Genomic DNA, 129,724 nt, shown 5'->3' with positions numbered 1-129,724 from the left:
TCCTGTGCTCTTTTCTCCTTTACAGCTGGGAAGACAGGCTTATTGACCAATTTGTTAAGGAAATACATTTGTTTTCCTGCACTTTTCCTGTTCCCACATGACTCTCCCTGTTTCTTGTAATCTACCACAAAGATGGTGAAGGCTGTGATTGGAAACAGATGTTGCCCAGCAGCCCTTGCATGTACAGCATTTCTCTCTTGTGTGAAGTAGAGGACATGTGCCACCACCATGAGAGGTGACAGTGACTGCCCTGTTTATGTTAATGGTACCAGGCACAGCAGGAAAGGCAACACCCTACTCTTGGGAAGGGTGAAATGGGACTGGAAAAGAGGGGAGTGCTTATCTTTGCTTGATGTAAATCAAATGTATGTTGCTTGCATTGCTCCTGGATTTTTTATGGTCAATGTACCAGATACGACTTTAATTTAAAAAACAATCTCTATTTAATTGCAATAGGATTCTTTCCTTAAACCAAATAACTTTATGGCCGCTAAGTAAAAAAATCCCACGTGATAGAGTCAACGGAATAGAGCACTAGTTGCATCTGTCTGTGACGAACTAGAGATGGGTCCTGGCTTCCAGCCCTAGAGTCCCTAGGGATGAGGAGTCATGAGGGCAGACTGAGAACTCCCTGGGCACCCTCTTCTTCCACTGGCTGAAACTCTAGTGGCTGCTAGCCCAAGAGTCTGGCTGCTTCTTCCAAAAGAGTGACCCTTTAGCTTTCTTTTATTTCAGATCTTAGTTTTCCCACAGCTTGGTTAGGCTTTTCCAAATCTTTTCATCTATGTTCAGTTCTCCTGCGTATTACAAAAAAAAAACCCCAAAAAAACCCCAAAAAACCCCCAAAACCCTCCAAAGTCTCCAAGGGAGAGTTCCACCAATTACTGAAATCTTTATATTTTTTTGTCTTTAAGAAAGATCAAGGGACACCTGGAACAAGGCCATAGATGCAGATCACTTAAGCTGCAAATGCACCTAAGCTTTCATATTGTATAACGATAACCAAAATGCCTTGCAGCAGGATAATATCAATGCCTTGAAAAAGGTAAGAAAATAGAATCAAATGAACCGATATGTTGGCAAGTGTGAATTGCATTTTATATGGAGCTTTTATTCTTTGATGAACACCCAATTCTGCTGCATAAACAATTTGCTTTTAGACTCAACGTAACACATAGAGTGGAAGTAATTGCAGTTAAGTTTGTTTTTCAAATTTCTGAAGCTCTTTCGAAAATCAGGCCAATAAAATTGTGTGTTTGACAGGCTGTATCTTTGTGATTACCTCTTTCAGAAGGTTCCCATTCATGGTTAAAAAACAAAAAAAAAGAAGAAAGAGAAATGCTTGGGTTTTGTATGTCTTTTAAAATGACATCTGAGTTCAGTTCCAATAAAAACAGGCAAGCATATAGAGTACCACCACCTTATCAATAATTTTGAAAAACAGATGATAAGTCTGTCATTTAAGGTAAATATTAAAGACGACAAAAAAAAATTCAGTATAACCATTATTAAATTTGTTGTTGTTGTTGTTTTCCTTTACCAGCTGCTTAAACTAAACTCCGGGTTCTAGTGCTTGCAAAAAAAGAAATTATTAGTGCTCCTTCTTCTGGTAAGGTAGAACCTAGAAAGATAAGGAGTACAAGATGCTAGTTCTCATTCTAGTTCTGTTAAAGCTGTTTACTGTCAGGGAAAGTCAAGCTGTTTTTCTTTCCTTCTGTAGAAAATTGTCAGTTGACAGGTGAAACTTCAGGAATAATTAGTGAAAGTAGCTGTGTAAATTCCATTGGGGGAATCAATCTTTCACAAATATATTTAAATGAATTCATTGTCCTTTCATTTGAACAGTGGCAGGGTGCAAAAAAATTATTTTGGATTCCTTTAACAGCATCTAGTAACCTACATTGCCTCTTTAAAAATAAATTACAGCATACTCCACTCAAGAAATCATAAGAAATCACAAAGGGAGAGAGTGCTATTTAAAATTAATTCAAAAATTTTCCTCAACATGTCTCCAGCTGTCAAAAATGCATTGAAGATATGCCAAACATATTTCAAAACACTTTCTGTAATTTGAAGATAGCTTAAGTAATTTATTCTCCCAAAGTAGGTCTTGAATGGACCTGTATATCTGCCTGTATGTTTTGGTTTTGCTGTCTTTTTTTTTTAGGTCCGTCCCTTCCTGTCTCATTCCCTCCCCAAAAGAACCACCTGTGGAAACCAGATACTTAATGAAATCTTCAGAAGCAGTTAGGTTTGATTTTTTTCTTTTCCTTGGATTTTTTTGGACACAGTAGAAAACTAGTTCTGTAGTGACAGTGCTCATGTTGGGCTTCGGAGATCTGGATGCAAGCTGTGGCTCTGCCATAGATTTTCCATGTAGCCCTAGGTAAGTCATAAGTTCTCTCCTATGGGTTATCAAAATGATGCCTGAAACTGAGTATAGAATATAGAGGCCAAAAATGCTTAATATTTGCGTTGCTGTTGGAACAATGAGGGTCAGTCAAGTGCCCAGATAAATGTTAAGGTGTGACACCAGATACAGACTTACTAGTATTCCCCTGGGAATACTAAGTTCATGTTCTGTGTTGTTAAATACAAAGTGGTAACACTTGTTGGGGGTCACCCATGTGGCCCATTTTGTATAAACACCTATTTTGACAGTTTCCTCTTTGTACTGGAAAGGCCTAAAAATCCCACTGTACTAGACATTTGTATGTTATTTTTGTTCAAAATTCTTTATAAACACTTAAGAATCAATCAACTTAATGTATTTATAAAAATATTAAAAAGGTAGCATTAATTAATACCTGTCAATAGAAGGGGAGTTTTTAGATTGAGACTTTGAGTCCCTACTAGTGCAGAACTTAGAAATCTCAGATCATGTCCTTCTCTCTGTGACTGAAAAAATCATAAGTGCAGCTGCCTGTCTATGCAGCATTTGAAACTTTCAGGGGTTTGAATGTCCAATTCATGCACAGTGCTGAAACTTTAAATTTATGTATTAAGCCCTTCATGATAATCACACTTACCAACAACTGAAGAAAGAGTTCTGGAGATTCCTGTAGTTTATTGATGCACGCAAAGCAATTACTCTTTGTTGAAGAAAATTTGGAAAAATGCATGTCGATATTCTTTACAAGATTGTATCTCAAAATGCTGTTATCAGCAAGGTGTTTCTATGGGAAGCCACAACCAACTGAAAGCTATAACTCTTCCTTTTTAAGAATAGACTCCAACCCCTATGAAAATCAATGAAAAGACCTTTCTGACTCCATTAGGTACAGAATTGCTCAATAAAATGTAGAAAATACCCACAGCTTATTATTGTTCAACCTATAAAAACAGTCAGCCCAAAACTTACTATTTTTCAAAATGTAGTGTGTGTACATGTGCCTCAGTTCTTTTAAAAGCGCCGGGGGATCTTGGTTCTTCAATAGACTGTTCACTGGAGTCAAACATTGGCAAATAACCCTCTGGGCTCAGGAGCTTTTACTAACAGCCTTTTGTTCACACCTGCTAAGCCATTTAAATTTCATATGAAGAGCACATTTAAGACCACTCTGCCGAGCTGTAAGAAAATGTCAAAGAACCCAAAAAGTAGTTCCGAAAACATAAAGGAAAGTTCACAATACAGTCACAGGGCATTAAAATGTTCCAAGATTTTGAAGCCAGGAGCCATCACAATTCATTGGGGTGACTGCCTGCTTTGTAAAGGTGTTAGGGCTTTCAACTCAATCATTTTTGCACGAAGTCCAAAACTTGAAGCAAAGCAAGATAATATCTTCAGAAAAGCAGATTTTATCTATATCTATGGGCTTCTGCTGATGATGAAATAGTATAAATATCTGTGGGTAATCATCCTTGCTTTTTAACATGGCTCCATGTTTCACATTTCAGCAGGATCTTGCTATGCCTTTGTCTTCCAGATTAAAAAGTCCTCTACCCAAACTGACTCATTCTAGGGGAAGTGTGGGCAGAGGCTGCCTGTGGAAGCAGGAATGTTAAAAAAATCACATTTTTTCGGGTCATTGAAATATGCTGTGCAATGTGTCCTTTATATTTCCTGGTGAAGTTTGAAGCAATTGTTGCAGTTGCGGGAGGATAAGTTATGTAAATGTTAGGCTGACAAACCTAGGTTTCTTTGAAAAGAATTGTTTCAGTATCTAAGAGGTAATCATTTGGGCTTTTCTGGGCAAGGAATCCCTCACATAGAGAAGCAGTAGAAAAAAATTGTATACAAAGATCCATCCAGCATGCTGTAACTCATGTTAAAACAACTGATGTTATTGTTTCATTTACGTCTTTAGCCAATTCAGTCCTTGTCTCTCTGGGACAAATCCAGGGCAACAGTTGTAGGGGTTGGATTTTTTTGCTCATGATAACGACAGCTTGTTCAAGCTGCTGAGACCACTGGTTTATATCACAAGGTCCATTGAAGAGACATGGCTGTCAGCTGAGTGTCAGATGCTTCTTGGGTGGATTGTATGAAACCAAAGTGATCCTAACAGAGCCAGCGCTGACTGAGAGAGTTAGATCCCAGATCTTCAAGTCGTCCTGGCATCTTTTCTTGCTGGGTTCACCTCTGGAGCAGTTTCAGTACAACACTGTTCACTTGACTTAGCTATTGAACCAGCAGATTCCTACAAACGAAGTCAGCCATTACAGATTAATGCCTATAGGAATAGATGACCCACTTCCCTTTCCTTATAAGAATTGTTCTTGATGTTGTCCTACAGACCTATATTTATTCAAGGCCTAAACATCCCAGATGTCCACTTGTTCCCTTGGGAGATCATTTCACAGCTCAATGCACCTATGTCAGGGAGGATTCCCAACAGTTTAGTCTGACTTTATTTTTAATGGCAGATGGAGTTTCCACCTGACAGCAAAAAAAAACCAAACCATAAATGTATTTCACTTCCTGTAGTATCTTTAATTAAGAAAAAAGCACAGCCTTTCAGTATAAACCTCACTCATACCTGCCTCCCAGGGTTTGGCTGTTCTCGCTTTCCCTAAAGCATCTTTCTCTTTGGCATTATAGTTCTGCTGGCTCAAGTATCAAATACTTTTCCCTTGTGCTTAGAAGCTCAATAAATGGGGCATATCTTCCTGTAGACGTAATGCCTGGTTTCATATTTGCAGAATCGTTTTAAAGACTCTCTTCAACCAACTCAATTAATGGCCGCATTTATCTGGAGAATGAGCTTAAAAAAAAGTACCACAAGCCTTCACAGGCTCAGAACTGTTTTTTTAATCTTTTTTTTGAAACTTGAAACACTTTATTGGCTTCTTAAAAAAAAAACCAAAAAGTCAATAAGTAAAACAAATGAGTATTCATCAGCAAAGAAGAAAAAATTCTTGAAAATAGTTTTAAAAATCCTGTGTTCTGCCCATTTGTCCATTTTGCTGAATTAACTAACCACTACTTTGCAGGCATATTCTCCTGCAGCTGGTTCCCCGCTATCCCCCTGGGGGAATGAGCAGGGTCTTTTCCAGGTGGGGTGATGCGGGCCCCTGTTTTTGTGCACCTTCCAGAGCAGCTGGAGCTGCTGACACCATGCCTGTATGAGGATTCATGGCCACTTGGCAGTCGCAGGTTTCTGTGCCCGGCTTGGCCTACGCTGTATTGTTAGCAGTAGGAGATACAGTGGCCAAACTGAACGCTACCTGCAGACTCCTGCAGAACATGGGTAACGTGGAGGTCCCAAGAAACTCTTTGTGAAAAGTGCAACAACTCAGAAATGGAGGTGTGGTAAGGAATGGTTTGTGAACTCTGTTCTTTCAGTAGGGGAAGAACAGGCTCAGATATTGCCTCCTCTCTGTACAGTATACATGCATTTCTCAGCAATATGTCATAATCTTTAATACTGTTATGTGGAAGAAATGGAAGTCAAGATCCTCCCAAGGATTTAATCTCCAATAGGACAAGTCCCCAGACTGGTCCTTTATTAGCAGCAGTCCATGGTGATGGTGTGATAATCTTCCACTCCGGGATCAAGAGTGGTTTGGGGACGGTAAATTATTTTTCTCTGTGCTTGGCATTGAGCATCAAACTGGCAAAAGCTCCTGCAGAGCATTTGGAAGGACAGATCAGTGATTCTCATTTACCAGTCTAGATGCTAGCAGAGAGATGGGGACTCCTCTGATAACATTTAAGCAGTGGGTAGCATTCCTGATTTGGATTGCAATTTCACATGAGTGCATATAGTTCCTTCATTCCACCCAGGATGACTGGTTCTGTTAGGTTATGTGATAAAAATCTGCTCTCTGCACACACATTGACGAAGCACAGAGGCACAACACCAGCAGGGCACCCCAATAACCCAACAGGGAAATGGGTCCCTGCCCAGAAACCCCCGAAGCATGACAGAGTGGTGATCACTCCTTGAGCTGTGTGTGGCACCCACCACATGAGTTGAGGAGAGAAGTTCTCTGGAGCACCTTACAGTTTGAGGGGGGCTGTGCTAGAGGTGTGTGATGTAGGTCAATAGCCAAGTACAAGGCTTACGGAAGGATGTTTAGGAGGGGAACTAAAGGCAAAGAGGAAACACGGTCATTTGGGGAGGAACAAGTCTGGGAAAATAAAGGGCTAAGGGGATAAAAAGGGCTCATTGCACATAAGTAAGTTGCTGGTCACTACTCTTGTGTGGCCATGTCCCGCGCACAACAGTGCATCCTGTTCTGGCTTCTCATTCAGCTTAATTTCTGATTACTTTCCTCTCTCTCTGCATGTATGAGGTCTAAGTGCCAGCAGCTGGAGCAGGACTGTGGGTCAGAGGGCCATGTGGGTGCTGCAGGGCAAGTGGCTTGGAAGCCAGACAAGGACAGGGGTGGTGTCTCTGTGTGTGTGCACTCATGTGTATTTGGGGGGGTCTGTACCAGCTACTGGCATGGGAGTAGCTCACATGCCCCAGTGCCAGCAGGATCAGAGGCTAGTCCAGCTACCAGAGGGTGTATTTCCCCACCTTCATGAACCTTCATTCACATCAGCCAGAGAGGGGGACAGGATGAGGCCTTGTTGCTTGTGTGAGTGCTGTGGTTTCTGCAAAGCCTGGCAGTTTATTTATGTGTATAGATGCTGCATATATGTAGCATATATATGCATATATGACCAGCAACCACGTGTTGCTGGTCAGCCCCAGGAGTGCAAAGCTGCAGCCACCTCCTCCATTTTATTGGGTTGCTGGATTCAGGGATTTGTTCTGATTTTTCTTGTCTGAAATCCATGCCTGTTTGTACATTTTCTTTTTTGGACTCATATTATTTTGAAACCAGTTATTAATTTTTATGTATATTCACAGTCCACGTTAAATGGTTTTTGCGGTGTTGCTCCTGGCAATCTTATCGAAGTGAAGAGCCAAGTACAAGTGAATTCAGGAACAGCAGAAATGGTCCTTAGGGGCTCTTTATTTGTGGACCAAAACCATGTGGGCAGGTAAAACCCAGCTGCCGGCACTGACACAAGACATGACAACCTTGGGAGCAGGACATCAAGAAAATTGGCTTTGATTTGCTAGATCTGTGTACATGATTTTTAAACATATAAACTGAAACAGCTGAAAGCACTTACAGTGCCCTGCACTCTCTAAGAACCAGCTTTCCACAATATGGGTCTTTTGATTACCACTGAATGTGTGTCATTTCACCAGCTCTCTCCCAGATCAATTAAATTTGCTTAATTTGAAGTGTGTGTTGTTGGGAGGTGATAATGAGGGATTTTCTGTGTTAAAATAGTTGATGAGTGGGTTGGCTGTGCATGTTTTCTAGTTTGGTTTTTACTAACACCTGTTAATCCTAAACCCAAAGTCCTGTTATTCATCTTGCCAGTACCACCTGCAGTGTTAGCAACTGCCAATAGTGAGCACTACACCTGCAAGCTCTATGCTTATCAAACCTATTTCACACTCTCTGGAGCAATGTTTGTCAATAAATTCTTCAAACCCAATAGTTAGCCTGACACCTCAAAGGCCTGGGCACTCACTATAAGCATTTTGGTATATGAGGAAGCTTGTATAGTCTCCTGTAAATTATTACAAGTAGATGAAATGCAGCTATGGAGTTTTTGAAAATAAACGGTAGAGTTATCTGGCTTACTGTTTTGTCACAGTGTCATGCTTCCTACTTTCTTTGACACCTCAGGGAGAGATGGAAGAGCAGCGTAAAGGAACATAAAATCATAGTCGCTTCAGTTTTCCCAGTGATCTGAGTCTGACACTTATTTGCTATATGGTTTTGCTCTTCAGAGGAGTGTTGCTGCAGTAGCAGTGCTTGATCAGGCTCAGAACAGCAGAGCTAGGACAAACACTGAGGTGTTTAAAATTCATTCCCAGGTGCAGCATCTCAAATTCATATCCCCACAAGTCACTGGCGACATTAAAAAGTCTTGGCCACTTGGTATAACAACAGAGTGTTTTAATGTCCATTTACATGACAAAGTCATTTGTATTCTGTTTTTATGTCTTAAATCCAGCTATAGCATTTAGGGCAGAAAACCAAGCATCAGAACAAAATAATTTTGTTTAGTTTCTTCAAAGGCTGTTTGTGGTTTTGAAGATAACAAACATTGAACTATTCTGCAGTTCTCCAACAAAAAAAAACCCAAAACAAACAACAAACTAGTCCATCCAACCCCCACCCAGATGTGACTATTTTTCCCTCTGATTTAGGCAGGGTTGATATTCAGTATCCTCTTTTCACAGGGTCAATAACCATCACCAAAGGATAGAGTTTTGTGGCAGGTCCCCCTGCCCCTTCCAGAGGCCAGTACCCACAGCAACCCTTTGCACCTATTCTAGCCTGGCATGGACACTTGGTAAGGTTGGATACCCCAACCTGGAAGCAGGCCTCTGGCTCCTGTTTCACACCACTCCAGCTGCATCTATGGGAGGAAGTGGCCACCAAGGGGAGGAAGCAAAAGTACCTCCCCATGCCACTCCTCCCCTTTGCCACTGAGCCCCACGCTCTCCTGGAAGCAGCATGCATCAAGCTGCAAGTGTTGCTGCCTCAAAAGCTCTTCACTGGTCTTTACGTGCCAAACCCATATGCTTCCTTGCTGCAGACCATGGCATGTACCCTGGAGAAGTTCATTCATTCTCTGGACCCCAGAGCCCTTCCCAGGGTCCTCGAAATCCAATCAGGCATCTATTTCCAAGGTAAGTATTGGGTACTTTCTGACAGGGCTTTCCAAGTCCGACTTTGAGATTAGGGCCCTCTTGGGATCAGGGTGTTGGGGAGGCAGAGGGAGTACGGTGACAGAATTGTGTCCCAGCAGTTTCCCACCAGCTGTGTAATCTTCTCTGTGAAGAACCAGCGTAATGATCAATGGCTTTAGAGATGAATTTGGTATGGTGTGCATCTTGTCTTCTCCTAAGCTGTGAGGAAGGAGCTGTAGTTAGTCTTTGTTGTATCCTGGAAAGACTATTGGAATAAGTCATAAATTTGCTGTGCATTCATACTGAGTCATTAATTCAGTAATCACAAATCACGTCACAGAGGTTAATTGATTAAACCTAGCTCTGCTTTTCTGTGTTTGGCACAAAGACCTGTTCTTGTATCTCAGAAATAAAGAACCAGAGCATCTGGAAAGTGACTGTGAAGGACTATAAGGCTTTCCTGAAGTTCTGCCCTGCATTTGGGTGTATTTCAGATTTGCAACAGTATGAAGGGACAAGTATAATAGGAACATCAGAGGGGCAATACTTTGCTGGGTTTTCCTGCAGCAGTTCTCTTCATGGTATTTTTACTGCTGGGCTCTGTTTGTGCACAAAACATAGTGGAAGGATAGTAAAGACGCTTGCACCAGAGGGAGAAGTTCTACACTTTTCGGGGCATGGGCTTCAATGCCAATGAAAAACACCTTGTTAGATCCATGTATTAGTGTAGGAAAAGAAAGTTACCTCCCTGCCACTGCAAGGGGAAACTTGAGGTCACTCTAGATAAAACAAAATGGGCTTTATGAAATGAGCTGAAACCTGCTTCAACTTCAGCCAAACACCTGCTTCAGGATCTACAATATCTGTCTTGGCTTTAACCTAAACCCCTCCATGTTGTTCCACAGTAGGAGAAGGTGGTTGCTGTTATCTGTGGCTGTGGCAAATCTGAGCTGCAAGCTTAGTGCTGTGGCCAGTGGGTGATTCTTCCTTCCACGAAAACAGCCTCTTGGGGTGGAAAGAAAACTGGGCAGGTCATATGTAAGCTGATGGTAGTGTAGTGCCCATCCTGGCTGCTCTGGAAACTGCCTAGGACACATGAATAGTACTGATACACAAAAAAGCATTTTGGGAAACAAACTTCACAAAAATTACCAGAAACTTTTGAAAAGATGCTTTTTCCTCATCTTTGATGTGTGGCCTGTTCAAGTTTTTAATTTTAAAATGGCCCAAGAACTTCAAGTGAATTAAGTTCTTGATAAGGAGGCTAATACCTAAGTGATAAAGAGTGGAATTTAAAAAATGGAAGATAACCTCCATAATTTTGAGCAGTCTCCATATTTGTCTCTTTTCACACACCTAGGAAGCAGAGGTAATAAAAATACAAATTATACGTACATATTTTTACACACATATATGTAATGCATGTATTACATGTGTACACAAATACTGTGAGATATATATGTATATAAAAACGGCTATGATAAAGTTACAGCAGCTCGGCTGTTGGCAGGTTTCTGAGTCCCAACAGACTGCATCCTGCTGCTAATGCATAGTAAAGCTCGTACCACTACATCATTGGAACAAGAGTATTTCAGCATGCGCTTCTATTTACTGTCTAAACCCTTCCACGCAAGGAGAAAAAGTGGTGGAGACGTAGCCCACAGACCATTGTACAGAAATGTCTCCCATGTGAGGAGAAAGAGGCCATTAGCTGCTGACTGTCTATATGAAAAGAACCTGAACGGCTTTTGGAGAGAGTGGTATGTGCTGTAGTGACCTGGGCATGTTTGCACTGAAACAGAGAGCCCTTATGCTGCTCTAATGCCTTTTCAGTCTTCAGCATCATTACCTCTTCCTGTCCTCTGGTCCTCGTGGCTTCCTTTCAACTGTACTCACACGTTTCCACCAGCAGGCTAGGTGCCACCCTAACATGCATGTAGGTGTTTCTGGCTTATATAATGAGTAAGGCTGATACAGATGTGCTGCTTGGCTCCTTCCCCTCACAGCTGGAACATCCCCAGACTGCCTGCAAGTACTTAGAAACCCTGATGCCCACTACCAGGCTTGTGGTGGTTCCTCTCTCTCTCTTCTCCTTCCTTGTTTCAGAGGAAGTGTGGTTCTCCTGAGCATGTTACTTCCCTCTGCATCTGGCAGCAGGGGTGAACTCACTGTTCTGTGAGGGCATTATGATTTATGTTGCATTTTCTGAAGGGAGAATAGTGCTTTGGAGAGAGACTGAAGTAACTCCTGTTATATTGCTAAACAGGAGAGAGGACCGCTTTATGCACTTTGAATTTCCATTAGGACAACCATTCTTTAGTCCTTTCCTGGTAAATTCCACTGCCCCCACAACAACCTTTTTGATTTCTCTTACCACGTGCAGTACACCAGCAATCACATTGTGTGTAATGGCAGATCTATTGACTGGGAACATGGGCTTATTGCTATGGTTGCAGGGACCAAATCAGAGATTCCTGCACTGATTGTAGTAGCTCCCAAATGGCTACAAAGTCAGCCTGGTCAGCTGACTTCTACTTGGATTAGCTGTCTTATGGAGTTGGATTTCATAGGAATCTCAAACCAGTCTCAGCACAACATGCAGACAGTAAGGGAGATTTATTTGTGAAAGCATTACATGAAATTGTTTGAAACTCGTCGGTTACAAGGGATGATTAGTTTTCTGATATAAGAATTCAAAACAGCAAGAATTTGTACATATGTATATGCTATGTATATTGTCCTCTCCACAACCCCAGAAAAAAGTGCAATGTTTTTTACTATCAGTTTAACCAAGTACACCAAATAGCTACTGAATTAAATAACAATTTACTAAAGTCTACTAGAGCTGTTGCATCAAAGCTGCAACCATCAACATAAGGTTATACCAATCAATGTGATAAGAAGCCAACATTTTGCGCACGTTGTCCTTGGGTCTAAATGCCTTTACAAATATAGGGCTTTAAAATTAGCCTTACTCTTCTTGACAGAATTTCAGTACCTCTGGAAGTGTAAAGAAAGCATAATTCTGTAAGTCTTTGTAAGGATGAATGTATCTTTTTACATGTGGTGAGGCATTTTTATTAGAAGCTGCAAGGTCGAGCTCCAGGGAAAGGGGGAATTTACTTGCCCTTGGGCAAAGTAAAAGCTCTAAAAGGTCCCTCTCTGCCTTCACACCAATGTAGCAAGCACCAAATGCAGTCTAAGTCTCTGTTTTCAAACTCAAGCCTGCCTGCTGCAGTTCTTGCTGGAGAGTAAAATGAAATCAAATGCTGTGTTCAACCATTCCACCATTATTCTCTGCTGGCCTCTAAAAAATTATGTTCCTGCTGCCATTAATGGAATTATGATTTATGTAACTGTAGCTCCCCAAACTGCAAGTGAACAGGCCTATATAGACCCTGTTTCCATTCAGAATACTTTCAGCCAGAGAATCATAGAATAACCAGGTTGGAAGAGACTCACCAGATGCAATTGAACTTTTGCAGTTGGTAGTTCACTGCAACCTAGATACCTTTCAGAGGAAGCTCTATTACTATTCAGTTTTCTGTTCCTGGCTTGAAGCAGAGGGAAGTGTTTCCCTGGGATGATATCAGTGCTTTTCATGCTGCATCTGGATTGCGGTGGTGGTTGAAGCCTTACCCAGTTTTCTTCAGGCAGGATAGCCAAAATTCGAGAAGCTTGTTCACACTTCTGTGTTCTCAGTCACCTTTCCTTCCATCAGTGTGTGGCTGCATAGTCAGAGCCCCAACCTGCTGCCACAGGCTACAGTAGTCTGATCCCTTGCAGAGTCAGGAACATGGGGGTTTTAGTAACAGCCCTGAGTTTTCTAAAATGTTTTTCATTCATCACACTCAAAGGACCATACAGAAGAGGAGAAATTATTATTAGCTCTAGTTTGAAAGCAGAAACATAAGTGAAAGGAGAGGTTGGTACTGCAAACCCCAGGGATGCTTCTTGGGGCAGCTGTTTTGGACTCTGCAGTCATAATATCATTGCTACAATACTGGACCATTAAATCTTTGAAAGGAATAGGAAGACTGATTACAAAATGAAAGCAGGTTTCCCACATGCACATATCTTAGTAATCAGCACTGATTAGAAAGGAACTACAGTACAGACTGAAGTACATGACAATTTAATAGTTCATTAAAATATGTTATTAAAAAATTAAACTACTGAAACTCCATTGGAAACTAACTTGATTGATTAAATATTTTTCTTTGAACATACTAGTCAATATTGATGTTTAGTGAACTAAGTACTGCATCACCACTGATTTTTACAGATAGCATGGAAGTATGGGCTTTCATCTTTATGTTGCAAAAATTATGCCTGTTTTAATAATGATGTAATTATTTTATGGGTAATTTAATTTAATATTCTACAGGCTTAATTTAACAAGTGGCAGGACAGTGAAAAGTGTCAAACTTCAATTGTGAATAATGTAGAATTGCTCAAGACAGCTATTCTGTTGCTGTTTCTAGCTACTAGCCATGTTCCCTTCCCATTTTTGCTCTCCTAAATAGAAATCCCACACTGAAGTTTTTCTTCATTTCCATAGAGCTAAATGCACACATCAGCAATAGGATTAGTTTCCCAAGGGTTGGGACTTGCTATAGTATGAGGAGAGTTGGTAGCTCCTCTCTGCAGTTCTTCTGTTCAAAAGCAGCACCTGTATTTTGTAAATCATAGTGCCAGGACATCTCCTCCTTATGATAGACCCATGAAACTTCTTGTGAAAGTTTATGCTGTGTGCTTTTTGTCTGGGGAGAAGGGATCAGTAAGCCAGCAGCCTCCATCTCTGCAGACTGGTTTAGTGGTTGATAGGAATGATTGGACTCAATGATCCTGTGGGTCTTTTCCAACCTAGTGATTTTGTGATTCTGTGACTGGGAGTGCAGTGAAGCAGCTGGCTGTAAGCGAGGCGTAAGTCTAAGTTTCACTCTCTGCTCCCTCTCTCAGGGCTCTGGAAAGTGCCAGGTCTTTCTGCGCAGGGAGAAAATGGTGGGAAGAGACAACATTGGGATCACATATACATCGTTGGTTAATGCCCTTTCAGACCTAAAGAAGTTAAAGATGCTCAGTGTTGCCAGGTGGGGATCCCTGCTCAGGGTGGCTGTGTGGTGCTTTCTGACAGCTGCATGAGGGGCAAGGGCAAAAAAAAAAAATATCCCTTTGGGATTTGCTTCTTGTTTGGGGAGTGTGAATAGCTCCATTTCAAAACTCTATTTGTTTGTTCAAAACTCATGAAGAACATGAACATGCTTATCAGCACAGTTCCTCTTGGCTCTTCTTTGCTGGCTGCATATCCACAACTGCTCACGCTCTCTGCAGTTTCAATTTTACCCTTTCTGCTTCTGTTACTGGGAAGCAGCATCTTTCCAGCATGTGCTTCTGTGAGCCTTTTAGGTGAGCAATGAGTTCTGCTGGCCAGCAGCAGAGCACCAAAACCACTTACAAAAAGTCCTGTTAACCTTAACCCCCCAACTCTGCAGCTAGGCAAACGGAGTAGAAGAGGAATCCTTGCGTATCAGGTCTCCACTGTCCTTAGTCCTAATTTAGACAGGAAATCACTCTCAACACTGATATAGTTCAGAAACAATCATGTAGGATGGAAAGATTTTTTACTATTTTTAAGCCAACCTCAGGGAATAAATCCCACTCCCTTATCAGTGTGAAATGCCAGTGAATCGATGAAAGCTAGGATATGCAGTCTGTAATACATATGAATAAAACTAGCAAGCTGTCTCTTCAGGGTTAATAAAGGCACTTTTTCTTATAAAAAGCAACAAGACAATTTAAACAGAGGCTACAGCATGAACAGCTTTGAATAGCAATGATGAAGATAATTGAGGTTGTGTTTCTCAGAGGTGGAAGATCAATAAAAATGACCTGTGCCTTTACTGACTGGAGTATCAGTTGAGTGCATGCCAAAGGGAGAATTGCACATCAAATGGTAGAAATTTGTGGCATAGTGTTTGCACTTACTAATTTATCTTATTTTTTCAGAGGTAGAAGCCAAATCTGTTTGTAAAAGTGGGCAGGGGTTTTTGCCCTTCAATATAGTTGTTTCCTTTACTCTTGATTCAGCTGTTAAGAGTAAGAGGTGTACGTACAGCAAGAGTAACAGATAGCTTGAATTCTTTTTTTGTGGTCAGTAGTCAGAGCATATTGGTAAATTTTCTCTGTTAATATGTACCACTGAAACTTTCCTGTACTTGTTCAGGCTGCTTCAAAAATGCTTTGTTCTGAACAAGAAGGAAAGTGCCCTTCAGTGAATGGAATGTTAGAACAAAACCTGGCTTTTATGGGTCAAATATTGCTCATTTTTTTCATGCTGCTGCCCTCAATGGGATGACTCATCCAGACACAATGAGAAAAATCTGACCCTGTGTAGCTGGCGCTGAGGGCAAAGCGCCCTCCTTGTGGGAATTTTCTTTCTGTGACATTCAGCCTCTCAGAGGATGGCGCAGGAGGCTGCCAGAATACCCAAACTGTCTGGCTTGCCTTGACCCCCCTGCCTTGGCTTGCTGAAGCTGCCCTTGATGTGCTGTTGGAGAGGGCTTGCTGGCTGTTGTTGGACTTGGGCCTCCAGGAAAGTGAGGATGAAGTCTGCAGCAGGAGGCCCTGCTTCCCTACCCATTAACCTACCATCCTGTAAAAATACCCAGACAGTTTTCACAAACTTGTGCTCTGGGAGGATATGGGGATAGCTATAGCAATAGAACAACAGAGGAGGGAACATCTGGGAGAAACATCTCATGATACACAAGCCCATGACCGCACATTGTTTCTGAGCTTTTGTGGGGTACTTTTGTCTTCTAGTACCTGATAATCTATGCATGAGGAAACGTGGCATTAGGTTCACTGTTTCTGGTTAGCGCTGTTGAAAACATGGTAATGGGAAAAGGGGCAGCATGCTGTCATCTCAGTAGGGGAAGATGCTTAAACCTGTTTCCAGTTCTGAGCTTCACCTGTGAAGTGCTCGACACTTTGGCCTGATCTAGAAACTTAATTTAAGCAGCCTTCTTACATGTACTCCAAGAAAGCACAGGTTTTCTGTTTAACATACGCTTCAATAAACATACCTTGTTGAAGTAATTAGTGCTGCAAAGAAATTAATAAAACTAAATAAATCATGAACAGCTAAAGCAGTGACTAATGCTGTTCAAAAGTAGCTTCTGATATTCTCTCCGTTGCTTCAGTAATTCTGACTCGTCTGAGGAAACCCAAAGAAAAGGTCAAAGATGCTGCATTTGGAACTGTGATTTCACTTGCTCTTTCCATTATAGTGAGTGCTGCACGCACAAAGCTCTGCTGCCACATGCAGAGTGTGAGCCCTCTGGATTGATGAGAGTCAGAAGAAAGTATCAAAAAAATAAAGGCCATAAACCTATCAGGGAAGGAATAAATCAGAAACTGCACAAGTAATTTTTTAAAAAATTCCATTATGATTGAAATGGTTTAAAGCACTTGACATTTAAAGTTTGACTTTATATGGCAAAAGAGAAATCTTACAGGTTTGGGGTTTTGATGGTTTTGTGCTGGCAAAAATCAGATCCTCTGCAGCATAATTAGATATGATCAGGATAAGATGACTTCTTTGCACAGAGCCTTTTGAAAGGAGTTTACTTCCATGACAGTTCAGCAATGGAGCTCCTCGGAGTATTTGTGTCTCAGAGTGAACAAACCTGCAGAGCTTTATTGCTTAGGACATGTTAAAGAGAGAAGAGCCGTTACAAAGCGAGTCCAGAGAAGAGCAACGAAGCTGGTGAAGGGGATAGAGAACAGGCCTTATGAGGAACGGCTGAGAGAGCTGGGGTTGTTTAGCCTGGAGAAGAGGAGGCTGAGGGGTGACCTCATTGCTCTCTACAACTACCTGAAAGGAGGTTGTAGAGAGGAGGGTGGTGGCCTCTTCTCCCAAGTGACAGGGGACAGGACAAGAGGGAATGGCCTCAAGCTCCACCAGGGGAGATTTAGGCTGGACATTAGGAAAAAATTTTTCGCAGAAAGGGTCATTGGGCACTGGAACAGGCTACCCAGGGAGGTGGTTGATTCACCTTCCCTGGAGGTGTTTAAGGCACAGGTGGACGAGGTGCTAAGGGGCATGGTTTAGTGTTTGATAGGAATGGTTGGGCTTGATGATCCAGTGGGTCTCTTCCAACCTGGTTATTCTATGATTCTATGATTCTATGAAAGCCGAGTAAGTTTCTTGGTCACTTGATAGAGAATCTTCTACACAAATTCACACCACCTTTGTGTTCACTCTTAGCCCTGAGCCCCTGGAATATTGTCTGGGCACAAGGGAGCTGGGCTCACCCGCTTGCAGTGGGTGAACCTTCTGTGGGTTGGGAGGAAGGGGTGGATAAAAGCCATAGAGGTGCTTTATACTATTTGCTGCTGCTCTCACAGTCCGAGGTTAGAAAGATAAGCTGGGGCATACTTCCTTCTTTGCCTGTCATTGTGCATATGATTTTCAGCCTTGTTTTATCTTCCCCAAGATGCTGGTTTATTTGAGCTCAGTGGGGAAATTCCAGCATGCTGATTAGCATCTTTGGTGCTCAGGAGGTATTTGACAGGAAAAAAAACCCCAAACATCTAACTTCTCACCTAGTTGCTTTTCCCCATTGCTTAATCAGAGTACAATATGATTAAAGTTATTATGCAAAACTCTCTTCCCTGCATCTCTTTTCTTGCCAAAGGGCATAAACACTAAACAATTGGCTAACCCCCAAATAAAGCCCATAAAGAATGATATCTTTCTTATTGACACTAATGATAGATACATTATGCCCTTCATATTACTTTGGGAGCCCGCAGCAGCCTTAATAAAACTGTGATTTCAGCTTAGCTACGTCATAGGGGAAAGCAGGCTATCGTAATTCTGGCTGAACGGCTGCACCGGGGAATCATGTCTTTATGTGAAAGCAGAACCATTTCAGCAACCCCCGAAACAGAGTCAACTCTGATTCAGGAAGATAGCAGCCTTATGGACAACTGATGAAAACATAATAGTGGAGAAAGAAGCACTGGGAAAAGGCCGCTGGGACAAAGTTCTACTCTTTCAGGACATGCAGGGAGATCTTTCATCTCCCTGCAAAGCAGACAGGTTCCTGGTTCTTTGGATCTTCTTTCAAAGACCACTCAGCCTGCCAGCTGAGATGAATTCAGCAGGTTCTACTGAGAGATGAAAGGGAGAAATTTTTCCTTCAAGGATTCAAACTCATGGGGTTGGGGAGTCAATGACTAGTGTTTGGACTGCAAAGTCATTTGTTTTTGTTAGGAGAAAAGCTTGGTCTTTGTTTAAAGAAAAAAAATGGGGGATATTTGGAAGTGTTCAGCAGCATCCTGTAGCAGACAGACTGGGAGTCAGCCAGCCGGGGCTTGAGCTCCAGTTCTGCTGAATGATCCTCTGTGCTACCTTAGTTAAGCCTTTGTCTCGTTTGCTTTGCTTTCCCTCGTGCTCTTTGCTAAACTGCCCAGAGGCATGCAGCAAAAGGGAGTTACATACAAGTGATGCATTATTGGTGTTTAGTAAGGACTTGATTTTGAGCCACACTTCCTATCAGCACCAGTGAAGAGTTCATGCAGACAGCAGTCAGCAAATGAGGCTCTAAGCTGCTAGGAGGGAAAAGGGATTTATCCCTGAGATAGTTGCTCTTCTACCTTACAATACAAGGTATTTCTCTCAGTGGTACTGTCCATCTCAGGCATTCCCTGTATTTATACTTTACATTGTTATTTTTAAACAAAAATTAGTTGTCTTGTGCCTATAATGAGAAATTAATGAAATAAAGGGCTCATGTTAGGGAGAATGGTGGTGTGGCTGCTTAGCATTTAGAAAAGATGAAGGAAAAAGATATTGAAGCAATTGTTATGGTTGCTTTGATGTGATCACAGCAGTCGCTAATATGGATTGTCAAACTAGAGATGAGTTTATGAAAGGGTATAAATGTGTTTCTTATTGAACAAAGTAAAAATCCAGAAAAGGTGGTTTCAAAGGCAACAAGCTTTTTAATTACAGCCTTTAGGGGAATTGTTTGATCACTGTAAATAAGCTGCTTTTTTCTGGATTGTGTTAAAATGCTTTTTGCATTATATTGCATACGTCTTTCTCAAATCAAAAAGATTAAGTGTTTAAGGTTATTTGATTTACTTTTTCAACATTTTACACTTTCTTTGTGTCTTGAGTGGGAAAAACAAAGTTACTGTTGTGCAACAACAAATAAATGTACTAAAAGATCCATTTTAATTTTAATTTCATTTTCCAATATATTATATGTGTGTGTCCACATCACACAGCTGAAGTAAAATCTTTCAGGGTCAAGTTGTCACACAGTAGGTACTTTAACAATGTTTTAAGAATAATTATCATGGCTTTTAAAGGAAAAGGAACTTTTATTGTCCCTTTTAAAAAACACGTGGTTTCCCTCCCCTTTATCACCACAAATATTTGCTGTAAATGCCTAGAAGACAAATCACAAAGGTAACATTTTTCTTGTCTGAATGTAATCTTCATTGTACTATTCCAGGCAAACTGCCAAGCAAGGGCTAAGATCAGAGCTAAGGCAATATAGTTGCAGACAAATATGTAATTACAATCAATATTGTATGTGCAATTACACCCCCAAAAATGAATCTGTTTTTGTATGGCTGGCAGAGTTTCATTTTTTAATGATTTTTTTTTTATCATGGCATCATTAAAAATGAGGTTTTGGCAATCATGGTCTTGGTCTGTTAGTCAGCCTCTCACCTTCATAATCTCTCAACCTCTTGGTCTCTTTCAAATTAATCTGGTAAAGGGGGAGGCAATTAAAAGTTTTACATGTCCCCAATGATAGAGGTCATTTAGGTAGATATCTACCTACATACTTATATACATATCTATCTATCTGTCTTTCCACTCATACACACAAGTTTTATTACTGATAAGCTGTTGGAGGTTGGTCCCTGACTTGGTTGGACTCGATGATCCAGTGGGTCCTTTCCAACCTAGTGGTTCTATGATTCCTCAGTTGGATGGAAAATTTGGGGGCATACCTCTGTTACGCAGTGGTTATACAAGCAATTTACCCGATTTTTCTTCTGGTATGAATGGTACCATCCTACAGCCACTAGTCTCAGCATACTTGCGCACTCTCCACTTCTACTTTGCTAAGAGCTTTCCTCACTTGCCTAGAAAACTTAGGACATCCTTCCTAGCCGTTTAATGCCCTTTCCTTCCTTGACAGTGCTAGAATATACATCTTTTCTTTCTTCCTGTTTTTTCTTAACTCAAGAAGGGGTTCACTTCGCTTGGTATTATTACAAAGCGTTATCCATGTGATAGTTTATTTCTTTGATGGTAGGAAAACCATCTCTGATTTCCCTTTCTAAAAAATTATTTTAGTTAAAACTGTTAGCTTTTGTCTCAAGTTTTAACTTTCATCTTGCTTTTTCTTAGAACTGATACTTTTAGAGGTGTGATCCATTTGTTTTCCACAAAAATGTTACATTTTGGTTTGAGGAAGGACACTGAGAGTTAAGGTGCTGTGACAGCCCTGTGTGTCTTTTCTATGCACACGCTTTGTGGCTCACAGCTTGGCATTTATAATCCATCACTTTTCTGAATGCATTATCTTGGCTCTTCATGTTTCAAACAGAGCCTGCAGCTCCATGTAATACTTTTTGTAGACTCCAGCTTGAACTCCATATGCTTGTCTGCCTCAGGTGCTTTCTCTCTTTTACGAATATGTTTTTTTCTTTTCTTATGTATTTTACCCTTTTCTTGCAATGTTTTAGATTCTCTGCCATCTCTACAATGTCAGACCACCGTTTACCCTGTGTAGGTTGTTATCTGCATTTCTCATGTTTTGCAAATTTTGTCAAAGGCTGATTTTTGTGTCACCCAGTCATCTGGTTTTAAGTGTTTGGCTGAGCTTGTCTCTTCCCATGGGTATTGCCAGATTGGATCTTCAGCCTTGGACCCATCACTAACTAATCAGTGTTTCCACTCGTTCGCAAATGCCATTTATACTTTTCATTTTGTGACGGAGGGCGGGACCTCTCAAACTCTCTGCAGTACAATTTGTGGTTAAGTTGTTGTGCCTGAAGAAAAGCAACCCTGATAAAAGTAGTATGTTCTTCAGACCCAGCCATGATCAGAAGCAGGGCCCTCTTCTGACTCTCCTCTTTACTTCTTGGTTGCACCACTCTGCTGCAGATATACATTGAAGTAGTGGTTAAATATTCTTCAACCATGCCATTTTTTCAAGGAGTTCTGCCTCTTAACTGCTCCATTCTTCCCCTCAGGGATGTTGCTTGGATTGCTGTATTCCAGCTACTATGTAATTTGAAAATCAACCACCGCCAGGGAGGCTGCCAAACCTGCATGGCTCGGTGCCTGTGCTTGTACGGAGGAGCACTTGCCTGCATATGGGTCCATGGTGGGGCTTGGCTGTATCGAGGGGCACGTTTACAAAGGCTAGCAGAGATGAAAGCAAACGTGCCTACTTTCATATGCCATATGGTTTCTAGGGGTCTGTTTTCCAATAAGTAAATCTGGAGAAGCAGGATCTAAAGCTGTACTGAAGAAAGAAAACCTCCAGAAACCATGAGCTCCCATTTCTAATAGGTTTTCACAAATATTTTTTCAGAGAATACTGGAATTCTTTGCTCATCTTTCCATGTTTCTGTAATGCAGAGCTCATCACTCTGGGTCCTTTGGGATTCTGTGTATCTAATAATATCTCAGTAGCTTGTGATCTCTACTGTGTCTGATGTGAGGAGTGAGGTCATTCAGCACAAAAGGAATATTACCCTCTTCACGGCTGTTCAATCTTTCTCTGTCACTCTAATATGAAATAAGTGTTGCACATACACTTTTCTGACTGTCATAAAGTATACTGTGGAGCTCAGCTAAAGCAATGAGAGCTATGATAATTCCTCATGTGTTTATTAGAACAGCAGCCAGCCTCCTGAAGGGAGCTGTAGCAATATCCAGTGGAGACATCATGTTAGTCAGTGTTGAATTGCTCAAGGACTAAAGAGATAGCAAACGACTGGGCGCTATTTTTACAGTAAGAAAACCAGATTGGTTTTTTTTCAGTTAAAGGGCAGCAGCTCTCTTGGTCTTCTGCTTAGTACCAGATTGATTGAAAGGCTGCTTAAACGTCAGGTTCTTTCACCTGACTGTGGTTGATATTTCCGTGGCACTATAATCCAGAACATCTTTGTACTAGTCATCATCCTGGTGTGCAACGGAAAGGCAGTAGCCTGCTGGGGGACTTTGGTACAGCAGTCCCCTTGATCCTATGTAGTATTCTCAACAAAAGAAACCAGGCAACATTGTCACATCTAGCCTGCCCAAAACACCCCTCACATGGTTTTCTAAATTTTGTTAATTTTTTTAAGCCTAGATTCTTCTACATAGGGTTAAAAATTTGCATCAGTACTTTTCTTCAGGGGAGCAGCAGGGGATTTCCTGGTGTCCTTCTCAATTGTGAGAGCATCGCAAAAGCAACAGACAGGTTTGCCTGGACATGTTTTCACAACAGGATAAACTTCACCAGTTGCTCAGTGTTACTGTCATACTACTCCTGTCCTGACGCAAACCCATTGTTCTGTGGTGTGCTGCTGAGACCTTAGATTTAGGCCAAAATCAGGGTAACTTTTGCTTAGGTTGGTGTCCCTGTGACTTCCAGTGAGGCTGAGGTAGTAACCAAGTGCTGCCGCTTACAAACTGCAGCAGAGTTGATAAATATATTCCAGACTCAGTAAGAGATGCTTATTAGCTCAGGCTATGACTGTGACTGGAACTGATCTTGAGTGAGCATCAGGAAAATCACTCAGCTAATAATTGTATTTCTGATATGACACCTGGCAAATGAAAAAAAGGCTTTGTTTTTTTCTCCCTACCACCACCAAGGACTGCTGTGGAGTAAAGAACGTTACTTTCTGTGAGAAGTAAGTTCTGCAGGCAATGGCATTTCAGTACAGGCCATCTCCATTATTGATACTACTGTATAGTCAGAGGTCAGATTTTAAACCCTGTCATTGCCTGAAAACATCCTGGTTACTTAGGTTAGAAAAAAAAAAAAAGGAAAATACTTTAAACCAAACAAGATGCAAGAAAGGACTATTAGAGGGATTCTGGGAAAGAAAATCTGTTTTCTGAAAAGAGGTAAAGAGAATTTGTTTCTTCTAGATTTTTGTCAAAAATATGACTAGGGAAGGGCAAAATTAACCTTGCAAACCCTTTGGGGAAAGTAGAAATGGTAATGAGAAAAAAAAATACTTTAAGTAGCAGAGGACTGCTTATAGCAGAGTAAATGAATACACTCATTGGTGCCTTGGGACTGGAAATCTGAATAAGGTTTCTCACCACGAGGGAAATGACGTTCTGGGATGAGATTTCAGAAAGAGTACATCCACATCACTTCAGGACAGAGCCTGGCAAGTGCTTGAAAGGAACTGCATGGCATCAGAAGAAAAGAAGCTAGCATTAAAGTCAACATATCTGACATTCTGTGTTCAATGTAATTCTGTCTACAAATGGAACTGAAAGATTTAATCAGCATGTATTTGCTGCATTGCCTGTATATATAATTAATTAATCCTGTGGTTCAAAGCTTCTACTAATCCCCTGCAGGCACCAGGAAGAAATTTCATTCTTCTGCATAACTTGGCTTTTATTTTGGCTTTGCTTCATTCTTCCCCACTGCTCCCACTTCTGAAACAGCAGAGATAGACCACAACAAGAATGGAGAAGGGAAGGTGTTTTTGGGAAGGCAAGCTGCAGTTCCAGGCTTTGCTGAGGAAGCTCTGAAATGCTTGGTCAGATTGTCCTGTTCCTGCACTCAAACTTCTGAACAACACAGACAAAAAAGGAATTTTTTTCCTGCCAGGTCAGAATCTGTAGGCTCACTTCAGCATGGGGCAGGGATTACCACTGCTAATTTGCTAGCTTTCTAATTTCTTGTGCTTCCATCAAGTTTACCACTACTACAGAAAGTTCAAATGTTGCTTGCGCTTTGATATCTCCTAGACTCTCCCTGTGAACCTTCTAAGCGCTATGGGTTTTTTCCTTCTGCTGCAGTCTGTTATTTCCTATGGGATGTTCTATGCCCTGTGCTGTGCAGAGGCACTTTTCCTGCTCAAGCTCCACCGCCTGCTGATTTCAGGAGGCAGCGTCTCATGACCCAGGTGATTCTATGCCCTGCCTCCTCCCATTTTGATCTAATTACTTGGAAATGTAGGCTTTCCAGACCTTGTTCTCCTTACAGGTGTCTAAGAACAGTGTACACAGAGAGCTGATCTAGAGGTCATTGAAGTCACAAGATGGATTTGCTTGTGACAATAAGGAAGAAAATGAAAATTAGGTTAGTTATTGCAGGAAAATTATTATTTCATATAACTTATTTTAAGAATTTTTGCTTCATTCAAAAAGGTAAAGATACTTGACAAAGTGAGAAAAAGCTGAATAATGCTTTTCTTTCCTTTTGTATTCTTTTTTCAGGCTCCATCTATGAAATGTTTGGAAATGAATGTTGCCTGTCAACAGGAGAAGTCATTAAAGTTATTGGCTTCAAAATTAATAAGCTCATAGCGAGTATCTGTGAGAATAATGAAGTCAGCCGGTTTTCAGCCAAAGTGGAATTACCACTAAATTTTCCTGGTATGGTATTTCATGAATACATGTTTTTGAGGAATTATAACCCTGACTAATCACCTTTGTTCGTTTTATTGATTTACTGTCTTGATTGATATTTATTTGAGGTTACAACTCAGCTGTCAAGGATACAAATTTATCAGATGGCAGAAGATACAATGAGCTCATTTTAAAATTTCAACTCTTAGTTATTTTCCAAGCATGGATAGAAATTATTAATGTTATAATATTTGGTAGTAATTATTTCTATACTTGAGGCAACTCAGTGTGAGAATTATTACAAAAATCTCCTTTTCAGTTACCTATGACTTTGCCAAACTTTGTCTGAGCTAAGTCTTCCTTGCTGTGTGCTCAGACTAAGAATTATTTACTATTACTGTATTTTTGGTTTATTATTTTGGATAGAAACCGTTTCAAATACTTTGTTACATTTTGGGTTTATTTTTATGATTTATTTTAATAACAGTGGCCAAAGTGGCTGTTCCATGCCTGGAAACAGGTTTAGAGGAATATGGATGTTTTTTTTCTGTTTAAAAAACACTTCAAATCTTTCATAGAGAAGAACTTATGGGACCCCCTAAGGAAAGGAGATGAGCAGGCTGGAAAACAGCAAAAGAAGGCCAGTGGGATGTTGGGGGGAGCATGTGTAGGTCTGTGAGAGACGTTGCAGGACATCTCTGGACAGGAAAGACTGGGACAGAGCAGGCACAAGCACCAAGCAGCCCTCAAGAGCCTGAGACTACATCCAGGACTCACTTTGGCCCGGAGTCTAGATAATGCCATTGTTTTGTAAAAAAAATAAAAAATAAAGTATGTAAAAATTTAATTCAAACGTTATTGTACTGCAAGCACATGGGAGATTAAACTGATGCTGCACAGGGAAACATAATATGGGTATTTTCTAGTATATGACTGCTTGACTTAGTAACCTTATTGATCTTCTAAGGTATTGCCGAGTATGTTAGAATGTGTGCACACAGAATTGTAGAATGGTATGGGTTGGAAGGGACCATAAAGATCTTCCAGTTCCAACACCCTGCCATAGGCAGGTACATGCCACCAGCCCAGGCTGCCCAAGGCCCCATCCAACCTGGCCTTGAACACCTCCAGGGATGGGGCAGCCACAGCTTCCCCAGGCAACCTGTGCCAGTGTTTCACCACTCTCATGGTGAAGAATTTCTTCCTAACGTCTAATCTAAATCTTCCCCCTTCCAATTTAAAGCCATTCCCCATCCTCCTGTCACTACAAGCCTTTGTAAAAAGTCCCTCCCCAGCTTTCTTACAGGCCTTCTTCAGGTACTGGAAGGCCACTAAAAGGTCTCCTCGGAGCATTCTCTTCTCCAGGCTGAGCAAGCCCAGGTCTCTCAGCCTGTCCTAATATGGGAGGTGCTCCAGCCGTCTGATCATCTTCGTAGCCCTTTTCTGGACCCTTTCCAACAGCTCTATATCCTTCTTATGTCAAGGATTCCAGACCTGGACACAGTATTCCAGATGAAGTCTCGCAAGAGCAGAACAGCGGGTGAAAATCACCTCCCTCGACCTGCTGGTCACATATCTTCTGATGCAGCCCAGGATACGGTTGGCTTTCTGCCAGTTCAAGCTTCTCATCAATCAGTACCCCTAAGTCGTTCTCTGCAGAGCTGCTCTCTATCATGTTATCCTCCATTCTGTACTGAAACCACAGGTTGCCCCCACCCAGGTGTAGCACCTTGCATTTGGCTTTGTTGAACCTCATGAGGTTCATACAGGCCCATTTCTCCAGCTTGTCCAGGTCCCTCTGGATGAAATTTTGTCCTTCTGGTGTGACAACTGCACCACTCAGCTTGGTGTCATTTGCAAATTTGCTGAGGGTGCACTCAATCCCACTGCCTATATAATTGATGTAACTATATTAAACAGCTCTGGTCACAGTATGGACCTCTGAGGGACACCACTTGTCGCAGATCTCCATACATGCATGTATATGGTTTAGCTTATGTCAATGCCCAAATTGGTTTGTGTTTTTTCTGCAGAGGAAGACAAGACACACTTCTTGAAGCAAATAAATTGTAAAAGTTCATTGGAATGCAATGTTTCTTCTGAATTCCACAGAAAAGCATCTTCTGCCATATCTTTATTTTCCATCTCCAAAACACAGATGTCTCTCTGAAATAATCCTATATATAATTTTCTTTTCACCGGTAGATCCTCAGTTTACTTTCATGTATTTCTTACTTGGTGAATCAGAACCATTTGTACAACCACTTGTTAAAAAGACTTTTAGAATGCTGTTTTCAAGCACTGATAGGGCCCAACTGTAGTGATCAAAGACAGTTTAATTATCTGCGGCTATCTAGTGATATTGTAGTACTACTGTATCATACACTCTCAAGATACTTAGTATTTTTCTTGGAATCCAAGCTTCCTTGCTACTATTAAAATTTCTTCTACCTCTAAAATATATATACATAAAAAATATTATATTCAGTATCTTGACTGGCAGGTTGGAACATCTGAATCCTAAAATATCCAACAAAACTGAGCGATAAAAGTAATCCTGCCTTTATTAATGTTAAATATCCTGATTTTTAGAACAGAATGAGTTGTGATTTCAAATGTTTGAACTTTGAAATCCAGATTTGTTTGCGTTCAAGTGATCAGTTTTACAACTTGGCATTTGGATATTGTTGCCCTGTTGAGCACCTTTTCAAATATGGTCTTATCACTACAATTGGCAGGCATACTTGTGAATTCTCCCAACTAGTGTTCTAGAAGACTGGGTTATTTCACTAGAAAAATAAATTCACAGTTCATTTTCCTGAGATTTATTATTATCCTCCATATCATGGATACCGCTGAACAGCAGCACTGAAGAGAAGTATAATGACACTTCTTATTAGTCCAACAGGGAGCCCTGCTCTCTTGTTTCGCTCTGTATATGAACTCTTATGCATTCAAGAGCCTTTTGGTAAGATGTAAATTTGTCATTTGTCTAATTTAGTTCTTGGCTGAAGAATGATTCTGCTTTACAAAGCCAAGATGTTCCAGTCTGCTTTTTCTTGACTTTTGCCTTTTTCGCTTTACCTAGACATGCTAAGCTTTAAGCAAAACATTACACTACAACAGTGCTGCTTTGCCCCTCTCTCCAGAAAAAAAAGCCCAGAATTACATCGCAGATGATATTTTTCACACTGTCATTGTCTTACTTCAATAAAAATATCCACAAGTCTCTAGGAGTCTAGCACTATATTTCCATTGTATGTACAATACAATCTTGCCAGTATTGAGGTGAAGAAATCTTTTGCTTTGATGTTGTTTTCCATTTTCTCTGTTGTGAGTTATCATTTGCATGCGATGGGCCCATGTATCCTTTCACTCTGTGCGCATTGGCATAAATAAGCAATGCTTCTATCTAGTTTACTCTGGGGATAGCATCTCTGTGAGTGAAGAACTGGGCTCATTGGCTTTAAATGAGCCTTGCTCTTTGCCTTTCTGAATGTATTTGCAGACTACAGAATTCCTTTTTTCTGCTCTGGCAAATCGGATCCTTGATAAAGGCCTAATCTGCCCTTTGCATTAGAGAAACCACTGCAATCGCAAGTTCACTATCTGTGTTATTTCATTTTATCTTCATTCTAATTTGCTCTTTTTCATGCACCAGAGGGCCAAGCTATTCTTTCTATGCTCATAAACTCAGTAAAAAAGAAGTCTACTGTTACTCTAGACACTTCAATGGCTACATCTAACAGCATTTTGAACTACAATTTTCACTACTAACAAATTAGCTGAAACAGGTAATTTGCACACAGCTGACCTATGTGCCAGCACAAATGATTTCATTTTGTTCTGTTACATTACTTCTTCTGCAGAAATGTTGCTGAACTGTTCCTGTTCTCAGGAGTTCTGTGGCAGTTGCTTTTGCTCATTCCTACGTGGTCTGACAGACATGTAGCTGAGCATGATTGTCCCTTCGAGCTCTCAGACCCTGTGAGCCACAAGACAGGAGACTTGTCCGTGGCCATGCAGCGCATGAACGGAAAACCAGGGGTTAATCACTAGCACAGTCATCTTGATAAGAGAGGATGAAGAAATAGGAGAGAGAACCTTTGGGGCAGGATGGGGAGACGAGGATGCTGAAGCAGACAGAGCAGAGGAGGTAGCAGAATGGGTAGTGAAGATGAGGGGAAAGTGGAATAGTGATCAAGTCATCTTCAGAGAAGCTGGAATTGAGCTCTTTCCAGTCTTCTGCATTACCCTGAGGAACAGAAGTTCCTACTCTGGGACAGAAAGTCTTCCTGCTGTATTTTTTTCCTTGAAGGCTTATTGCTGCTCTACTATGTGAGCTTAAGTACTGATTTTCTCAGTTTTCTGTGGGGAAAAGAAGAAAAAGAAAGAATAAAAAGGATACACATTGCCTTCAGGACTCTAATTAAGACTGAAAGTGGGAAGTCTATAAAGTTACAGGGAGGTACACTTTATCACTCTATAAGCAGTAAAAGATAGATGGATATACTGTTCTGTAAAAAGGTGGTAAAACCATCATTCTATCAAAACTTGTTTTCCTACATGACTGAATGAGTGATCCTTGGGCTGTAGTTTCCTTCCCTAGTGAAAATATTTTTTTTCAGATTCCCGAACCTCCTCTCTCTCAGTGTGTACATCAATGCCTAAAACTTTTCTTGGAAAAGATGGGCTGATTAGACTTGGGTCTTACTAATTATGATACTATGGCTAGGCAGGCACTTCACCTAGTGAAATGTCATTAGGTGCAGAGGATTCAGGGATTGTGACAATAGTTATACATTCCTGACGTTATTATGTATACATAGTTATTCTTGCCTCTGACTGCAGTTTTCTGCAAAACCAATGGACATCAGTGCACTTTGGTTGCTGACCAGATTACACTTAGAAATTAGATATATAGGAACGGTAATGCTAGCTCTTGATAAACCAGCTGGACGTTTTTTCCAGGTTTGCTGTTTCCATCTCTCTTTCCCCTCAATAGTTCACCAAGCTGTATTAGGAAGGTCGAAGTGAATTTGATTCGGTAATTTTATGACTTATGAAAAAGTGGAAAACATTTTTTTTTACCTGAAAATGTCCAAACTTTAGCATCTCAAATCAACCATATGTGTCCTACTCTGGACATTTCCTTACTGCCTTAGGTTTTGAAAACATTTGGCTTTATATTTTGATTCATAATGATTTTAATAAAGTTCTGAATTGTTCCAGATAAAGTTTGGCCTTTGGGTTGTTTTGGTTTTTTTTTAAAATATGTATTTTAGCGAGGAGAGCATTATGAGAAGATATCATATCTGATTATGGCATTTAGATAGGAATCACAGTGGCTTTCATCCATCATACCAAAATAACTTTTTATGTATTCACCTCTTCTCTATATAGAGAGAAACATATGGAGCTTTACATACTCATAAACATAAACAGGTGGCTATTAGGCACCTCTGCTTCATGGGTCTCATCAATATAGGAGCTAAGTATGCAAGGCCACATGGCTCTTTCGTTGGCTATGCAAGCATTCTGTTACCAAAATTAAGAAAACCAGCAAAATGGAAAGTGAAGGTTTTTCTGCTCCCAACCCTGACGAAGTCAGTCTGCCTGGGCCTGAAGGGATAATCAGTTGTCTAGTTTTGTACAAGATCTGGTAATTATGCTTCCATATGAAACCTGCTTTCCAACTCAGGTGCTCATCAGTTTGTTGCTGAAATAGCTGGCTTCCAAATAGCTCTGTAATCCCAGCAAAATTAGCAGCACCTTAGTCTAATGTCAAACTCATAGAGTAGACGAATGTTTCTCATACCTGTACGTCACCAAATATTTTTAACTGAGAATGGGTTTTCAACATAGTTTATGGAGGCTTTTTAATGCAGTCCTTGGGGGTTTTTAGGGGCAGCACGCATGCTCCTTTATTACAGATGGGTAAGCATAGGTATTGCCTTTGGGATGCATCATATGTAGTTAGAATATATTTTTTTAATGAAAAATATTCCTATTTGCTTTCCCCCTGTACTGCCAGGAGATGATGCCCATCTTGTACTGTCAAAGCATGACACTGGAGCACTGGTTGGGGGATGCTGTCTTTTCCTTAATTTCAGTTTGTCATTTGTGTCTTGTCACTGCAATGTTTTCTAAATGCTGATAAACCAGTTTGTCTTGATTTGCACTGACAGCTCCAGTAGTGATTAGGACTGGGGTAGCTAACTTGCTTGTTAATAATTCTGCTAAAAATGGCTGTGAGAAACATTAAAAATACAGTGAGAAAGAAAAGTGTGCTGAAATTGTACTTTGTACTTGTGCAGCTACATTCATGGATGTGGCTTCCTTGCGGCCCAGAAAAAGGCCTGATGACTTTCCCGTAGTGCTGCAATGAGGACACATATAGAGAATGTATTTGCACAAGGGTACTTATTTTGCACAGGAAAAGCTAGCTGTCATACAGACAGCTGTGAAGGCAAGGAATTGCAGGAAGCAGTCACATAGGCACAAATAGTGACTATCTCTGCAGCAGATCAGATGGACCTTTACTGCTTAGGCTGGCGACAAGCCTTCAGAGCTCTTAGTTGTCACTGATCCTAGTGATCTCATGGGCTACCTAGAACCAAACATGCCCGATCTGGTGATATATTCAGTTAAAAGCTCCTCAACAGACAGAAACTTTATAACATCAAGAGGGGTGCTAAAACCATGAAGTGGAAGTAGTGGTTTTTGTTACAGTGAAACAGGAATTACAGCAGTTCTGTGGCAAAACACCCAAACCCCATGGCTGTTTTGGTGGAAGGATTGATTTGATATATCTTTTTTAAAGAACATAATCTTAAGGTGCCCCTGCATCCATGCAAGCCCCTCCATTGTGTTGATCGTGGTCAGTGGGTAGTACTTGGTAAGGGAAAAGGTAGGGGACAAAAAAGCAAATTGGAGGTTATTTTTAAGTGGGGCAATCCACCAATTTAATTTGTTTAAGAATCCCACTGTAAGAGGAGGTCTAGAGTAGAGTTTGGGTGTCTTCCCAGCATCCAATAGGAACTGTGTTGTGGCAGCATCCCAGCTTGCTGAGACCCAGGTATCTGCTGGGACATCCTGCCCTTTTGTCGCACTCTGGTTCCCACAAGAAAGGAATTATAGCCAGTGTGGACCCAGTTCCAACAGTAGAAACTGGGGGCAGGTGGATGGGACACAAACCTTTGTAGACATGGCAGAAACCATTCATGAGATGTGGAGCTGCCATGAAAGTCTCTAGCGGTGCCAGGCAGCAGTCCTTGAATCCCAACCCCATGCACCATAACTGCCAAAGTAGGAGTATTCCCTTATCACAAAGATAGTGCCTTTTGTGTAGTCCAGAGTAAGCAAAAGTGTGCAGCAGCAGGTGCTATAGGATTTCTGCTAGTTGGCTTTTCAGGAAGCAAGGAGAAACTCCATGTCCCAGGGAGTTTGGCTGCTTTGTCACTGTCGATGGAGCTACTGATTAATTTATATGGGTCCCCCTGTTTGCAAAATTCACCTAGGTATAACCTCTACATTCATTTATATCCACTCGGAAGAGAGCCTTGTCAACGCCTATCCCAGGAAGCTGCAATGTAATTCCATGGAGCAGCACTCATGCTGCCATGCCTGGGGAAGAAGACAGCTGAATCACACAGTTCAGTTAAATCCTACTGTTTAGTCCTCTAAACTATCCACTTCATCTTCCTCTATAAAAACACTCAGGCAAATACAGAAAAGTACATATTTTTCTTGCAATGTGGACTCTTAATGAGACAGCTCCAAGGGGCATGATTAACATGAAATAATAATGTCCCCTGGGGACAGAGAAGCTCAGATGCAGTTTCTGCCTTGCAGAACTTCAGCAATTTAATTGCCACAACACCCAAGCTTTGAATTACTCCATCTGATGGTCTGAGCTATCAAATATGCTAAAATCAATTTCTTTTGCTCATTCATACCTGTAGGTGTTACTTTTTTATTTGTGATGTGTCTTCAAATATATTTGTTCTAGGAGTCCCCAGTCTGTGTGTGGAAGAATACATAATACAATTTTTCACCAGAAACTTTATCCTGCATTTTACTTATCACATTAATGTTGCTTTTCCTCATACTATGTATTCATTTTTTTCTTAAAGATTGGCGTCATGAGAAGACAGATAAGAATTAAAGATAATTTTTCTTTTTTTCTGTAGCAGAGAAAATAACTTTTTTCTCTTTTTAACATGGACACAAAATTTTTGGATGTCAGAAACCAGCTGCAGAGTAGAAAAGGCTAATTCAGGCCACCTATCACTTGTATCATGTAGCTGGCATTGTCTTTATAGAACTACATTTCTAGTAACCAAACTATCAACTATTAATTGTTTGATGCACTTTGCTCCCCATTTTTATTGCATTCACAGTCTAAAATTTGGCATTACTTCCTTCATATGTTTTCATTTTTATAATACAAATTACCTGTTCTTAGGTCTTTATAAGGTTGTGGCAGATAAAACTCCATACACCAGCGTTGAAGAAATTACAAGAAAAGTCTCTATTGGACCAACAAGATTTGGCCATCCATGTTTCTACAGCCCTGAGGATATAAAATTGGAGAACCTCACTATTAAACATGGTGAGCAGATCACCTTCAACTCAATGGAAGAGGTCAATGGAATGATGGCTGTGAACTGTGGTGTGGTCAGAAATAACCAGACTCATTCCTTTACCTTGCCCCTTTCACAAGAAGGAAAATTCTACGAGTGTGAAGATGACCAGATATACACCTTAAAAGAAATTGCAGAATGGAAAATCCCTAAGTGCAGAAACCGTGTTGTCAAACTTTCCAATACTTTACATATGTGGGACTCCTCTAATCCGCTTCCTGAGAACTTTGGTGGCTGCTTGATTCTCACACCTGTATATGAAGTGCAGGCAGTAATGAAATGTAAGTAGAAATCAAAGTTAATGTTCTGTTTGGTTTTGTATAACAAGGAATGTATCCTTAAATACACAAAACTTGCTTGAAATAAGCAGGAAGGGTTCAGTTTAGTCAAGAATTACTGAACTCTATTTGCCACTGATGCTAGTTTTGAGGTGAAGAAAGATAAAATTAATATTGCCTTATTTCCTTATGAGCTGTTAATTCAGATAGTTACCTTGCATTTCTTTCTACAGCCATTTTATTGATCACTACTATTAAATCATCACTGCAAAGAAAATACATTGCATAGTGAAAAAGTGTAGCTTAGGAATTATGTTCAGTTCTCAGATCCTCTTTCTTTGTGTCTCAGACTTTCGCCATGGAGAAGTCACTTGCTCATTTATGGCTAGAAGGTAGAAAAAGAATATAAACATACATCTTGCGAAACACTCAACTGCTATTTATTTTTCAGGATGAGGATGCTGCATAAAGCAAAACCATATTATTTTACCCTATCACAGAAACAAGTATCAATAGAATGTAATAAGAAAAGACTCACAGACAATTTTTGAAAGCTCTAGGTCTGAGGAAACGGGAAGACAGCAGAGAACAAATATCTTTAGAAGCTGTAACTTGTGTTATTAGTTTTTATTTTAAAAAGAAAAGAAAAAAAGTAAAAATTTGTCTGTGGCACATTATCACTGTTCTAGTTGTTCCACCAAAACATTGAAACTTCTAGGTTCTGTTCTTACGAATGTCTAGGTGTTCAAGGCCAGGTTGATGGGGCCTTGGGCAGCCTGATCTAGTGGTACATGTGATTTAATGTGTAAATTTGGAAAGTATAGCTTCACAAGATAAAATCTTTCTTTTTATACAGCTTTTTCTAGATTCAGGAATCTCAGCCATCTTCTGAAGCTGGATTCACCCAGGTGTATCCTACATCCACTTACACATATATGCGGAATCAGTGAGAATTTAATGGTTCCAAAAACCTTTCACAAGATTTAGAAGTGTTTGGTATTCACTTGTCTTCCAATCAGATATTGTATTTGTTGATTTTATTTCATGCCCATTTATGTTTCATAGTGAGCTCAACATTTAAGCAGCATTAAATGTGTCCTAAATAACTGTTAAATACAAACTTGAAAAGTAGACTTCATGGTAAATGATTAACTACTTTCTTTTCAACCATGAAAAATAGATTTTCACCATTTTTAGAAGAACTATAAATAGGCATAAGATAAAGCATGAGAAATACTGTCCACAATTCAATAAAAAAGATTCCTGATAAGAGGGATAGCAGATTCCATTTTCACTGTGGGCTGTGGGCAGGAATTCTCTATACTTCTCATTATTGATAATGAATAAATGACATGTGTAGAAGTCACTCAAATGCTCATAGAAAATTTTCATTTTCACTAGTCATTCCTGCTTCATTGTCTTTCCTTTCCAGTGCTTAGGATGTTTGTCACCTGAAGATATCAATGTGGCAAAAGCAGAGTTGGAATAAACAGATCTTGAATCGCTGTCATAAAACTCTGTCGTATGCAATACATCTGATGCAAACTTTTGGGCATAAAATATTGGTATTTCCTGCTACAAGGAAATGTGAATACAGGATATGCTATTCTTGTGTGCAGGTCTATGCAAAATAAGTCTTATCAAAGAGACTAATTAAGTATTAAAAATTTAGTGCCTTGGTCTCAAACAAACCTTAATTGTGTGGTTGGCTTTGTGTTTGGAGGTTTTACATCCAAAATTTTGCAAGTTCAGTGATGATAAAAGTGTTGTTTTTCCCTGTGAGACTGTTCAACACAATGGCTTGGTTCTGATAGTGAGTAAAACCAGATGCTGCAGAAAAAATGCAAGAGTTCTGCAGAGGACCATTACAGTAGAAATTTATTGCTTCATCAACAATAAGCTTAGATAAATCCAAAGGCTTTGTTTGTTTTTTTTTTAAGTGGTATTATTTTCTGATAATTATAGAACTTTCATTCTTATAAATATCAAATCATCTCATTTCTCTCAGCAACAACATGTGTTAATGCATTCAAATGCTGTTTATTAAATTAAATTAAATTATATTAAATTAAATTTGCTAATTTAATTTAATTAAAATGTTACCCCCCTCATTTCTTTGGACAAGCCATAAAACACTATGAAATTAAGGAATAGAAATACATCTTATACTCAAGAAAAATAGTTTGGTAAGATAAACAGCTGAATAAATTTGGAGGTGCTGTGAGAAAAATAGTGAACTAGATTTTTCTTCCATTTCCTTCGTCTTAAACTTTTGTTCACTTGCACACCTTATTCTCATAACCTCTTGCTTCTTTCTCCTTTTATGAGTTCTCCTGCATATCCGATAACTATATATGTAAAATTAAAAAAGTTAGACTTCAATTTGCGCTCTTAATTGTACATGTTAACATACAGAGATGCACACCTCAGGGAAGGTACTTTTAGTACCTGGCCAACAGGACATGTATATTTTATTTCAGTGTCTGTTTAAAAAAACTAAAAATCAATGTATTTCTTTTTCTTTTTAGTTCGAAAAGACATAGTTCATATCCTGTCAGATTTAGATGTTGAGGTCAAGGATATAACAGACTGTTATGATATTAGCTCTTTCCTTCACCCACTGTGCTTGGAAGATGTATTTGAGAGAACAAGCAAGGAATTTCCTGTGGTTGCTGAGATAATGGAAGGGCCTTCAGGAAGCCAAAAACCTTATAACTTGCTGCATACAGGGAAAGAGATCATCATCTACAAAAAGTACCAGGCAACAAGAGTCCTCGCCTCTGAGATCAGAACTGATTCTCCCAAAAGACATTTTTTAATCCCTTTGAGCTACAAAGGAAAGTTCAAGAGAAGACCTCGGGAGTTTCCAACTGCCTATGACTTAGAGATAGCAAGAAGTGAAAAGGAACAGCTTCACGTTGTAGCAACTAAAGCCTTTGATTCACCTCATAAAGAGCTTTTTTCTGTTTCAGTTGGAGACCAGTTCCTAATTCAACAATGCCAGACTAGTGAAGTTCTGTATGAGGGAAGAAAGAAAGTCATAGACGTTTTAGCTTGTGAACAAATGCTAAGTGACACATACAAGAAAGTGTTCCTCCCTATGTACATGGAAGGTGGCTTTGTGGAAGTGATTCATGATAAGAAACAGTACCAGCTTTCTGAGATTTGCAAAGAATTTCGTTTGCCTTTTAATGTGAAAGTGTCCGTGAGGGACCTTTCTGTTGAGGAAGATGTATTGGCTGCTGTGCCTGGTCTGCGGTTCGAAGAAGAAATCACAGACTCTTATTTACTGATCAGTAGCACCAGCAGTCCAGTGGAGAGCTGGGAGATTCCTGTGTATCGCTTAAACATGTTGGTTCATTTGCTCAGTAAAGATGTCCAGACAGTTGTACATCCTGCAACTAAGACAATGGTGGAAGAGATCAGTGAAGAGCAGTACTATATGGTGAGAAGATATGAAAATCAAACCCTTCATCCACCACCCAGGCCTCCCAAAAATCCAACAACACTTGTACCAAAATTGGTTTCTGCGGAACCTAAGCAAGGTGTGTCTGATGTACTACAGGCTCCAAAGGTAAGGTATCACACCTTGTCTTTGAGTCTTATACAATCATAGATCATGTTCTGTCAGTTTATAGTCTCCAGTTCACTCGTGTATCTTTATGTCATGAACACAGATGGTTCTCAGTTCCCTGGTAATAGGCAAAATTGCTATTATTGACAATAATGGCTAAAATCTCCAGTGTTTGTTAATTGACCCATGAAAAACAAGGGAACCCACAGTGTCAAGGCCTTCTCTTTTCCCAAGCTGGCACCTCCTAGCAGGTGGGTAACAGGTTGCAAGGGAATGCAGATGGGACAGCTGATCTCAGCTGACCAAAGGGATATTCCATGACATGATGCTGTGCTCAGCAATAAAGCTGCGAGAGGATGGTTAGTCTGGGAAGGCAGCTGTAGCTCAGAGACTAGCTGGACATGAGTCTGATTGTGGGAGATGCTGAGTAACTTCCTTTGCATCACTGTTGGTTTGGGATTTTTCCCTTTCCTTTGCTTATTAAACCATCTTTATCTTAAGACACAAAGTCCTTTTTTCCTGTTACTGTTGCTATTCTGTCTCCTGATGAGATCATCATTCTGACATTAGGAGGGAGTGGTGAGTACTGGGGTGAGTGCTTAGCTGCTTGCTGGGGTCAACCCTCCACTGAATATGAGCCAGCAGTGTGTCCAGGTGGCCAAGAAGGCCAATGGCATCTTGGCTTGTATCAGAAACGGCATGACCAGCAGGTCCAGGGAGGTTATTCTCCCCCTGTACTTGGCACTGATGAGACCGCACCTCGAATACTGTGTTCAGTTCTGGGCCCCTCACCACAAGAAGGATGTTGATGCTCTGGAGCAAGTCCAGAGAAGAGCAATGAAGCTGGTGGAGCGGCTGGAAAACAAGGAGCAGCTGAGGAAGCTGGGGTTGTTTAGCTTTGAGAAGGGGAGGCTGAGGGGAGACCTTATTGCTCTCTACAACTACCTGAAAGGAAGTGGTAGGGAGGAGGGTGCTGGCCTCTTCTCCCAAGTGACAGGTGATATGACAAGGGGGAATGGCCTCAAGCTGCACCAGGGGAGGTTCAGATTGGATATCAGGGAAAAATTTTTCATAGAAAGGTTCATCAGGCACTGGCAGAAGCTACCTAGGGGGGTGGTTGAGTTACCATCCATGGAGGTATTTAAAAGACAGGTAGACAAGGTGCTCAGGGACATGGTTTAGTGACACATAGGAATTGTTGGACTCAATGATCCAAGAGGTCTTTTCTAACCTGGTGATTCTATGATTCTATGATTCCACAATTTTCTTGCATATATTGAAAGAATTGAAGAGAAGCACCTTGAGGGACTTCAGTGATGGAGACTGTCCAGGAGATACTTAACTTCATTCACGGTTTCTCTCATGTGCGTACACAAATTCCTTACAAAGGAAGAAGGAAAAACATTGGAAATACTTTCAAGTATCTGCATTGTGATTGTGCTGTTCTTTAAATGCAGTATGGAATTATATTTGGAGACACCAGGGGAAAGTTATTTTTTGTGATGCTATCAAAGTATAGTGCAGTTGTAGCCAGTCTGGAAGGCAAGCGTTTCCTTGCCAGCTGGAAGTGTTCCTCCTCTCAGTGGCAATTCTGAGACCACAGCTCCACATAGGTCCTGGGAGATGGTTACAACAGACTATAGGAGAAGTGAAAGGGTAAGGCAGGTCTCTCAGATAAAGGTAATACAGGAAAAAGCAGAGTAATTTTCTTCTGTGTATACTTTCACTACAGAAACTTATTTTCTGCTAGTTTGTACAGTGAATCTTCTAGCAGCTTAAATAAGCCATATGGTTAGGCTAGGGAAGACCTGCACAAAATTGGTCCCTGGAGCTAACAGACAAGCCATAAGCCTGGTACTGTCCTGGGGCACAAAACTGTATAAGAATCCCCTAACGCTGTGTTTCTGGTAGATAGATGAGTCAGGAGGAATCAGAAGACTTGCAGTTACTGTTGGTTGTGTGTGGAGAGCAACAGGTGCTGACTCTAGAGTAATGCTAAAGATAATATTTTCCTGAAGTAAGGAGAGAGCAATAAACTTGGGAGGGGGATGAACTGAGGTTCCTTTGCGCATTCATGAGTGAGAATGACCTTAGACTGTAGCTGTCCAGACAAAGAAACACATTTAAGCAGGCTGTTCCAGAGGACATTTCTCTTGTCACATACTTGTTATAAATAAATAATAAACTGCAGTCATAATGCTTAGAGTTTTGCAGATTCATAAATCTCCTTCCCTGGAAAGGTGAAACAAGTAGAGATCCCTTATTCATAGGATTAAACATCTTGAGCTGTAACATAATAGGTTTAAAGTCACACAGAATGCATTATCTCTTCTATCCTGAGCATCACAACTCCTCCGAGAGGAAAAGGGTGGTAGCAGACAGGCTCAGCCTCAGCTTCTCTGCCAGCAATGGTGATAGCAGAGACTGCATTGTCTTCTACATGTATCAGCGATGTCTGAGGGTTCAGGAAGTTGGAAATTATGCCGAAGTGATAAATGGCCCTCTTTGCATATTTTGTGACTATGCGTAGACTTGTTTACATACATAAGAGATGAAAGTCTGACCAGGTGGAGGCCAGGAATAGGTTTTATCGCTGCATGAGTTGCTGTGGTCCTGCCTGGTGCTTAGGGAGCTCTGGATGCTTTCGGAGGGTGGTGAATGGCTTCGTTGCCCACCAGCTGGGAAGTTCTGCTTGGCTTGCTGTCCCAGGATTAAATGTTGCTTCTGCATGAGTCCATAGAGGACTAAAATCCAGCTGTTTCATGCCAATACCTGAGGACACTCTGCAAGGGTAGGTCACCTCTAGCTGTGGTTGTGCTTTGATCACCTCTTAGCTCAAAGCAAGGCTGTGAGGGCAGAGAGCCTCCAGCTGTCTCTGCCAGCTGTTCCTTGACCTTGGTAAGGGAACATCTACAAAAAGGGCCGCAGGGAGGACCCAGGAAACTACAGGCCTGTCAGTCTGACCTCAGTGCCAGGGAAAGTCATGGAACAGGTGATCTTGAGTGCTATCATGAAGCACATGCAAGAGAACCGGGTGATCAGGCCCAGTCAACATGGGTTCACAAAAGGCAGGTCTTGCCAGACTAACCTGATCGCCTTCTATGACAAAGTGACCCGGCTACTGGATGAGGGAAAGGCTGTGGATGTGGTCTTCCTGGACTTCAGCAAAGCCTTTGACACAGTTTCTCACAGCGTTCTGCTTGAGAAACTGTCAGCCTCTGGCCTGGACAGGCGCACACTCTCCTGGGTGGAAAACTGGTTGGATGGCCGGGCCCAGAGAGTGGTGGGAAATGGTGTGAAATCCAGCTGGAGGCCAGTGACAAGTGGGGTTCCCCAGGGCTCGGTGCTGGGTCCAGCCCTGTTCAATGTCTTCATCAATGACCTGGATGAAGGCATCGAATGCACCCTTAGCAAGTTTGCGGACGACACTAAGCTGGGTGGAAGTGTCGATCTGCTGGAGGGTCGGGAGGCTCTGCAAAGGGATCTGAACAGGCTGGACCGCTGGGCAGAGTCCAATGGCATGAGGTTTAACAAGGCCAAATGCCGGGTCCTTCACTTGGGGCACAACAACCCTATGCAGTGCTACAGACTGGGAGAAGTCTGTCTAGAAAGCTGCCTGGAGGAGAGGGACCTGGGGGTGTTGGTTGACAGCCGACTGAATATGAGCCAGCAGTGTGCCCAGGTGGCCAAGAAGGCCAATGGCATCTTGGCTTGTATCAGAAACGGCGTGACCGGCAGGTCCAGGGAGGTTATCCTCCCTCTGTACTCGGCACTGGTGAGACCGCTCCTCGAATACTGTGTTCAGTTCTGGGCCCCTCACCACAAGAAGGATGTTGAGGCTCTGGAGCGAGTCCAGAGAAGAGCAACGAAGCTGGTGAAAGGGCTGGAGAACAGGCCTTATGAGGAGCGGCTGAGAGAGCTGGGGTTGTTTAGCCTGGAGAAGAGGAGGCTGAGGGGTGACCTCATTGCTCTCTACAACTACCTGAAAGGACGTTGTAGAGAGGAGGGTGCTGGCCTCTTCTCCCAAGTGACAGGGGACAGGACAAGAGGGAATGGCCTCAAGCTCCGACAGGGGAGGTTTAGGCTAGACGTTAGGAAAAAATTCTTTACAGAAAGGGTCATTGGGCACTGGAACAGGCTGCCCAGGGAGGTGGTTGAGTCACCTTCCCTGGAGGTGTTTAAGGCACGGGTGGACGAGGTGCTGAGGGATATGGTTTAGTGTTTGGTAGGAACGGTTGGACTCGGTGATCCGGTGGGTCTCTTCCAACCTGGTTATTCTGTGATTCTGTGATTCTGTGAACACTAGGGCTAGGAGATGGACTAGGCAGTGTATGTTTCGCTGTGCACTTTTGGTCATGTTAGTCGCTGAATTGAATGAGATTAGCAGCCAGCGTGGAGTGGAACCTCAGATGAGTGCAAGAACTACCTCCGCTTCTGTGCAAGATGCCACACTGCAAGGATGTGTATGTTGGCACAGTTCAGCAAAGTACAAAGACATCAGATGAATTCTCAGACATATTACAGCTGCATTAATCGAGCACACTGCCCAGTCTCTTCACAAGGCTAATTAAATTGGCTTGACTCCTGCTGACACAGCTTTCACTTCCAGAGCCTGGGCAATCTCTCCTCTCCCTTCCACAGTGTAGTGTAGCCTTTCCCTTTCCCTCTCATCATTTTCTTTGGATAAGAAACATCCAGACGACATATATTTACCATTTTGTATTAGCTTATAATTGAATGAAGAAATAAAAAACCCCAAGAAAATGCATGCAAAATAAACTAATCAAGTTGCATGTATGGAATTATTAAATTAATCTGATATCAGATATCTATCTAATAATTAACATCACCTTTACTCACAAACCTTATAGGTTTTGCAGCTTCTGCTGTGGACAGTGATGGTAAAACAAGAATTGTACCCTTTGTCTAAAGGTAAAACACAGGATACCATCAGTCATTCACAAGAAATCCACATTTGCCTCATAGGAATAAAGTCCTCAGGGAGCTCTAACTGCCATTTTGAATTAAATAGTTTAAGTAATTCAGTTTGTGATTTGTGAGCTTAGCTGGAAAATGAGAATGACCTAATAAAACCACACAAGTTAATGCTACTGATTTGAGAATGGAGCACCTCAATCTCTTGCCAAGTTGTTCCTGGAGAGTAGTTCCCATGGGAGGAACCAGTCAGCACCTCAACCTCCTTGAAATTAAAATTCATGTAAAAAGAATGAGTCAGATGTGCTTGTTCATTTCACAGCTGGAAACACCACAGTGACTGTAGCAAACCAAGTTTTCACTTAGTACTGCCACAGTAATGTTTTGAGTCGGGGAGAGGGGCCCAAGATAGCTGGTTAATATTCAAGGATCACCTCTTCCAAGGTCAGGTGTGACACATCCCAATAAAGAGGAAACCAGGCAAAAACACCAGGAGGCCTGCACAGGTGGCAGTCTAGTGATGTTCCCGCTGATGGGAAAATGGGAAACATAAATCCTGGTTTTAAAAAGAACAAAAAAGAAGACCGGGGGAATGACAGGCTGGTCAGTCTCACCTCTCTGCTTGGCAAGATCATGGAGCAGATCCTCCAGGAAACTCTGCTGAGGCACATGGAAAATAAGAGGTGATTGGTGACACTTCATTAAGGGTGAATTGTGCCTGATGAATTTGGTGGTCTTCTACAATGGGTCTGCAGTGTTGACATCATCTATCTGTACTTCTGGAGAGCATTTGCACAGTTGCACATGACATTCTTGTCTCTGTATTGGAGAGGCGCATATCTGATGGATGGACCACTCAGTGGATGGAGAATTGTCCAGATGATCACACTCAAAGAGTTGTGGTCAATGGCTCAATGTCCAAATGGAGACAGGTGATGAGTGGCATTCCTCAGGGGTTGGTATTGGAAAAGATGTTTAGCATCTTTATTGGTGACATGGACAGTGAGATCGAGCAAGCTTGCTGATGACATCAAGCTGTGTGGCACAGTCAACATGTTGGAGGAAAGGGATGTCATCCAGAGGGACCCAGACAGGCTTGAAAGGTGGGCCTGTGCAAACCTTATGAAGTAAAATGAGGCCAAGTGCAAGATCCTGCACCTGGGCTGGGGCAATCCCAAGTGCACATACAAGCTGGGTGGAGAATAGACTGAGAGTAGCCCTGAAGAGGAGGGCTTGGGGGTGCAGGTGGATGAGAAGCTCAACATGATTTGACAGTCCTGGATTGTATCAAAAGAAGTGTGACAAACAGGTCAAGGGAGGTAATTCTGCCACGCTACTCTGGTTTCATGGGCCCTCACCTAGAGTACTGCATTCAATTCTGGAGTCCTCAGCACAGGAAGGACACAGATAATGTTAGATTGAGTCCAAAGGAAGGCCACAAAGATGACCAGAGGTCAGGAGCACCCTCCATACAAACACAGGCTGAGGCAGTTGGGCTTGTTTAGCCTAGAGAAGAGAACGCACTGGGGAGACCTTAGAGCAGCCTTCCAGTATTTAAAGGGGGCCTATAGGAAAGCTGAGGAAGGGCTCTTTATCAGGGACTGTAGTGAAAGGATGAAGGGTAAGCGTTTTAAACTGAAAGAGGGGAGATTGAGATGAGATATTAGGAAGAAATTTTTTACTGCAAGGGTGGTGAGGCAGTGGAACAGGTTGCCCAGAGAAGTCGTGAAAGCCCCATCCCTAGAGGTTTTCAAGGCCGGGTTAGATGAGGCTTTGAGCAACCTGACCTAGTGTGAGGTGTCCCTGCCCATGGCAGAGGAGTTGGAACTAGATGATCTTTAAGGTCCCTTCCAACCCAAACCATCTGATGATTCTATGAATACTGGGGCAACCATAATTAAGGCATGGAAGGCCACAGTTTAGTCCTGATGCTGCCATTACCCCAAGGTCATTAAGTGCACTGCTTAAAGAAGCTTGGAAGGGCAGTGTTTGCCTCCTGATAAAGAGGAAGAGAGGTTGGTTTCATCCAAGCCTATTTCTGTGGTCCCCTTAGACGTGTCTAGCCTGAACAACAGCAGGATTAGTAAAATACTCACCAACTTCAAATGAGGATTGCTGCAAAATATCTTTATGAATGTGGAACTGGAAAAATCTGACACAGGCAGTAATCTGCTTGGCTCTGGCAAGAAAACAGAGAATTCCAGACAAGGAAACTGGAACTTTATAAAATAGTGAGTGTGAGGGCATGATAGTTAATTGTCATTCTGTGCTAAGGTCCATTATCCTTCAAAAAGTCTTTACAGTGTTACGGTATCAGGAACTGTCTTGCTTTTTATTTCAAAATTAAAATGAAAGAAAAATTATCACTTCCATCTGGCTTCGCAGTTCTACAAACTGAACTATCGAAATCTGGCATTAACATATTTATCTCATCTGTCTTCACAGTAAAATGAAGACTTATCTGGAATAAAATTGATAAGACATAAGCCGCATTTTTCAGTAAATGAGTTTTTTTCTGCAGTGCCTCCTTTCCTTCCTCCCAACTATTTTTTCTGCTTCCAGAGTATTTTTCATGGGTTTAGGGCCTTTATAAAATAGATTTAACACAAATATTTCTGCTATGTAGCAAGAAATTCACCTTCCTAAATAAATAGGTATTAGAAAAGACATAGGTAAGAACAGACTTCAGGAATTAATAACCTTTTGGTACTGGAAATGAGGGAGGAAAGTGTGGTTCATTAGCAGATGTAAAAATATGCATATACTAATATCAGAAAAAGGGTTTCTCTCTGACAGGTGCAGCATTGTGGCTGCTGAGGCTTCAGCTGTGCTTCCTGTTCCTCTCTTTTTTTTTTTCTCTTCCCACTGATGAGGAGGTTTCCCTCTCCCTAGTGTCTCACCCTTCACCCTCCCTCTCCCCCTCCTTCTCTACATAGCATGTACAGTTGCTCCCTATCACTTTCCAATAACTTTGTCCCTGTTAAGTAGTATGGGAAGACCATTGTGGCTACATTCTTGAAGTGCCTCAAGATCCTATCCCCACCCAATGAGTCAGGCCCCAAAGCCCCCCAAGTCCTTCTGCTGCAGCTTCTCACTCCTCTGAGCACTACATCCTCACTGCGCCACAGGGCGTGTTTCCTCTTAAAACCCAGCCTGCGCCACATGTCTCATTTCCCCCAGCCCCATCTGTCTCTGCACCCCCCAGCACTGCACTTGTCATATGCCCTTCAGCCCCCATCAACTTATATGACCCTGGTTCCCCAGTCTTCTCTACTGTTTTCAGACATCTTGTATTCTCATGTTCCTTATTCCTTCCTGGCACATCTCTCTCACTTGCTCTTCTCTCATGCAGTGAGCCACAGGCTTTATCGGGTAGGAGCTGCAGGGGCATTCCAACTTACACATGGATCTTCTTCTCCTTCTCCAGCATCACCTGTTCCAAACCTCAACAGACCTTAGGTCTTCAGCTATGTTTTCAGGAGCAAAACTGGAGGAGACTGTAGGTGCTCTTGTAGACTGGACAGTCTGAGATGAATGACTTTACATTGGTACTCCGTTGCAGAGATACCTACAGTTATTTGGGGGCTATGACCATTTTCTGGGAATTCTCTATGCATCCTGATACCATGCTGGGCTGAAGCCTGCCATCACAGCTCGTGTCCTAGGGTTTTCTGCAAAAGAAACCAAGCAACATTTGCCGGAGAAACTGTCTCATTGGATGATGGGGATTGAGGATTATCAGGTGCCCTGTGGACCCTGTATGAACCAACAGAAAGGAATTAGGAGATCATGAAACCCTAAAGCCCCAGGTAATCATAGAATCACAGAATCATAGAAAGATTTGCTTTGGAAGGGACCTTGAACATCATTTAGTTCCAAGCCCCCTGCCATGGGCAGGGACACCTCCCACTAGATCAGGCTGCCCAAATCCCATCCAACCTGGCCTTGAACACCTCCAGGGATGGGGCAGCCACAGCTTCCCTGGGCAACCTGTGCCAATGCCTCACCATTCTCATTGTGAAGAAATTCCTCCTGATGTCTAGTCTAAATCTGCTCCTCTCCAGTTTATAGCCATTTCACCCAGTCCTATCACTACATGCCTTTGTAAAAATTCCCTTCCCAGCTTTCTTGTAGGCCCCCTTCAGGTACTGGAAGGTTGTTATAAGGTCTTCTCAGAACCTTCTCTTCTCCAGGCTGAACAAAACAAACTCTCTCAGCCTGTCCTCGTATGGGAGGTGCTCCAGCCCTCAGATCATCCTTGTACCCCTCCTCTGGACCATTCCAACAGCTCCATATCCTTCTTATGCTGGGGATTCCAGAACTGGACACAATACTCCAGATGAGGTCTCACCAGAGAGGAAGAGAGGGGCAGAATCACCTCCCTTGACCTGCTGGCCACGCTTCTTTTGAGGCAGCCCAGGATACAGTTGGCCTTCTGGGCTGTGAGCGCACATTGCCAGCTAATATCAAGCTTCTCATCAGTCAGCACCCCTAAGTCCTTCTCTGCAGGGCTTCTCTCTATCACATCATCCCCCAACCTATATTGAAATTGCAGATTGCCCCCACCCAGGTGTAGAACTTTGCACTTGGCCTTGTTGAACCTCATGAGATTCACGCAGGCCGACTTCTCCTGCTTGTCCAGGTCTCTCTAGATGACATTTCATCCTTCTGGTGTTGCAACTGCACCACTCAGCTTGGTGTCATCTGCAAACTTGATGAGGGTGCACCTGATCTCTCTGTCTATATTGATGATGATATTAAATACCACTGGTCCCAGTACGGACCCCTAAGGAACACCACTTGTCATGAATCTCCATCCGGACAGTGAGCCATTGACCACTGCTCTCTGAATACAACCTTCCAACTAATTTCTTATCCACCAAACAGTCCATCCATCAAATCCACATCTCTTCAATTTAGAGAGAAGAATGTTGTGGAGGACCATGTCAAAGGCTTTACAGAAGTCCAGATAGATCGCATTCATTGGTTTTCCCATATCTACTGCTGTGGTTACCCCATCATAGAAAGCCACTAAGCTGGTCATATAGGACTTGCCACTGGTGAAGCCATGCTGGCCACCTCTAAGCATCTCCCTGTCCTTCATGTGCTTTAGCATAGCTTCTAGGAGGATCTGTTCCATGATCTTCCCAGGCACAGAGGTGAGGCTGACAGGTCGGTAGTTCCCAGGGTCATAATTTCTAGCATTTTTAAAAATGGGCACAATGTTACCCTTCTTCCAGTCACCAGTCCTTACTGCCATGACTTTTCAAATATCATGGATATTTGAAACATGTCAACCACATCTGCCAGTTCCCTCAGGACTCTGGGATGCATCTCATCAGGTCCCATAGACAGGTGGTCACACAGGTGGTCACAAACCTGATCCTCCTCTATAGTGGAAGGGACTTTACACCCCTGGTCACCATCTTGTTGTCCATTGACCCAGAAGGGGTGAGAAGAGCAGTTGTCAATGATGACTGAGGCAAAAATTTGCTGAGTACCTACAAACTGGTCAGCATCCCTATACACTTTCCAGGCTCCCTGTCCCTGTTTGCACTGCCTGTGCAGTTCCCTCTTTTTCTTCAGTTTGACCAGCAGGTCTTGACACAGCCACGCTGGTCTTTTCCCTTCCCTGCCCAATTTCCTACATCTGGGGACTGAGTGCCTTTGTGCATCTTTAAATATTAAGAATCCTTAAATATTTACCATCTCTGTTGTGCTCCCTTGTCCCTGAGGACCGTGTCCCAGGGGGTCCTACTGCTTAACTCCTTGAAGAGCTGCAAATCTGCTTTCCTGAAATTTAGGATCCTAATAAATGACTGGATTTTCCTGGATGTTCTCAGCACGGAGAACTGGCATTAAGATCTCTTTCTCTTTTAAGCAATACTAAAAGCTTAACATTTCCACAAAGAAACATCAAATCTATAATAGACACTGTGGGTTCACATTACTCTCAAAATCAAAATACAGTGGGGAAGATAGCAACGTGCCTGCCAGAAGGACAGGCAGTAGATAATTGCTTGAAAAACTAGCAAGGCAATCTAAGGTGTCAGTCTCATTGCAGAAAGCCATTAGTGCTACAGGAAATGCTGATATAGTACACAAAATTAAGGAAGGTACAGATGAACATTTGGATACACTGAGTGATGAAAATGCCAAATAGTTAAAAGCAAATTGCTAAATTTAGAGCTAAAAATTAATTACTTGGAGAACAAAGAGAAAAGAAATATCAAAATAAAAAGTATGCCCAGAAGAAATAAAGTTGGGCTGCATGAAAATATGGAACCCTTGATAAGAAGGAAAATCCTGAGTGCTTGAGCCAAAAGCCATTGATATCAGTAAGGGGAGGATTGACTGGCACTTTTTTTTTCTCTCTCTTGCAGAAAGAACATAAAACACATAACATAACAAAATCACATAGTTATATGGGGAAGATTTGAAGCAGGTTTTTCTTTCAGCTAGGGTACAGAGCAGCCCAACATCCCACGAGGTCATTCTCCAGGCTGCACTATATCATTTGCCCTTTTTATCATGGCAAAAAGTTTGGAAAATTAAGTTCATGGATAGCTGGTTATTGAAGTGCTAGCTGTTATGGCACGTATTTCAGTCTTTTGGGAAATCACTAGAGAGTTTGCCAGTTTAAACAGGCCAGAGCTAATCTACCACAATCAACTTCCACAGTCTCCATACTCCTATGATGCCCATTGGCAGCTCCAACTGCAACCTGCTGGGAAGCTCGGGAGGATCCTGCAGAGCCAGCTGCTGGAACTCAAGGCAGCTGCCAAGATCTCTGACTTCTTCCCTGCTTCAGAGACTTTTCTGGGCTCTGAAGGCCAACTGGCATGAGGTAGCTGACATCTTTGCTAATAACTCTTTTCGCTTCCTTTTTTTGTGGGGCTGCTTGCAAACTGCATACCAGGAGTGGGCCTTGGGGTGCTCTTATCCCCAGATCATGTCTGGGACCTGTTTGGGACAGTGCTAGTTGGCACAGGTTGGAACTGAGCCCAGGGACGTTTAGAGGCCCTGTGTAATCAACTGGTGTTGATGTAGGCTCTACTAGAAGACAGAAAAGAAAAGGATACTCATTAGAGTCAGTAAAGTGTTGCATGTGGTCAATGCAAAATAAAACACTGACATTTCCTGTTTACATTATGCCTGCATTTATGGAATTCAAGCTGAGCATCCCAGAGCTGAAAGCATGTCAGAAGGTTGAGACTATGCTTTGAAATTTATTGCCCCTTGAAATGAAATTAGAAAGTTGCCATCAGTGTAACAGCAGGGTCAAATTCCAAAGGACCTGTAGGCGTGACTCCCATTTTCCAGAGAGAGCTTGCAGTGAGGAATTGAGTGATTATCAGGAAACAGAGAGTGTTGTGGAAAGACTCATCAAATACTTTTTACTACCTATATGCCATTATGGTGGGATGACTCATACAACTGGAGTGCTGCAATAGATCACTGTAAACTCTTCAGAAGGGATAGGCAAGGCAGGAGAGCAGGTAGGGTATTCCTATATGTTAGGGAGTGTTTGGGTTGTCTAGAGCTTAATGATGCTGATGACAGGGCTTAGTGTTTATGGATAAGACTCAAGGGGAAGGCCAACATGACAGGTATCATGGTGAGAGTCTGTAACAGACCACCCAATCAGGTGGAAGAGAACAAATATTCTATAAGTAGTCAGGAGAATCCTTATGATCACTAGCCCTTGTTCTTGTGGGGGATTTCAACCTACCAGATGTTTGCTGGAAATAAAATAGAGTGGAGAGGAAACAGTTTAAGAGGTTTCAGCTGTGTGTGAAAGATAACTTCCTGACACAGCTGGTGAGCGAGTCGATTAGGGAAGGTGGCCCACTGATCCTGCTGTTCACAAGCAGAGAAGGACTTGTGGGTTATGTGATGGTTCGAGGCCATCTTGGGCACAGCAATCATGAAATCATCTATTTTTCCAGTCCTGGAGAAGTGAGAAGTGGCAGGGGGGTGGGCAGCAGAACTGTCCCCTTGGCTACTTTCCATAATTTATCAGCAGTCCTGGCTAACCAGGGAGGTTCCACTTGACAAGATTAGTGAATGTGATGCCCATATACGAGAAGGGTCAGAAAGAAGATACAGGAAACTACAAGCCTGTCAGCCTGACCTTGGTGTTAGGGGAGGTTGTGTAGTTTCCAGTACCATCACACAGCATGGACAGGATAACCATGTGATCAGCCCCATTCACCATAGGTTTAGGAAAGGCAGGTCCAGCTTGACTAACCAGATCTCCTTCCATGATAAGGCGACCCGCTTAGTGGATGAAGGAATGTCTGTGGGCGTTATCTATCTAGACTGTAGTAAAGACTTTGACATCATTTCCCACAGCATTCTTCTGGAAACACTGCCTTCTTATGCCTTGGACAGGCATACTCTTCGCTGGGTATAAAAACTGGCTGGCTGGGTGGGCCCAGAGAGTTGTGGTGAAAGGAGTTAAATCAATTGGCAGCCAGTCACAAGTGGTGTTCCCCAGGGCTCTGTATTGGGGCCAGAGTTGTTCAATGTCTTTATCAGTGGATGAGAGGATTGAGTGCACCTTCAGTGTTTGCAGATGACAACAAATCGGGCGGGAGTGTTGGTCTACTTGAAGGAAGGAAAACTCTGCAGAGGGATCTAGATGGGCTGGAACAATGGGCTGACGCCAATTGTATTAAATTCAACAAGGCTCAGTGTCAAGTCCAGACCATGGGCCACAACAACCTCATGCAGCACTACAGGCTTGGGGACAAATAGCTGGAAAAGGACCCAGGAGTGTTGATCAATAGCCAGCTGAACACGAGCTAGTATGCCCTGATAGCCAAGAAGGCCAATAGCATTGTGGCTTGTATCAGAAACAGTGTGGCTGGCTGGACTAGGGAAGTGATTGTCCCTCTATATCTGGAGCTGGTGAGGCCGCCCCTTACTACGAGAAAGACATTGACGTCTTGGAGCATGTCCAGAGAAGGGCAATGAAGCTAGTGAAGGGGCTGGAGAACAAGCCTTATGAGAGGCAGCTGAGAGAACTGGAGTTGCTTAGCCTAAAGAAAAGGAGGCTGAGGGGAGACAGTATCACTGTCTACAACTACCTGAAAGGAGGTTGTAGTAAGGTGTGTGTTGGGTCTCTTCTCCCAAGTGACAGGGGATAGGACAAGAGGAAATGGCCTCAAATTTCACCAGAGGAGGTTTGGGCTAGATATTAGAAAGTATTACTTCACTGAAAGGATTGTGATGGTCCACCTGAACTAGTGCAATGGCATCTTAGTAGAGTATCACTTGATAGGAGTCACTGGAGGAAAAAAAAAACAAGAAAAGAAAGAAACCTCTTTGGCACCTTGTGGCATGCCATGCACCATCCTGAGGGATAAAACGGTGACTGAAGAGCACTTAGACTCTGCAGTAAATTGGACTCTAGATTAGCTAGAGTTGAAATTTCATTAATAAAACATGATAAAGTTATTCCCAAAGCATCACTTTCTTTTAAATTTTAAATTTAAGAGTCTTTAAAAAGTAAATAATATTTTATGTACGATAAGAAGTAACTGTATCTGGAAGCTACTTTCACCAATCCATCTGTTTTGCATTAGTAGTATATGCATGTTCTGCAGTATTAATGAAGACAAGACTGACTGAGTTTGCCTGTGAATTGCTCTCGTTTGAAGGGAGATATGCCAAGCAATTGAACAGCAGCTCTGCAAGAAAATTCTGTCCATCCAGAGTGGAGTTTGCAGGGGCTCAGTAGGTCTCGTTTGCATTCCCATTTCTGTCATATGCTGCTTCAGTGACACCAGACAAATCACATAAATTTCATTGCCTCAAGATACATGAAGAAATTACAGCATGTGAAGTGAGAGTGTGGATTTACAGCTCATTAGTTACTTTATATGGATGCTTAAATCTCAGGTAAATGCAAGATACATTGCTTTACTTTCAGCAAGGGTCAGAGCTACCTCACATTTACTCTGGAGCAATAACCACACAGACAGTTGCCATGGAGTGGTTAATGAGGTGTAAATCCATGCTCATTTATTTGGTGGCAACTTGTTCATGTAGCTGTCTCTTCTGTCTATGAGGGGAAGCAATGTTTCATTTTCCCATCTTAGATATTTATAGAGACAAGCAGCATTTTTGCATGGATGCAGCTTTTTGTGCATTGGCTACCACAATAAGAACAACAGTAAAAACATCAGCATAATAACGTAAATGACACTTGGACACTGGTATGTTTTAACCTTGCTTAAAAGCTTTCAAGTGAAAGTTGATTTACAGAATAGTTGCAAAAAGCAGATGACTCTTGCCTAGGACAGCTGGTTTCTGAAGTGCAGATACTTGGAAGAGGAAGAAACAAGAAAGAAGAGATGTGTGAATTCGCCTTATTTGACATTGCAAGGTGTTAACCCTGAAGCTCACTAACATCTTTGGGAGCTTGGTCTTTTGTTAACCACTTCATAGCTTATTCTTAGAATATACATTGGCCTTTGTGCTCGCCTTCTGCATCTGCTGTGGTATACCCTGTGTTCTAAGCCTTGTCTTGACCTGGTGGTTCACAGAAGGTAGTAGTTAGTTTCAAGACATGAAGGTTTATGGGGGGAACAGAGATGCTTCTCAGAATGCCTTCATAAATTTCCCCACTTTGTGGGACTTGGACAAATGATAACATTAAAAGTTGCATGTTAAAGGTTACTTTGTGTAAGCATGCAAGGTATCAGCAAGGGAAGAAAATGAGGAAAGAGACTTCTACAGACATATATATTTTTATATTGATAGATTGTATGTGGATAAAAAGTAGTGGGATGTAACTGATGATGTATAAATGAGTTCTGGACTAAAAGGCCATTTTTCGAAGTCGACACTAGCACGCAGCTTTCACAGCCAAATCATTTGTACCACTTGCAGTGATGGAGCAGCACCACTATTTGGATGGAAGAGTGGATTAAGGAGGTAGGCTAGGAAGGTGAAACTGAGAACTGGTGAAACAGAAAAATGGGATATCCAGCTACCTTCTAACAAACTGTGAAGTGGGTCGAGAAAGCAGAATTTATGTAGGATGGAAGGAATTGGATTTTTATTTTTACAAAAAGGCCTTTTTGAAGGGGAGGATTTTTCTTTCTAAATATGTGATTTTCTCCCTGTGAATATCTTAATTCATAACTATTCTGCCCTCATAGTTTTTCACTTAAAAATGGAAAGAATTATACTGTAGAAAAAAAATCTGTTCTTCTTGAACAACACACAGTGATTTTGAAATGTGTGCATATATGGTGGTCAACATGAAGCATAAAGTATCTGCTTTTTATCTGCTCCTTTGCACCTTGCTGAACAAAGACAGACTGTAGAGGTCTTAGTTCGCCTTCCGCTTATGCTCCATACTAGCAACATCTGACACTGTGAACACCCAAGCACTCCAAGAAACTCCTACATTACCATTATTTCTTCTCTGTTCTCATGGTTCAAGCAATAAAAATGTGGCTGTAAAAATATGGAAGCTAGGAGGAAAACAGAAATTAAGTCCTTTAACAGCAGGCTTAGATTTTGCATAAGGCTTTTCGTTAGTTTGCATCTTCAGAAAAATATAAAATCCTCTCATGAAATATTGAAACCACTTCCACCCTATATAAACATCTGAATACAAGATCTTCCTCTCCCCTCCAAAATGGAAAGTAAACCTTATGAATGTTATGAGCATTGAATAATAATATGCCATTTGTCTGATACTACTATTGTTGAACCTGAATGAAAAACTGTATTAATCATGGATTTGACAGCTCATTCAGTTATAATAATGTTTCCTGTCAATCTAAGTCCTCATTATAATTGGATCTTACTTAGAAAGAAAGATGCTTCATTGACTACTCAGATGGAGGAAAATACAGGTTTGAAAATGAAAATATCAGTCTGAATTCTGTTTCCAAGGAGCTTGCTTATGCATGTACAAGTTGGATAACACTTTAATCCTTGCTATGTGTCACATTTGGATGTTGCTATAATAAGATTCTCTCACTGACTAGACACCAGCTCTGGAGTCATGACAATGAGAGTGAATGCAGAGAGAGTAAATGAAACCTTTTCTTGGGGATGCTAGTATATCATCACTATGACCTAGTTCCAAAGAATTAACTGAAATAGATAGCTTATCTACATAAGTAGCAGTATGCTAGGCTGCTAATTGACAATTAATTTAGTTTTCTACATGACCTCTTTTGTGGTCTCTCAGTATGCTTTAAGTATTAGATGTTTCATGTGGCATTGAGAAAAGATTGAGTTGCTTCAAACCAAGGCAATTCAGTGTGCTGTGGGAATCTTTACGAAGAGAGTTAGTGGTGAGAAACCATAAATTCATACCCTAACTTACTGCACACTATCTTTATAAACAAGTCAAGAAACGGGACAAGTATCTGAGAAGAATAGAAAGGCAGAAGAATATTCTGGCTGTGACTGAAAGTACTTGGGAAAGCATCTCAAATAAATGCAATTTAGAGGAGGCTTTGTGGACAAAATCTATAAATCGCAGATTAGAGAATTCAATTACATGGATGGAGCAGAAAAAGGTGGATATTCCCATGAAGGCCACAGTTCATTAAAGACAGAGAAGACACAGGGCTTAGATTCAGCTTAACTTAGACTCAACATAAAAAGTCAAGTTTGTACAGAAAACACTTTTATAGGGTATCTGATATTATAATTCCCAGAAAATGCTCTTCTTCACTGATAAAACAGTGTGGTTATGATAAATGGGAAGTTAAAATAGCTTTCTAGTGAGTAGCATGATGCCAGCAAACATGGAGACACCAAGTTGCTTTCATTGGCTTTCAGGAAAAGTAGCCAACATTCTGATAACATCAGGCCAATGTACAGATCAGAAAATGGTTATAAACTAGGAAAGAGGCTTGTAATTTATAGATACCAATAATAAGTAGTCCCTACAAGAAATCACAGGGGGAGCTGAAGAGGTAATTTTTGATGCAACTCATTTTGAGGAAAATAGAAGTTGGAAAAAAATCACCAGTCTGGTGTAAAGAGTCTGGCAAGTCCTTTTACAGGTCTCATTTTGGGCTTGACTGATTAACTGATAGGCAAGCAAATTTATAGCAACTCCAAGCAGCCTCCAATCCTCCTTCAAAACACACAGTTTAGGGACATCAGCATGCTGGGATATCAAAGCTATTTGAGTATTTGTAGTAGTGACAGTGAACTTTTTCTTATCATGTCCCAAGAGCTTTTTATTCGTGACATGACCTACAAGGCCAGCGGGGCTAGGAGAAACGTCATCTTAACTGCAACAATGTCAATCCTCCTCAGCCTAGGTGTAGAGAAAGGACTTCCTAAGAAACAAAATTATGAGAAGAAGTGGTATTCTGATGCAAGATGAGAATGATTTTATAACAAACTAAACATTTAATAATGCTGTCATCATCTAGTAGGCTTCAGGTGTGAAAAAGAAATCATAAAATTATTTCAATTATTTATTTCTCTGTTTTCATCAAAAGCATAGCCAAAATCTAGGAATATCAAATATTTCCTGAATTAATATGCCACTCTTGGAGCTTCAGGTGCAGTGATAGATGAGATAGATATCTATTTTTCAGAGTACACATGAACTGTACCTTGTAAGGCTTGTATAAGTTCAATTTAATGGAATTCTTTGCATGAGCATAAGGGCATAATGTTTGCATGCTTGATCCTGTGGCAAATATACACACAGGGAAGAATAGAGTAAGCAATCTTTTCTCCCTCAGTGGTTCAACCAGATGATGCACAGAAGGGAGAATAAGCTGCAATCTATACTGGAATTTAGTAGCCGTACTGAGACAATGTGCTTTCTTCTATTATTTGTCTTCAATCACTGTAGTTCAGCACTGTCTTTTGTTTTGCTTTGTGCCAAGCAGAAACAACTAGTCTTCCCTAAGATTGCAGTGCCTGAGAGAAATGAGGACAAGGCCAGGTGTGAAAGTGCTGCAAATGTGATTAGGAATAAAACTTCAAGAGAAAGTGGAAAGTACTTGTTTTGATTTTGTTGCTGTGCATTCATTTTATAAGTTTTGTGCATGATTAGCTGATTGATTTCTCATATCGGAATAAAAGTCAAGATTTGCTTTGGGCAAAGTTGATATCAAAAGGGTTTTCTTGTATCAATGAAGCACAAAGGTCATCCAGTCATAGACCAGAACCTGTCATACGCCTTATGTAGTGCGAATCTGTGGAGGTTATACAATGGTTTGTAAAGTGCCTATTAGCATAAAAAAATCCAGAAAATTTGTCCTGGAACTATGTAATTCATATGGTGGGATAATATTTCAAACAATACTTTTCACAACACATAACTTGATCAAAAACTGTTGAATACATAAACTTTATATTCATGGGATATCTGTGAAAAGGTCAAGTTGGAGACACTTTAACCCATGTTTTTAATTTGTGGCTCTATGTTTAGAGTAATAAATCATAGCAACTTTCCAAAATAACAACAACAACAATAATATATGACTGTAAAATTTCTGTGGACTGTAGATGAAACTAATTTGTTTTTCCTGAGCACTTCAACACATTTTCGTTATTTGTTGGTTGTGATCTCTTATGTAATTACATAAAGAGATTTGATACCAGATGGCATAGAACATTATGCTAACAATTTCAAATTCATGGGAACGTCCAGTTTATTTCAAAAGACACATTGCCAAATACTGTCATCATACTTTTCATAACTTTTTCAAATGTAAATACATTTTCAAATTTACAGAGATAATCTGTGTTTATAGTTTTCAAATGTCAATGCAACTTTTCACCCTGCTTGCAGGTATAGAACAGTTGTAATAATACGACAGTTTGCAACACTAATTTGTTGATTTTAAAAAACCTTTACAAATGTTTTAAGTGCATCTGCATGCACCTCTAACCAAAATGCTGCACTTGGGTTTCTCTCAGCACGTTGTGCCATTCAGGTGCAGCCACAAAGAAACCTCCGCTTCAATAAGAAAATGCGTGTCAGAGCATTTGTTTTTTCTAGCTAATGCTGTTCAAATGGCTTCAGTTCCAAACCCCATGCTACAAGCACTCTTTTGACTGCTGTACCGTTTCTCTAGCTGCTCAGCTGTGACTACATTTTGACACATATGTTCTGTCTTAGGCTATCTGTGCTCAGATAGATGGACCTCCTGGGACATGTGTAGACTTGGTTTAAGGAAATACAGTTCCATTCACTTCAGTGGAAGTGAAATTTCTTCCAAGAAGTCCAAATTTGGGAGAGGAAAATGACAAGCATTTTTTTTCAGAGCTGGGCTGGCAAGCTGCAGTGACCAATGGGCTGGGACAGTTCAGTTCCAGAGAAGGGCACCTTTGCTTGGGTGGCCATGTTCGTGCTATGTTTCTAACCTCCCGTTATGGCCTGTACTGTCAGCAGCACCTAGAGAGCTAAGTACACACTTTGTGGTTAGCTGAATCACTTTTTAACTGTATTGATGAGCTTTCCTAACTGTAGTCAGAGCAAGGACATGTGGAGCACATAGGTAGATACATGTAGTTATGTATATTTTTATGCCTTGATCTGGAACTGAACTCCACCCATGGTCTTACCACTAGCCCATACTGAATTATAGAAGTCTCTTTTTCAAGACAGGGTTGTGATTAGTGCATTTGCGTAAGGGAAAGGTCACCACATTATGACTGCTGGTAGGCACCAGGCCTATCAACAGTTCAAGCAAAGCCCTGATGCTATGGCATTGTTGAGCTGGACAGTGCAGGTTGTGTACAAGGTCTGAGGTCTGAGGCTTCCTTGCTGTGGCTTAGGTGTCCCTGTGTCATCCAGGAATCTAGAAAACAACCATCTGTAGCGGCAAAATCCCATTCTCAGAGGACTGAGAACAACTGTTCTATTGTCTTACCTTTTAGGCTCTCCCAGGTATTTGGAATGTGTCTTAGTCTCTCAGTCTTGCTCAGGAGTCTTGTGGGGTCTGGAAGTTTGACCATATGCATATTGAGGATGAAGTTCATTTCTGCCCAGAAACAGGCATAAGCATAATTTAATTTACAAGTAGAACTTCAAAATAAAGGTTTGAGGATCTGTGCTTTCCTGTTGTGAACATTTCATTCCTACTGAAGTGGAGTGGTGTTCAGCAAAAACGCGTAAGTAAACATTTAACAGAGTTACTTAGTAGGGCTGGAAAAGTTTTGTATTTGTAGTTTTGTTTTTCTGAAATAAAACTAAATATTGTCATGCCATTTCCCTCTGGGCAAATAAATAAAGTAAGAAATCAAATGTAAGCTAGCCATGCTGTTTCCACAGAAATGCCAGTAATTGAGGGGCACACTGAATTGTAGGATGTCTAACAGATTCTTGTTTTCATCCACCACTTTGCTTTTATAGCATTTTTTGTAACAGAAACTAGGGGCACAGATGAGAAGGTGCAAACATGTTTCAAAGGCATCAGAAACACTGACCACTCAGAAGTGACAGCTGTGGCTTTTTTTTTCTTCCCAAACTCTTATTTAAAACATGGTGTGTTTGCTTAGTGGTTGAATCTTTCTTTGAAGTCTTGAAATTCTTGAAGAGTGTCCTTTGCCCTCTGCAAACATGCACACACACAATAAATCAGAAAAGATGAAAAGTGTTTATTTTGACAGACTAACCCTCTAGCATGGCCCATGCATTTCTTAGAAGATGCAGAATGGGGAATTCTGAAGCCTCCGTATTCACTTCTGATGAAGTTGTAAAGTACCAGCTTCAATTGAGAAAAAAAAAATCTACAATATTGTATAATTGAGTAGGTCCTCTCCGATACCTCTCTTTCTCCCTTTCCTTCCTCACTGGGTATTGCCAAACATAGCATGACGGAAGCACAATATTTTTAATCTTTCCTTTTCATTTTAATACTATCAATCCATTTCATTCATGCTTGTTACACAAGCACGTCACTGTATTGAACATCTGCCTTAGATAATTTTCAATGGCAGAGAAAAGAAATCATTCACAGAATAATTTCGTACTGAGATTCTTTTTTTCTTCTGTATTTAATAAACGCATCCCCAGCTACTGATCATGCAGTGTCTATATTTTCATTAACAGATGCAATAAGTAAATTTATTTCTCTCTCACTTTTCTTTCTAATCTCTATTTCACTAACATGTCTCTTTCATCTAGAAGATGTATGTGAATAGATTTAATTTATAGAGAATTATGATTTCCAACACAACACATCATATTGGGAACCTTTGCCTAAAGCCTAGCAGGTTATGGTTTTCTATTAATTTACCTGAAATGGTCATAGTTTACAGGCAGATAATCTTGGGCAAGACTTTTTCAAATCTGAGAGGATTGTCTACTGATATATAACCACTGAGAGCATTTTTTGTGCACCACTTATTACATTACATTTAAAAGCTTGTTCAATTAAGGAAACATGCCATCTCTAATATTTTAAACAACTCTTCTGTGGAGAAAGAAACTAAACCCAGAAAAAGTCTGCTTTTTCACATTAGGATTTGATTCACTTTTGCCTAGTCTAATAATAAATACAATATTCATTTGTAAAAAAATGTTTTTTAGCCACTCAGCTTGTGTTTTACACTTTACAATAAATGGGGTGAGATAGAAACCCCATTTAATAAATTGGTCAGTCCAGGAAAAGATCACTGTCATTCAGCTTGGAGAACATGACCAATGAATAAAATGTTCCTAGTAAAGTGTATTTGGTAGAAGTTCAGTGGACAAAGCACTTGTTAATGCCTCTTTTCAGAACACCACATAGTCTCTTACTATCACAATATTTTTCTCTCTAAATAATTAAATGTATATTTTTAACATCACAGACTTCTTGCTGTTTTGATTTGCTTTTTGTGGGCCCATTTGGGTATATATTTTGAGAAGAGAAAATGCATTAGCAGTATTTTGAAATCAATGGAATTAACAGTCAGGAAATAGGAGCGTAATGATTAGCTTCCCAAGATTCCCAAGGAAGATTTCAATAATGAGCTGTCTTGATACACATCAGCAGGTAAAAGTGCCACTACCTAATATCTCCTGAGACAGAAAAAAAATACTGGACCACCTTTGAAAGACCATCAAGGTATCATTGAAAGTTGAATAGCCTAGTCGTAGTCCATCTGTTTGAAGGGATCATAACTGGTTGCAATAAAGTACAAATGCTTTGCCTCCAAGGCAATGTTGAATGCAACCATGTCATTGAGTCCAGTGATCTTGATGGATAGCATCTCAAATTCTCTTCTTTAAGTGTTTCAAGGCAGAGATCCCTCTGGCTGTAATTTGTACTATTTTAATTTTTTTTGGGCAAGGCTTAAAATTCCATTACACCAAAATTATTTTTTTACCACTCTTTTGTGACTGATACCCATTTAAGTAGGAGATTACATCCCATTTGTGGATACTAATAGCACATATCAGTGGCGTGAGCAGCATGCTCATGCCTACTCAACTGCTTTTACTTCTCTTTAGAAAGATTTATGTTCTCCAATAAGGGACCTGAAATCTCAGAGAATACACTGGCTCTGACAATAATTAATATCTATTCTTATAACCATTTTCCCAGCTGGCATTTGTGGCCTTTAAAGTCAAAATAGCAGAGATTTTATGTAAGCAGCCTAGAAGTCTTGATTACAGAATTCCCTTTTGCATGGCTCATCCTTGTGTTTCCTGTTCTTGAGAGCTGTAAAGCCTCTTCCTATTGCTTTATGAATCTGTATAACAATTCTCCAGATCTACAAAAGTTGTAAAATCATTGAATCACTGGAGATACCCAGAGGATTAATAATTTATATAAAAACCATCAAGACTGGGTTGGTGCTTTACAGTCAAAAAATGTCTTTTCCCCCTGCTATTTCCCTTTCTGGTGCCTAAATTATTCCTCCAGCATTAGTGAAGCTATGCTAATTTGTATCCACAGAGGACTTGATCTCAAAAGTTTAATTTAGATGACAATGCTGAAGTGCAGGGACTTGCCATTTTTATTTGTATGTAAAGTACTAGGCACTCAAGTAGTGGTGTGTCATTAAATTATTTCTAGCAAATAAATTACCATTTGGAAGTCTTTCTCTTGGGTGAAATTATATCTTTTTGTGTGACTTAAGACAGATGCAATGAGTTAATTTGAACAGCTCCTCTTCACTTCCTTAAATTTGTTCTCTTTTCCATCTCCCCTCTCTCCTCTGCTAAGTATGCCTTCTTCATTACATCTGACTGAAATAAATACATCCTTGGATGGTAGCTCATGTACTACATCGCAATGTTCCCTCTGTTGTGAAGGGCCTTGATAAAAAACGAGGTAGCGGGGCATAAAAGTGGTTGATGACAGCTATAGCTCCTGGGGCAGCTAAGAGTTGGATGATAAGATGACTGTTTTAAGCCATCAAAGCTCCTTCTTTCACGGCTGTAAGTTTTCTGTTGTACAGCACAGAATTTCACCCTGGGGTTTTTGACTGAACAGTGATGGATTTGACAATAGTCTCACCTGCACACTGGACGTGTAATCATTAATGGGGCACTTCGTTTCAGAGGAACCACACAATTAAGACAGTTGATGTGCTTCTGCTTTTCAGGTCTCATATTAGTAATTTTGTAAAGGCTGTTTTTTGGGTTTGATTGTCAGGTTTTTCCTCAGTATTAGTTACTTGAGTATTTGCCTTAGTGGTACCTGAGTCATGTTTCAGTGTAGCCCTGGTCCAGCTCTGATGCTGCCATTCTTGCACATTAGCCTTTCTTACTGACAGTATTAATTTGGAGTCATCTGGATAGCCAGCCACACATGTAAGCGCTGCTAAACATGAAAAAAGGCTGCCTCATGTGCAAACAGCAAAGAAGAGATGATCCTTGCTGGAAGAGCTTGCCGTCTGAAAGGAAAAACCCTGCAGAAAAAAAACTGTATTGAGGTTAAGGCTGGTAATATAGTTGATGTAACTGAAATGGAAAGCTTATGTGTCCTGTAAAGACATTACGGGCAGTGGGGGAAGCTATGAACTGATCCTATTGCTTACTAGTATTTGATTCTGTGCCTGTCATTTAATCTCAATATTCATCAATGCTCACCTGCCTTACAGACCAGTGGAATACAATATACTGCATTCTGCTTTCTATTTCATTTAAGTCCGACCCCTGTAGTGTCTCAGATGATAACACCGTGAGCCAGTTGGTAATTATTGTCATGGTGACCAGAATATAGAGTGAACACTCACAAAAGGTAACTCTTTGTCTTGAGGACTTGGTTTTGTGTTTTCTCAGAGGTTTTCATATATTGGTGTTCTGATAAACACCCTTCCCCAAGGTGACCATTTTTTGACAATGGACAAATTGGTTGTTGGAGGCAGGTTTCTTTCAATAGTATGTACAGAGATGAAAAGGGTTTTCTTTACTGGCACACTATATTCAAATCAGCTCATTTTCGCACTTTTAACTATAACTTAGAGAAAGTTTTCTGACCCCAGACCTCTGCTTCATTTAGAAGTTCTCCATCACTCTGTGTTCAAAATACATATGTTTTCTAAGCATATAAATATTTGAGTGTGCGTGTGTCTATTTTGTCAAGACAAATGATCTAAGGCAAGGAGCCTTTTTTCCCACATTGGTTTTGCACTGGCTATACAAGAAGACTGTGTAAGGATAATATAAAAAGAGAGAAGAAGAGAACAAAAGACTTCTGCTAGCTATAGGGATCCTGGGGAGGTATCTAATACTATTGCAGCTGCCTGTACTTTAGTTTCTAGGCAGCTGGAGGGCTTCTCGCAACTGGGGACTTGCTTTGGCCAGTTACTGGAGAAAAAGAGTGGGTTATTTAGATGAAATGAAATTCCTCTAGGAAACAGTGTGATGGTAAAGACCCCTTGCATGGATATTGACAGTCATTGTAATATCTACAGGCTCATGTGGAGGGAGGGTCTTGCGGTTTTTGAGCCTTGCAGAAACATGCAGTGAGCTGCAGTCCCAGCAGAGACCCTCATGCTCTAAATAGATGGAAAACACAAGACAGCGGGAACAGACGGCAGGTGACTTGCCTGCAGTCACTCAGCAGGTTAGTGGCTAGGTTTCTTGGCTAGCAGACCTGTTTTGTCCTGAACTAAATCTCTGGACAGGATTTTTTCTCTGCAGATTTGGGGAGAAAAAGAGACCCAGATACAAAGTTTGTTGAACCATCAGCCTACAAACTGCATTTACAACAATGACAGCATTTTTTAAATCAACAATTTGTTGTTCAGGTTGAAGTAATGCTCTCCTTGGAAGGATGCACTTGTCACAAGGGTGTAGTGTATCCCTGTACATTTACATCAAAGTCTAGTGAGAAGTTCTGTGTTAGACTAGACCAGCCTTGCAAAATACTGCTACGCATTATTTTTGCAAAATTATTCTGAATTAGTTAGAGATCATCACCAGACAGCACCTTCTTGAATTATACCCCCTTTCGTACTGTAAGTAGGAAACAATTTTCCTCCTTACTATCCTGGAAGCCCTTGCTCCTCTGTATGAGGTGGAAAGATGAAATATGGGCAAGTAAGAAGAAATCCTGGAGCAAGTGACTACTCTACCTAGTTCTCCTTTGGAGTAAAATCCTCAAGAGACCCTTTTGTGATAATGTCTGTTACAACAGTTTCCTTGACCGAGAGCATTAAAATCCACCATGTCCCTAAGAGAGAAGTCAGCTGACTACCTGGAATGAAGGATTTTGGTCAGGAATGAAATAAATGTTTTTAAAAATGTAATTCAATAGGCAATATTTGAAATGGGGAAAAAAGGTTACTTCAGCAAATGGTAAAGTCTACTCTCTTGTACTACTGAGTGGAGTACAAATGGCAGGAATGTTGATCTGCTTGAGGGAAAGAAAGCAATGTGGAAGGATCTGGACAGGCTGGATCGATGGGCTGAGGCCAATTGTATGGACTTCAACAAGGCTCAGTGTCAGGTCCTGCACTTGGGCCACAACAACCCCATACAATGGCTGGAAAGCTGCCCAGCAGAAAAGGACCAGGGAGCCAGCTGAACATGAGCCAGCAGTGTGCCCTGGTAGCCAAGAAGGCCAATAGTATCCTGGTTTGTATCAGAAAAAGTGTAGCCGGCAAGACTAGTGAAGTGATTGCCCCCCTGTACTCTGAGCTGGTGAGGCCACACCTTAAATACTGGTTTGGGTCCCTCACTACAAAAAAGACATTGAGGTCCTGGAGCATGTGCAAAGAAGGGCAACAAAGCTGGCAAAGTGTCTGGAGAAGAGTTCTTACGAGGACTGGCTGAGGGGACTGGGGCCGCTTAGCGTGGAGAAGAGGAGGCTGAGGGGAGACCTTAATTACTCTCTACAACTACCTGAAAGGAAGTTGTAGTGAGGTGGATGTTGGTCACTTCTTCCAAGTAACAAGGGATAGGACAAAAGGAAATGGCCTCAAGTTGTGCCAGGGAAAGTTTAGGATAGATATTACAAAATATTACATCACTGAAATGGTTGTCAAGCATTGGAACAGGCTGCCCAGGGAAGTGGTTGAGTCATTATCCCTAGAGATATTAAAAAGACATTTAGATGTGGTGCTTAGGGACATGGTTTAGTGGTGAATGTTGCAGTGTTAGGTTTATGGTTGGACTTGATGATCTTAAAGGTCTTTTCCAAGCTGAACTATTCTGTGATTCTGTGTTTGTGGAAATCTTTAAAAGGCTTCGCAGCCATGGACAATGAGCAATAATGACAAAGCACATGGCTCCATTCCTACCTCTAAGTGTTACCTTCCTCTATCTGTTATTCCTGCCTCTGTCTGTTTAAATCTGATCTGTTGTTGAGTAGCAACAGTATTTAGGCTTGATCAGCCTCTTAATTTTTATGCCTTTGTTAACACTACCATGTTCGGTAAAGTAACACTTGCCTACACCGGAAACCCACAACAGGCATTTGATATTGCTTTATCTTTCACTTAGCGTTATGACTTAATATTTACCAAATGAAAGCAGAAAGGCACTGTTTAATGCTATTAAATACCCATGTGATACATTTCTAACAAATAATAAATAAGTAAATAAACCTTTTTTTCTATAAGAAGAAAGCACTGCCAATCCTCATGTATGTACTTGAACCTGGGTTGATTTCCCTACTTTTATCCCTAGCAAGACAAAAGTAGCTATCAGGAGCAGGAGATGTGCAAGATTTTAGAAGAAAACATAGTATATTAATGAAATGTACTCAGCAGAGAGCCTATTACGGTATCTGTCCTCTCTCCTGTGCCACTGCAGAGGTAAAAGTGATTGATAATAACCTTGTAGTTACTGTACAATTTGCCTACAATTTTATAGTTGCAGTCATGGCATTGATCTACAGTTAAATGAGATAATTCCTGTGTGCTATCTTCCCAGTCTGCCAGGAGCAATGTACCAATTTTACCTGTAAAGTCACAAAAAAATGAATACCTGCTGAAATCCAGGGCTTAATATAGAAGTTCTACATAGCTGCATTATGAAATTGCTATAAAGAATATTCTTAAGTTTGTAAGAGAAATGTGATGAGGACTATTTAAACCTAGAAAATTCTATCAGTAATACTGCTTTTATCAGCGGAGTATTTTATAGCCTCTGCTTTCTTCCTCTCACTATATGAATGCTGCAAACTCTTTTGTTTTTTTTTAAAAAAAGAAATTTTGTAACTGCAGTCCTACTAATATTACATTCTAAGACACTGGAAAATGTTGATGCAACATTTACTAAATTATCTGCTTTTTTAAATCTCAATAATTTGTGTGATGGATCAAAATTAAAGCTCTTGGAAATTTTGCTGGAAAATTCTAGGGTAATTCTACTTCGTACTAGAAACAAAGCAGTTCAGTAAAGACCTCATGAAGCTTACAAAAATATGCATAAATCTTTCATCAGATTTCTTCCCTCTCCTTTCACCCATCCCCCAAACTTAAAAAGTAACTTTTGCGTCACAAAACCACACAGACCACCTCCTGCAAAGGTTTGCTTGAAAGCAGATCGTGATGAAAGTCACTGGCTTCAAAGACCTCTGTGCTGCAGTTGTGGCTTCTTATGCCTCCTTCTGTCTAGCTTTCACCTGCACAGAAGTCTCTTTTTGCTATGCCAGTGTGAAATGGGGCCTCAAAAATGGAAGCTAGTTACTGTCACAGAGGGGTATGTTTCCCTGTTACTCACATGCTGGTTATAGAGGTGGCCAAATGGGCTAGGAGGAGTCAGAAGTTTCTGACCCAAGAAATTCTGGCTCAGAAGAAGGCATAAGGGGTATCGTCAGGTTGCTTATGACAGTTTTTTAATTCTCAGCATTTTCTTTCCACGATTTCAGTCAAGAACACAGAATTTGGGACTGTATGTTTCAGGAAATCAGTAGTGCTGAAGGGAAGGCTTCTGCTGGCAAGCGTGGCTGTGTCATCCACAAACTTGCTACCTCACAGATGCTCTCTTATGATCCATATGAAATTAATGAGAGATTTTAGTCCAACTCCAGGTAGATTAGAGAATTTTCTCCTAAGAGCTATTGTCACATGCAGTGTCACCTGCTGTTGATCTTATTAGTTATCCAAGATGATGAAATAAGTGTTGGAGGGTGAGGCTAAGCTGAGATCTGCAATACTTATACAAGCTTTCAAATGTCACCAGGCACCCAGAATATATAGATGGATTTGTTAGTTTTGAAATTTTCTACACCTAAGTAAATAAAAGAATATTGAACCACAGAATAAATGATAATAAGCTGTAAATTCTTCTTTTATTCTTTTTAACCTTCTCATAAATCCACAAAGAAGCAAATAAATAAATAAATTTTGTCAAGTTATTTTCTCTATTTATTATTTGAATTTTGGTAGCACCCACAATATGTTGAACAAGGACTTCACCTCAGTAAAAAATATAGTTCCTTCCCTGAATACTTTTTGTTTTAAGACATACAGTATTCATGTATATGTCAGTTTATTGGGCTACATTCTATTATTTATTATCATCTATTTGGTGCCAAAAATACTCATTGCTGTAGAAAACATTGAGACCAAGGTCCTGATCTACTAACTGTTAGGCTTGTACAACACCACGGTGAGAATTTCCATTTGCCAAATGGGATTGTTCACCATATTAAATTTAAGTATGTGTGAATGTGTTGGCAGGGTCAAAGCCTCTAAGGCTCTGCTCCTGTAAACACTTATGCATGTGCATAGATGTACTCAAGCAAGAATGCACATTGATTTGAATAGATTAATTTACTCCAGCTGATGAGATATTTTTCTTACATTAATCTGTTTCTCTCTGGGTCAAGAAGACAATAACAGCCAAAACCAGCCAAACAATGTTGAGAATGTGTTACTTTCACTAAATTCTCAGCAAGCTGTTGTTCAACCAGCTTGAAACAAGCACCAGCCACCCTTTCTTTCTGTAACTTCTCTGGGGTCATTTCATGTTTGCCACCTCTTTTCACCACAGACAGCTTCACTTACACCACATGCCTCTGTTTGCATGATGTACAGCAGTCCTTACCTGCTCATGGTAGCTGGCCGAAGGCTGGGAGACAGCCCAGTCCCTCTGGTATTGGAACATTTTTGCATCTGCTCAATTCCATGCTTCTCCACAGCACCGTACTTTCACAATCTGTATTTTTTGTGAAGACACATCAGAGAACATCTCTGGAGAGAAAAATGTCTTCTCACAGCTGGCCGCCGTGAGTCTTTCTTCCCCAAGCCCCATGCTTCTGGCTAGCTGTGCCAGGCAGTTTCCTGAGGTGTCAAGGACTAACTCCTGCCACTTCAGCCAAGAGCCTAGACTCTTCCTCTCCTGCCTTCCACCATTTTGTAAACCAGATGAATGAAATGAGGGGATGTTAGAGATTGGCAGTCATTTCAGCTGAGAGAAAAAGTCCTGCTACAGCCAATGCTGCCAGTTTGATCAGACACACTCTCCTTTTTGCTCCTGGAGCTGAAGCACGAGAGCTGAGTTGGTAGAACTGGTAGACAAGCCTGCAATGGTGTTTTCAGGTTCCTCTGTGATGTGGGTCATGAAAGCTCTCAATTAATCTGATGTGTGATACATACCATTGAGGACAGGTCTAGTCTGCATGTTTGAACTGCTTGCTATTGGTAAGAATGAGAAAGTTGTCTTTCTTGCGCAGGTAACAGGACTACAAATATTACATCTCAAGACTAATACAAGATTGATGTCATAATAATCTCCTTTTAAAAACCTTCCGTGAGCTTGCTTGGGGTCATTTCACTTTTCATATACTGAGAACAAAGTATTCGCACCAGAATAAAAGGCCTGGCTGGCCATCTGATTGTTGAGCATAAAGCCTTAGTAGAAGACAGTGTTTTATTCTTAAAGGCTGGCTGCTGAGCTGAAAAGAAAATGAGCAGTTAAGCTTGATTCAAAGACTGAATGAGCTGCAGAAATAAAACCTTTTCTAAATTCCCAAAGCAATTCAGTGGACTGAGGAAACCAAAGCACTCTTAGGTGATCAAACTCACAAGTTACATAGCTCTTTGTCCCCAGAGCAAATTGAAAACTGCTTTCTTATTAATACTTCAAATCATTTTTCACCAAGTAATTTTTTATTTGCTTAAGGAATCTGCTATCTTATGCATATCTGCGGTCACTGTGGCAAAGCCCTCTAAAAATATATATGGTTGCCCTGACAGTTGAGAATTTAACAGCTGTGTCTGTGCCTAGACATAGCACATAGCCACACTACCCATGACAAGAACTGTTTGGTGCATTGGTCAGCTGCAACAGTGCTTAAAAACCCACCAATGTGGGCATCTTCCTCGGCTTTTTAAATATAGTATGGACATTATTTCTTCATTATTTTGGTTAGGAAATGCAGATATTTATCATCTAGAACAGGGGACAGGACAAGGGGGAATGGCCTCAAGCTCCGCCAGGGGAGGTTCATGCTGGACATCAGAAAAAAATTTTTCACAGAAAGGTTCACTGGGCACTGGCGGAGGCTGCCCAGGGAGGTGATTGAGTCACCATCCTTGGAGGTGTTTAAAAGACGGGTGGATGAGGTGCTGAGGGGCATGGTTTCGTGGTTGATAGGAATGGTTGGACTCGATGATCCTGGGGGTCTTTTCCAACCTAGTGATTCTGTGAATCTGTGAATATCTTCTGCACATAAGGTCTTTCAGAACAGTACTAAACAAATTATTTAAAAGGCCTGGTTTAGTACATTGAGACTATATGCAAAGTCCAGACAGCATTTCATAAGGCTCAACATATTCTGAACACAAATAAATGTGAACTGGGGAGAATTAACAGTGACTTTCAAGGCTTTATAATTATTAGTGTCATTTGCAGAACGTTGGAACTGACAACTGAGATTTTATCAAGGTATCATTAGTTTTTAAGACAAATACATACTTAACATGCATGAAATGTCATGATCTGCTTTTGAGCTTCTACATTCAATGAACACTTGTAAGAAGAAACCTTCAGTGAGATAAATGAAATCCCAGTTCTCCTATTTTTTTAACTCAAGCAAGCCAACCATTATTATAGTTGAGTTATCATTCTATAAAGAAGAAATTGTCCCATATCAGAAAGAGATAAGCAGTGAAAGGAGGCGTATTTTTCAAGCATGCTGTCTGACTGAGAATAAAATCTGCCTTAAAGGTTGATAAATTAACTAAATATTTAAATACCTTAAAAGATTTTATCACAGATCTTTCTATGTCTGGCAAAAACAAACCACAAGTGTTGGCTTCTGTAAAAGCATGATTCTGTTAATTATACTTGTAAAGCATCAATGTTTACTTAATGGACTGTTCACATGCAATCTACCATAGCTGTAGTATTAACATTGTCATTGATAGGTGGACTACAAAGAAACTGCTTAAGACAGCTGACTGGGAACATGACTGTCCATGTAAAACAGGCTGTAGCAACCAGTTTGCTGAAACCTGTTTGATTTGAACACAGTTTTGTCAGCTTCTTCATCAGTGCCAGTGGAGCTTACCAGGAGACAAGGTGGATCCTGATTGTTCCATGCACTGAGAACATAAGCAAGAGATTACCCCAGGGACTGAAAATGAAAGAGATCTTTTCATCCTTTCTGTAAGCTTGAAGACTGATATTCCACAAGGCCCGTGTAAGAACATTAACAAGATCGTCAAATGCAAACCTTTTATTCACCATCTGATACTTGCCTGCCCTGTGTGATACATCCAAAAGATCAGAGTAATAAAGACAAATTGCTTATACCTTCAAGTTTGTCTTAACTTCCTTGGTGGTCTGTAGGAGATGATCTGTTTCAAAGCATCAGTCAGGGGTACCCTCTCATGTCTCATATAGGCCACGCTATACTGAGCCAGGCAGTCTTGAAAAATCAAGTGATCCAAGCTGAACACTGCTTACAGCTGAAAATGCCTCAGAGGGTTTGTTGCCTGCTTGCAAAGGATTGTGCTGTTACTGATCCCCTCCAAACTTCTGCAGAGGGAATTTGAATTGAGGTTCAGCAGTAGGAGTAGCCGCTAAAGTCCAAGGTGGCATTGCCCAATATTCATGATAGGACATTTTCACACTCTGGTTCTGATAAAATGGCTTGGAATAACAGGGTAAACAATTACAACACACCACTTTAGCCAGTCCACCCGACTTGCTGGCATTTGTCCTGACAGACCTGCTGAAGAGATCTTGTTTGTTTTGAGATCCCATGTTGGCAGTCCCTCGCGGCAAACACAGCCTTTGCCTTTCACCACAAGATGTAGAAAGGAGTGTGGTGGATCTGACAAGATTATATGCTGTTTCTTTGTTAACTGTGCTGTTCATTGATTATACAATACAAATATGTAGGATTTGCAAGGGATGGAGGGAGGAGGAGGAGGTGGTGGTGAACAATATGAAGGTCCATTTTCTGCTCCCTTTCTGAAATTTTCAGTTCCAAACACGGAATAGCATGTGCATTTGGTTTACACAACAGGATTCATATTCACAAAAATACTGTGATTTATTTCATAGTTGAAATAACTCTGAGGAATTGTAAAAGACAAAATTTCTCTTTCCTAAATGACTTCCTCTTTCTTCTCTTTAATATACAGTTTTTCCATCATTTTATGTGTTTTGTAGTTGTGAAACAATTTTAGATTTAGATTGGGCTTAATCATTTCTCATCTGATTTAGCTTATTTTAGTGAAAATCAGTATAATTTTAAGAGGCAGTACTGGAAGAATTTTAGTTCACCTGTGTTTTACTTCATCTATAACTTAAGCCATAGCTCTGCAATAAAGATGGTGGGTACGTTTTTATGCTCATCTGTTTAATAGTATCCTAAATAAACAGAATACATTGAAAATGAATAAATACTGTCTCCAGAACAGTTCCTTTAGGAGGAACAGAAATGAGTGTCAAGCAAAAAAAAAGACACATAAATGCCATGTAACCACAGGGAAGCAGATAGAAGAGGCAAAGCACAGTGGTGCTGAGTTGGAAGAAGTCTGTTGTAAGGCACATCCATCTGTGTCCTACAAACTAATCCATTATACATTAATATGAACATGTGCATTATAAGTCTTGACTTCCACAATACAATGTAAAATGGTTGAATATGAAACTTCTGCTATTCAACTTTTCTTAGTGTATGAGCAAAGGACCACTGTCACTGTTTTCCATGCTGCTTACTAGGATGACTTCCCAGTTGTTTTTTTGCAAGCCAGTTTTTAATACTGATCCAAGAAATAACAGGTTGGGTTTTGTACAGATCCTCTCTTCTCCCTGTCTCTTTTTTAACGGGCTTAAAAGGCCTTAGAAATGCCACAGAAGCTCTCAAGACCACTGGAGTGTTGTCTGCCTACAAACTCACCTTTCTGGAGAGAACCTAGAGGTGGAGTGGATATAACAAAAGTGCTGTGGAACAGTCATGAGCAGAGGAGGACATTTAATCTCATCCTCACAGCTTGGTATTGAGGCAGCTCGGGGTTTGAATCTGGAGTCTGGATCTGAAGTGGGCTTGTGACCAGAGCCTGCCATTTGTCATGGAGATAACCAGGGAGAGCTCTCAGGCCTGCTCTAGCTGTAGGGATGGTGGTTCAGAGACAGGGTTGGGACACAGAAGTGAGGAAACTGTATATTACACAGTTTCATTTTGATACTGGTAAGCTTGCACTCTTGCAAGCCTTCCCTCCCCTTACTTTTTGTTCCCTGCTCTGAAACGAGGAAATTAAAAATCTAAAATCTCAACAGACTGAAACAGACTAAAAAATTCCCTTTTAATAGTTTTGATACGTACTTGTAATTAGAAGCGAAAATCTTCTAGGAGGTAGGCACTTCCCCGTTTGCCAGGAGTTCCAGAATGCAAACATCCTTTCTGATGAGGAAGAATCCATCTCCTTCTCAGAATATTTTTCAGTATTGACAACAAACCTAAAACCCTGCAGCTTGGCCAGGTTTGCTAACCACCCATATGCAGTTTAACACAGCTGTGAGTGAATTCAGTGTCAGAGCTTCAAAATTATGTCAGAGAATAAAGAACAAAGAGGGAAGTGAAAAATGGGGCAGAATAGTTTGTTTCTACCAAAACGGGCTAGCTTCTCGTGGGCAAGCTGAAATATTTATATGCTCATGTTGTGTACATTTATATGTGTACACATGTGTGAGAAGGCAAAATTCTTTAAGGGATCCAAACGTTGCAGAAATACCTGTTTGACTAGCAATGCATTCTACTAATAAAATAGCCCATTTTTCCTTTCACTCCTGCTGTTTCATTCCCTACTGTGGCCTGGAAACCAGAACCAGATTATTTTAAAAAACATGAAGCCTAATGCTGATCTCAGCCACGAATGAGTAAATCCAGAGTAACGCTTTGAAACTGTACAGTGTGACTCCAGATTTACACCCAGTTTCTGAGATCTGAATCTGATCTGAAGTATTTAATTCCTACCATCGCGGTGTCCTGCTGCTTTCCTGAGGCTGCTGTCTGCCACACACAGCATTTTCTGTCATACAGTAAGAGGAAGCACAGCGTGAGCTCTGCAGCTGGACTTGCAGAATCATGCTAGGAAGGGCAGCACAGCAGTAAGAACTTGAAAACAATTTATTTTAAAAACTTGCCCCGCCTCTCCTCCCCCTCCCCACTCTCTGCTGGGCCACAATTAGAGGAAATGGGTCAGGATGCATGCAGACCAAGGGGAGACGTAACAAGGCTGGAAGTGGATCAGGAGTTCAAGGGGAGGCTGGACAAATATTTGCAAGAGACCCTTTGAGGGTTGCTAATAGACAAACCACGTCAAAGTCAGGAAATTCCCTGAGCTGAAAATAGTAAGAGGCTGAGAGTGTATCTGAACCAGGCAGATCACCTTGTTCTGCCCTTACTCTTCCTTGGTGTCTGCTCAGGACAATGGCAAAGAAACTGAGTTGAGACTTATTTTGACCTGAACCAGTGTGGCTGTTATTTCATTTTTTAGTGATAGAGAAGATCTGAGAATTGAGGGAAAGACAGCTGGGGAAACAGTGCAGCGAAGGGTGCCTCGTTTGAGATTCTATGTCAAGACTTACAGGAAAATTTGGGGGTTTAAATTTGGTTTCAATTCAAATTTTCCCCTCACTGAACTGCGGTTATGTTGACATCAGCTTCAGCATTTAGATTTCATTCTGCTGAGTAGATTCCATCTGCAGTTTGGCAAACCTGCAGATAATTAGCTCTCCCTTGTAATTAAATTTCCAGTTAATGTCCCATTAAGATAAATTAGAAGAATTCTCATCTTCTGCTTAAGTGGTGATTTCACAAAATACAACATTTCATAGTCTTTGAACAAACAAGCACTTCCATTTGCCAAGGTGAGATGTATTTGTAATACAGAAGCAGATCTTAATTTTCATCTTAGGAACACTTTTTTTCTCTCAAGAACTTCAATGCTTAGTAGGTGAGTAGCCCAGGAGAGGTGCAAAGCCTGGCTTGAGGTTAACAGATCAAACTAGGGGGTCCTCTTGTCATTTCAGTTCATGGTTGCCTTCTTATACTGTGAGTGCTGTGGAAACCAGGATTTTCACAGGTGGCTACTAACTGTGTTTGGTTGCCCAATCGGAGACAGCCCAGGCCTAATTGCTGTAGTGGAGCCCTCAGGATTGTGGCTGCAATCACTGAGCAGGGTGGGCAGGCAGTGCTGCTAGCAGTGAAGGCACGGAGGCAGGCTGCATGGAAAGGTGATAACTGGGGGGACCTCCCAGGTTTCTATTCACTTTATGAAGCTATGTGGAAAAAAAGCACATCTCAATTTGCCAGTATGCAAAATGCAGAAAACAGTACTTACCTTTCACTGCAGCGTGTTGAATAAAGAATGTGCTGTTTAAGACTAAGAACTCAGAAAAAAACAGTCCTTAAGAAAAAGACTTAACTGCAAAAAGAAATGTAATGCTGATATCATGTATACTACCGTAAAGATGAAAAAAAATTGTTCTCTGCTCTGAGGCTCTGGGGAACAAGTGCTCCCCCTTTATGTATTTAGCAGGAGAAGAGAGGGAAGAGATAGGCCTGGGAGGGAACTATGTAGTTCTGCATTTTGAGTTTGAACTATTGTAAAAAAATATTTGAAATTAAGCTGCTTGGTTTGTAACACTAATAGCTGAATGTGTAAGCCTGGAGATTTTGTGATAAGACAGCCTTGGTTTGTCCCAGGCCACTCAAGGGTGCCCAACATAATTTTCTGTTTTCTTTTGCTTGTATACACACGGAGTGGGAGAAAAGCGTCTGTGAAGAGGTTGACAGCTCTAGTTACCCATTGACATAAAAGCCCCTTTGGTAGCAAAGCTCCATTTTAAGTCTCTTGAGATGTACTGTGCGCTATTCTGGGACATATTTTGGGAAAGAAAAAAGATCTCATTCAACAATAATTGATTAAATGAGTACTGTGTGCAGTGAATGAGTACATGAAAATCATTGAATTAAGAACAAAAATCTCGGGGCTCTGAATTTCTGGGGCAAGGAAAGAATTTTAGTAAAATGTAATAGCGGTGCATTCTTGTGCCTTTTTTAAATTATTTTTGATAATATAATGCAACTTATTTTGTCTCAATCACCCGTACAATATTTATGTGAACTGTGGGAACCATCCGTGAAAAGTGTCAGTATTTAACTACCTCCTTAAAGCCCTCATCAAATTCCCCTGAAAAGCGTGTATCACGCACATACAACAGCACTTCTTTATAGGTCATCTCGTTGGCTGGATCCTTCCCCCCTCCCATTTGCTGCTCTCCCAAATTATTAAACCTCAGCCTGTTTAATTATCAGATTTTAACACTGCGCCGCGTATCATCGCCCCAAGAAGCCATCAAATCCGAGCAAGGATATTTTCTTTCTGCCTGCTCCCAGACACAACGGTGAATTCGGGGGTTTCAAATGGAGGGAGAGGGGCGGACCAGGAGGAGATATCTTTGCCAGGGACAGTTTGCATGCGAGGTTTTTAACCCAGTGCTTTGCCGCTGCCCCGTGAGCCCTCTCGCAAGCTTTCGGCTCGGCGGCAGCGCACGGGGATGCGGCAGGGGATGCCGCCATCTAGCGGGGACCCCGACCCCCCCGCCCAGACCCCCCAAACCAGAGCGGCTTCTCCTGTGCTGGGAGAAAGGTGGTTTCCTCCGCCGCTGGTTCTTTTTCAGTCGGATCGTCGTCGGAATATTTGTTCAAGCGCCCAGATAAAACGCGTGGAGGGGAAAATCCTGAGCAGTCCACGTGCCGCTGGTTTCTCCAACACTGTTCAGTTTGATACCTTATTTTAAATAGAAATTAATATACCTAAAGCTGGGCTTTCTGCCCTCTTTTGGTTTTGGTTTGTTTTGCTTTTTCAATCTAAATATTTTTATCCAAACTCTGGACAGGGATAAACTAATTCTGTCTCTACTTTTAGGAAAATACTGTTCTTTAAATGCATGGTTTGAACCCTAAGCATGAACCTACAGCGGCGTCTTGACTACAATCTGTCGTGACTTTATTACACAGCATCCCTATTTTAATCCTTGGGAAACCCCAGCCTATTGACAGTGGAAGTCAAATTAATTGTAATATTGTTAACGTGTACAAAACATACCATGTGAGTGACAAACCTGTTAAGAGATTGAACCCTGACCAAAACAAAATGTAGTTTGATCAGATGATTCTTGTCCCTTTTAAGCAGAGAAGAACTCATGAACTAATGTAATTTTGTTCCTTTCTTTGAAATGGTATAACCTTGATCCCTTCTTTGGCAAAAATAGTTGATCTGTAGTTTATATTACCTTATGAATTCTGCAGGCAAATAATAATTCTCCAAAGTGCTCCCATCCTGTATGTTAATGAGGCTAAATGAGGATCCTCTTTATGGCCCATGGCCTTTCTGAAGCATCTTCTAACTAGCTCTTCTCCCTTTCCACACTCCAATGGACTGTGGAAAATGAAGGCTTGATATCATGTACTGGAATCAGTGCAATGAGGAAGATTGTTAAAATTCTTTACTACAAAATCATAGACTCTTGTCAGTACCCTTAACTATGGGTACACTGCGCCCTTGCAAAAATTATCTTGATATGCAAGATAAGTTGGCTTGCCAATAGATCATGCAAGAAGGCTACCTTGGGATACAAACGAGTAATAATCTAAAGGTAATTGTTTCCTTTCAAGTGGAATAAATCAGTCCTAACTGTCTGCCATAATAATGTAAATTTCCTGAGAGATGTCAGCAGTTTCCATGTGTGTGTTCCCATTATTTGAATTTGTATATGTTAAGTGGAAGTATTCATTTCTACTCCTAGTCATACAGTGGATGAAGTTTTATTTTGACTAACATTGGCGTAAATCTGATCAATGTAGTTACTCCAGAATGTAGTCACTCCACCTTATGCTCTTACAAACTAGAAAATAATTCAGATCTGTGTTTCAGGATGGTCTAAGGCTCTGATTGTGATAGCACCAACCCTAGTTCTGAATTGATACCATATGGGAATCAAAGCGTGATTTACTGCAGTTCCAGACTGTTCCTACAGAAAGTCATGCAGATAAAAGGAAGGCTGGAGCAAAATGGTGTAGGTAGGTTGTCATTCTGTAGGTTGCTCTGAAACTCATAAACTATTTGTATACAGCAGCAAATATGAATTCCCTGTCTCACTTAGACTGATATGTCTCTCTATACCCTTCTCTCATAATTTCCATAAAATATTCTCCAAAATGTTAAAAGCTAAAGCTTTATTCAGCCTGGTTTTGACTTCCCCATGAATACAATACTGTGCAACTTTCTTACAGCATCTTCACTGTAGCTTGCGGGGATAAATTGGCTTTTTTTGTCTGGGATCAGTGAAATGTGTTTGTACTGCAAAATCATTCATTGCATTTTCATTCTACATACAGAGCTTTTTTTTTATGGTGGATAGGTGCATGCAGCAATTAAGCATTTTACAGATAAATGTACCTGTGCAGTATATGCCAAAGTAAAGGTGTAAATCTAGAGCTTTGGCTTGAGTTTCTGAAGGCAGCAGAGTGCCACTCCAAGCTGTCTTTAAAGATTGCCGTAAAAGGTTTATGATCTGTATCTACTAGCATGGGTGACTCATAATAAATGTACTCCAAAGGTGTAGTGCCATGTCCAGCACTGATTGCTCTGACAAATGAGTGCTCCTCTTCACTAGAGTCATTTGTAATCATATAACAGCTTGACTTTCTGTCTGGAAAAGCATAGTTTTGTCAGATTGGTTTATGCCACTACATCTCTCACAGCAGTTTCAGAGTCTATGACAGCTGTTGGTTTCATATTTACTCCCACATTTTTCAGTTCTTTAAACAAATGTTGTTCCTTCTTCTCTACTCAGAATGTTCTAGATTCTAGATCCTGTTGAGGCTTTATTTCCTTTAGAAAAAAAAAAAGAGAACCCACCAAAACAATAATTTATATTATGCACACATGTATTATTTTCTTTTTTTTTTTGTAAACAGATTTAACAACCCTTTTTTTTCGTGACTTGTTTTAAGAGTTTCTCTTGCTATTGTATTACAGAGGTTACGCTAGTTTTGCTGAGCCCCTTCAAAGTTGGGGTGGGTTTTTTATTGGTTTTGTTGGTTGGTTTGTTTATTTATTTGTAAGAACTCCTTTGCTATTTTCTTGGCTTACTGAGCAGTTGTGACCAAATACTGCTGTGTTGTCTGAAGTATGTACAGTATATGGACTGTCTTCAGTAGTTTTAGGTTGTACATTGCAAAGAAGCTGGAATGTCAGAAGCTGGTGCGTCATGGGTTACAATTTGGCTACTGCAAGAGGAAATATTAAATAGACTAGAAACTCTTCAACCTGAAGAAGAGAGAACTCAGGGAAAAGGAAAAAAAAAACCAAACCTGAATGCAGGGAGAAAATGAAAGGGGGGGAGGGTGACAGCAGCAGCATGAATTTATGAGGTAAGACTTAAAAAAAAAAGGAAATTTTACACAATGCAGAGATAAACTCTGGAACTCATTGCCACATGATATTGGCATCAGAAATGTAAATTAGTTAAAAAAATAATTGGACATAGCAATGGAGGAAATACAGTGAGACAAATATTAATAACCTGAATTTTTTAAGCCAGAGGAGAATGCAACTTGGAGCTGTGAGAGTGGGATTCTAGTACACAGTCAAATTGAAGGGAAAACTGGCATTTTTCGATCAGATTTTATGCGACTAGGGCTGTAGTAGGCAAATTGTTGCTATTTGTGCAGTGTCATTCATAAGAATAAGAACTGCTATCAGATTTCACAGCTTCTAGGGAGTATAAGCAAAGGGAAGACTTGTTTGTTGAAGTGAGCTCATGCACACACACACACGCACACAGGCCACCAAAATGTAGTGCTTTAAACTCTTCAGGTAATCAAGGGAAATTATTCAAACTGTTCACTCTGAAGCTCAGTTTGCTACTGCAGTGTTTTCAGTTCACGCATCTTACATAAACTCTGCACTTGCCTGCAACTTCTGCAAAATGCTGAAAGTTCTGTTCTTACTGAAGTGATGCATCTCCAGCCCTTTAGTTCTCACCTTAACTCTCACAATTTTTTGTAGTCTGTTTGATGTAACACCTCCTATTTCCTGAGAGGGATGACACAGTCTTATACTACCTTACCTTCCTAGCTTTATGCTTTGTCTTCTGAGTCATTTCTGGACAATGAACAAACCTAGAGATGTAATACACAGTGCTTCCCCACTGGAGTAAAACTTCAAGTTCACACATCTGTAGCTGTTGGCTGGATTTTCCAAATGCTGGGATCTGGGGTTTCTTCACAAATAGGCTGTAGTAATAAATGATGTGATTCAGATAATAAGTTTTTGATTGACTTATTGTTTCTTCTGGTAGTAACAGTACTGAAAAACATAGCTGACATCCTGGCTTCTTAAAATTAGTGGAACAATGACTCCATGTAGGTGGAAACCCTGTGCTGTTAAGCCTGCCTAGTAGTTGAAAGATAAACATAAGACTTCACTCTTGTATAGTTTAAAAAATCATCTTATCTCTGCTGGTCTCTAGTATAACTGTTACCTACAGTGCTATTTAGAATGTTAAAGCAATATAAGATTTCAGCATAGAGTGAAGTGACAATCCAGTTTGTGTAATCCTATTTGGTTTTAAATGTTTGAGTTGTGCATATTTTAATTTGTTTGCAGGGTGCCCCATGTAACCCTTGTATCACAGTGTCTGATAAGATTAGCACAGACTTCAGTCATGTTCTTCTTAATGAGAGGATCTTTCAGTTTTGGTAACAAGACTTGGTTTTAGTTAGCTAAATCAGTGCAAAATAAATAATCACATACTAATTCATTATATTGATTGCTAGGATTAATATGCTAAATAAGGAGCTGACTAGAAAATAAGAGAATTAATGATTTTTAAAAAAATATTATGTTTTGTCTATGTGTATTATTTAAATTAAGGTTCTCTAGTTGCCTGAAACCTGACTTTCAAGTGAAAGCTTTCAGTGTTCCAAGTATGCCAAATAAATACAGGAAGAATCTGCCTAAGAATCATGATTTTTCCTTGCCTTATCCAAGACCTTTCATTTGTGATAAATTGTTATGACTGATACTGAGGAAAGGACAAGTTTAGCAGCATCTTTGAAAAAAATCCTATTTAAGTGAGCAGAAGATGGACATTTCTCAATAATTACCTGCAACGTGCATGTTCATATCGCCAAGCCATACAGGCAAAAAACAGGTGGCGCATACAGGCATGTTTAGGTGCAGATGACTGAGGAAAGAACTGGAGACCAAAGAAAGGCCACACGTAGTTGGTGGAAGGAAGGTAAAGGACCTACAGTCTCAAGGAAACTATACCAGACTACACTAGCCGAGCATTGACCTAGTTTGAACAGTGCCTTTTCCACTGGTTTATTTTAATTTTCTGCTGTAAAGAACTTCAGACATTTCTGTCTTCTTTGCAAAATATTTCTCGGCTTTACTTCTTTTTGTACAAATCCCTGAAGTTTTTGTGAATTACATCACTGTTTAAAGTTTGCTTGACCTCAGAGGCTCTTTTGCAGTCAAGGAGAGCACTACCCAGCACTGTACAGCCCGTGATGCACAGACTTGCATTTAGTATTGTAACTCAGTCAGCCCCTGCAGATTGAGCTTGCAGTGTTTATTTTAGAAAATAGAGAAAACTACTGTAGATTACTCTAGGTAAAAAAATGAAGGTCTTCCACTTATGTCATGCCATAACCCAAGCAGTGAAGAAAATTGTCCAAACATTTCACAGATTTCATCCTCATCTGTTTTTCTTAATATACTCTCTCAAATTTTCTATTTCAGTTACTACTGATCTTCTTGTTTCTAGCTGATATCTGTTTTCAAAAGGAACAGATTGTCATAAAATATAGGCTTGTGTTGTGCTTTCACAAATTGTGGGTTAATTCTGAAAGGATCAGAAATGATTACTGTGTAGCTACTGTCAGTTTTGCCAACATGGGCTCCTCTCTCTGAACAGGATGGCCTGTTTCATTGCAGATGAAAATCTACATTTGATTTTGAATTAAAAAAACCTACTCTATGATATAATGATTGCAGTTGTACTGTACCTCCACTGCAGCTACTGTATAGCTCCACTGAATATATACTTCTTGACACTTCTTATTGACTCTTATTGACACAGATGAAAACCGCATATTTGACTGAAAGAATTTATGACATAAATAGCTGAGAATAAAATTTTTTAAAAATCAGTATTATGGAAATGTAAATATTCAAGCCTGAATTTCAAGAGGTGCAAGTAATGAGCCATATAACTTACTTTCTGTAATGTGCTAAAACTATAGTTAATTACTCCATAATTGCCTGTTGCTATCATCAAACTATACTCACTATACTATGAGTGCTTCTGGATAAATGTAATCAAAATGTCAGACTATATGAATTTGTGATGTAATATGTAGCACGACTCATTAAATGAATAATTGACACAATAAAAATAGTTAATCTGAAAGAAAACTCTGTCAACCAAAAGGGATACATAAATCTCCCTCCTGTGTTTGCATGACTCCATATACCAAAAAAAAAAAACTAAACCAAAAAGAGAACAGAAAAGAAAAGAAAAACTGGAGTTATGTTTTCAAGGTAATTTCTTTACCCAGGGTGTTACAGTGCCTTGTATTCATGTTATTTTCTGATGAATGTGTCTCAAAGACAAGCATTATGGTAAACTTAATCAATGATTTACTTTGACAAACAGAAGATTTGTGGTTAAAATTCACAGAAGTAACTGAAAAAATGTTGGTCTTGCATGTCACATCTCTGAAAACATCCAGTTTGGAGTAACAATTAACATGTAAAATTGATGTGCTCTTCTATGTAATTTCAGAATTTCTGTATAGACACCACCAAGAAGTTGTGCTCAAATCAAGCTGCTGATGTTTTGGAATTACAAGTTAATTGTGAAAACAATTTGATGCATCGCGAGAATAAGAAGGACATGGCTGGGAAAGCTACCTTAGTGGAAACCAGCATGATTAAAGGTCAGTTAAGCTTAATCATTTGAGTTATTAATATAACAGAACTTAACCTCAGCCCTGATTTACGTATGGGATTTATGTGCAGGATTATCCTGTTTGATTTCATTTGGAAGCTGTGGCTTAGTCAAAAGAGATGAAAAGTGAACGTTTCTGTTCTTCCTCCATGAATGCCATAAGGCAAATTCAACCAAACTCTCAACAGCAGCATGATGTTAAACTCTGTTTGACACTGCAACATGAATATTCAGTAGCTTTTAGGAACAGACGTGTGGAAAAGATGCACTTTCCTTTTGCTTTAGGATGATGTTTACTCATTATCTGTTATAAAAAAATGCTCATTCCAACAGGTATTAAAGATGAGCAAGCAATTTACATTAAAGGTATGAAGATGTCTTCAACTTACATTTTTGTGTTTTGAAGAAAAATATATTATTGAGCAAATTACTTGACCAGTAATTGTTTTTAAAGTCATCATTTGCTTGGATTTCCCAAGTATTTTTGGTGGTAGCTGGTTAGTTTTTTTACTCATCTTTCAAGTTTTTCCTTTTTCAGAAAGGAAACATACTAAAATTGAGAAGCTAGATAAGAGAACAAATTCAAAAGACTGCAGTTAATATGAAAAATTTAATTTATTTCATTAACCTGTCAGTCACATGTTATATCTGAAATATGACCACATCACATTAATTACAACACTGGAACATTTGGAAAACTATAGCACAAATACTCATCCTTGCAACATTTGCTAACTGATGATATCAATATAAGAACTTCCCGTAAAGTTTCTCTTTGTTGTCTTGTCTCACTCAGCGTGTCCTAAAAAGGACTACCTATTTGAAACTACTCGTTTTGAAACTTCTAAATGCAACAAAACCAACTTTCATAGTGAAGAATTGCTGTGGCATGTTGAATATTCACTAATCCTTATTGCTGTTGAAGCTGATTATTTGGTCACTGGTTTTTGAAAGGTATTTTTGTATCTGACTGCTTTGAAAGATAATCTTAAATTTGTTATTTTGGGGCTTTGAAAAATCTGCTTGCAGACTCCATTTTGTCACTGTTCAATCATTTGATTAGGTTTCATAGAAACGAAAATTCCATATTGGCAGCTACAAATGATGGTATCCTCTGTTTAAACTCCAGAAAAAAAAAAAATGAGATGGGTTGTACCCTTTTGTGCCAAGAGAACTACTTGCAAATTATCAAGGCCTGGCTTTGAAAATTATTGTCCATGCTACAGGAATCTGTTGGATCAGGTGCATGGGTTAGTCTCTATGGGCTGAAGCAGCCATGGGAAGCTGAAGGAGACTGCACCTCAAGAAAACATGCCCCATGCATCATTACTGAAATAAGCCAGGCTTAAAGTTTGTACTGAGTACTGGTTTATTCACAAGCACAGGAGTCAGGGCTCATGTAGATGCTTTACTTGATGGGTTCAGACTCCTCACAGACATGGAAAGCTGTATAGGCTAAAGTCACATAATGGTTTTATAATCAAGATTTTTCAAAAAGTTTTCTGAATGCAGAGGCTCAATTCATGCAGCAAGAAGTGGAGTCAGGCAGTCACGTCCTGTGCATCGTATAGGAACTGTGCAGTAGTTTCTAAACTGAGAGAAAAGAAGTTTGGAGCTACAAGTACTAAGGCTTCAGCTCAATAACAGGACTGGGAGGTGGCCAATTCTTTCCGCTCAGAAATGTCTTTTCCACACAGATATTTCCACTTGGAAACATCTTCCCACCGTGACATTATTTGTTAGCTCTTGTGTTTCTTTTGTCAGTGAGCAACACTGAGAAGAATCTGGCTCCATCTTCTTCACATCTTCCCATCAAGTATTTATACGAAGTGATAAGATCCTCCCTGAGCTTTCTTTTCAAGAGGCTGTATGATCTCAGCCCTCTCAGCCTCCCCTCCCATTTTAAATGCTCCAGTCCTTTAATTACCTTCATGGCCCTTTGCTGGACTCACTCTAGGATGTTCATGTCCCTCCTCCTGGGGAACATAGATTTGGACCCAGGACTACAGGTATTCTCTCAACCAATGCTGACAGAGGCGTAAGGGTCTCTGCTGGCTACTGTGTTGCCTAATGTAGCCCAGGAGTTTGTCAGACTTCTTTGCCAGAAGGACAGATTGCTGGCTCATGGTCAGCTTGTCTACCAGGTTCCTCATGTTTTTTTCTCTGCAAAGCTGCTTTCCAGTCAGTCAGCTGCAGCCTGTACTTCTGCGTAGGGTTATTCTTCCCCAGGTCCAGGACCTTGTGGTTTCCCTTCATGAGATTCCTTGGAGTATGTCTCTGTACAAACTTTGACTAAATTTGAATATAATGTGAGCTAAAAATTTGAACTAGGCAGATTCATTCTAGACCAAAGAGAAGTGACAGATTGTACACTGACATACCCAAATCAAAGCTAAAGGTTTTTCTGAAAGATGTGTGTTAGTATAGCTCAAAATTATTGGGTTTAATTCAAAGATAACTGCAGAATTATACAGGAGATTGGATTAGATAATATAGTAGTTCTTCCTGGCCAGCCAAGGGATCCCCAGGAGTCTACTGTTGTGTGCAGCAAGCTTGCCTGTTCCAGAGAGTATACTCTGCTCGGCTAATGCACAAGATAATGGATTAGGAAATATGTCAAGACTAATAACACAGACACAGTCCTGTGGGTTTTGAGTGGGAGGAAATGCACCATTCACTGACTAATCTTTAAACTTCTACTGGTGAATGTTAAGAACCCTCCAAAGCACCAACCTGTTTCAAATTCCTAATAAGGATGTTGAATCTGTGTTCTCAAAAAACCCAGTTACACAGACAATGACTATTTCTTATCAAAGGCCAGGTAGTTCCAAAAAGAAAAGCAATACATTTTTCTTTCACTTTTAAAGCCTCTATTGCCTTTCCTTGCAGAGTTCATGTTAATAAAGATAGGATTTATTGTCTTTGTTTCTAAGAAACTGAACCTTTTTCTTCTGTTGCAATTAAACCTCAATTGGCCACTAACAATATTATCTCATTTGCTAGTATTTGACTGAGTTTGAATTCATTAGAAGTAGTAGCAATACCTGCAAGATAATAACTCTCATCAGAAATCTGCTGTATAATTTTTTCTTTAACCTTGAAATTTTTTGTAAGTGGAGTTTCTAAAACATTACTTAATCTTTTTGCTCATGGCTTATGTTTCTGGAATTGCTGCAGTCTGCAATTAAAAAGTGTTTATGTTGATTTTGTTTATCCGTGTCAGGACATTTTAAGGAAGATGTTTATATATTTTGACTCCAGGCACTTGATTTAGGAAGCCAGTGGGCTGGAGAATGGAAAAAAGGAGGTAGCCTTCTGATTGCAATTTCGGATGCACATATAATGCCTACTAAATTTGGCAACAAAGATGATTTAAGAAATTTCTGCCCCTGTGCTGTAGCTTGCTGTCCCAACACTTAAGGCAATACAATTGGTTATGGGGCTTTACTATAAACCAAGTACTAAAATAAATGAAACGTAACATCCCCAAAACTAGAAAGCAAAACATAGAATTCTGAATTATTTTGAAAAAAAGCTCTTCTTTCTTTGGTGATGTTACAGGGATATGAATCTCAGCATTCTGAATTAGATGAATAGGGATAAGTGACATGAGTTAGTAGAAATTCTTTGTAGCAATTCAATAAAGCCAGAAAGATAGAATAAAAATTAATAAAGAAGAAAATCTAAAAAATAAAAGGACAATGAAAAAGGTCAGCAGATGTCACTTTTCAGGACACTTAATATTTTTCAAGAAATTAAATCTAAGATTAAACTTTCCCAGACATTAGCGTTCCATGAGGAACTCCAGAGGGAGAACAAACACTAACTATACATGAATTGGAGCCCTGCAGTGCACATGAAATATTTTGATTGTGGCAAACTATTTAATAGTTTTTAAAGATATGCTGTATCATAGAATGAAGGAATGGTTGATGGATACCAGCTGAAGGAAGAGTCCGTTAGTGTTAGAGGCTCTGATTCTGCTATCGCTCAATAGCTGTCAGTAGACCCCCTAAGGTATTAGCACTTATTAGCACTGAGGAGTGTCAGAACCAGGCCCACAGCAAATAAAATGCTACTGTTTGTAAAAACACTTTGGCTTATGCATATGCTTTCAGTTCTGTGCGTTTTCACATAAGTGATGTTCAGAAATAAGGATGTGGTCCTAACATGTTTAGTTCACAATGTTATTGCACATAATAATTCACAACTATTGTTCTCAAGTTAGGCATAAGTAGAAACGCTAAATGTTATAAATGTCACTGAATGTTAATTTATGCAGCATAAATCCTGAACTGAGATATTTACTGTTGCTATAAGACTGTGTTATGGTCATGGCCAGGGGCATGTAGGTGTACAGCCTTCTAGGTACATAATTTGATGTTTCTAGCATTGGTTGCATTCAAGGAAGGGTCCTGATGGGCTGTGTTACTTCTGTCCCCTGCTTTTTTTTTCACCCCCTCTCTTCTGTCATAGAGAATTACAACAACTGTTTGTGACTTTGAAATTTGTTAAAAAGCAGCAAGTATATTCTGAGAGAAAAACAGACCAATTCCTAGCCTCTCAAGGATACAAGTGAAATAAATGGAAATTTTTAGTCGGCAGAGGACTACTCTTTCACTATAAAGGCAAACATAATTATACAAATCGTACCATGAAGAACAGAATTAGTGAAATTTGGTGTAATAAGTATTCAGATATGTTGTCCCCTAGCAGTCCTCTGCTTCGCCTGTGATAATAACCAAAACTCCCCTTATGTACTCCTATCAAATGAAAAAGAGTAGATCTGGAGCTATGTGTGTGTTGAGTGGCCAACCAATATGCACGTGCTGATTTATCCTGCTGTCTGGTGCCAAATGGAGTATGTAACAGCTGTGTTCTGCATGCTTGTCTTTTGATAGAGGAACTAATTCAAATTTCACTTTTGAAACCATATTGAGATTTCTTTTAAAATCTTACTGAAATTGGAAAAAAAAACTTCTAAAAGTATTGAAGAGATTGACAGATGGATGGATAGACAGCACGGTGACATAAGTCTTGTTTTCTTAGCAGGCTGAGATGGCATATCTGATGAAGTAATTCAGTGTTGAGGGTAATAGAGTATTTTTTTTCAGTCAGGGAAGCAAATTGCATTGATTTTCCTGTTCAGAATTCCCCTGGGATCATTCAGCTTGTCCCATTCATTGCTTAATGCTTTATTGAAGTGTAAATATATACATTTCAGAAAGCATCCTACACAGGCTTGGGACTGGGGACAGCTGTGATTTAGTCTGGCCTGATGACATTAATTTTCTTTCTCCTTGAGCTGTCTTGCTTAGAAGCATATAATTTGGTTTGTGTGTGTTTAGGAAAGAAGAAAGTCTAGCTATGCCATCCGTGAGCAATCTGTACTTTATATCCATATTAGCAAGTCTAAGTGCACAAACAATATTTCCCTTGCTGAATCACAGGGATTACCTTATTCTTTCAGTGCCTGTTTTATTCATTAGTTTGCTTTTACTGATACCAAACACGGCCAACTTGCAAATGAACTACAAACCTGAAAATGCTTATTAACAACATAGTGGCCACATATGTGGGTGAGAACTTCATTAAGTTTCTCATCATAGGTTTGGAGATTTGATATTTTTTTTCCTTTTGATGCCTACATCTGGAGATACTTTTCTAATTTACTCATTCCTAAATTGTAGCAGGGGGGGCTAGTGGGTAGATTAGTCTATGATAAACTCTGTGCTGATATGGCCAGACAACAGCTTGATTAACTTAAGGGTTATTTCCGGCCTTAAAAAAATCAATAAAGGAGAGGATCACAACTTCAGGAAGAAATAAGTCCTGCCCAGTTTTTCAGGGAGAGATGCTTTAGCTGCGGAGAGTCTCAGGAGGAACGCAAGTTAGGTTTGGAGACCACAGGGAGAATATACAGTTATTTTCCTGGTGAAGGGGCATGCTGTGGTCACAGGAGTAAGCTTGGGAGGATTCTTGTTTGAGAAGCTCAGTCCCATGAAGAAGGACCCATTTGACAAGCATGGCCCTGCTGGAAGGGCAGGTAGGCTGCAAAGCCTTGTGTGCATTTGCAGGTTTCAGATTATGTCATAGCAAATTAAACAAAAAAGACCAGCTCTACCAGAAGCAGCATTTCACGCTGTTTTGCTGTTTCAGGTGAAACTTCTTGCTCTAGAAACACAGTATCCTCTCAGCCTCATTAAATGTGAGACTTCCTCATAAAACCCCCAGGGTGAGCTGTTCCTGGAAGGGGAACTTTTTGTGCTGTTTTATCAGCCCTGGCTGGACCTGCTGCCGCCTGCTCTTTCCTACCACAAGGGTACAAGGGATTTGGTGACTCTGGAGAGGGGCATGAGGGACACTTGGTGACTGATCCTTGTGGGGTCCTGCTCCATATGATCTGTGGTTCCACACATCTTGCAGAGCTACCTGTAGCCCCAGGGGTGAGTAGGTCCACCTGGGAAGGAAAGGAGACCCTGAGAGTTTTTGGCAGAAGCCGGTAGCTCGCTATTGTGAGCTGTAACAAGAAGCTGTTGCTGTGCCAAGATTCAAAGAAGAGCCTGCTTCAGTGCTGGAGCTCTAAAGAGGATTCTGGTGAGAGCCTCTGCCCTTGAAAGAAAATGCTACTGCTTTTTGGAAGGTTTGTCCTCAGTATCGACTAAGGTTGGTCTAGCTGGACATGAAGAAATGTATCTCAAAACTTTTCATTTTAACCTCAAGAAACTTGCAAGCCTGTATCTCTGTTACATCACCTTCTGAATAAGAAGAAACTGGAGGGATTTGCTCTAGGAAATCCCAGGGTAACACCACAGTTTCCTGGCTGTAGAGGCTTATTTTTTCAGGCAATGAAACACAAGAGCATGGGAGGACATTTGCAACAAGGATTGTAGGCTATCCACATGGCAGGTGGATTGCTCTTGTCTTGTTATGGTCAGACAATTTTATCTGCCTGCTTTTACACTGTTGGAGTTCACACTTTTTAAACAATTTAAAAAACCTTGCAGTTACCTGTGGACTGCCAGCAGGACAACAGATTGTCTGGTTTGTCTGCAGACTGAAGTACAAGCATGCAAAAATTGGCAGAGGAATTCTTAAGAGTTAAGACTCTTAGAAAATGCCCAGCTGGGTTTCATTCTTGATCTGTCACAAATTTTGTCCAGGAGTTTGAGCAAGTCATTTAAGGTCTCTGTGGAAATCAGAAAAGTGAGGAGAACATTCCTTACTTTGTTTTTTACTTTTGTGGTTGTCTGTATGAATTGTATATTTTTTGGTACAAGGGCAGTCTTCCATTTTGTTCCAATTATTTTTGCTAATTACACAGATCTAACAAAGAAGGCACTTGGGAAGTGTGAGAGTGAAAAGGAAGAGGAAGAAGAGTATGACTATGTGGATGAAAATATAATTGAAAACATAAGAAAAATATTTCAAGATACAACTGTTAGAAATAAGCACGCACTCTCTGAAGGAAGAAGGTGAGTGTGACCTATGATCACTTATGGATATAAACAAGGGTGGGCAGAGTGACTTTTTTTCAGACTGACCAGTAACATTCACTCCCAGAATGAGGAAGAGTTTTTCCTGGGAGCTGCCACAGTTGCCTCAAGTGTTTGCGAGCAAGGCAGGAAAGTCACCTCTGAGCTGCTGCTTGTCACTCCCAGTGATGTCACGTTTGTCAAAGTGGTACCTATGGTTTGTCTGGTGATAAAAGTACACAAGCAAGACCAGGTGAAAACAAAATGTTAATTAGACCAATAGTTCTCCTTGCAAAGCCACACAGAAATTCAAATAAAGACTTTGAAATCCACATAAAGGCTCTGTATTTAAAAGCCTGTCCAATTTTTCTGTTTTGTGCCAGTTTGCTGTAACAAATTATAGTACTCTAAAAAGAAGAAAAGAACTGCACTTAGAGGTGGATGTCTTGTTGTGCATGACTATGGTTTGTCTCTTAAAAAGCTTTCAGGCGTTACCTGTGTTTTCACGAAATCCTTGAGGTTCCACTCTGGCAGTCTGTATAAGACTAAAAGTGCTAGTAGAGAGGGCATTTTTCCAAAAAGCTCCAAGCATAATTTCCAGCTAAACACAGATTAGAGTTTTTTTTATTAGATTTGAGTGAAACTGTGTAGTGCCAGCTCTTTTCACTCACTGCTGCACCATCCATGATCTTTACTTGATTTGGCTGAATTGCTTCTCTTCTTAAAAGGAAACTCTGAAAACCCAGAAAAAAATTGAAATGTTGTGTTCCAGAGATTTAAATAATAATTTTATTATGAAGTGTCATTTTATTTCAAAATGTACTTTGTATTTATTTTAAAATGACATGCAGCATTTCTTGTCTATTTGACTTAAGAGTTGCACTGAATCTGTAATAAGCTGGGGTTTTTGTTTGGTTTTTTTTTAAATGCTCAAACCCATCAGAAACATGATGTCCAGGGCAGTGTATTGTATCTGCATCTTCCCCTGCCCATAGCCACAGAAACACCAAAGTTACAGAAAGGAATGAACAATGAGACAAAATAGGGCACTTCACATAATTCAATTACTTCCTTGGTCCACATGCCGCTGAGGACAGGGACTTCTTCTGTAGTGTAAAGAAGTCAGGAAAGAGACAATGAAACTTGCTTTTAACTAAAATAGTCCTTTTGACTATAGACATTAAAAGACAAACATAGTTTCAAGAAGCAATGCCAGCCTAGAAGATCAGCCTCTAATTATATTGCCTACTGTCATGGCATTGGCTTCTTTAAGTCTTTATCCACCTGCCCTTTAAACTCTATCATGAGAGGCAAGGTTTCACTTTATTAGTTGTCTTTGAGGGCTCTAGCAAAACATGAAAGAAAAGACCTTTGCTGCTTCCAGGGAGATCACTGTCTATCTTGGATTATGAAGAAATCCCATAAATTGCCATCCTTGGTGGGTGACAGAAGTATCCAACCTCTGAAATCATCAGCTAGCCAAGGAACACACAGCTCCTCTAGCACAGTACTCTCCACTCAGCCATCAGAAATCCTCCACTATGGCTTTTATCTAGCACTTAAAATTTCTATCAAGTTTCTGTGCTTGCACTTGTGAGTGTTTTGACAAATATGTATTTGATGTGGGCCTATGAAATTAATCTTTAATGTGAGCAAAAGCCCTGTAAACTATCTAGCCAGATAAAATGATTGATGGAGCTTAAAAAATTGGCCTTTGAGAATGTATGCGACAAAACTGGTCTATTAAAACCAAACCAAATTAGCTGTTTTCAGCTTACTTATAGGCAAAAAAAAAACTGCACAAAAATAAGTGGTGTCTTGCATCTGCGCCAAATGTGTAATATCTGATCATGTTCTACTTCAGAAACTCATCTGTTGACTGTTTCCCACCCATGGTTCCTCCCTGCCTTGCGGCATTTCTGCTATTTATTAATATCCAATTTTAAGTACTTGGTATATATCTATCAAAGTGATATCTATTGATCCAAATTGCTTCAAAATAAGAGTCATTGGGGGCAGGGGGGGAAATGTTTTAATGAAATACAGAAGCAAACCTTGACAGTTAGGTGTACTTTGAGAAAGTCAGTACTTATTATTTGCAGTGTTTCATCAGTGCCTAAAAAACATCTTTCAACAATCAGGATGATACTAGTAAGAGCTAGTCCTCACTCGGAGGGAGAAAGAAAGAACAGAGACTTGCCTTTGGTCATTGCTATGTTAATTTTGATAGAATAAATGTTCCCAGAGGGTAAGTGATGTTAATATGACCTCGGCACTCCAGAACAATAAGCAATTAAACAAGGGACTTGACTGCAGATTTAAAAATGCGCGGGATTCTTTTTAACAACACAAGTTTGTTTCCTTTTACTGCCATGAATTGGGTTTTTGATTTTTTTGTGAGGAAAGCCTTCGGCTTGACAGTCTTTTAGAAGGCATTAAAGATATCAATCGTGGTTTTTCTTGAGTGAGAGAAAAAAGGGGAGAGGGAAGGTTCATTGCATTGAGCTGGAATAGCTCTGGTGCTGTTATAATGTCTTGTCCTGTGTCCCTGCAAACAAAAATGAGATGGAGGTGTCCAGGAGCAACAACAACAAAATTCCAACAGCAAAAACAGAAAAGGCATCTTCTGTCTCTAGTGCTGACAGCTGCTTGGAATGTGGCAGCTGGAAAAGGACTGGAACAACATGATCCACCCACCTGGACAGCTATAAACCAAGTGCTGGTGTCAGGCTGTTTCAGGATATTACTTTCAGGACTTCACACAAGTGGTGGAAAAGGCATGGTATCAGCTGACTAAGCCTCAATGCTTATTAAATAGGAGTCAATAAGGGAGAAGTAGAAAAGAAAGAGAAATGCATTAGGGGATGAGAAAATTACACAACTGTGTTTTCCTCTTGTCATGAACTCAACAGCTGAGGTGGTTTTGTTTGGACAAAGTAGTTTTCTTTCTTTTCAATTTGTACTCATTTTTTTAGAAGTAGTTCATTGAAACAAATTGATGTGAAACTTTGAATTTTTTACTTTCACTGTGCTGAGATGTAAGTTCCTACCTAAATGAAAGCTACACACAGCACTACAAATGAAAGCCAACCTTTTTGACCCCACTGCAACTTCATTAATCCTTTTGTACTACATTTCTAAGACATTTCTCTGGAGCAATCATACCATTGGCTCCCTAGGCTAGCTGTTCCTTTCATACCTCCCTTTGCCTCTGAGTGAAAGGCTGAGAAACACTTTGCAGCCTCAGGAGTATCGGAGGATCCCAAATCTATGACTGGAGTTGTATGTTCTCAGCAATTCCGAAAGTCCCCCTCATCTTAAGCAGTTGTCAGTGCAGATTTGGGGACAAACCTACTTTGCTGATTTTCATTGTTAGGTAATTTTCCTACTGCCTGCTGTTTCATTTTTCCCTAATGTACAAACTGGAGCTTTTTTTTTCCAGGGTGCAATCAGTGGTGATTACAGAAGAAAGGAAGAGTTGAGAGGGAACAAATGAAAAGTGTGCTGCTCCGAAAGCTGCAATTAAATTATTGGCTTTGTCACAGGCAGGACTTCAAGTAACCTCTCTCAAAGTGGTCATAGGTTCAAAGACCCCGAGAGCAGGGAGGACTACCAAGCTACCATAACTAGATGTTCATCCCACATGCACAGGTCTTCCCATTCCCCAAGAGGGCAGATTAAAACATGGGTTTGCAGTGTGGCAGAGCCTGCTGGTGAAGTTCTAGCATGCTGGCATATTGCCAATAAATATTAATTAAGTTATTAATTAACTTCCCTCCAAGTCTGCATCTTCATTACTCCAGCCCCCAAGGCACACCCATCGGAAGCCTTTCTCCAAAGGGGGTATATCTTTTGTCCCATGTCTGCCAAACCGGTAACATGACACAGGCATCATGGGCATAGTCAGAGTGCAGAAACACAGGAAAAACCTTTTCCTGGAGTCATAACTTACACTGACTAAATGAGCTTTTTTGCCCTATATAGGTCAAACATTCTCCTAAACTGCATAAGCTATACTAGTAAAAGAAAAATTTATTGATATGAGTTTCACATACTTAGGCAAAGTTGCTGGCGTAGCTCTGCTGGAGTCATATTTTGGTTTTATTTTTGCTGTAGTCTTGGGATTGCTTGCATAATTGTACTGACAAACCATTTTACGGCACAGATGAGTCCTAACTTGCAGCCATTAATTTGACTTGAGCTGGTTCACCTGCACTCTCTGTGGAATTTTTAAATCCAAATGCAATGGTTTACTGTGTCACTTTGTCATTTTGTTTTGTTTGTTTTCAGAGACATCTGAAGCAAAATAATTCTGAAATTAACTGGAAAGAAATAGGAAGCTGTGTCCTTCACCTATTAGGATCGACTGCAACTGTAAGAAAAAGCTGCTCATGAAAGTGTCCTTCTCGTCTCATGAAGTACATATGAGGCTGTAATTTAACTATAATAATCCCCTGAGAAACTAAACTGCTTACTCTTCCTAAACAAGAAGTCAAACCAGCTAATGCCTCGTGACCCTTTGAAGGGACAAAGTTCCTCTGTACATATTTATTCATGAATTCAGATAATTACGCCAAGTCAAATCCCTCATTCTTATTGCACCTGAAATGCCAGTTGACTTTCTGAACCACTGTAGGGCATATGCAAAAGGAACAACCCTTACTGAAACAGCTGTGCAGTTTTTTTATTTGGGTTTTGGAGGAGGGAAGGTTCAAAATTGCAAATGGCCAGATTCTGCCTATTTTTCAGACAATGAGCAATGTTTTGTTGCACAAGCAGTACTGTTGCACCTCAACTAATTCACCCTGGAAAGTAATGCCACTCCTACTAGAGGGAAGACCTGAGTAGAAGGACTGGGGGGTACCAAAATTAGATACCATTGCAATGTACGTAACCCCTTGCACAGCTATCTATAATCACATTAGAGTAGTATATTTTGCTATTATGTTCAGCAATTTGCTGAAAACACAGCCAGGAAGGAACGATATAAGCTTGGGCTGAAAGAGTAGTGTTCATGCCAGTCCTCTCAACTAAGAGAAAGGTACGTGGTCCCCTCTGTAAGAGGTGTGGCAAAGCAGGGCTGAAGAGCTTCACCTGCACCTTGTGGTATTTTGTACTCATACACAAGCAAGTACAGGAGAGCCCCGGGTGCCTCTCTGCATCACACATGAATAGCCAGCGCTGCCTCAGAGTAGAGTAGGCACAGGCAGAGCAGCACAATCTCTTCTCCTTTTTCAAACAAAACAAGTATTTGCTTTAAAGTAGTTTCATTTACTTTATACTTCTGGAAAGGAAAATGAAAGCCAAATGGTATCTGAAAGAATACAAGACCTCCTTGGCCCAGAAGCAGGGACCTCCCTTTGTACCTTGTCCTGACCCTGTGGGTGCTGAGCAGCGGCAAGGGGAGCCTCTGCTTACAGATGAGCATCTCAGTGGGCTCAGTAGTGAGCACATCATTAGTGCTCATGTTAGAGCTGCTGTATTTCTGCCTGGGATTCCTGTGTGCAATCACACACGAGCTGCACAGGAAGAGTGTGCTTGACATCTTTGAGTGGTATTGGACCTAGTTCTCATGTTCTGGCAGAGCAAGTCTGATACTCGTCATTTATGGCATATAAGAAAAAAGAGCTGGACAGCACATGTGTAGCAAGTACTTTATAGCTATTATAGAAGCATTAGATCTAGGGCAAGTGCATATCTCGCTGGCAGTGCTTTGACTCTCAGGGAAAACTATTGAGAACTGATGTGTTGATGTGCCAAGAGTTTCCAGACTCACAGCAGCTTGATCAGAGTGGCATATGCAGAAATCTCAGACAGCTGCACAAACTAGTCAAACTTCCCAGACAGTTTTAGGTTGGAGAAAGGGAACATGTCTGGAAAGCTTAGGGTATTTTTATTTTTATTTTTTTTTATAAATATTTTTTATAATTTTTTTTACTATGGAGTTAAAAAGCAAATGCTTACAAAAATGCCTTAATACAATTTAAAGAAAAAGTATTTTCAAGCAGGCAGTATAGTATCTTCAGACTTGCCTATTAAAATTCTACTGAATGATTAATTCTCAGTAATGCAAATTAATTTAGAATTTCTCAATATTGTCTCACATTAATTTATTCAAGATAAATGTTCATCCTCATTAAAATCAGTTACAAATGAAGTATTAAGAATATCACTCAGAACGCTTTGATTCCATGCATATGTAGCATGCAGCACTTTGCATATCATTAGTTAATACGGAGGCTTGCAGGTGTACAAAACTTGAAACTGGCTGACATATGACTTGTGGGTATTTGAAATACATTTTAAGCATTTTTCACAGAAATGTGTATTTCTTTTTGTTGCAACTGAAAACAACCTGGTATTTGAATAAAAGGAATTTGTTGTGTATTTTACTGACTTTTTTCTTTTTCTGCTGAATATGATGTCCTCTGCTGGCTGTTTGAAAGATATTTTCCTTTGCTGAAGTGCCAGAAGCCTGATTTCTGCATTGGAAAGGAGAGGAATGCCAGCAGCCTCCTGGGCTGCATTGGCAGAGTGGTGCCAGGAGGCTGAGGGAGGTGACTCTTACCCCTGCTCAGCACTGGCAAGGTCACATCTGGACTACTGTGTCTTGTATATTCAACCTCATTGAGTTCATTGAGTTCAATTAGTTTTATTCATCTGAGTAAAGGTGGCAGATTTTATGAACCTTGTGAATATATTACTAGCAGGGTTGCCTCTGGTATTTTTTCCTGAGGCACATGAGCCAGCATCTTATCTTGTCACACGAATGGGAACTAACCTGGCTGTTCAGTTTACATGACTAAGAGGGACAGTAGCATTTGCATTCAATTCTCACCTTGGAAGAGAGCCATGGTCCTGTGCTGTGAGGAAAAGACATGCAGTCTTGCTGGGGAAAGCAGAGGAGAGGGAGAAGGCATGAAGTAAGTTCCTACTAAAAGGCTTGTGTTCAACGTTTAAGACTTAATTATTGTGATTCCCTTATGTCATACAGATGACCACAGTCATTTCGTACAGTTTGTTAATACCTGTTTGACAAAACTATAATGTCACTGTGATCCTTGAGGGACTTGGTTATCATTCTCACACATCAGTGCTCAAGAAAACTGCATTTGAGAATGGAAAGCCATTTTCAACCGAACACAGACCATGATTGCTATGCCTGAAGAGAATACAAGTGTGTTTAAATAATAAGATATTTGCTTTGCAAAAGATTGGCATAAGCTTTTGCACAGACCTGTTGGCTTAAAGGCTTATCTCTTTTAATGCTAAGAAGTATTTCCAGTGTATTCTCACTGAAGGCTTGCTCAGGAGCAGCTGCTTTCGCATCACTCCATGTGTGCATAAGCCCTTAGTGAGATGGCATTTTCTGTTTGATGATCAACATGCACATTTTTTATATATAAAGCTTATGTGCCTGGAAGATAAGAAGAATCTTCTCCCCGCATTTGTTTTTAAATGGCAAAAGCTCTTTTGTTTAAATACAGTGTGTCAAACAAATGCTTATCTACCACACTCTTCCCAATAAGAAGCTGCTGTTTATTCTTGCTATCTCTTCACTTAACATGTTTGATACTTTTCCTGCCTCTCCTAAGACTGCCCAAGTGTTTTCCTAACATTTTTCATTTTGATGTCTTTACCATGTTAACTTTCGACTCCTTTACACCGTATTAAAACCAATAGTCTCTCAAGAGAAGGAGTTTTCTTACTTCTGCTTCATGTATTGGTGGCACCTCATTCTGGTTTTTTTTTTATTTTCCTCCCTCTTTTCTTAGTGCACTTGTGTGCTGGGAGTGTTCTTGTGTATGGCGATAAAACATGTCTTTGATGAGTTTCCTCTGTTTCTTTTCTTGGATTTTTGTATTTTCTAGGACAACCTTTTATGACTCTTTCTCTGGGACGGATAAACCATGTGGGTCTGGTCTAAGTGCAGACTGCCAGCCACTGGCAGGCTGGCTGAGAGGTGAGATTGCCCTGCCTTTGCCTCACTGCTGCTGCTCTTCCCACTGCCGGTGGCCACTGCCAGAGAGCGGGTACCGGACTGGGTGCCTCAGTCTGGCCATTTTTACATCCTCATTTGACTTTAACTTCCTCATGTGTGTTGAGATTTGGGGGTATGTGGAAATGGCTACATGGTGTCTCAAGGGTCTGCTCCCACCAGGTCTAAGAAACGCCTGTGTTTACAAGCAACTTATCTCTGTGCTCGTTGTGATGCTCTCCATGCAGCTCTGGGCACAGCAGTGTTGGCAGAAGGCATCTCAGGCCAGCCTTGAAAAGTGGCAGGGCTTCCTTAGCTCTTCCTAGGGCAGCCTCAGAAGTTACAGTCTTTCTTTCCTGCAAATACACTGGCTCTTTCACAGAGGAAGGGTCTGAGCAGGTCTCATGCGGTGCCACAGCTACATTGTCAGCAAAAAGACTTTTTGCCCTTTTCCTGCCTGTTCTTCTTCTGTTCAGCGATCACATCTTTTAGTATTTTGGTTTATAACATCACACAAAAGAAGTGGAAACAGACTTTCTTTCTAAAATTAAGCTTTTTATCAGTCCACAAGGCTGTTTTATGCTAGTTATCAGTCCCACCATACTTGCTGCACTCCTTCCCTACAAATGTAAGCATGTATAGTTTGTCCAGCTCTTTTCCACATCTACAAATGACTTGCAAAATGCAGTGAGACATTAAGGATTTCATTTAATTGCATTTTCAGTTCTGGAGAGTCTGGTTAGGTGTGAATCAGTTAAAAAACTTTTAAAATATTATGTTTTCTTCTAGATAAACATATCACATAAATTGAGTTATATTTTAAGTAGGTATAAATGCTTCATAACAAGTTTTCGTGTGATTCTGCCTCCATTCCTCGTCCTCCAAATCCCATTTTGAATGACTCTGCTTCCCAGACAGAGCTGCCCTTTCCAGTCAGTGCAGTCTGGCAGGTCTGCAGCCCCTGGGCTCTCCTAGAGATCCTTACCAGCCCCTGCCTGGGGTAGCACTGCACTTCACACTGCACAAGTTGCTCTTAAAATGCCTCATGGCTCATTTTGAGTCATCTGTAGCACAGAAAATTAGATCCAAAATGAGTTTAAGTTAGATCTTCAAGCATATTCAATTTCTTAAATTGTATCAAAAAACATCCTATTGGGTGTTAGGAGCCCAAATGCCTCTGTGGATACAGGCTGTAAGCACTTCAAACTTAAACAGAGCCCAGCAAGTGTTCTGATGTCCAGCATCACTGTAAAAATGGAATGGCAGTGGGAGAGGACTTATCAAGCTGGAATTTTTCTTCAAAAATTAAACTGAAGTAAATATCAGAACTTTTTCAGGTGCCAGCTCTTTGCACTTTATATATGAAGACTCAGCATGTGATGAGAAAATAGACAACGTGCTCCCCCTGGAGACACCGAGGTTAGTATGAAGAAAATGTTGTAGGGGTGTATCATTTTGAATCTTGCCGCCTTTAGTAGTGAGAACTAGAGGCCCACAGCTCACAACACCCTGCAGAGGAGGAGCTGGCAACATGCCCTGGTCTGAAAAAAGAGCTGAGACATTTGCTTTTAGGAAATGTGGGTCTTTTTTCATGTTGTGCACTAACAGTTGAAGTACTTCTGCCAGGTTCAGTTTCGTTTTCTGTCTGGGAGGTTCCGAATCGACATCTTCCACTTCCCTGCAGAACCTCCAAGCTGCAAGGTTAAAGGCTGCCCTGGGCAAGAATATCTTTGCTCTCCCTCTGTACCCGGCAGGTGTGCAGGAGAGTACTTTTTCCCACAGCAAAAAGCACTTCATTATGCATTAGAGAGCATAGGCTGGAAAGGAAGGGAGCCCAAGTAATTCTGCAGAGATTAGGGATCATAAAGAAGAAACCCAAGAATCCAGTTCCTGCTTGGAAAAAAACAGGGGTGGAGTTTCTGCATTTTTGCTAACTCCTTTGTGTCCCTCTAAGTTCTATGTCTTGATACCTAAGAAAGCTGAACTATTGACTGCTGATACCTGCTAACAGCTCTGTGAAGACAGAGGCACTTTTCCTAGAGAACGAGAAGGGTGCTGTTCCCCTTATGGGACAATAAGGGATATTGCTGAAGAGGGCAGCCCTTACACACATCTATTTATGCGACAGTTCAGGAGAATATTAGGTAAAGCACAGATCCATTTTGCAGCGGCTGTGCTCCCAGTTGGAAACTCATATATAAAAACACAAGAACCTTCATTGGAAAACCTGCTCCTGTAGGAATGGCACTGAAAACCTCACATCTCTCAGAAATAAGGAGTTGACCTGCCTAAAATGAGCCTGGATGTCCTTGGATGTCAGTAAAGTAGACTGGGAAGAGGAAGGTGGCAGTTCCCCATCAGCTCTGCAGAGCTGCAGCAGAGGAGCAAGACTCACACCAAAATCTGAGGAAGGGCAGGCTCTTTCCTGGTGGATTTTTGCTCTCCCAGTTTCTTTTTTTTATCATGTATCCATTGCTAACCTTCCCTCCTTCTCTTCCAAATGTTGTTTGTTTCAATCCCCTTAGCCCTGCTATTTGCAAGTGTGTACAGAAGTTTAACTTCCTGACTCTCTGGTGCAGCAGGTTGTGTTTATGCTTTCTTCTAACAGCACCTCTGTTAAACAGAAACTACTTAATGTCAAGCAGTTGTCAGCAAAGAGATTACACGTGTAAAAGGCACAAGAACAGGGCTGTAAACTCCAGACTAATGCTGAGTAAGAAAATCCTTTTGCACTTTGCCAGGCAAACCCTTGCTTTGGTAGTTGCCAGCTTTTGCTAGCTTTAACTAGCAAGCAGACTCCTTCAGTGCCCTCTCATCCCTGTCCAGAGACATCCTATGATACTTGTACTGCCTTCTCTTCGTATTTTTCTCTGTTTACTTCCTGATAGCTGTCTGTTTTCTTACTAGAATGCATCTTTTCTATTCCAAGATATCTGAATCTGCTCTAGTTGAAAGAATTCATCATCTCATGTTTTGTCAACACTTTAATATGTGCATCAACCTCCAAAGTGCAATTGCTGACAAGTTTCCAAAGCCTTTGCCTAACTGGCTGGCACACTGGATTAGGTAAAAGTATCTGAAATACATATATATATGATGCTGTGTTAAGAAAGATAGTTCTTTTTCAAAATACTGAAGTATATCCTAATGTTATCATAAATTCACACAAGGCAAGGTTTTTTTTTTAATGTGTTACAAATATCCCCTCAAGTGCAGCAGTTTGCAACTTGTAAGTTTGTTTTCCCTATTTGTATTAAAGGCTCCTGCTTCCTCAAAGCACACCTTTGAATCTAAGTTAACCACACGAAAGGTCATTTTTTTCCCAAAAAACTTTTTCTGGAGCACAATTAACTTAATATTTTAACAGCTGGCAGCTGTGGTAATTACTTTCAGATTACACCTAAAGTCTGTTGGAATCTAATTACTCTGTTCTATGAACCAGGTAATTAAGGTAAAAACTCCCACATTTTCTTAGACCTCATTAATGTATTTCCTTTGAAAATTGTTAGCTAATTATGGTACATTAAGAGTTTATCCATAAAATGACAATGAATAATTAAAACCTTTGTCCCGGGACACTAAAGGACAGAACAGTGTTTAACTACTCAATGTCTTGATAATTACCTCTTAATTTGCAGTGCAAATATCACGCAAGTTTGGGGAGAAAAGACCAATCAAACTGGGATTAAGTGGCATGGAAAGACGCAAATTCTTTTCTTTTCCTTCGTTTACCTGGTATGCGCCTGATAATTCAGGAGGCGCGGAAATTCCCAAGTTGCTGGTGTTTCTCCTGCTGCCTAGGAGCTGGACTATCAGCACAAGGAGACATTGAGGGCTTCGGCCCGGCGTGCACACAGCAGCTGAGCATTCCCTATGGAAAGTGCTGATGGGCACAGCATCACCTTTCAGTCTGTGGTGCCTGCCGGAGTGTCCCTGCTGGAAGGGCCCTTGCGCAGGTTCTTTCAGTCACTCTGGGGCTGTGGGAAAAGCCGAGAGTCCCAATCTCACCCCTAAAGTCCATGGAAAACCTTTGACTACTGTAGGTGTTGTCAGGAAGGCTATCGCTGCAATGGCTACACATGAAATATGGTTTGTGAGTGCATCACAGTGAAACCCTGTGCTCCAGCAGAAAAGTTGAGCAGAACATACAGCACTCCTTCCAAATAAGGGACGTGGGGCAGACCTGCAGACTGAGATACTTGGTGTCACTGAAACCGTGGGATGGACCTAAAATGGTGGCAAAGCGAAGCTGCTTTGCCTTTTTTTGGCTTATGAGTCTAAGGTTTGTGTCAAGTTTAACTGTGGTGTAGTGCAACCCGTACTCTGACAGGATGCAGCAGGCAGTGGCTCTATTGCCATTCTCTGCTCTCCGCTGTGAAAATGTGGCTCCAGCCATGCCTGCTTTCTGAGGGAAGTTTTCATAAGGATGGAGGATCCAAGCCATCAGTTTTCCTAAGAAACCTCAAGCTCTGTCTGCCTGAAGGATCTCTGTCCCACTTCCCCACAATTTCTGATGCCAAGTTATTATAGTTAATTTCCAATATGCATTATCACCCAGAAGATCAGGATTAATATCTGGGTTTGAGTGTGCCACGTGCTGGGAGGACACAGCGTGAACACGTCTCCTCAGTGATTAGATCTAACCTATGACACCTTGCAACAGGAAGGGTTACACGCAGGGGAATGGAAAAGCAACCTGTGGCAATAGAGACTACGTAATTGCATAAATCAATAGTCAGATCAATGTTCTCTTGAGGTAAGCGAAATGAATCAAATTCAGAAATCCCTGACGGACTTGTATGAGCTGCTACAGAATAAACTCATTTGTTTCAGGACTTCTAAGGACTGGCTCCACAATACTACACTGCTGCAAGGAATGTACTTACTACAAAGCAAGTGCTGCAAAGCAGAATATCAAGGGGTTCCATCTGTACTGAACTATTTAATCTGCAAAGCCTGAAAACTTCAAATTTGATTGCAGCTGGTCAGCAAAATAACAACTTTGGTGGGAAACAGTTGGGGAATTAGTTTTGGATCAGAACTTCAAAGAAAAGTTTTGGATGATCATCTGTTAGACCATCAAGGACATGAGCAATTAAATATCTGGTGAGATCCCTGTGTACAGGGAAGAAAACAGTCTGAAACAGAATATAATTTGCTTTTATTTAATTTTGTCTCCAGTAATGATACATTATTTATAAAATCAAAAAAAAATTAATAAGTAAGATTTTCTGTGAGGCATTTTATTTATGAGGAAATGAGTTAAACAAATGAGCTAATTAGGAAAATAAAAGATAACAATATTGATTCAGTATGAGAGAGATGCACACACGGCTATTCAGGAAATCCTGTTGTAACAAATTACCCAGGCCAGATTGCCAGACACATATCTGCTAAAAGATTTAATCAATCAATGGTGGAACTGCATTTTCCCAAGAAACTGGGCACTGTTAAATCCACTCCTTCCTTATACCCCCACTAGGTCAAGCATCTGGCTTGAAATCAAGCCTTCAATCAGTTTTTGGCCCATTTTTCTTCCTGCTTCAGTAGACATAGCCTTTTGCCAGACCTTCAGCAGCAATCCTCCTTCAAAAGAAAGACAATGTGACATTATCAAATTAACGTGGAACATGCACAGCTTGTGGCACACAAGAGACGAAGCACGTGTCTGGCAACAAACACCCACCACTCTCCTGTGAACAGTAAGATGTAGGCAAAGCTGGAGCAAGGGACAGGTTAATTATTGCCTACTAATGTGTGAGGAGACACAGGCCATTCATTCATCTCAGGGTCTTTTGTGTTGACAGACAGCTGGGCTTATTCCCTTGTCACCAACATTGCAAGTCAAAATGATTGAAGAGCATGTTAAGGTTTTTTTCTGCAGTTGCACATAGTTTCATGGCTTATGAAGAAGTGGCCTGGTAATTGTAATTGGTTTGACTGTAAAGCAACCAAGAATTTGTACTTCTGCCAGCTAAGGCCTCAGGTGAAATTAGCAAACCCTAATACTTTCATCCAAGCAATGAACAGTAGCTCTCTAGGAAGCCTGCTTAACCAGTCTAATATAAGCACCAGTTTACAGGATAGTCATTGCCTGCTCCTCACTCTTCTCAGTGCTGATCTTTATGGTGGTTAATAGGTCCACTGAAGAAATTTGAGGGCAAAAAATGTCTACTAGAAAAGCAAGAGGAGTTTATTCTCCTGCAAAACTTGTTGGTTTGTTTGTGTTTTCTTGATAAAACTGGCAACAGTGAAGAATTGAATTTGCACAGTGTTGTATGAGGGAGATGAAGGGCTAAGAAGTGAAGGAAGCAAATGGTCCTTTTGCCTAGGAGGATGGCAGGAGGACTGCAGAAAAGGTGGGGACAGCAGAAACGTTCTCAAGGCATCTGCTATTCTGCCTTCAGATATCAGTGAGTGGCAGAGCATAAAAGGTAAAGCTTCTGACTATTCACAAGTCTAGAAGCTTTAGAGGTAGCTCAGCACTCTCTCAATGCAGGTCACTGCTGGACGGGCAGAGGCAGCTAAAGGAAAATAAAGAATAACCAAACTCTGAATCGAGAAACCAAACCTCACTCTGGGTTGGGCATGATCCTGTCCTAAGAGCTACTGAGACCCTCTGTCCACTGATGAAGTTTGCAGCAGCAGAAGAGGACTCTACATGTCACAGGATGTATTTAAAAGTTTAAGGAATCTAACTCTACAAAAATGGTATTTGTCATCTGGGTTTTGTAGCAATAAGATCAAGTGTTCCACATCACCGTCAAGTCTGTGGATACAGACCCAAGTCATATTTAGTTTAAAGCTCCTTTCATGATCTGCAAAGCATCTGAGTTACCAGTCATTTAACTATCAGTAAAGCTGTCCCGTCAAAGCAGAGGCAGGGAAATGTCCCACCTGCAAAACAAGGGATTTCAGCTGTGGACTTCATTATGGCTGCACTTGCAATTCTTTGTCTCTCTACTTCCTTCCTTCTACTGTATTCAGCATCCAGGCTTCTTTTCCTTTCTCCTTCCAGCGCTGCTCTCATCTGCTTTACTGCCCTGGTGCTCTGCTCCCTCCCTGCTGCCTTGCTGGTTGCTTCTCCTTGCTGTGCCTCTTTCCCCTCCTGGAGGTAGGTCAAGAAACCCTGACCTGTGTCATAGACTGCGAGGCATGGGACTGAGCTGTTAAGAACATTTTTTCAGACCGTGAGGCACCTCCAGTAGTATGTAAGTGGTGTGAGAGAAGCACTGTGTGAAAAGAAAACGCTCTTATAACACTGAATAGCTTAGTTAAGTATCTTTTTCAGCTATAAACACAAATAGTGAGAAAATTTTCACTAAAACGTGTATACAGAAGGTCACAAAACAAATGCCATAGCTCTGTATATTAGTTTTACAGTGTATTTTTATATTGTATTTTCATTTAAATATTTATAATAACTTTCCATAATACAACCAACCCTGTAATACCTACGAAGGAACTGAAGCCTCAGAAGACTGTAATTCTGTGTCTCACCGCTGGATGGTGATGAACTACTTATCTTAGTGAAAGTCCAGCACTGTTTAAGGATAGAGGTTTTCTGGGACAGATGATGTTTTAATGCCACAGTCTGAATGTTCATCGTCAGACCAAAGACTGAGGCAAAAACCAAAACCAGAGCACTTGTGGGCACACAAACTGTGGTTCACTATCATTTTCCTATTGTTTGTTTTTGTAATGACCTTAACTGATTTAATAACTTTGTTTAGAGTTTGAATGATTTCAGCAATAACTAGTGAAACGCAAAATAGTAATTGTGTTTTTAAACTTCTCATGAAAAATGGAGAAAAAGAAGTAAGATAATCTATTCCAACAAACAATGCATTTGCCTTGTGAAATCTTCACTGCATATCATCAGTGTCATCCTAACACCACATTTGCTCTCTGGTGTGTTATTTACTTATGGTTGCATTATTAGCTGTATTGTTTGATTGTTAGTCTCTGGGAAGTGTTTATACTATGGTATATAAAAAACAAATCACTGTGTTCATATGGAGAAAGACATAGAAAGAGAGAACAAGGTATTAAATGTCTAGAGGCTACAGACGTTGGCTAGTTGGGCTCTTACCTGTTAGCTGATTTGCTTTGTGAAGAGCTCTCAGTGAAACCAGGACTTTATTTTGCTCTGGACTGAAGTCACTAATGGATGGAAGGACATCACCTTCAACAAGCATCCTCTGAGGCAGGAAAACCTGGAAGTTGTTTGTGTTCTGTAAATCTGTAGAGAAGTGTGTGGCTGCAATGAAATCTACAGCATTGGCCCAGTCTTCACCAAAATTTGCTTCTGGAGCAGGAAGATATTTTAAGCTGAAAGAGATAAAAAATTAAAATGCAACAGATAATTGAAATTCCTCATAGAACACATCAGTTGATCATTTACCCTGAATGTGTTTTGTTGAGTATAAAATCCTAAGTGTTCTCAGTGCCGAGGTGATTTAAAGTGTCCTTTAGAATATTACACCTAGTTTTTCCTGGTATAACTCCCTGTGCCCAGATTAAACACAGCTCTTGACTCTGGCTTTGGCTCTCAGAGGGGAATCAGCATCTCATGTCAAGCCTAAGACTGCCCATCCACTGAAGCCTGGGCAGCCATCTCTCCTTGGAGAGATTGTATGGAAGAGTACACCCTAAAGTGTAGGGGCCTGAAATAAGAAAGCTCGTGTGGACATTGCTGGGATACTATCCTTCCAAAGAAGCATGCAGATGGGAAGAACCCCCTTGGCCACCTCTATCACCCCTGTACCTGTCCTGGAATTTGGGCAGTGCGTAAGCAATGGAGGTGACGTGTGCCTTCCACATGAGACGGAGGGCATCATCCAATTTGAAGGAGGAAAAGGTTGCAGAGTTCTCAGTTTTGTGTTCTGTAGACAGCAAGTACTGCAGGAAGAAGAAGGACAAATGGGCGGTGAGGTGGTTTAAACTCAATACACTTTTCAGACTTGTGCACATACCTCACAAAATACTAAGTTTTTTTGACTACCTACAAAAATGTTGAATATAGAAGTATATCTACAAAAATTATTGAATCTATAAAGTAAGAAATATTGTCATCTTTGGGAGTAGGGAACAGCTGAATAAGGAGGAAAGAGAATATCTACTTGCATAAATAAGTGTCCTACTGAATGAAGTTCCAGCATTTTGAGAATTTTAGATTTGTAGATTGTATAAAACCAATGCAAGGCCATTTTTCAAGGGTAATGTTCTATCTCACATGCTTATTTTGCATTATTACTGTAACCATTATAGGAAGAATACAAATATAACTTTTAACAAAACAGTCTTTTGGGACAGACTCCAAAATACACAATTATCTTAAAAGAAGGCAAAAATCCATAACCTGTAAAAATCTTAACCTTCTCATCTCTGACTCACTTTATATGATGCTTTTCATTTTTTCTGTTTGTTACTTTTATATCAAGCTGTTACTGAGAGCAAGCCGAGCTCTCTGAATCTTACAAGTAACAGTAATAGTGGTTTTAAAAAGAAATATTCTGGCATCATTTCCTACAGAATATGAAAAAATATAATATTATTTACTTCAAAATAGTCCTTCCACTCATCCATGAGCTTGGGAAACTGAGACCAGCAGTCAGCAACACTATAACAGAAATCAGCTCTTCGTTCCTCAGGTGGCAGCATTTCTATCTCGTACTGCAGCTGCCCAAAGAGGCCAGCCTCCACTGCCCCCAGAAAGGGTATGACAGACAGGTAGTAGTTCATACCTGTAACAATAATTAAAAAGGCAGAAGTATTAACTACAAGGAAATGAAAAATTATTGCGTAGAAAAATGAAAACTCTCCCATACCAAATGCAACCATTTAAAATTGCCACTGACAGAACTGTGTTCAGTAGTGGGATGCATGTGCTGAATGTGCTAATGGTGATATCTGTATTGATTTAGGTATGATTTGTAATTTTCATTTATATGTTGTCCTTCTATAGCATTGCATGAGCTGAGAGTGTCCTATAATTGGCAGGAAAGGATAAACAACTGAAAAAAATTGTCTTTATAGATTGTCACAGACAGGACATCAAAAGTCTCTCAGATATTACTTGCAAACTAAGTATAGATAGTCTAAGAGGTAGTCCATGCATATTGTTTTCACTTAAAAACCCCACTCTTCTGTGCATTCCTAGTCATATAAGAGAGGAAAAGGCAAATATTAGTGATATTTTACTGGAAAATAACAATTTTGCTTTTAAAAAAGGTTTTGCCCACTGAAAACTTCTTGGAAATTACCTCAGGTTTTTTGTTTAGATTTATTTTAGGATAATGTCTTCCTCTGGGCTGATCCATAAGTTGGGGAAGTCTGATCCAGCATGTAGGAAATTCAAGTTCAGTTCTCACGTGTGCTGGACAACATCTCTAGTGAGAGTGCCTGTGGGGTTATTTGATGTTCCTCATTTGAATGGAGGATTTTAAATACTCCTCTGAACGGTGTCCTCCTTGTAGAAATAAAGTTAAATAACTTTCAGTGAAAAAGAGCCTGGAGACTAGCTCTTGGGTGGGTTTTCCTGAGCCATTATGCTGAGAGTTCATTTGCTTCTGCTTGGTCTTAAGGACGTTTTGTATACAGTCCCAGCAGTGAGGATCAAAATCATTGAAACCTGACCACCTACCATGTATCCCTGTCCTACTCATGGGAAAGCATTGATTCACCTCCCTATGAGGGTCTGTCTGGAAATTCAGGAGGAAATGTATGGCCATTAGTCAGAACAGCAAAGGAAAAAGTCCCAAGTAACAAGAAGACAGTGTCACACTGGGAGTCATTGCTGAGCTAGGTCTCACTTCTACATGAGAAATGTTGAAATCTGGATTTCATATCAGATAGTATTGGCATTCTTTTAAGTGGGCTTGCACAGATTACATATTTGTACCTGCTTAGGGGACTCGGAGGGCAGAAAACAATACAGAAAAGGACCATACTGAATATAGTTCTAGGCAAAATGTACTGAAATTCTTAAGCAAGGGGTGTGTCACACATCTTGGAGCATACTAAATGTGAGTTTATGGTTTAAGCTCATTCCTGGCTTCATATAACTACTCATGCCAGAGAGGGCTGCCCTGAAGGCCAGCCAAAACCACTTAACATCCTCAGAACAATAAGAGATGTGCATTCTGAAAGACTTTTTGCATGTTCCTGATGCAACAAGGTAAATCAACGCTGAGTTTATACATTTTCTGGAGGCAATAAAATTGTTTACATGCAAACCTGCAGTGTCTAAAAGCAAAGCGCAGGAATGCAAATGCTGAGAATGTAAGGGTAGTGGCTTCTGTTCCAGGAAGGTCCCGTGCTTGCACAGGGCTATACAATGACTGTTGTTACTTGTCACTGCTTGGGATACCTTCCCATGGAACGCCTAGTGCTAGCCACCCACAGAGATGGGAAACTGATCTTTGTAGTTGGACTATCACATTGAGCTTTGGTTTTACTTTAAATTTACATTTTAAATTTACCCTACGCTTATGTCTTTGATCACTTGAAGATATATACATTTAAGTGCTGGCTAACAGCTAGACGCTTTGTTCAAAGATCCACTCAACAAAGCACTTGTGTGGCAGGAAAGGGACAGAGACATTCACCACAGCCTGCCAGCAGATCTCTTGGAAAGGGGGACTTGTGATAGGACAGCAGGGAAGCTGAGGGAATGAGGGATGGAAGTGGTGGACAGAAAATGTGTTAGAGGGAAAAGAATGTGAGTTTTTCCCTTCTCTAGGAAAGGGGAAGAATATTTAAGCTGGAGGACTTAAAAGGCCTTTTACCTCCTTTAAAAAAAGTAAACAAACATCATTGTATTGCCTTTAGGTGTAAATAGTGATTGTAATCCATAGATTGGTCTTGTCTTTCTTCCCCTCACCCTGTCAGTTTCATTTCTTTAAAAAGAGAAGATAGATTTTCTGAAAGAGCAGAGTTTCAGTTTCAGAAAAAAAAAAAAAAAGATACTAGAAATATTGCCTTCGTCTAGGATCAGATAAAAAGGGATTTTTTTGTGTTCATTCAGCTTTTGAATAATGGAAACATAAACATGAGTATACATACAAGCTATGTATACAAGGGCATGTATGACTATGGTGGATCCTCTTCCACCTCTCCAGGAAAACCTGAATGCCCAAGTACTTCTCTGAAATTCCTGTACACCAACAAATGCAGCATGAGGAATAAACAGGAAGCACTAGTGATCTGTGTGCAGTCACATGGCTATGATCTCATTGTTATTACAGAGACATGGTGGGATAGCTCACGTGACTGGAATGCTGTCATGGATGGCTATGCACTTTTTAGAAAAGGCATCCTTATACGTAAGATTTGGAAGCACGGGTTAGATGAGTGGATGGTGAGGTTGATTGAGAACTGGCTGGATAGCAGAGCTCAGAGGGTTGTGATCAGCAGTGTAGACTCTACTTGGAAGCATGTAGTTGATGGTGTTCCCCAGAGCGTGGTCCTGCGCCCAGACTTATTCATTATATTGACCAATGACCTGAATGAGGGAATAGAGTGCATCCTCAGCAAATACAAAACTGGGAGGTGCAGCTTATGCACTAGAAGGTTGTGCTGCTATTCAGCAAGACCTGGACAGACTGGAAAGTTGGGTGGAGAGGAATCTAATGAAGTTCAACAAAAGCCAGTGTAGGGTTCTACAACTCAGGAACAATAACCCCCTGCACCAGTACAGTTTAGGGGTTGACCTGCGGGAAAGCAGCTCTGCAGAGAAGGACAAGAAGCTGGCCACAAGCAAGCATAGTGGCCTCTTGGGCAAGAAGGCCAATGGTATCCTTGGGTACATCAAGAAGAGTGTGGCTAGTGAGTTGAGGGAGGTTATGCTGCCCCTCTACTCTGCTCTAGTGAGACCTAATCTGGAGTACGGTGTCCAGTTCTGGGCTTCCCAGATCAAGAAAGGCATGGAACTACTGGAGAAAGTCCAGCAGAGGCCCACAAAGACGATAAGCCTCTCTTATGAGGAAAGGCTGAGAGATCTGAGTCTCTTTATCCTAAAACTGACAGGGGATTTTATCAATGCTTACAAATATCTAAAGGGTGGATGTCAAGAGGATGGGGCCAGATTCTTTTCAGTGGTAACCTCTGACAGGACAAGGGGTAATGGGCATGCACTGGACCACAGGAAGTTCCATATGAACATGAGGTAAAACTTCCTTACTGTGAGTATGACACAGCACTGGAACAGGCTGCCCAGGGAGGTTGAGAAATCTCCTCATCTGGAGATATTCAAATCCCATCTGGACTCAATGCTGGGTAACCTGCTCCAGGCAGACCTGCATTAGCAGAGGAGTTGAGCTAAATGATCTCCAGAGGTCCCTTCCAGCTCCAACCATCCTGTGGTTCTATTATTCTGTTTGTGTGACTTTATTTGGACTGGTTTGGGATACGCTACTTGGTTTGTGTAGGTTAATTAAATTAAATATTTCTGATTAATCAAATGAGAAAATTTAACAGTTGTTTATTTTTTTCATGGTCTCTGAAAAAAAAGCCAACTTTGTAAGATGATCTCTGTTGAAATCTGTCTATACATTGTCATTTGAGGGGTCTATTTCCGTGTAGGCACTGGCTGTAAAAAATGACAGAAAGAAACAAGATACACATGTTCTTGCACTTTGAGGCAGAGACTATTGCCATATGGGTGCATTTTCTACTGTTGCTGAAAGTGTTATTGATTGTGCTGCTCTGTGCAGCAATAAATGGATACCCTTGAGTTTCATGTAGCATTCCAGATTGCTTACTTTCCTCTTCTGCAGACCTCTTTGCTAGAAGAGGATACAACTGATTTTTAATTTATGTCTAAAAAAGACTGGTTATAGTATCCTGTCTTACACACTCCTGTGATCTTGGCAAAGGACACAGTGGACCTACCCTTATGTCCTACGGGAGAATAAGGTGCACGGTCACATCTACCAGGAATGATGTCAACAGCACATACGGCTGGTCTTTCAGCACAGCTGATCTTTCAGTAGAGTTTGTCACTTCGCTTTTTCTCTGCACTGCCTAATGGTGGTTCCAAGTTTGATACCATCATCCTTAATGTTACACTGCCTCCTACAATGCATGATATTTGCTTAAATGTGCACAGATTCATTCTCCCGTTACAACGGATACACACTTTATGAAATTCTTGTATGACTCATGCTAAGAGAAACAATGTGATAATTTGATCCCTCCAGTTTGATCCCTTTGAATGGCCTGAATTATCAAAAGTATCCAGGAATTTTTGATATCTTAGTTTTTTTTGTAAAACTGAAGTATCTGGATGTGTATTTTTAGAGACATTGATTGAGGAAAACATTGAAAATGTCAGTAGCATTGACATTGGAAATTCAGATCTTTATACTTCTCTCTCTCTGTCACTGTCTTCAGTTTGTTGCTAGTTATTGGAATAATGAAAAAAAACAAAACCCAGAATTTCAGCCTAGTAGAACTCCAAAGCCAATATTAAAGCAAGTAGAAATTGCCTCTTAGGTTGTGTACACCAGGTCAAAGTATTAACCATGTTTTAAGTGAATAACTGAAAGCCTGCTGGATCACTATTGTCAGTGTAAAGAAGATGTTTGGATATTATGGGCAAAATGTCTCCTTTTATTTCATTCTCTGTAGCCTATTGATCACAGTGAAGTTGTAGAGTTGCAGCTGAAGGCAGAGAAGTGCTCAGATTTGTATTACCAAGGGTGATGCAAGAACTACAAAGATTCCTATTTAATATTCTCACGTTAAGTTTTAGTTTCAAGTACTACCATCTAAACGGAAAAATCTGCTCTGAAGTAATTTAAAACCATAGTTTCTACAGATGTCTACAAATACAGATACCTGTCATGGTGTTTCTCACACACCTTTACATGTATTTTTGTAGTGTAGACATTTTTAAGGCTGCAAATTTGTATTTTTTTTCTTTCTTGAAATAAGTTATCAAAGTTAAATTACTCAGTCACGCTTAGATGTCTTACTGCAAGGTTTTGATGGAGAATTGAGCAGCACAGAAATTACTTTGTAATACAGAAAGTCTAAGAGGAAGAAAGATCCTAAATTGCTTTCTGGGACACTAATCATACTTTGGACATGAACAGTGTCAATAGTGTGTACTTACAGGACCACCAGCTTCTTACAGATATGCACAGTTGGTCTCCATCTTCATAGCCACAGGAAGTCACGCTGGAAGGATCTGCTAATCTGCCTGAATCAAATGAAATAATACACCAAATACTTCTCAATGTTTTTCGTACAAGAAATCCCACTGAGGTGAATAAACAATACAGGAGTAAAGATGCAGGATTTGCTCAGAGAAACAGAACAGTCATCTTTGTCTCTGCCACACTTTGGGTCAGCTCTCTTGCTGCACCAGGCACACTCTTCATTTTCTCTTTCTTTTCCTGTACATAAAAAAGGGAAAGAGGAAATAGCTTGTCTAAACTCCAACCAAATTCTTCTCACTATTTTATGTTTGCCAGCTAGTTGCCTGCTTGGAGTTTACTTCCTCTACCTCCTTATCCTCCTTCCCCTCAATTTGACTTAGCAGTTAATTTTCCACTAGGTGTGACAAAATGCTGGCAACCTTCCTTCACCACCAGGTGCAGCATCTCTGCTTCTTCCAAACATACAGCTTCAGCCAACCAGAGCTTCATGATTCTACAAATTGCAACCAGTAAAAAAAAAGCAACAGGCAGACACATGCATTTACTAATACCTGTTTACCACCAGGCAGAAATTCTTAGAAATATCATTGACTATTCGTTATTCCTTTCTTCCACCTCTCTTGATTGCTAAAACAAGGCAAGTCAACTCAAGCTTTGAACGGAAAGCTCCACTGCAAGCTCTGTGTGAAGCAGCATGTGAAAGAACACATTCTCTGATAAAGCCCTTGATAAGATATTGCAGCCTTAGCCTGAAAAAACCTTTCACACATGTTTCTGTGTCTGCATCCCTGGCGTGGCCAACAAGCAAAGGAAGAAGAACCATTAGAATTTGTACATAATTAAAAAACAAACAAACAAACAACAACCCCCCCCCCCAAAAAAAACCCCAGCAAACAGAAAAAGTTTGATTTTTGTAGAAAACGTGTTTAGAAAATAATGAGGCTACTCCTAAACTGATTAAAAATCACAAATGGAAACAAATTCTCAGAGGGAGAGGTGGTCTTTCAGCTCTCTCTATTACAAATGAAACTCAAACCACCAATAAAAGGTTATATTATTAACAACCAAATAAGCCAATCAACTAAAAATTTAACAGCACTGCAGAGTGCAAGACCTAAAATCTACCTACTGTAAATTGGAACAACTGGAAATATATTTTCAAAGATTTTCAGCTAACTGTAATATTGCCTATCTAAACCACAGACCTTCTGGATTCTGACCAGTCTAGTGTTTAACAATACCTTTGCCTATTAAGAAGTCTAACAGCTCTTGTTCCACAATGCAAGGGTATTTTCTTCATTCGGGATTTCTTTTTCAAATCAGCAGCTTAACTCAGTATGTCAAAATTTACACTGTCTGGGGCTATATGGGGCTTGTGAGGCAGAAACCACAAGGATGATCCATAGTGAGTCTGGTAAAGACTTAGCTGTTCCAGTAGCTTCAAGACATAACTCATACCTGTATGAAATTGCCACCCATGCTGCAATGGTAATCCCCAGAGAATATTGCCTAGATTTTGAGATCCAAAGGTGGTAAAATATTTGGCTGAAGAGTTTAGCAAGCTCTTATACACTCCCAGTCGCTCTCGATAGTTCCAAGCATTGATGACGATTTTCTTGTCCTTTACCAGGAAATCCAGCAGGTTTTCAGGGGCAAGGTCCCACAGAGGAGGATAGACATCTTCTCTAGTGGTGTCTTTTTCACTCGGTGCTGTGGCAGTTGCTGGACTCAGGGCAACAGTCACTATTAGAAGAGCATGTATGCTGAGGTAGGGCTGCATTGTGAAGGTCTGTGACCCAGGAGTTTGTGGCTGCAGGGCTTTTATCATGAAAGGTGAGGGCTGGGCAAAAAAGGGTGACTCAGACACAGAGGTGTCCGTCTTCCTTCCCGATTTCCAGTGACCCTGACCTGGAGTTGCCACATAAGTAAGTGGTGATTAACGCTCTGTCCTTACTGTGGGATCTGGTGAGCAGCAGCAGATGTTTATAAGGGATCAATCTGAACAAAAAATGCCTAAATCTGTGCTGTCCACAACATATATTCACCCTCCCAAGAGGCTGAGGTGCTACAGAACTGATTGTATAGTTGCATTACCAACTTTTTTGTTCCTGTGTTTCTTACAAGCTGCCACCTCCTCTTTCCCTGCCTAGTTCCTGTGAGTAAAGACGGGACAGCAACGCCACAGAGCTCCCCCCAAAATAGGCATAGGCTGGGTTAGGTTACGGCTGAAGTGTTTGAGGAGTGCTCCAGACACCAACAAAGGAGCAGCAGTAACATACAACAGGTGCTGACTTTGCCATCTTTGTCTTTTGGCCTTGAGGCAACTGCCTGCAACCTTCAGATCTTAAAAATGCTGAAAGCAGCCAAACCAGCCTGACTGCAGGACACGCAACACCTGACTATCTCTATTTTTAGTATTTGTCTTGCATGGAAATGATTACAAAGACCTATTCTCCTATGAAACCTCTGTGATCTCGTGCACTCAGAGAGGAATATAAAAGTCACCTCTCCACGGATAAAATCAGTGTCTGATGAAGTTACACACCACCAAAAATGTAACTATCCAGCTACCTTCACCTCACCTACTTCTAGGACTTTATAACCTTCAGCTGCCTTTTGTAAGATAAGTAAAGGTTACAAAAGAGTACTCAGCAAACAAACACATCATTTCTTATCTCTGTAGTCTTTCTTTTGCATGAGAAAAATTGCAAATGCCCATTTTCTTTGAAGTATTTCTGTAAGGTTCATTTTGGCTTTGTGTGCTTAAAGTACCTTGAACTGACACATTGAATGCAAGCAAGTCAAAATCAGCTGGAAACTTTTGACAGCAAAACTAAAAGAAAGTAACAGTTCAATTCAAAATTTCTTCATCTTCTCTATTTATTAAGGAGATTTTCTAGCAAGTAGTATAATTTTTCAATGTTCACTTTTTATTTTTGGCTCCGCTTATGAGAAAGAGACCCAAAAGCTTTTGAGAAACAATTAGTGTTGTATAAAATAGAGATCAGCATAGACCTGAGAATACTTTCCTAATCATGCTGCCTTGAAGAGCTTTCAAATAATCAAATTGTTCTTTCATTAGTTTCTGTGGATGGGACTTCTCTAACCTAACTGCAGACATTAAAAGATTAACTTAGCTATGTAGAGTCCCTCTATACCAAAAGCAGAGAATCAGGCATATCCAGAATGCAACATGTTTAAAACACACCATTGAAAAATGTATTGCTCTCGATTGACTGTAGAGGGAGTTAAAACTACAAGTTTAGCTTTAGACATAGAAAAATACTTTTAGATTAAATAAAATTAGCATTGTCTTTACTTACTGTCTATTTTCAAATGTACTTGATTTTTGTTTCTGAAAGAATATGTTCTATAAAATAATTCTGAGGATACGTGTGGAGAACTGTATTGGTTTTATATATGTATATATGGCTCTAACTGAGACAATGGACAGCAAGGCTCACCTGAAAAACAAGGATACTGAAAGGCATTAGCACAAGATTGTTGGAGGAAACCTATGATGTGATGAAATAAAAGACACAAAGATCGTAAACACACTAGGGCAGAGATTTTAATTTGGAACATGAAGGAGTGAGTAATGGTGGGTGTTATTTTTACCCTCACTGAAAGAAGTGCTTCATTTAGGAGTCTAAACTCTCTGCCTTTCTAAAGTCAAGGAGGAAAGTTTCAGTTCTCCTAGTGAGAGATACCAGTCATTTATATTACATGACAGATTTCAGTTTAGGTGCCTAAGATAAGGAGGTGTGAATAAACACCTTCCTTTTTTCACAGAGATACCACATACACACATCATCATGGCAGATTTACATGTGGCAAATTGACTGGTTCCGTGTTTGTGTGGAACTTTGTCATGCATGAAACTCCAGCTCTGCCATCTAGAAAGGCAGACTTTATTAATACCAGTGTGGGCAGGCGTGCAAATATGAATTACTAGCCTGGATAAAACAAACCTCGTACTTTCTCAAAAGACTTATAATAAAGAATTAGGATAATTTAATGACATAATGCCTGCTTTATATCAAGTTTTGAGCTATTTGATAAGAAAAGCTTTATTCTATACATTGAATTGTAAAGAACATAAAATAAGAATACGCCTACTAGACAGACTTTGCGGCATTCATTTACTTCTTGAAGTTAGATCCTTATTGCATATTATGAAATGATTCATAATGAAAGGACTTCAACAACTCAGTTAATCTTTAAAGAGTCAAAAGTATTTTTTAATTAATGTAGTAAATATATTCTTTCTGCAAAATACTATAATTAAATTTATAGCTCTTACACTAGTTTCCCACTTATCTATGTGGGCAAATAAGTTGCTAAGGATTTTGTATGACTTTAAGGACAACAGCTTTCCTTTGAGAAATCTCTCCACTTGCATTTCCAGCTTGGAATCCAGTCCTGTTTGTTTGCTGCCCTCAGTGGGTTGAGGGAAGGATTCACGTGACATCAAGAGGACTTGAGGGTGTTGGATCTTGAGTCATAGCATTCCTTCAGGGATGTCAGCATTTTAAATAAGTGAAAGATTAAGGTAGACTACTAATAATATCATCATCACTATTTTATTCATCACTATCTCAGGAAGTACTCTACTAGTTACTCAGTATGGCTGTGCTTTTACAGTCTTTGTAGCAAAAGCAAGTCCTGGAAAAGCTTGTAGATAGTAATAGATGATAAATTCAGGTCTGATATGTAATTGTTATCAAGTTTCAAGAGGAAATGCTGTAGTTTTCAGCTGGACTGCAGAGTTTGCTTCAAGATAACTGTAAAAATGCTGATATGTATCACTACTAACTTAGATTAGTTGAGGTGACTATTCCTGATGGGATGCACTGAGGAAAGAACTGGCAAACTGGTGAAGAAAAGGCATCAGCACTTTCACTGGAACAAACTCAGCACCAAGGCAAATCTTTACAGGTGAGAAAAACTTCAGGTAACCTGGGGATGTCACTATCCTTCAGTCATGCATGACAGCACCGAAAAGCAGGGTTCACTCACTTTAGTTTAGGGCAAATGTCCTAAAAGGCAAATGCTCTAAAGGAAAGAAGAATGAGTTTTCATTTAGATGTGATATTGATCTTGACAAGCCGCCTAGTCACCTTGAGCCCTTTTTTCATGCCACCAGTGATTATGAGTGCTTCTTGACTGTGAGTCATTCATGTATTTTACTGGATAAACTTGTAGTAGTGTATATATTTAGGTTGCTTGACAATCTCTGTTGCTGTTGTTAGCAGTGATTGCCTTTGATATTCATCAGGGAGGATCTCTCTGGCTCCCGTGTCCTCTAGCAAAACCCCATAACAGGGTTATAAAAGGGCTTTTAAATTGGTCTTGTCTGAGGTGTGGTTACAAGTAAAGGTCATCAGCCAAAGCCCATGGCCACATGAATAGACTCCACCATGAAATAACACAAGTTGTTGTAAGACTATCAGGAATCCAAGGGGAAGCACTGCATCCTCATGTCATGGCTCCTCCTTCTATCCTTGGATCTAACATTTCTCCTCCTTTGGAAAACACCATTCTCATATTGCCTGTTAGTCCTGTCCTACCCTCTGCAAAAGTCTTCCCATGTTATCTGCTGATCTTGCCTTACTAGAAGGAGTAAGCTGAGCTGCAGATCCCAACAATTCAGGCTTTAAATTGTGCTGATAATTCCTATTGACCAAAAATGATCATAATAATAAAATAGTAACTTTGTCTTTTCTTATTTTAGAAGCTATTTACTGAATTGGGCACATACAGTAACACAAAAAATATTGACATTAAACAAAACTGAACTGATAATGAATAATACTACAAATGAAATCCAAACACTTATACTTTGAAGTACCAGATTCATAGCTGTGGTATATTTACCATACACTATTTTTCTTTCACAGATGAGGCAGTTATTTTTCCATGAGGGTAGCTTGTTGAGCAACTGGCTGGATAAATGGCTACAAAAACAAGTGTAAATCCAGTATTTCCAGAGTTCCAATTACTAATACTAGAAAAAAAGAGCTTCCTTCAAGGTTAAAATGTTGATTTGGGATAAAGCCTATGCACAAGATGTGCAATGAGCACCTGATGCTGTCCTAGATGTACTCCTTCAGATCAGAATGCTCACAAGGAGGAGGACAGGGAAGACCTTATTGCTCTCTACAACGACCTGAAAGGAGGCTTTAGCAAGGTGGGTGCTGGTCTCTTCTCCCAAGTACCAAGTGATAATACAAGAGGAAATGGACTCAAGTTGTGCCAGGGGTAGGTTTACCGAAAGAGTGCTCAAGCACTGGAACAGGCAGCTCAGAGAAGTGGTGGAGTCTTGTTCCCTGGAGGAGTTTGATAAGTATGTAGATGTGGCACTTTGTGATGTGGTTTAGTAGATATGGTGGTATTGGGATGGTGGTTGGACTCGATGATCTTCAAAGTGTTTTCCAATCTTAGTGATTCTATGATTCTATAAGTAATACTCAAATTTCCTGAGCAGGCTTGGCTTGCTTGCAGGACCAATGTTAAGGGGGGGGGGCGGTGTGTATGTATATATAAACAAACAAGACTTGAAACATGAAAATTTGAATTAACCTCTATTTTCATTTTCACAATGGCGTTATGGAAGTGTATTTATTTTATAGGTTAGCTCAACTGGCATCACAGCCTTCAGGACTTTTTCTTATCTTCAGCTTAGAAGGTGAAGGTTAAACTGATCATGGAGGTGAGTATCTTTAGTACTTAGCATCTACAGAAATACGGTCTTCATCATCACCTCTTCAACAACAATTGTCACAAAAGATATCAGCCTTATTTTCATAACATGATGGAATTCATTCATTTGAGGCAGACCACATAACCCCCCGCCACTCATTTAAACACATATTTAAGATAGAGTGAAACCAAAAAAGATAGATTCCTGAGAGCTTCAGGGTTGTAAACAAATGTCTAATATAGTTTGTCTCAGAGACAGTTACTCAAATACAGCCCTAAACCTGCTTACAAATTCAAGGAAAATTTATGACTGTTTGTACATCAGTAGGGAAAAAGTAAACTACAGAAAAATGTACCAGAATCACATTTTCAGTTGGCTTTATTTCAATCTTTTATTAATTATGCATCCATTTATGAGATAAATTAACTGAATCTTCACTTATATTTTTAGCATGGCATTTTAATTAAATGAAAATGAGAATAAGTGGGAATAACTAATTAGGGAAAAATCAGCCTAATAGCAAAGATTCATTAAAAGAAAGGCACAAACATCTAAAGCAGTAAATCTTTAGCTAGATGTTAGCACCCAGAGTAACTGATGTGAAGTATGTAAAATGACAGCATTAATTAGAAACTTGGACCGAAACAGCTTTTTTGCCATTTGGAAGGAGTAAACAATTAATTCCAAAATTTAAATCAGGAGATATTTGAAATTCAGAGACTGCAGAGGTAATGTTCAGAGCATTGTGATCCATCTCCTTCCAGCTGCAGCCATTTTCCTTAGACTGAAAAAATAAAAGGAAGAGGGTGAGGAGAAGCTTCCTTGCAAGAAAGGAAAATAGAGCTAGTAAAAATGTTTCTCAAAAAACAAATTAAGCTTTACCTAATCATCAAGACAACTCAAAAGAAATGTAGTAAAATAAAAGACAGGTGATATACATAATCTTTACATTTATTGCCTGATTTTGCTTCTGTCATGGGGAAGAATAACACTCTTGTGGTTTCTAATTGGTATTCTGTGTTGGTACACAGCACAGTATTTTGTTCCTCTGTTTCATTCACAATGACAGAGGAAATAAGGGTGGTTTTCCAGAAAAACAAATTTCTGGCTTGTTTTGAGAAGTATGAATAACTCACTAGAAACAAATCCCAAACCTATTTGAATAAAATAAGATGTATATTTAGCATATGCTTCCTAAGCCAAAACAGTACTTTCTGAAATATAATCATAATACTGCACATGTAGCAAAGGTATGTAAGGGGCAAACATATGCATGGACAGACACTGTGTGGGAGAAATTACTGAGTATTCACAGATACTTGCACAACAGAGTTATCATTATTTCAAAATGAGACCTAACGATAGTACTGTGGAGCAATATCACAACAGCAAGTTGAGAGATGACATAAAACACACTTTTTAAAAACAGAATATTTTCCTGAAGAACACAATAAATATTTCCATTGTCCATTTTTTCATGCTTTTATTTCATTTTGCTTTTTTTATTTTCGGATCACACCACAAATACCAATACCTGGATGCTCCCAAGAACTCTGCTTCTGAGATTTCTCACATGACATGATTTCATACACAACAATATCAATTCCAAAATACAAGTGCCCAGTGCATAGTGATTCATATGAAATGTATTTCTTGTAGCTAACAGCTACCTGCTGATATCACACAGCAAACATAAACATGACTAAGTGCCACAAAGGCCCCTAAGCTTGGGACCATAATGAAAACCCAATTGGGCAACTGCTTTCAGTCAGGGCTTTCTAGTCTATTGCCCTGTGTCACAAAAAAATTAGGCCCTGTGTTACCAAAAAGAGGCATGAAACATATCTTTTGTTTTAAAGGGGTTTGAAAGGTATTAATTTTAGTCCCCAGTAACTCCTATCAAATGAGAACTTCTGACGATTCACTGTTTTCACTGGAAAACTAGTCTAGCTTCCTAAATATTCCTGGCATGTTCTGAAGAGCCATTTCCTGAAATCAGTGTGGCACATGACCTTACTCAGCTTGAGTTAGATTTAATTATCATATTTTATTCTCATCAGGAAAAGAATAGTCTTTCTTTAAAAAGAAAAAAACGTCTCTCAGCCTCCGATCCAGCTCTTTGTCCTGTGGCCACCTTGATTTCCAATATAACCTGCCTTCATCTTCTCCCCGTCGCCTGCACCATCACTTGGGTCATGCTCTGTGGTCTTTGTGAGGAGCCAAAACATGGTACTTACTCACAGTGCATGGCAGACCATGGGAAACTGTCCAGAGAATGATGTCAGGGAGCTATGATCTTTTTTTTTTTCTGCTGCTCAAGTGGTGAAGGGAGCTGCTATTCTCCACAGAAATAACAGTTGCCTTTCCTGGAGAGTAGTGAGACTCGTTAGAGATGACTAGTAGTGTCATTGTCACAGGTAGAAAAAAACTTTACACTAGAGCCTAGGCTGAAATTAAAGGTGTGGGGTTTTTTTGCCTTAGCATATACTTGCTACAGGTTAATTTACACATACTAGCCAAAAGTACAACCAATCTTAAAATCTTGAAATCTTAAGCTTTTAAGAAGGAGGCAGAAGACAAAATCCCTCCAACAGTGAATATAAATAGCCAAGCTTTACACAAGGCAGTTTCCTGAAGTCTGTGACAACCTCCTGTATTTCTGTTGCATTAACTTACAATTAATCTAACTAAAAAAGCTCGGCCTTAGAGCCAGCAGATTTGGTACCTGTTCTGATTCTCTGCCTCTGAACACTTAATTAAAAAGTAAATATGAGGGATTATATCAGGCTCTGATCCTGGGCTTTTGCCATCCTTATATTAAAAATTACACACCAAAATTCTTTGTCTTAACTTCATTTGCAAAAGAAAACCCCTTGCAATAAGATATTTGATATGTTTGTTCCACAACTGTGAATACTAACAGTGTGGGCACAAAGCAATTTCTAACCCAATGCTTTTTTTTTTTCTTAGACACTACAAGCTGACTGTGGGAAATAAGAAATTTACCTCACATTTTCCTTTGGAGTCAGCACTGGTGCCAGGTAATCTGGACGAGTAAGGGTGGTGTAATTCTAGGCTCCTGTAAATTTGTGTATGACCACTAGATGACACCACATAACTTTTCAATCTCTAGTACCTTCACACGTAACGAAAAAAAAAAAAGGTTCAGAAGACTGGAATAGAACTTGGTTTTAATACACTGGTAAATATCTAAATAAGCCAAATCTTAGTGCTCACTTAAAAAAAACCCCTACCTTTCTTTCCCAGTCAGCTAGTGGTGACAGATGCAACGACAGATAGAGTTCATCTGATTTTATGGTTCCTTGTGCCAGACCAAAAATATTGTGACAATGTGCTACGGAATGATTTTAAATAAAACTTTAACATAAAGTTGCTTTCAAAACTGGTAAAAAAGAAGTAACTTGGCCCAGCAGTTTTTATACTGGATCATGTATCAGCTCTTTTCCTGCCATCAGGATAATACCTTAAACGAGCATAAACATCACGTGCCATACTTGGACTAAGTCAACTTGGGTTTGATCCAGATGAAACTTATGCTGCCAGATAATGTGGTAGTGCACAGAAAAAGGCTATGGCCCAGAAAAAAGCTTTGAAGTCATTCTGACTTCTCCTGTATTTCCTATATGAAATAGCTCCTCTGATCTCTATGGCCCTTGTCTGATCTGACACAAAAAATCCCGAGACTGTGCCTGTAAATGTTTTTATTTCACAAATTAAGAAAATCAGCTATGATGACCTTCAAAACAGTTCCCTTCTGAGTTGACACACAGCTGCTTCCAGTGCTGCCAATGTTCAAAGCAACTCTACAGATCATTTTCTGAAAAGCTCTTGAGAATCTCCATAATTTTTGCTTTCACATCTTCTACCAACTAAAAACGGGTTCCTTTAAGGACCAAGGTTGTCTTTGGGAAGAGGCAGAAATCACAGGGAGCCAGGTCTGGTGAACAGGGTGGGTGCTCAAGCACAGTGATTATTAGCACAGTGATTATTAGTTGTTATTAGCCAAAAACTACTTCACAGTCCAAATGTTGTGGGCTGGTGAACACCAACATTGTCTAACCGAGGGTAAGAAAATGTATATTTGAACAAGCATCCACTCATACTGAGTAAAGTGATGGAGTTGGGACTTGTTCCACTGTGACAGGTTATAACTTGTTGTATAACCATCTCTTTGTCTCTCACCTCCTACTCTTGTTTCCTGAGCTATAGGGTTAGTCTTGGGGGTTTCTTGTGTCAGATGGCATATGATGTCCTTTATACATTCTACATCTCTATGTTACTGTTCAAACACTAACTAACCAGTGTCAGGTTGGATATTGCTATAGATACAGACAAATCTCTGTCCATGTATTCATGGACATATAAGTTTTTCATCATTTTCAGAAATACTGAAGGGGAGAATCTCACATATTGCTGTCTGACAAGTGGACTAGAAGCTGCTTTTGCCACAGGGAGTTGTTTATCTATGTGGTTTTCAAAACTCTCTGGTCAGGGGCACTGTCTCTGCACTACTGTACTCACCAGGCAGTCAAGGAAATAACTCTGCTGTCATAGCGAAGAATTTCTTCACTATGAGAGTGATGAGACACTGGCACAGGTTGCCCAGGGAAATTGTGGCTACCCCATCCCTGGAGGTGTTCAAGGCCAGGTTGGATGGGGCCTTGGGCAGCCTGATCTAGTGGGGTCTGCTCATTGCAGGGGGTTGGAAATAGATGACCTTTAAGGTCCCTTCCAGCCCAAACTATTCTATAATTCTATGATTCACAAATGTGCTCATTTCATATTACTTGTGCAGGTCAGTCACTGTTATTTGAATGTCTTGAATCAGACTGATTGAGAGGGTAATTGATGAGGGCACAAGGGCTTGAGTTATGCTTTAAATTTGCTTGAAGAATCAATTTTATCCCTTGACAAAGCTTTGGTAGGAATTGCCAGATGTAGTTTTAAAAGGATCTTCACCAAAAGCTGCTGAAGACTTTCCAAGAGATGTGTTGTTTGGCTAAATTTAATTGCTTTTCTTCTTTTTGGTATTTTTTTTTGAGGGGGTGTTGCAGTGGTGAAAAGCAGTCATACTTTTGTAAAGTCTTCTGGACTTTATGAGCCACTACTCAAGAGACAAACTCTAACCACTAGATGGGTGCACAATAAATTCCTAATTCTCAGGCATGTTACTGAACCAAGCTGTTTAAACCACTGATTAGTTATTAGAAGACTTAGTGGATAAAATTACCTGTTCATTCATATCTAAATATATTTAGTCAATATGCTCATTTGCTTAAGGTTGAAATGTATTAATGCCCTTGGATTATGTTTATGTTGCCTGGCATAATTCACCCATTGCACGCTCTCAAGTTACACCAGATAACACAGCAAGATTAGCAGCATCCCTACACTCTGCTAGTCACACGCCATTCCTAGAGTAGCCTACTCCATCCCCCTGCTCCTGCTCTCCTTCCTCAAAGGAGAGCCAGTAGTGAGTCTGCTTCTGACAATCACTGCTGCTCCTGGTCAGTGTTTCCCCTATGTGACAGAGGCAAGAGACAGCAGTTCTTTAGTGTCTCCAGCTGCCCATACTATTTCTATCCCAGACCGGAACACAGGTAGGTTCAGGAACAATTTGATTCCTAAATTCCCCCGAGAACTGAAGGGGACACGCATGGATCAGTGAAGATGTGTGCTGAGTTTGCCTCACTCCCGTAAGGTTTGCATATTTCTTCCTCTGTACTCTGGCACGCTCTGACTCACCATTGCTTCTCTGGTCTTGCTTTGTAAGGCTTGCCAGCCAAGATCCACGGGGGAATTGGGTGACTTCTTTGTTTCCTGACTTGGCAAAGAAAGAGGGGTTGTACTAACTAACAGCCACATGTCCTCCACTTCTAGAAAATTATATCATCTGACAGATGTCTTGAGTCTTCTGTTGCTGTATCAAAAAAAAACCCCACCCTCTACACAAAGTATCAATACTACTAATTACAGCATAATGTTAATAAAAACATTCATTAACACCACTACTATTTTACAGTGAATTAAGAGAAGGTGTTTCCACTGCCTAGTCATTAAGACATCAAAATATCTATCTGCATTTTGCTGTTGCTTTTTATATGGGAAAAGAAGCTGTGCCTGTCTTTTGTAAATAATAAAAGTCTTATGGCATTTCACTTATTTGAGACCTAGGAATGATAGCCTTCACTTATTTCGGATCTAAAATCAAGAAATAGACAAAATGCAGCAAGTATTTGTAGTATCTGAGAAATAGTTTTGTTATTGAATATATGCTGGAATTAATACAGCAAAGAAAAAGCAATTCCACTTGTATACAACTTAACCATCTCTTCTAAGATGTAATTTCTGACCATGTTTATAATCTGTTTTTCTTGCAGCTCCTTTTCATTTCCTGTCTACGTTAAAGAAGAAAAGACATGAAAATGCATATGAAAAAGCATAAGACGCAGAATTTGGTTTAGTAATCCTCCACTCTTGGACTCCTAGGAGAATTCGATTCTAATTTCTGTTCTGGGTTGCTTCGTGTGGCCCTTGCCCGCAGGGCCTCTGAAGTGTTGTGCTTCTGCCTGCGAAGGTGTGTCACTCCTCAGTGTTCCCTGTGTTGAGCAGACAATGGCAAGATTAATGACAGGGAAAAATAATGGGGAAAAGGGAGGTTAAAATTATTCAACAGGCTTCTGAGTGGGTTTCAGGGAAATCATTGAGTGGATCCAGCAAATCTGTAAGATGCTACCTATTTCATAGAACTAGAGAAATTCTGACTTAACAAAACTTTCATTCTCAGCAAGACTTTTCTGTCTATTTTGTATTAAGCTCATATTCTCATCAAGAATATTTTAATATACAACTGAACTTTTGCACTTACTCCCTGCATGCACCTTTGGCTTCCTGTGATAGGAAATTAGGCTTTTCTGCACTCAGGCCCATCAATTCCTGTTTCATCAGTATTACTTCAACAGCAGTATGCATTCAATACCTATCGTACAGTTTCTTTTATATGTCTCCAATTGCTTTATGGAGAGATCAGCATCCTCCTTTCTGCATGTGGGGAAACCATTCGATTTTTCTGGTATGACGAGAAGGATCCTACCAGGAGTATTCTTTACTCTGGGAATTCTTAAAATGAAACATCTTCACAGCTAATAATTTTCTCATCTTTGCAGGTGCACAACATTTTTAGGGCGTACAAGACTCCGTTGCATTATACAGACAGTACACGGCGTGCAATCCAATCTACTGCCTTATTTTAGTCATGAATTTCTCACATATGGCCTAGAAAATAGGGCTGAAATTCTATAAAATAAGCGTGACCAAATCAGATTCATACTTCAGCACTTAATGGCTCACGAAACATTCTGCAACAAGAGGGAACACTGCCACCACAGCCAATGAAGAAGCCACTTACTCTTGCTGAAAGATGGAGATTCTGGACTCAAAAAAAGTTTTCACATGACCTTTCGGGCTTTTATGGTAGTGAAACTTTCAACACTGGAGTTTTGAGTACTTCAAGCTGTTAGAAACATGGTAATGAAAAGAAAAATAGAATTGTGCTTTCACTCAGCCTTTTTAAAAATTTATTATGGATTAATGGAAAATATATACAAATGACAAGTTAATAAAAATGCTTCCTTCCCCCCCCGCATTTCCCCCCTTTTTTCTCCCCCAAACAGGAATTCAATCCTCTCTGAGAGAAGGAACTTTATTTCCCTGAGTTAAGGTTTATTTCATAGCTTGTTCCAGGATTAGATGTGGAGGGTAGGACGTGAATATTGTCATGTCTTTAGGAGACTGTTCTGTTACACTGAAAGTCATGTGGTACTTGGACAGCACCAAACAGGAGATCAGAGTGCACTGTTCTGCTCTGCACAGGAACCGTAGCAGCTCCAGCTGAGCACAGAGACCCCTTGTTTGCAGTAACTACAGTAGTTTCAAAAGAAAAAAAGTCAGGATAGAATTAGGAACATCTGCTTTATTGCACTAAATGAGTTTTAGTTAGCACATTTTTTCTTTAATACAAAAATTTGTGACATATGAAGACAGCAAAGGCAACTGCTGCTTTAACAAAAAGTCCATTCCTAAAATGTCTTTGCAGTACAATTCATTATTATGATTAACTGAATTTCTCAGCTTATACAAAGAATTTCAAGTGGACAGAGCATTTTTTTTTCTAATCATGGCAGAAATAATCAGTGATTTGAAAAGATGCATTTGCTTTATAGCAGTTTATTTAGTAAAGCACCTAAATTAAATTAATTAGTACTCAAATCACTGTATCAGATTAGAGGAGATATTGAATAAAACAGCCAAGGATTCCTAATGTTTGAGGCTGGCCATTTTCATGACAATCTGAGATTTGCTATTGACCCCAGTGAAGCCAAAGTTTAGTCCCAGAAAATTTTAAGGGACAACCCTGTAATGTGAGGTTTTGTTGCTTCCTGCATGCGCCTCTTCCACAATTACAAGACAACTTGGAGCATGGGAAGAGACAGTGACTTTGGAAGAAGCAAAACACAGCTCTTTTGAGCAAGTATGTCTTTATAGCAGGGTAAGATTTGTGCCTTCCTTGGACTTTCTCCATCTGTAATGAATGAAATCAATGTGGCATCCTCTCATATATATGTGTATATATATATATGTATATATTTCATTAATAACTGATTAATTAGGCCAAACAGAAAAACTTGGATTTTTTTCTGAATCTGCTGGGGCAGATACCAATTTCACCCCACGCTCAGCCTCAGATGAGAGGGAAAGTTTCACTCAGCAGCACTCTTTCAAGGACAAAGACATTCCCTTAAGGTTGAGTATCCTTTTATTGTGGTCTAGTGCCTCAGATAAATTATCTCAGATCTGTCCTACGAGATGCTGTTTCTTCATGGGCAGCAGCATAAAGTGTCTAGAGTTTAGTTTTCATTATGTCAGTGCGACCTGGACCCTCGCCTCTGGACTCCAATCTCACGTGCCCTGCCCTTACTCCACCAAGCTTTTTTGTTATTTCACTTGTAATAGAATTACATCAGAGTAGAAGTGTTGTGCTGAATAACACCACTCCACTGGGACTCCAAACCAGATCAAGCTACCAGCACCATGATTCTGCTGTGCTTTTGCAAGCTGCAAAGTGTACAGGAGGGAGTTAGGGTGGGGGAGAGCAGCATCCTCCTGGAGCTTGAGCTGCAGGAACAAGATCTCTTCTCTTTTCATTTTCTGATTCTCCAAGACCACCATAAAGACTACAAAGGTAAAGCATCAACTCTGATTTCCCAGGCTTCTCCTTGGAGATGATCCTTCCTTGTGTCCACTTCCTCTGCCATTTCCCTGCCCGCCCCGCTTTGCCCCCCTTTCCCTGGTCAGGGCGCTGTCATTGAAGAGGAGCTGCTTGATGGGGTGACACACGGGTGAAGTCACCATAGCAACAGGGACTCTGGCCTCATTGATACATCGAGCTGCTCCCCACAGCCCAGAGAGAGCACAGATGCTGCTATACGTGTAGCCAGAGCTGATAGACACTGCCCGTCACTCCAAATCGTGTAAAGCAATTCAGCACGTACAAGGAAAGATATTTGGGGCAAATAATTTTCTCAATTTCTCTTCTCATAGGCAGCCCCTGAATCAAAAGCCACAAAATGACCCTGCTATATATATTTCTCAATATACTTACAGAGCTTATGCCGTGCACATGTAGGAGGAGGAAAAACTGACATCCTGATTTCCCTGTATTGATGTGTGCCAGAAGCCCTCCGATTTCTCCAGAAGCATTAGAGCATTATGTAAGAAACTTGGATATGATCCAGGATGTAGATAACAGCATAATAGTCATGATAGAAAGTCTAACAAATTGGTAAACAAAGGATTTGATTCACTATTGTTTGTTAATTTTCAGCTTACATAAGTACTGTGATTTTTCCCCAGCCTTTGCTAGTGTAAATTAACAAATAAAATGTCAACCCATCATATTCAAAATCCATTAAGATATAGGAGTGAAAAGACTTTTAAAAAAAAACTTGCATTGAGCTCTCACAGGTGTTCAGGAGAACAAAGAGCAGAGATAAAGTTGCCCACATTTTCAAAAGTTCCTAGTCCAAGATTTATCTCTGAAAATGGCATTAAGATCGCAATGACTAGGATATGCACAAGAATCCACTGATCCTGAAATACAAGTTGTAGTGAATAATTACCAGAGAGACTAAAGACAAAATAAAACTATTATCAGTAAGAAGATTACAATAAGACAAAGTAATTCAGAAGGCACCATAGATGGAAAGTCAACCAATTGTCTAAT

At 40.3% G+C, this 129,724-nt stretch overlaps 2 protein-coding genes across 2 annotated transcripts; one reads left to right on the top strand and one right to left on the bottom strand.

The window, feature by feature from the left end:
• The first annotated feature begins 8,961 nt into the window (after positions 1-8,961).
• On the top strand, positions 8,962-89,580 carry THEMIS (thymocyte selection associated). The gene is made up of 6 exons (XM_069851837.1): positions 8,962-9,152; positions 24,649-24,807; positions 33,248-33,706; positions 36,232-37,277; positions 81,937-82,090; positions 89,426-89,580. Exons 1-6 carry the CDS (start codon positions 9,062-9,064, stop codon positions 89,578-89,580), a joined length of 2,064 nt encoding a protein of 687 aa, XP_069707938.1. The 5' UTR covers positions 8,962-9,061.
• A 13,161-nt stretch (positions 89,581-102,741) lies between these two features.
• Positions 102,742-114,498, bottom strand: C2H6orf58 (chromosome 2 C6orf58 homolog). Its single transcript, XM_069850865.1, has 6 exons — positions 114,177-114,498; positions 112,673-112,759; positions 107,116-107,300; positions 106,322-106,455; positions 105,647-105,885; positions 102,742-103,140 (listed from the first exon to the last, which is right to left on the bottom strand). The coding sequence occupies exons 1-6, from the start codon at positions 114,496-114,498 to the stop codon at positions 103,022-103,024; spliced, it is 1,086 nt and encodes a 361-aa protein (XP_069706966.1). The 3' UTR covers positions 102,742-103,021.
• Between the last annotated feature and the right edge of the window lie 15,226 nt (positions 114,499-129,724).

Source organism: Phaenicophaeus curvirostris, chromosome 2 (genome assembly GCF_032191515.1).
Source record: "Phaenicophaeus curvirostris isolate KB17595 chromosome 2, BPBGC_Pcur_1.0, whole genome shotgun sequence".
In the NCBI taxonomy this organism is placed as follows: domain Eukaryota; kingdom Metazoa; phylum Chordata; class Aves; order Cuculiformes; family Cuculidae; genus Phaenicophaeus; species Phaenicophaeus curvirostris.
The sequence above is the reverse complement of the archived record's forward strand: the minus strand, read 5'-3'. Positions and strand labels throughout refer to the sequence as shown.

Excerpts from the sequence above, each read along its gene's own strand:
- THEMIS (XM_069851837.1), top strand. The coding sequence starts at position 9,062 with ATGGCATGTACCCTGGAGAAGTTCATTCATTCTCTGGACCCCAGAGCC. Across the intron at positions 24,808-33,247 it reads ATTACCACTAAATTTTCCTG|GTCTTTATAAGGTTGTGGCA; the intron begins GTATGGTATTTC and ends ACCTGTTCTTAG. Across the intron at positions 33,707-36,231 it reads AGTGCAGGCAGTAATGAAAT|TTCGAAAAGACATAGTTCAT; the intron begins GTAAGTAGAAAT and ends TTTTCTTTTTAG.
- C2H6orf58 (XM_069850865.1), bottom strand. The coding sequence starts at position 114,498 with ATGCAGCCCTACCTCAGCATACATGCTCTTCTAATAGTGACTGTTGCC. Across the intron at positions 112,760-114,176 it reads TGGGTGGCAATTTCATACAG|GCAGATTAGCAGATCCTTCC; the intron begins GTATGAGTTATG and ends CATTTGATTCAG. Across the intron at positions 103,141-105,646 it reads CAAAGCAAATCAGCTAACAG|GAGGATTGCTGCTGAAGGTC; the intron begins GTAAGAGCCCAA and ends TTTCTTTTGAAG.